At 41.2% G+C, this 144,179-nt stretch overlaps 3 protein-coding genes across 9 annotated transcripts in view; 2 read left to right on the forward strand and 1 right to left on the reverse strand.

Moving 5' to 3' along the window:
• The window catches only part of ZNF483 (zinc finger protein 483), a 14,711-nt gene extending 14,709 nt beyond the window's left edge, over positions 1–2 (reverse strand). The window contains exon 1 of the mRNA XM_059141470.1: positions 1–2. This exon is cut by the window's left edge and continues 83 nt beyond it. The gene's annotated coding sequence lies outside the window, so the exon portion shown is untranslated.
• A 10,227-nt stretch (positions 3–10,229) lies between these two features.
• Positions 10,230–107,491, forward strand: ECPAS (Ecm29 proteasome adaptor and scaffold). Of its 7 annotated transcripts, none has more exons than XM_059143609.1 (50): positions 10,246–10,360; positions 18,686–18,790; positions 35,183–35,313; positions 42,211–42,327; positions 43,773–43,891; positions 45,031–45,180; positions 48,015–48,183; positions 50,810–50,949; positions 54,429–54,510; positions 56,991–57,110; positions 59,843–59,928; positions 60,162–60,240; positions 62,062–62,111; positions 63,068–63,134; positions 63,229–63,351; positions 65,371–65,474; positions 65,913–66,036; positions 67,195–67,275; positions 68,390–68,612; positions 69,039–69,130; positions 70,911–71,045; positions 71,824–71,986; positions 72,631–72,803; positions 74,226–74,327; positions 77,052–77,175; positions 77,831–77,976; positions 78,419–78,473; positions 79,342–79,456; positions 80,141–80,209; positions 83,476–83,593; positions 83,864–84,031; positions 86,611–86,690; positions 87,309–87,414; positions 88,418–88,465; positions 89,311–89,432; positions 91,813–91,963; positions 94,123–94,188; positions 95,482–95,571; positions 96,651–96,717; positions 97,312–97,403; positions 97,481–97,547; positions 98,214–98,405; positions 99,014–99,222; positions 100,049–100,092; positions 100,188–100,380; positions 101,792–101,930; positions 103,109–103,214; positions 103,426–103,514; positions 105,388–105,459; positions 107,204–107,491. In XM_059143609.1, exons 2-50 carry the CDS (start codon positions 18,769–18,771, stop codon positions 107,341–107,343), a joined length of 5,520 nt encoding a protein of 1,839 aa, XP_058999592.1. In that variant the 5' UTR covers positions 10,246–10,360; positions 18,686–18,768; the 3' UTR covers positions 107,344–107,491. The 7 variants fall into 7 exon arrangements, 6 of the variants coding, with proteins under 6 accessions (XP_058999595.1, XP_058999592.1, XP_058999591.1 ...); XM_059143608.1 differs by lacking the exon at positions 10,246–10,360 and adding an exon at positions 10,647–10,986; XM_059143610.1 differs by lacking the exon at positions 10,246–10,360 and adding an exon at positions 13,791–13,807.
• Positions 107,492–124,367: 16,876 nt separating this feature from the next.
• On the forward strand, positions 124,368–125,324 carry LOC131812227 (olfactory receptor 2K2). Its single transcript, XM_059141421.1, has one exon. The coding sequence runs from the start codon at positions 124,374–124,376 to the stop codon at positions 125,322–125,324; it is 951 nt and encodes a 316-aa protein (XP_058997404.1). The 5' UTR covers positions 124,368–124,373.
• Positions 125,325–144,179: the final 18,855 nt, after the last annotated feature.

A 144,179-nucleotide genomic window follows, 5' to 3' on the forward strand; every position in this document is an offset into this window, starting at 1 on the left:
GGCGAGGGGCCACTGCGCCTGCGTAAAGGCGCAGAACTACGATTCCCGGAATGCGTTTGTCCCGCTTTGCGAAAGTCCTGTGTTTTCCATAGGCTCCCACCTGGCCTGTTGCGCATGGTCATTGGGAAACGACTGGTGGGCTCGGCCACAGAATTATTGCTGCGCCAGAGGCCTAAAGGCCTGGAACCATCTCAGGTTTTCAGATTCATGATGCTCGGTCTCCTTGGTAACGTCAAACCATCCCTCCTCCTTCCTCTCTTTACCTTTCCCTGAAATCCAGGCAGGGAAAACCCACTGCAGAAGCAGATTAGTGATGCATTCAATGTAAGCCATAGTCAATGCCGCAAGTTGCATTTAAACGAATACTAATTTTATGATTTTCACACCTGCCACCATGCTGCAAAACACCATCATGCCTCCCCCGGATTATTGCAATAGCCTATTGAACGCACTTTTCTGATCTTGTCAATTCTTTACACGACAGCCAGAGAGATGGTTAAAAACGTGAAACAGAGTATGCCCCTTCTCTGCTTAAAATCCTGCAAAGGCTTCTCATTCCACTCAGAGTGAAAACCCAAATTTTAGTGGCTTAAAAAGCTTGATAGAATCTGTTCACCCATGACCTCCTTGATCTCTTCATAGAATTCCCTGCTCCAGTCACAAAGGTCTCCTTGATCTCCCTCTTCTTCCAACCTGCCTGGCATTTCTGGCTGCGTGCTTCTCCAGTAGGTAGCCCTATGGCTCACTCTTCCACCCCTTAATACCTTCTCAATGAAGCTCTTCCACCACACTGCTAAAATTGGAACGCCACCCCTCCCCACTCCCGTTTCTTCTTCTAACACACAATTTTCTTATTTGTTTCCTATTGTCTGTCTTGTTTTGTTTTATTGTCTCTCTTTTTCACTAGAATATCAATTCCACAAGAGTAAGGATTTTTATCTGGTTTGTTCCATGAGACACAATCTCCAAGCCTCATAGCAGTACCTGGTGCATAGTAGGGTTCAGTAGATTTGTTGAATTTATGAATGGGCACTTGCCTGGATTCCTGGGGGCATAGCAGAAAGGGCTAGGGGACTGCAGAAGGATTGTTTGGAAGGTTCTAATAACAAGATGACTTTTGGAGGGGTGGAGTTGGGAGAGAAAAACATTCTAGCTTGAAAGACCCCGAGTCTTTAAAAAGACAGAGCAAACTCAACTAAATGAACCACTGGGTTCGTCTCACAGGCAGCAAGCCAAGCTGAAGAAACTCTCACAGTCAAAAAGAAGCTATCCTGGGCACCTGGGTGGCTCAGTGGGTTGGGCCGCTCTTTCCGCTCAGGTCATGATCTCAGGGTCCTGGGATCGAGTGCCCCGTCGGGCTCTCTGCTCAGCGGGGAGCCTGCTTCCTCCTCTCTCTCTCTGCCTGCCTCTATGCCTACTTGTGATCTCTCTCTGTCAAATAAATAAATAAAATGTTAAAAAAAAAAAAAAAAAGAAGCTATCCCAGTCCCAGGTCTGAGTACATATTCTTCTCCTCTACCCACCTCTTTTTTTTTTTTTAAGATTTTTATTTACTTATTTGACAGAGATCACAAGTAGGCAGAGAGGCAGGCAGAGAGAGAGAGGGGAGGAAGCAGGCTCCCTGCTGAGCAGAGAGCCCCGACGCAGGACTCAATCCCAGGACCCTGAGATCATGACCTGAGCCGAAGGCAGCGGCTTAACCCACTGAGCCACCCAGGCGCCCCTCTACCTGCCTCTTCTTGTCAAGCTGAAAATCGGACATCAAGGAGAAGCTGGAGAAAGCAGAGGGACATGAAATAAAATTGGCTCTTAAGTTTAACTGGGCAAGTTAGAGAAACTCTAGTGGCTCTCATACTGTATGCACCTTAGAATCATGGGGCATTCTTCATTTGAATACAAATTTTAGGACCTTCCTCTCCACATTGTGGGTGAACCTTGGACAACACTACACTAGTTGAAATATTCTGTAAGTAAGTGACATGCTACATATGAGTAAATTTCCAAGAAAAAAAAATGACTCCTTCTTGGAACTGTGACCAAACTGTAACATTTGATTAAATTCAACCATCGGGGTAAAGAACTGTGGATTGCACATCAGTAAAGAAAGAAAAAAACCACAGATCAATTAGTTTCACTTGTAAGCAATGTGGTGGGATCTCTACTCAGAGCAAGCATGGTAAGGAATACTTAATCAAATAAGTGGCTTTTTGTTGTTGTTGTTGTTGTTGTTGTTGTTGTGGCTTTGGGATGGAGAAAAGATTGGAGAGAGAAAAATGGAGGCAAAAAAGACTAGTTTTGTTAGGATGTTGTGCAATCATCCAGGTGGGACGGTGATGGTGGTCTAAATGGTGACAAAGTAAAAAAGATCCAGGACATGGTAGGGGTAGGATTTGGGTGATTTATTGCAAATACTGATGGGTGAGAACAAATGCACCAAATGGCAGGTTATATTTCGTAAAGATGGCTGCACTGATCTATTTCCCATCTAGATATATATTATTATACAGTGTGATGTTGCTGTCCTTCCATTTAAAAGAAAATCTGGGGTGCCTGGGTGGCTCAGTGGGTTAAGCCGCTGCCTTCGGCTCAGGTCATGATCTCAGGGTCCTGGGATCGAGTCCCGCATCGGGCTCTCTGCTCGGCAGGGAGCCTGCTTTCTCCTCTCTCTCTCTCTGCCTGCCTCTCTGCCTACTTGTAATCTCTCTCTGTCAAATAAATAAATAAAATCTTAAAAAAAATAAAAATTAAAAAAAAAATAAAAGAAAATCTGTTTCTTTCCCTTCAGTCTGGAGTGCCGAAATAGCTAACAAAATAGCTATTGTCTGTTCCCTCACATTTATTCACTTTTATTAAACATCTGAGGATACAAATGAATTGAATATGGTATGAGAGTTTAATGCAATTGGACACTAATAGTCAAGATGAAAAATGAATCACAATGGATTACTTAGTGCCTATTGTCTCATAAAAGACAGCATAAGTGTTTCCCTGAGATTCATTTTCCTGGTACCAAATTCTAAGAAAAAGTATTCCTTGGGTACAGGAAATTGGAAAACATCGTGGTCAATTTCTTCAAATGGAGTTTATTTTTTAGAAATGAAAAAATGTTACTAATGAAGTAAAATAGTTCAGTGAGTGTGAATAAAATCTCAAGGCAAAACCCTACCTCTGGAGGCTAGTGGATCCAACCGAGCTAAAGGAAACAAGGCACTGGGGAAGGTAGAAGAAATTGAGAAATACCTTCAAAATGATGAGGAGTGGTTATTTCCAACCTGGAATTCTATCCTGCTCATCCTGGGTATTTCAGTTGGAGATTACAGAAATGTTTAGACATACAGGTCCCCAGTGTTCGTCTCCTAGTCTCCCTGTCTCAGGAAGCTTCTAGATCAGAGATCAGCAAACTATGGTCTTTAGTCTGAATCACCCCACTGTTTTTTTAAATAAAGTTTTATTGGAACATGACCATGCTCCTTTGTTTCTGTAGTATTCATGACTGCTCTCATTTTATAATGCCAGAGTTGAGTAGTTGTTACAGAAACTCTGGCCCACAATGCCTTAACTATATATTAGTAAGTGCTTCACAGGAAGGGTTTGCTGATAAGGAACATAAAGATATAGGCAGGGGAAATGATGAGGGTATCAGGCAACCTTTAGAAAGGTAGACAAGGTGTGCCTGAGTGGCTGTCAGTGAAGTGTCCGACTTTGGCTCCGGTCTTGATCTCTAGGGGGTGGGAGAGCTGGGATGGAGCCCGACTTTGACTCTTGGGCTCAAGTAAGGAGTCTCCCTGTCCCTTTGATCCTCCCCCTGCTCGTGATCATGTGTACACACCCTCTCTCTCCAATAAATAAATAAAATCTTTAAAAAATAAGGTAGAAGAATAATGAGTCAGGGTTGACAAGAGAGGAGGGAGTTGCAAGAAATGTTTGATGTTTGAGAGATGTCAGAGAGGCTAAGCTGTCTTGAAAAGCTTCTAAATATGGTATAATATGGGGGGTGTGCAAAATGGGTGAAGATGATCAAGAGGTACAAACTTCCAGTTACAAGTTAATAATGTCCTAGGGATATAATGGACAGCATGGTGACTACAATTAACGAAACCTTATGGTTTGAAAGTTGCTAAAAGAGTAGATCTTAAAATTCATCGCAAGAAAACCTTTATGGGTGGTGGTGGATGTTAACTAAGCTTACTGTCGTGATCATTTAGTAATATATACATATATTGGTTGTATATCTAGAAGGAATATAACGCCATATGTCAGTTGTAGCTAAATTTTAAAAATACATACATATGTACTAAGTTTTGAAAATTAAATTCTTTGAGGTGCCTGAGTGGCTCAGTCAGTTAAGCAGCTGCCTTTGGTTCTGGTCACGATCCCAGGGTCCTGGACTGAGCTCTGCATCTGGCTCCCTGCTCAGTGGGAAACCAGTTTCTTTCTCTCCCACTCCCCCTGCTTGTGTTCCCTCTCTCACTGTGTCTCTCTCTGTCAAATGAATAAGTAAAACCTTTTTTAAAAATTACCTTTTAAAAAATAAAAAATCTTATTTAGATGCTACATATATGTTTTTAATTATTTTAGATATTTTATTTATTTGACACAGAGAAAGAGAGAGATCACAAGTAGGTGGAGAGACAGACAGAGAGAGAGAGAGGGGGAAGCCAGCTTCCTGCTAAGCTGAGAGTCTGATGCGGGGCTCGATTCCAGGATCCCAAGATCATGACCTGAGCTGAAAGCAGAGGCTTAATCCACTGAGGCCCCCAGGAGCCCATTTTTAAATTTTTAGTTTAAATTTAGTTTCAGGGTCACCTGGGTGACTCAGTCAGTTAAGTGTCCATCTTAGGCTCAGGTCATGATCCCAGGGTCCTGGGATGGTCCCACATTGGGCTCTCTGCTGTGAAGGAGCCTACTTCTCCCTCCCCCTCTTCCTGTTGTTCCCCCTGCTTGTATTCTCTCTGTCAAATAAATAAATAAAATCTTTAAAAAATAAATTCAAGGGGCGCCTGGGTGGCTCAGTTGGTTAAAGCCTCTGCTTTCAGCTCAGGTTGCGATCCCAGGGTGCTGGGATCGAGCCCCGCATCAGGCTCTGCTAAGCAGGGAGCCTGCTTCCCCCCCTCCCCACTGCCTGCCTCTCCACCTACTTGAGATCTCTGTCTGTCAAATAAATAAATAAAATCTTTTATAAAATTAAAAAATTCTATTTCGTTAACATATACTGTATTATTAGTTTCAGGGATAGAATTTAGTGCTATGTATATAGTTTAAAGAAGTAACAGAGAGTTTTATTTTATTGTTATTTTTTAAAGATTTATTTATTTGAGAGAGAGAGAGAGAGAGAGAGAGAGAGAGAGAGAACAAGCATGAGCTGGAGGGGTGAAGGGAGAGGGAGAGAAAATCTCAAGCAGACTCCACATTGAGCACAGAACCTGACTCCGGAGTTTGATTTCAAGACCTTGAGATCACAACCTGAGCCAGAACCAAGAGCTGGATGTTAACTGGCTGTGCCACCCAGGTGCCCCCATTTTTGTTCAAAATTGCTAATATTTACAATAGAATTTGCTGTCAAAATTTCTCCCTTTCAGTTATTTATAATGGAAAATTTTAGATGCCAATCTAAAAATATGTTTTTCAAATACATTTTCAAATACATTGTTTTTCAAACATCTTTTTTTGGGGGGGAGGAATGTAAATAAAAATCTTTGAAACCACTGTCTAAGGAATTAGGGGAGATATCCCTGCTGATATAGGGATAAATTTTATCCCTAGAGGAAATATTGCCTTATCCTCTAAGATGCAAGGTGTAGTATTGTCTTGGACCAGGTCAGCTTTTAGCCTTTTTCCACTTATATGTGTGTGTGTGGGGGGGGAATAAAGTGAATGATAGGTTTTGCCAAAGGTTGGGAATTGATTGGTGCTGTCTTTAGGATAGAAACCAAGGAAAGAAGGACTTGGATTCATTGCCATCCTTGGAGTTCAGGCTAAGAATGGAGCACATGGTACTTAGAGGATACATAGACCAGAAAGCAGTGGAAACATTCCAGGCGATGGGAAGAATCCGAAATGTACTCTAAATCCATGGGAATTAGTGAGTAAAACAGTGGAAGGTTTCTATATAGTGCTTAGAGACTGGTGTTTCTGAGTTTGATTTTTAGAAGTGGAATGTTTTGAGTCCTGACATGGTTTTATGTTTAGTGAAACATGTTTTTTATTTAATAACTGACGGGGGAACAGGGGTGAAGATCATGAGAGCTGCGGACTCTTTGGCAGACTGGATCCAGTCCCTGACTACTTCAGCAACCAAAATGAATACAGTATGAGACTTATTTCTATAGAATTTTGGCTTGTCTGGAGCTCCTTGGGAATGGTTAATTGAATTATTTGGGATAGTTGGATTTTCTAGTTTAGAATGAATCCTTTTAGGCATCTAAATTGCTTATTAGAAGGGTGCCTGGGTGGCTCAGTCAGTTAAGCATTTGCCTTAAACTCAGGTCATGATCCCAGGGTCCTCGGATCGAGCCCCACATGGGGGAACCCTACTTAGGGATTCTGGGGAGTCCGTTTGTACCTCTGGCTCTACCTCTCCCCCTGCTCGTGCTGTCTCTCTCTCTCTAACAAATAAAATCTTAATTTTTTTTTTAAATTTGAGAAAGAAGAGTGAGAGCGCCCACAAATGGGGAAGGGCAGGGGCAGAGGGAGAAGCAGACTCCTTGCTAAGTAGGGAGCCCAACGCAGGGCTTCATCCAAGGATCCTGGGATTGTGACCTGAGCCAAAGGCAGACGCTTAATGGAACGAGTCGCCCAGGCCATTCCTGTACTGTTTCTTAATGTCAGGAGTATCGCCACGAAGATCTATTCAAGTGAAATGACTTCAGGGACTCTGCGGTGGGTCGTGCTTTTTGTGTTTTACAAATAACCCCAGAAGGTTTTGCTTTTTGAGTTCTCACAGCTTCTTTTCATAGTTTTTCTGCTTCGTCCCTCGTTTTAGGGTGTCTATAAGCTCCTCTGTCATCCAAGTACCTGCCCAGAAGAGGGTTAATATTCTGCTTCAGATTTGCTTTTGCTATGGAAACAAGACTGCTTTGTTAGAACTGTACACACATTTCATGTAATTACGGCCTTCTAGAAGGGAGAGGGGACTTCGAAAGAGTAAAAGACGTAAGTTTTTCATTCTTGGATTTTGTGATGCATTATTTTGGTTTCCCCGTGGCCTCTTCTCTGCCCCTGGGCATCCCAGTCCACAGTTCCTTCTTGCCTTGTTTTTGGAAATCGAGGTAAATTCTAGATAGGAAGTATCTACTATTCAAAACCAAATTGTCTAGTAAGAAGCTATTTACTTATTTATTTAACATTTTATTTATTTCTTTGACAGAGGGAGAGAGAGCGCAAGCAGGGGGAGCAGCAGGCAGAGCGAGAGGGAGAAGCAGGCTCTCCTCTGAGCAGAGAGTGAGATGTGGGGCTCTCCCAGGACCCTAGGATCTTGACCTGAGCCAAAGGCAGACGCTTAACCAACTGAGCCAGCCAGGCATCCCAGAATATGAAGCTATGAAATAGGGAAAATAAACTACAATAGTTTGAAGGAAGAAGCAATTATAGGGGCGCCTGGGTGGCTCAGGGGGTTAAAGCCTCTGCCTTCGGCTCAGGTCATGACCCCAGGGTCCTGGGATCAAGCCCTGCATCGGGCTCTCTGCTCAGCAGGGAGCCTGCTTCCTCCTCTCTCTCTGCCTGCCTCTCTGCCTGCTTGTGATCTCTGCCTGTCAAATAAATAAATAAAATCTTAAAAAAAAAAAAGCAATTATAAACAAACTTAGAGCTTTAAACCCTAGCAATTAATAGCAGTGCTGTAAAGTGGTATAAGCTGCTGTATACAACAAGATGTTAACGGCATCTTTTTTTTTTTTTTTAGATTTTATTTTTTTATTTGACAGAGAGAGAGAGATCACAAGCAGGCAGAGAGGCAGACAGAGAGGAGGAAGCAGGCTCCCCGTTGAGCAGAAAGCCGGGTGCGGAGCTCGATCCCAGGACCCTGGGATCACGACCCGAGCTGAAAGCAGAGGCTTAACCCACTGAGCCACTCAGGCGCCCACAGTATCTTTTTTTAACCTAACAATTTTGCCTCTACATATTTCTGTCTATATGTAATATGTGACTAGGTTGATATATGTATAGAAATGTTTTACAGTAACATTTGCTTACACTAGTAGAAAAAATTGTCCACAACCTAAATGCTCATCAGTAGGGGAATGGTTAAATAAATTTTGTCATGTACTTTTCATGCAGCCATTTAAAGGAACGAAGTAGTGATGTACATACAGATCCTGGTGGTAAAGAGTGATCCACACTGCCTAGATTCAAACCCCTTCTCCACCAGTTTCTAGTTTGTGGCATTTTGGATTTGTTCCTTCATGATTTGGTGTCATAAAAATCCCTACTTCATAAGATTGTTGTGAGGACTAAATGAATTCCACCATGTAGAACACTTTAAACACTGCCCAGCACAATCAGTTTTAGCTATTATTATCATTACCCGTATGGAAAAACACCTGTGTATATTGTTTGGTGAAAAGATAAAGTTACGTATGTGTAGTAGGATTCCATTTTTGTTAAAACAAAATCTGTAGATACACACATATCCATGATTTGCACATGTGTGGACTCTCAAATTTCTACGTCAGATGAATTTATGAGATGCTAACTAGTCTTGTCTGGAAGTTAATATTGCCTAACGAACTTTTTTATTTTTTCACTTATATTCTATACTTTTATTTATTTATTTTTTTGTGTTGGCTTTAGAAGAATCTTTTTTGAGGCTATGAAAAGTCAGTTTCCCCAGACCAATCCTTGGTGCAGCTACTTTATATATTCATAATCAGGAAAGGCTGGAGGCACCAAATTGTTAATAGGATTGTTAATAGGATTATTTCCAGAGAGTTCAGAAGAGGGGATGGTGGGCAGGAGGTGGGGGATGACCTTTACTTTTATACACTTCTGAATACGTAGTCTTTGCAGATATTTTGTTAGGCACCGACTTTGTGTCGACATCAAATTAAAGAGCCAAAATGTCCTCAGAAAAAGAATTGGTGAACTTAATGTGATATGAGGTCATTAATAAAAAGAGTGGTGGTGTAGACCTTTTTGAATTAATGGGGAAAAATCAGTGATGCAGAACTTTATTGTAAGTATGAGCCTCTCTCCATTCTAGTTGCTTTTAGGGAGATATATATATACATAAATGTATATATATACATATATGTGTATATGTATATATATGCAGAGACAAGGCCTCAGAGAATGCACTCTCATCTGTATCTGTTAACACTTTTTTCCCTGGGAAATGGGATGGTGAGAATGGAAGGCTTTTCACTTTTAATTTTATGATATCCCCAATCATTTGAAAATTTCCCAAAGATCATGTATAATTTCCATATTAAAGCAATAAAGGAAATAAATGCCTTTAATGTCGTGTAAGTGACTTGTACTTGCCTAAGTTACGTCTGGAATGACATATATTCATTCTTCAAGCCATTAGCTAGGGCTTTATGGATTTCTTTTAGGAGTAAATGCAATTTCAATCCATTTAGGGTCTTGATTTCTTCCTCTTATACCAAAAAAGAAAAAAAAAAGCATCTCATCTTGTACCTAATTTGTTGTTGACAGTGCCGTCACTTAAAAGTACAGCATTATGCAACCCCTTAATTTGAATTCCATTCTGCAAGTGTTTTTCACATCCACGACCTCATGGACAGACTTAAGCCGTGAAGTTCAAATTGGCATACTGGATATAAATCACTCGGGTTACCAAAAAGAACGTAGTTATTAGAATAAAAATTTTTAAAAAAGAAGCTCATATAAGCCTATGTGCTTGACTTTGAACTTCCAGTATCTTGGTTCATTTAAGTTTTAGTAGGACTCCGTGGCTTTCCTTCACTCGGCAGTGCCTGTTTGAGAGCATCAGAAAACTAGACTTGATCCCAGGCTTTAAGTGAGAGAAGGAGCCCAGGGAGCCGGGTCGGGGCGTTGAACGCGCCGGGGCCGAGAAGTTCGCGGGAGGCGCAGGGCGGGGCTTCCTCCCGCCGACTCCGAACCCGGCTCCACTTTTCCGAGTCCACGTCTCTTCCTTTGGACAGGCGTGCTTCTTCAGGTCCGGACCGGCCGACGTGACAGCCGCAGACCTCTCCAGAGGGAGCCCGGGCCCCGCCTGGACGTTCTCCCTGGCCGGGGGCAGCGCGGGCCAGCCCCGGTCAGGCCCCTCCCGGACTGCGGCGCGCGGCCCCTCGGGCCCGAGCCCGCCGCCGCCTCGCTCCTGGGCGCCCACCTCGCGGCGCCGCGCGCAGCATCGCCGGCATGGAGACCGGCTCCGACTCAGGTCAGAGGCCCGCGCGTCCGCTTCGCGTCGCGGCCGCCGCAGGCTGCTACGGCGCGGCGGGGCGGCTAGGCCGGGCCGCCCGCGAAGGCCGCCGCGTGCCGGGTTCGCGCGGGGAGCGCTCTCGGGGCGGGCGGCGGCAGGTGGGCAGGACGAGCCGCGAGCGAGCGAGCGAGCGCGGGCGGGCGGGCGCGCGAGGGGCCCGGCGGGGGGGCCGCTGGGAGGATGGCTCAGCTCTTTCTAAATATAAAACCGGCGTGAGTTGGGCGAGCGCGGCGCGGAGCCGCAGAGCCGCCGCTGCGGGCCGGGCGCACCGGGACTCGGCCGACGGCCGGCGGCGGCTCCGCAGAGGCGCGAGGCGGTGGGAGCGCCCGAGTCGCGAGCTCGCGGGGGACCGCGAGAGCGACGCGTGCAGCGAGGAGGACGCAGGCGGCGGCGACGGCGGCGGGCGGGCCTCGTGGGCGCAGCGCGGCCCGCGCCGTGCGACCGGAGGCGGCTCCCGGCCCCTGCCGCACCGAGAGCGGCGAGCTCCCCGCGCCGCCCGTCCGCGCCCTCCCGCTCCGGCCCCTCCCTCCCTCCCTGGCGCAACATGGCTGCGGCCGCCGCCTCCGCCTCCCAGGACGAGCTGAGTAAGTGCCACCGCCAGCCCGCCGCCGTGAGTCAGAGCCGGCGCTGCGCGGGGCCGGGGGCGGCGGCCGGGGCCCGGCGGGCGGGCAGGCGGGCTGGGGCGCGCTGCCGACCGCCGGGAGCCGGGCTGGGTGGGCGGGCGGCGGCGGCGGCGGCGGCGTGCGGGGGGCTGGGGCGCTCGGGCCTGGCGGGCGGGCGGGGCGCCGGACGCCGCCGCCTGCGCTTGTAGGCCTCAGGTTTGCACCGTCACGTTGCGAAATTGAAACCGGAGCCCCGGGCGGAGCCACCTCTGCCAGCGATCCGCCCCGGTCCGGGGGTGGGGGCAGCTCAGCCCCCTGCCCGCGGCTCTCGGGCCGGCGGACGGGCCGGGCGGGGGCCTCAGGGTGGTGGGCGGTGTCGGCGCGTCCCGTCTGACCCCGCCGTGGCCCCGGGTCCCAACTGTTTGGGGGAGTTCTAGAAATGGAGCTTTGGGGGCGGGGGAGAAGGTGCCTCTCTGTGACACCCTAGGAATCAGCGGAAAGGTCAAGGATAGGCGGTGACCCTCAGGTGGAGCAGGAAGGACGGGAGGGCCGGGAGAGTGTCGCGGGGCTGGACGCCGGCGGGACCGCGGGCCGACCGCGCTTTCACACTCGACCGTAAACGTTGTCGTTTTTCAGGGGACGGCGGTCCCCGTTTGGGGAGAGCGGTGGTCACCCTGAATCCCAGGCCGCCCCGCCCGCCGCTCGGGTTCACCTCGATGCTTTCTGGGAAGTGTAGTTCCCGGGCGCCGCAGGCCCACGCTGGGGCCATAAAAATTGAATTTTCCTAGGACACGTAAGATGATTTCTGATTGCGGTTGGCGTGGTGAGACGAAATGCTTAGGCTGAGCTTTTGTTTGGTTCTTCAGTGCTGCCCTTTCCGTTTATGGCGAAAACAAAAAAGGTGTTATTTAGGGGTGATGCGAGTTGTAAGTGGAATGAAACATGGGTGAGGTGTCGCAAGCCTTGTGAAGTTTATGTTGTTATAGTCCCTTCTGACTTTCCATGCGAAAGTAGTTATAAACATAGTAATTTCTGCTGCTTTGGTGTTTGGCAGTTTAAAGCTCCTTTTATATACGTGATCTCAGTCTTGCCCTCGTAACAACCTTGTAAGGCTGGTAGGTAGGAATTATCCTTGTTTTCAAAGAGCAGGCAGGTTTAGAGAGATTAAGGTCCGTGCTGCTTTGACAGAGAACTGCGGTAGCAGGAGTAATGTTTGTCGCTTTTGAAGCTGAAATGAACAGTTGGTGTGACCCTGGGCAGGATGGAGAGTCTCAGTGGACAAGTTCTCAGGGTGTGTGTAGAGATGGACATGGCTTGAGCGCCAACGGGTTGATTCCTCTTCTGTCAGGTCCAAGCTGGAGCACCCCTGCCAGGCCTTCTGGGGAGATAAGTTCCCTGATTTTTTTTTCCCCCGTTTTTGTTTTTGTTATTGTAAAATACACATCACATAAAATTTACCGTCATAACCATTTTTAAGTGTATAGTTCAGTGGTGTTGAGGACATATTGTTGAGCAACCATCACCACCGTCCCTTTCCAGAACTCTTCATCTTGCAGAACTGGAACATTATACCCATTACACCTGACCTCCCTATCCCACCCCACGCCCCTCCAGCACCTGGCAACCACCATCCTACTCTCTGTCTCTGATTTTGACTGACCTGGGTATCTCACATAAGTGGAGTCATACATGATTTGTCTTTCTCTGACTGCCTTATTTCATGTGGCTTAATGTCTTCAAAGTTCGTATCTGTTTTAGCATGTGACCGTATTTTCTTCCTTTTTAAGGCTGAATGATATTCCATTGTGTGTATATATTACATTTATGTTCTCATCCATTCATCTGTTGATGGGTACTTGGATTGCTTGTACATCATAACTTGTGAGTAATGCTGCTGTGAACATGGGTGAACAAATACCTCTTTGAGACTCTGCTTCCAGTTCATTTGGGTGTTTACGCAGAAGTGGGCTCGTTTGGTCCTAAGGTAATTCTGTTTTCAATTTTTTGAGGGACCACAATACTGTTTTCCACAGTGGCTATACCGTTTTATGTTCCTAACAACAGTATGCAAGGGTTCCAATTTTTCCATGTTCCCACCACGTTCTTTTCTGTATTTTTGAAGGTAGCATCGCAGTAGCTTTGAGGTGGTCTATTTAAATTATTATACCTTGTGGTATCTGAGGTCCTGTAGTACCACTAAACACTTTAAAATCTCAATTACCATTTGGAGAGGGGAAAAAAAACCCAAGAAAATTGGATGTCATTCTTTATTTTTTTTTTTTTTTTTTATTTTTTTTTTTTTTTAAAGATTTTTTTTTATTTATTTATTTGACAGAGAGAGAGATTACAAGTAGGCAGAGAGAGAGAGGAGGAAGCAGGCTCCCCGCTGAGCAGAGAGCCCGATGCGGGACTCGATCCCAGGACTCTGAGATCATGACCCGAGCCGAAGGCAGCGGCTCAACCCACTGAGCCACCCAGGCGCCCTCATTCTTTATTTTTTTAAAGATTTTATTTATTTACTTGAGAGAGATGGTGTGAGCGCTCATGAGCTGGGGGGAGGGGTAGGGGTACAGGGAGAAACAGTCTCGCTAAGCAGGGAGCCTGATGCCGGGCTCCATCCCAGGACCCCAGTATCCTGACCTGGGCCGAACGCAGAAGCTTGAGCCACCCAGGTGCCCCAAACTGGGTATCATTCCAAAGTGGCTGACATACTGTGTCTGTGCAGTACAGGGACCAGTTAAGGTGCTGGTAGTACTTCTGGTAGTACTTCCGGACTTAACAGCTTCAACACCTACTGAAAAAGGTAGGAACAAATAATTCCAATTCTTGCTTTTCCGTTGTTTTGTTTGGTCAAGTCATCAATCATGGACCACAAATATCTCTTGACTTGGTTTCTGTGTTCCTTCAGAAGAGATTAAGTGCTTGGCAGCTGGTACCTTAGAATAATTTAACTTGAAATCACGTACATGAAGTACTGGTTAAGCAGTTTCAAATAAGCTACTTTTAGTTTTAGAATGGTCATAATAAAAAGAGAGATGGCTGATAAAATGATGCTTTGTACAATTAAAAAAAAAAAGCCAAAAATATGAATATTTGCTGGCTATTATTTTGACTAGTAGTGATAATAAAAGCAGACTTTTGGATGCCAGCATTGTTTTTTCCCTAATATTTTATTGTAAAAATCTTCAAAAATACAGAAAAGTTGAAAGTGAGTATTCATATACCCACGACTTAGGCTCTCCATTTGCTCTGTTACCAGCTTTATCACGTATATGTCCATCTTTCAATCCACCTTTTATAATTTTATTTTAATCATTTTTAATTAAAAACTGGTAAAACACATGTAATGAAACTTATAATCTTAATTATTTTTTAATTGTACAGCTCAGTGGCACTAAGTGCTCAATCCATCCTTTTCTGATGCGTTTCAAAGTAAATTGAAGACATCTGTAAATGTTCCCCTCAGTATTTTAGAACTAGCATTAAGTGTTTTGCAGGTAATCTTTTATTTGTCACAGTAATTGTAAGAGGAAGGTAAAATTGTTATTGCTGTTTTAAGGAATGGAAAACAGACATTTTAGGTTCCCCGGGTCCTACAGTGAGTGAGTGGTGGCATCGGATCCCAGATGTCTCAGACTCCAGTGTGCACTCAGCCAGGTTTTAGGCTGAATTACTGCTGTGTACCGTAGTCCGTGTTCATGCTGATGAAAAGATATGGTCAGGTGGGCTGCTAAATTCTTACCTAGATGTCATTTTAGTCCAACTCTTTGCTGTTTAACGTGGCTGTGGGGTGCAAAAGAAACACCACGGTCCACCAACGGAATTACGATACTGCTGAGAGGAAAGAGGAAGCGTATGTGTAGACAAATATGTAAGGACCAAAGTGTATGCTTATGTAACATAGACAATGCTAAAGTCATATTATCGGTGGTTCCCACATGTGCTATTGAGGGATATATAGCTGGTAACACTGGGTTTTACAGATTTCAGATCAGCATCTTTTATCTTTGTATTTGAGGTGACACACATGCCATAAATTTAAATTAAATCTATAGTTGCTTTTGGTTGTATCTGCCATCGTACTGTGTGGGAGCTCCCGGGAAGCAGAACTGTTAGGTTTCTCTTCTATTTCATTTTTATCGATTGACTGATTGATTAGTATCATTGACATATGGAAGTTGCCCAAAGGTAAGCAGGGCAGGCTTGAGCTGGGGTTTCTTGGAATTTGTTATCCTTTCACAAATCTCAGGAATTGTGACTTTGAATTGGGTGATTTTAAAGCTGATGTTTATTGAAAGCTTACCATGTGTTCTAGTCACTTTGTACCTGTTGACTGACCGAATCCTTTCAATACCCCTGTGAGTTTGGGGCTATTACTGTCTCAGTAGTGGAACTTCCTTCATGTTACGGAGTTAGGGCTTGAATTCAGATTCTCTGATTCCAAAGTTGATGTTAATTCTGACTCTTGTATTACTCTCTCTGAAAGGGAAAATACAGTTTATAACAAGAGCAACATGCGCCCCCCCCAATGTCTTAGTAGCCTGCAGAAGAAATCTGCTGTCGTGTATAAAATGTGGCAGTATTCTGAGGTTCATTGGATAGAAATATTAGATTTAAAAAAAAAAAATTTTATTTATTTATTTGACAGAGACAGTGAGAGAGGGAACACAAGAAGGAGGAGTGGGAGAAGGAGAAGCAGGCTTCCCACTGAGCAAGGAGTTCGATGTGGGGCTCCACCCCAGAACCCTGTGATCATGACCCAAGCTGAAGGCAGACACCTAATGACTGAGCCACCCAGGCGCCCCAAAATTTTGGTTGAGGTGCCACGATAGAGAACAGTTAGTTCTGACAAAAATAGTTCTGAAATCTAGTTTGTAAATTACTTAAGATTGTAGTGCTGTAACTGTTTGGAATGGAGTGTAATTCAAGTGCAGGGCATGTGGGCTAGTTTTTCTTCTAATATTATCCTCTGCCAGTTCATGGAAAAGTTGACATTGTGGTTATGTTTCAGCAGTGGACAGGGAGATTTCTGACAGAGGGAAGGAAGCATTTGAGACTTTTCACCAGGTCAGCTGTTCAGTGGTTTCATATTCTGGGCTTTGTAATTATAAGGCATCCTTAGAATCTGATCTGGGATGAAGACAACTCAGGGAGGAGTAGGGCCTCTGACACTGTTAAGTTTGACCATTTGACATAACCATGGGGAACTTCACTTGCAAAAGTTGGTGAGATAATCAACATGTCAGATACCTTCTGAGAGAGGCTCTGCCAGTGCCATGAAGCCTCGTGGTTCTCTGAGAGGGTGAGATGTGGGAAGCTGTCTGTGTGGCTGTGTGGGAGAACGTGATTCTGTGGCCTACTGAAATAGCCCTGGAGACAGCCATCCAGGGAGCTCAGCTGATCTTTGTAGAAAGGCTAAATCAAGTCTGTATAGTTCAAACGTTGGTTATTTAGTCAAAGAGGAACGTTAAAATGGGAAATAATGGTATTTCTGTTTCTTACCAACTTCTAATTCTTCGTTTTCACCCCATTCTGTTTTTGAATTGTGGTTTCAGTAAACTGTAATATTTAATAAAGGCCACTGTCAGTGAAAATGGTTGGCACTGGGTTATTCGACCTTGTTCAGAAGGTAGATGTTAAAATTATTAGCACTGCCGGCGTGCTCAGGTGGTCTGACCCAGGTTTCTGGTCTCTGGTTTCAGGCCTGGCCAGTCTCTGCCTTGATGCTTGTCGTCTTATGTGGCTTATTTTCCCCACACATTTTCCAGTTAAATAAGCAGACTTTAAAAATGGAGTGACTAACTTTTGGTTCTGTCCTCATAGAGCTTATAATTCACTGTAGACACAGCTTTCTATATAAATATAAATAACTAATATAAAGTATAATATGAAAAATGCCTACCACTGTTCTTTGGAAATTTCAAGTGCAAATACCTTGAGCTCAGAGAGGTTAGAAAATACTTTCAAAGAAAGGTTGAGTCTGATATGCTGGAGTAGGGATGCTATGGCTGCGGGAAGTATTGGGGAAGGAGATAAAATTTGGAGTTTTGATACTTGACCCTTTCTGCCTTTTATGTTCTTTTTATGATTTGGGATCTTCAGCAAGTTGTTTTACCTTCCTAGGTCTCAGTTTCTTTCTCATAAAATCGGGATAATAAGAAATACTCCTAGTGTTGTTTTATGATTAATGCATATGAAAATGCATTATATAAGGAATTAAGTTCTGTGTAAATTATTATTATTATTTCAGTTGGGGGTGGCAGTAGGAGATGAAGCTGTGAAGATAGGTTGGGACCAGCTTGTGTGGGAATGCCAACACAACTAGTTTAGACTTTGTTCTGTAGACAGTAGAGCACCATCAAAGGCTTTTAGGCTGGAGTGTAACATGAGTAGGTCTGTTTTACAAGGATAACAGGTGGCAGTGGTGTAACATTGATTGCGTGGATCCAGAGACCCAGAGAAGCAAGACTAGTTTAGGAGGGTGTCACAGGGGCCAAGTGAAAGAAACCTGGGGTCTGAAGTGGGACAGTGGAAGTGGATTTGGCAAGGAGGTAATATGACCTAGAATCTATAAAATAGGCAGAAATTATCAGCCAAGTAGATGAGTGTTGTTCAAGAGAGGGAGAATTTAGAGATGATTCCAAGAATCTACCTGAGAGATTAGGGGGGTGTGGAGAGGACAGTCTCTAGACAGAGTTAGGGAGGTAAAAGTGGAGAAAAGAGAGAACAGGTTTGTTGTCTTCAACAAAGAAATAATTTGTTGAGTGAATGAGTTGAATTATTGAGGTGCCCATGTTGTATTGTTCAGGGAGACTCTTTGGAATAGTAGAATAGTAGCTGAAATGTCACGTGGCGTCAGAGATGGTTTTAAATCCTGACTCTGCTGCTTTTTGATTAATGTCCTTGAACAAGGGACCTAACTTCTGGGCTTTGGTTTTCTCATCTGTTAAATGAGATAATAACAAACCTATTTCACAGAGTTGTTAGAAGAGTGGGAAGAGATAGTGCATGTTCAGAGCTTGGCATAGTGCTAGGCATGTGGCTTCTTTGGGTGTGGGAACTTGGTCTGAAGCTTGGGAGAGTGTGGGGGTGATGGTAGAATCAGGGGAATGGCAGATTGTCCCGAGGACAGCTGTCTTGGGGCTGTGCGTATGTAGGGGTGAGAAGACGACCAGGAAGAACCAGGGGAGGGGATCCTGAGTGCTGAGAGAGGGCAGAGGTTCCAAGGGTTATGAATGTTCACCGTTTATATTCTCAGGTGTAATGTGTGGTAGCATGTGTACCCACCTACTAATACCCCTCTTATAAAACTGTTGTATAATTACACTTCCTTCCAATTCTAATGTAAGACTTTGTATGTTGATATTTATGTATATGTACACATATACATATATGATGAAATCTGTGTTGTATTGGTATTCCAGTGTTTTAGTCTTCAGTGAATAAGTTTAAATTATTAGTGTGTTACTTCTATATAATAATTTTTATTTGTGGACACTCCTTACTCTTTCTCCAGTTTGGTAATCACTATAATATTTTCCTCTTCATTCTGAATTTGCAAAGCAGAGCATCAAATTAGATCTTAGCATAGAAATGAAAAGTGCTTTTTAAAAAATTTCTTAATGGTAGCTATGAATATAAATCTTTTAATTGTTTTTTTTCCTGGTGTTCTAAATAATAGATTCTTTATACAATTGCATATGTACGAGTGGATGAACCTACCACTGGTGATCCAGAGGATTTTTGTCAAGACTGGGATAAACCATGTATCACATTGATTGTAGAGGTTAGTAGTTCCTTAGTTCCTTAGGATGTGTGCATTTTTTTGTAGTAGCATTTAAAAATGCATAGGTTATCAAGTAGCCAGCAATTTCTTGCCAAGATCTTCATGGGTTTTTCTCCTTTTCCAGCTATCCCGAGTTAGTGAAGTTCATGTTAGTTTATATATCCCGAAGCCTCTATTGTATGTCATTGCATGAGCATAAATTTAAACAATTAGCAAGAGAGAGAAAAAGGTGAAACTCGAAGATATTCCTTAGCAGTGTGCACAAGGAAAAGACTATGAGTGTTAGTTTACAAGTAGTATTGTCTGCCACAATAAAAAATGACTTTACATGCTCCCAGAATGTCATCCTGTTTTATTTGTAAAAAAGGAAAAAAAAAAAGAAAAAAGAAAAAAAGGGGGGGCATTGAAAGAGGCATCATCATAGTAATTAGATATTCCTAATTCTGCCTTTTTGACATGTACTGTGATGGAAAAACTACTAAATTCTGCTTCATTCTGGGGCTGAATAAGACTCTAGTGTCTGTCTTTCTTGGAAGATATTGGATGGTCCTTTGACTGAAACTCTCTAAGTTCAGATTGTAATTCTCCGATATCATGAGCTCAGTATCCAGTGTACCTTGGATTTTGTGGTTTCAATCCAAAGGTGCATCTTACTGCTTTTTCTAATTTAACTATTGCATTCCCCTTGCCCCATGCCTTCTCTTTTTCGGTATGTATATTGCTGATGATGGTGTATGATTCCTTAATTCAGTTAGGTGGAATTTTGAGGGATAGAACGAATGGAGTATTTTATAAATCGGAGTTCAAATTTAGCATAAATTTTTTTTGTTGGTGTTTTTGCTGTCTCATATACCTTCTTTCCATTAGAGAGAAATGGAAAACTGGGAGGTGGGAGGAATTGTTTAGAAGAGAACCAAGGACATTGTTTATTTGCTCCTGGATTCATTCTCAGTGCTTTTGGGCCTGTGACAGATGCGTTAATGAAGTTATGATATACTGAAGGCAAGCAGGTCAAACCACAAATGCTGGAATTTAAGGAGTGACTTAAATAAAGAACTTTCTAGAGTTTACACTTCCAAATGAGCGTTGTCCTAAGTAATGAGCTGCTTTGGTGGATCTTAACTATCACATGTTTGACTTTTATGCAGTCTGAACTCTTGCATAGTATACATTGTCTCCTCTAAGCTGGCTTTCATAAGTTGAACTAATCTTTCAGTTCATCAGTTTACTAACATTGATTTCTAACTGTGCACCTGCCAACTGCTGTCTCTGGGGGAAAGGCCTTCCTTGGGAGGTGGGAGTGTTTGTGGAGATCAGTGCATCTGGAGTGTGACACTTACTCATTAAAGCTAGGGTGCAGTTGAGGGCTTTTGTCTCATCACTTGGCCCAGCCCTGCCAAGCTAACCCTGACTTCTTCCTTCCCTCCCTCTGTGTGTGTGTGTGTGTGTGTGTGTGTGTGTGCAGGGGAGGGTAGCTTTGCTTAAGGCTCTGCTGGGTTGATAGGGGGCGTAAAGTAGCCTGACGTCATCTCCAGGTGGCTAGGACTTTGGAAGTGGCAGGAGAAGGAAGACTGTTTTCCCCTTCCCTGCTCAGTCACGAGCACATCCTGGTGCAGGGGTGTCCGTATTGGATTATTTGCCTGGTGGGTACTGGGGGGTAAGATGGTGGGCTAGGGGACAGGAAGTTGGTTTAATTGCCTCAGTTCTGGGAGTAAGGGGTACCAGCAGGGACTGTGTCAGCAGGAACCTCCTGCTCCAAGCCTCATTGCTTGCAGAGGTTCTTAATCTGTCTCCCCTTTGGGCAGCCCTGGCTGGAAGGAGCCACGGTGGAATGGATCCTCTCCCCATCTCTGACTTATATTGATGTTTACTACTGGACTTCCTGACATTCTTCTTTTAAGTATGTTTGCATTTAATAAGTTTTTTTTCTTTTTCTTAAGGTAGGGAATGGGACAAACATCTTTTTAAAACCTAGCAGTAGAGATCAAAATTGAAAGCATTAATTCCTGAAGAAGTATCTCACTAGCCTCATTTGGATTTTTTGTCACTCAGGTATTACAGAGTTACATTTAGGGAATCGAAATGGTGTACAGAAATCAATAGATGATGTGGACTTTAATCCTTTAACCTTAGTTAGTATCTAGTTAAATTCACAGGATTGATCTACCAGAAAAGACCATTACCTATGAAATCTACATGGCAGCTAGGCCTACCTTACTCTTTGTAGTTTTAGCCTCCCACTCCTAATTGCACAGGTTGTCAAAATCTGGAGGGGGTCATCTCTCCATCACCCCCCTCCTGTTTTTGTGAATTTCCTATAATTTACTTTACTTATGTTTTTCTTAGCTGTTAGGTTCTTAGCTGTTTTTGTGAATTTCCTATAATTTACTTTACTTATGTTTTTCTTAGCTGTTAGGTTCCCATTTCTGAAAATGATATTTTGGTTCCACTCATGTCAACTTGGACATGAAAACCCACCTGTTTCACTGGTTTACACATATACTCCCTCACTCACTCCACTCTCCCAAGACTTTCAGTAATTTAATTAACTCTGGAAGATGTGAGTCATGGGGAAAGTCTTGGTGTAGTGTTTGGCTTTCTGTCCTTTCCCTGGTGTGTCCTCTCTCTCCATCTTTTTCTTTTTTCCTTTGCTCTCTGTAGTAACTACTGCATCCCTCCTCATTTGGAACAGGCCAGTTCTCCACACAATCAGACCTTCTAGAATTCCTAACACCCCCCCTTTTTTTTAAACCGTAAGCACTTGTTGTAGTATTACAATACGTATCATCCCTTTTCCAAGAGATTCTAACATCAGTATTATAAATTGTCACCAGTCCCCTCCTTTCCCTTGCTACAGATGTTAAATGTATAAACTTCTAATGACTTTTCTAATGCACGAGGAATTAATATTTCATACATTTAACAGGTATTTGAGCAACTCCTCTCTGCAAGGGTCTGAATTAAGTGCTGGGATACCAAGGGACTTAAGTCACAGTTTCTCAACCCAAGGAGCTCTATAGAAGGATGGAGTGTAGAGAAGGAGTGGGTAGTTAGGTGGAATCAGATTGAAATCACACCTCAAAGAACTGCTTTGGTCTAGGACAGAGAAGATCGGGCAGTTACATAATCTGTAGCATAAGGCAGTGAGTGCCAGCAGAGATGTAGAAGAGGTCCATGGGAGTTTGTAGGGCTCAGATGGACAGTGTAGGTATGCAGCAGGTAATATTTGAGCTGGCTCTTGAATGGGAGGATTTGGCTCTGTGGAGATGGAGAGGTTGGGGGAATATTCCCAGCTGGGGGACTTGATTGACCAAATAATTGGGCAGGGAGAACATGGTACACTTAGGAAGCAATTGCAGTTTGGATTGCTATTGCAGGAGTAATGGGGTTCAAGGTTAAGAAGATTCCTTTGGGGCTGCATAGGCCCACCATTAGGAAGGACTCTTTCTCTGATCAGATAATTCACTCTAGGCATGTTCTGGCCGCTTACTTTTTTTTTTTTTTTTTTTTTTTTAATGTACCTTTATAGAAGTATTTCTTTTTTTATCCCCTTTGGCAAAGACCTTCCGCTTTTATTTGGACCCAGTTGTAAGCCAGCTTAAGCAAAAACAGGGCATTTATTTTAGGGAGTTTTATGGAAACAAGAAGGGCCTTCACAAACTAGAAATCATCCAGTTCTTCCAGCTGCTTTCTCTGTGCCTTTATGCCCAGTCTTCAGACCAGCTTCCTCTGACTCTGTGTTTCAGAGTAGGCTAAAGATGACCAGGTCCTGTCCACCGGCTCTATTCTCATTGGCCCAGGCCCTCCAGAGAGGCCTGAGTTTTTGGTCCCACTTCTGAATTGCTGAGGAAGGTATGGATTGAGTTGGGACCCATGCTGACACAGTGGCTGTGGCCGGGGTACAAAGTCATGTTGTTACACAGTTGTCCAGTAAGGCTTTGTGTCATTTCCACCCCCTTTCTCTGCTTCGGCTGTGCTGCAGTTTAGCATGCTGGAAGGACTGTTGCGTTTGGAGTTGGACTGGCCTGGAGTTTGAACCCTAGCCCTGACGCTTTACTACCTTAGAAGTCTTGATCAACATTCTTCTCTTTATTTTTTTAAGTCAACATTCTTAATGAATTCTAGGCTCTCTTTCTTCATCTGTAAGTTGGAGCTAGTATTACCTTACTTCAATAGATAGTACTTTAGAGGGAGGTACTGTGTTCTAGTGTGTGCTTGGAGGGTAAAGACCTATCAAAGTTCAACTTAGCAATTTGTCTTACTAGCTTGGTGACCTTTGGCAAATCAGATCCCGAGCTTGTTTTCTCATCTATAAATGCAGGCAATAGTTGCCCCCCTCACAGTGTTTTTTAAGGCCCAAAGCCCCATGTGAAACTGCCTTGTGACTGTAATATCTTTACGTATGTATGAATCAAAAGAAAATAAATACCAGGAGGGGCAATATTTCCTTGTGAGATTATTCCATTAGGGTTTAGTGTATTTCTATGGTAACCTGATAGATGTTTCTCAAAATACCTTGTAGCTTTAGATTATTAATTGATTTATGATGCAGTGGGCAGTGGTCTAAGTATTTTCAGCTTTCCATTTCAGTCTCAGCTTCCACGTAAGCTCTAACCTGATTAACAATTTAAAATTTACTTTCATATTCACAAAAAATAATGTTCTTTGTAGAAAATTTAAGCAGCCTTAAAAACATTCCTAAACCTTTTTCTCTGAAATAACTGTTTCCTCGATTTAATTCAAACAAGTAATTCATGTTCATGAAGTAAATTAGCAATGACATAAAATTAAACAAGCCAAGAAAGAATCCTCTGAAATTCCATCATGTGGAGATAACTACTACCTTAAATTTAGTAACTTTTCGTATTCTTTTTGATGGCGTATGCTTGCCTTGCATACTTTAAAGGAATGTTTTGATGTTCAAGTTGTTGTGAAAAGATGATACATCTCAGGAAATGGACATATTGCTGTTTTTTTTTTTTTTTTAAAGATTTTTATTTATTTATTTGACAGAGAGAGAGATCACAAATAGGCAGAGAGACAGAGAGAGAGATGAGGAGAAGCAGGCTCCCTGCTGAGCAGAGAGCCCTATGCGGGACTCGATCCCAGGCCCCTGGGATCATGACATGAGCCGAAGGCAGAGGCTTAACCCACTGAGCCACTCAGGTGCCCCAATATTGCTGTTATTTTTAACTTTTTTTTGTATGAGTGATTATATGAGTAAAAACCAGTATTTGCCTTTTTTTTTTTCTTTTAAAGATTTTATTTATTTATTTGACAGAGAGAGATCACAAATAGGCAGAGAGGCAGGTAGAGAGAGAGGAAGGGAAGCAGGCTCCCTGTTGAGCAGAGAGCCCGATGCGGGGCTCGATCCCAGGACCCTGGGATCATGACCTGAGCCGAAGGCAGAGGCTTTAATCCACTGAGCCACTCAGGCACCCCAGTATTTGCCTTTTCTAATCCTGTGAAGAAATAGCCTTTCCTCCTTAACGCAGAAGTCAAAGTTGTATTTTTTTCGAGTGATCTGAAGAGTGAATGATTTATATGGACAGTTTTATTTGTCAGGAATAATTACATGTTTTCAGAAATATCAGTGGCTAATGGTGGGTAACGTTGAAGGGAAGGCCTTAAACCTTTACTGGTTATTTCTTCCTTGGGAGGGGTAGAAGGAAGGAAGTCCCTTCTTTGCCTTTACATAGAGAAGTTAAAGACTGGGGAATAATGTGGATTATAGAAATATTTAGTGGAAACGAAATGAATAAATTTATTTTTAGTAGGCTTTTTTCCTGCATGAATGTAAAAATTGACATAAGCTAAACTGGAAGTTGTTTTTAGTTCTGGGATTGAAGATTTTTTTTTTTTGAGACTGAGATTTGTTTTTTTAAGATTTTCTTATTTTAGAGAGACCGTGTGCTCATACGGTGGGTTTGGAGGGCAGAAGGAGAGGATGAGAAGAGGATCTTAAGCAGTCTCCAGACCCAGCGCCGAGCCCAATACGGGGATCATCTCATGGCCCTGAGATCATGACTTGAGCTGAAATCAACCAATTCAGCCACCTAGGTGCCCCTGAGACTAAATTAAAAACAAAACAAAACAAACAAACTTTATTTTTTTTTAGAGCAGGTTTAGGTTTACGACAAAATTAAGAAGGCACAGAGAGATTTCCTGTGTAATCCTCTGCTTCACTCCCTCCCCCTGTCCTGTTCTCCCCCTCCCCCAGCCAAAAGCATGGCTTCCTCCATCAGCGTCACTCACCAGCATGGTACATTTTTAATCAAGGATAAACCACATTGACACATAACCACCTGAAGTCCGTACTTTATATTACAGTTCACTCTTGGTATTCTGTATTGTATGGGTTTGGACATATATCCCTCATTATAATATCATACAGAGTATTTTCACTGCTGGAAATATCCTGTGTTCTCCTGCTATTCGTCCCTCCTTCCCCATTCCTTCCTGGCAACCACTGATCTTTTTACTGTCTCCATAGTTATGCCTTTTTTAGAGTATTATATAGCTGGAGTCAAAAAGTATATAGCCTTTTCAGATTGGCCTCTTTCACCTAGTAATGTGCCCTTAAGGTTCCTGCATGTTTTTTCATGACTTGAAAACTCATTTCTGTTTGGCACTGAAAAATATTTGTTGTTTGTATTTATCCATTCACCTAGTGTGAAGGACATCTTGTTGCTTCCAAGTGTTGGCACTTAGGAATAAAGCTGCAGAAACATCCCTGTCCAGGTCTTTGTGTGGGCATAAGATTTCAACTCCTTTGCGTAAATAGCAAGGAGTGCAGTTGATGGATCATATGGTGAGACTCCAGTTTTGTAGGGAACCTCCAAACTGTCTTTTAAAGTTACTATATTGCATTCCCATCAGTAAATGTTCGTGTTTTTGTCCTTCCGTATTCTTTAAGGTTCCTTTTAAGCTTTAAAATTCTGTGCTTTAAATTTCTTTATCCCTGAAACCTGGCTTCTTTCAAGAGATTTTTGTAAAAAAAAAGAAATGTATTTTTACTGAAGAATATTTGAAAAGTACATGAAAGTATAAAGAAGAAAAATCTCTGATATATTTTCTTACCCCTTTTATGTAGTTGTATCTAAAACAAAATTAGTATGGTGTATGTATTTGTTTTAAAAATAATGAAAGTTTCAAGTATGAAGAAAGTTTAGAGATTAATCTTAGAAATATTTATGTATGTCCTACCCATCTTTGTCAAATCTTTATTTACATTTTTTGCTGTTAGCAAAACATCTTTTATTTAAGAAATAAATATTAGAGACACAGTTCAAGCTTGCTGTGTTACCCATTACAATTTTCCTTTCATTCTCTTTTTTTCTCTTTCCTTTTCCTCCTCCTCCTCTCTTCCCTTCTAGCCCACAGGTGGTCATCCCTGTGAAGTATATATGTCATATGCACCATATATATGTTGCATTTATAAACCTGACCTAGGTAGACTCAAACTGTACACATCCTTCTGCACTTGCTTTCATTGATCTTAGGTTCTTAGATATTGTCATGTTGGTCCTATGACATTTAACTCTTGTTTATTTTCACTGTCATAGGACTCTGCCACAATTTCTCTACGCATTTTCCTGTTGATTGACATTTAGATTGTTTCCACATTTTTGCTTTTACCGACCCTGTGTGTGTGATCAGTTTCTTACAGGGGTTCCTTGTGCTTGTCTTTGCCTAGGAGAGTTTTTCTCCAGGACAGGGTTATGCAAAGTGTGGTCTAAGGAAGGGAGAATTAGTTTTTGCACAAAGGGAACTGAGGAAGAATGTAAATTAACTATCATTGTTAGTTTATTTGACATTTCTTATCTCAGTGAGACTTTGTCCACGGAGGGAAGAGTGTTCCTTATCTTTTTCTGACGGGGCCAGTTTGCAGCTGGATTACTTTGAATGGCACAGCTTTAGGGTATGTTACCCTGGTGTAGAATTGCTCAAGATTTGTTTTCAGAGATTTTATCAGTGTATGCCCTATCAGCAGTGAACTTAATCAAGTACCTCTTGGTTTGTTTCCCGTCTTTGCCAACAGTTGGTAGTTAGATTTGCAAAGTTTTTTTTTTTTTAATTAAAAAAAAAAAAAGATATTTATTTGACAGAGAGATCACAAGTAGGCAGAGAGACAGGCAGAGAGAGAAGGGAAGTAGGCTCCCCCCGCAGCAGAGAGCCCGATGTGGGGCTTGATCCGAGAACCCTAAGATCATGATGTGAGCTGAAGGCAGAGGTTAACCCACCGAGCCACACAGGCGTCCCTGCAAAATTTTTCTGATGCGAAGGGGATGCTCTCTTATTTTATTGTATTAATTTTGCGTATTCCTGATCACTGTGATTGAGCATCTTTTTTTTTTTTTTTAAATTTTATTTATTTGACAGACAGAGATCACAAGTAGGCAGAGAGGCAGGCAGAGAGGGGAAGGGAAGCAGGCTCCCTGCTGAGCAGAGAGCCCATGCGGGGCTGCATTCCAGGACCCTGGGATCATGACTAGAGCCAAAGGCAGAGACTTTAGCCCACTGAGCCACCCGGGCACCCCGAGAATCTTTTTATGTGGGTGTCATTTCTGAATTGTTTTCTTTTATCCTTTTTTTCTGTAAAAAATTGGGATTAATTTGCTTTTTCTTAATTTGCAGGAATGTTTAAAGTATTCTGTATTCGAGTCCTTTTCATTTAAAACCATTGTTGCTATTTATAACTAACCTTTTTATTTTATGGTGTGTTTCGCAATATTTTAAAATCCTAACCCGTTAGTGTTTTATGTTTTGTGCCTGCATTTTAATTTTCTCTTCTCAGTTTTACTTTAAAATCTTTAAAATTCTACTTTTTACATGTCATTAATCTACCTGGAGTTTTAAGGAATTTTTAGGTATTTCTTTTCTATATGGGTAAACCGTTTTTTTCCAGTTTTCATTGACTAGCTTGTTTTTTTCTTTCCCTAGTTCTTCTGACCCCATACTCCGTTTTCCTCCTATTTTTGTATGCTGCCCATCATTTCCTTTTTTGGATTCTCCTTCCTTTATCCTTAAATGCTGCCGTCTTGGGCACTCTGTCTCTGGCTTTCCGGTACTTCAGCATACAACTAGCATATACAAGTGCTGCTGACCTGTGCCACATCCTCGCCCCTTCCTTCTTCACTCTGTCGATCCATGACCGCCAAGCCCTGACACAGGGTGGGGTTTCAGTAACTTCTCTATCATTAGAGATGATATGATCTCCTTAGGGAAGTTAGTGCTGCATAGTGGAGGTTAGGAGAGTTCTGGGCCTTGAAGGAGGACAGAATTTAGATGAGCAGGGAGAAGGAGGAAGGGGAAGTTGCAACTTGACACATTTCCTATTAGCTCGGATTCACAGTGGTGAGCTTTCTCTAGTGTCATTTTTTGACCTTTGATTTTTGTACATTGTTCCATTTTGTCTTAACTACCTCTTGAATGAGACAAAGTCACATGATCTTTTGGTGATGCTCTCAAACAGGGCTCCCTGTGTCTGATGTAGTATGTGTAGCGTAGTGCTGTATAGAAACTATGATCATTGTTGCAGACAGTGGCACAGCGTAGGCAAGGTTTTTTAGACTGAAGGTCAGAAGACCCCATTCTAGTTCTTGCCCTGCTGCTTATTACCTCTGTGAACTTAGGTGAGTCCCTAAAACCCACTGTGTTTTTTATGTTGAACAGTCTTTCAGTCCTCTCCAACTGTGATTTCAATAGAAGTCTTTCTTTGTAGTACAGGTTTCAAAATAAGTTTTTTTCTTGGGTGGTAGTTTCATGGATGTTTGTAATGATTCATGAAACTGCACACTTCCATTTTGTGCATTTTTGTAAATGTTTTATTTCACAATAAAAAAGATTTAAAAAACCCTCAAAAGACTATGTTTCTTACATCCATGTGCCCCCCCCCCCAATTCCAACTAGATTAAAGGCTTGAATGCAGAAAGCAGAATCATAACAGCAGGAAGAGAACCTAGATAAATATATGTGGCAGGGGTCTCCAAGGCCACCCCCAGTTTCAGTGAATTGTTAGGAGAATTCACAGGATTCCGCATATATTTGTACTCATGTCTAAGATGTATTACAGAGAAAGGACAAAAAGCAAAATCAGTTAAGGGGAAAGGCATGTGGAGCAAAGTCCGTAGCAAACCAGGTCCAGGCTTCCAAGAGTCCTCTCCCAGTAGAGTCACACAGGATGTGCTTAATCCCTCCAGCAATGAGTTGTGACAATATGTGGGACATGTTGTCTACCAAAGATGCTCAGTAGAGACTCAGTGCTGAGGGCTTTTTTTTTTTTTTTTTTAAGATTTTATTTATTTATTTGACAGAGGTCACAGGTAGGCAGAGAGGCAGGCAAAGAGAGAGGAGGAAGCAGGCTCCCTGAGATCATGACCCGAGCTGAAGGCAGCAGCTTAACCCACTGAGCCACCCAGGCACCCGAAGGCTTTTTTTTTTTTTTAAAGATTTTATTTATTTATTTGACAGAAAGAGCACAAGTAGCAGAGAGGCAGGCAGAGAGGAAGGAAGCAGGCTCCCCGCTGAGCAGAGAGCCTGATGTGGGGCTCGATCCCAGGACCTCCGGATCATGACCGGAGCTGAAGGCAGACGCTTAACTGACTGAGCCACCCAGGTGCCCCATGTGCTGAGGGCTTTTAATCATTGCTGGTGGTGTTGGCATCTTCTGCCTAACACGCACCACAATTCCAGATTCTGAGAAGGAAAGCAGGTGTTCAGCATAAACTAAACCATTTGTTTGTACAAAGGGTTTAGGCCCAGTGAGCCATTCTTAGCAGTCCTGGTAGTGGGGGGAATCTCTCCTGAAACCCATTTCCAGATGCCAGCCAAGGGCCAGCCTGGCAGGCCAGTGTTTCTAAGGATAGCTGTCTTGGGCCTGCTGTGTTAACTCTTTTCTATACTATTTTTTGTAATCTCAGAGTGAGAAAGGCATTTCTCAGCATGACTAGAAACTCTGAAGCCATAAAAGGAAGGAAGGGTAAATTTATATTTTAAAAACTTAGATATGAAATGAAAATCTAGAAAGTAGAATCACAGGCATGCTAGGAAAAAAGTATTTATGATGTGTGGGAGAATAGGGGGAGATTTTTTCCCCAATATATAAAAGCTTTTGTAAGTCAGCAACTCAAAGGAATAATGAGTAATTTGCTGAAGAAGATATTTCAAAGGACCAATAAATATTTGGGAAGATATTTCACCTCAGTGATAAAATAGGTATAAAGTCAGACAACAGGGGCGCCTGGGTGGCTCAGTGGGTTAAGCCACTGCCTTCGGCTCATGTCATGATCTCAGGGTCCTGGGATCCAGTCCTGCATCGGGCTCCCTGCTCGGCGAGGAGCCTGCTTCCCTCTCTCTCTCTCTCTGCCTGCCTCTCTCTCTACTGTGATCTCTCTCTGTCAAATAAATAAATAAAATCTTTAAAAAAAAAGAAAAAGTCAGACAACAGTGTGATCCCTTTCCATCTCTCAGTTCAGCTAAGATTGATTACTTACAATCTTTATTAAATTGATTACTCAGTGTAGGAGTGGGTGTGGGAAAATTGCTAGTTGTGACATTGATGGTAGTATAAATTAGCCCAGACTTTTTATTTATTTTTATTTTTTAAAAGATTTTATTTATTCATTTGACAGAGATCACAAGTAGGCAGAGAGGCGGGGGGGGCGAGGGAGAGGGGGAGCAGACTCCCCGCTGATCAGGGAGCCAGATGTGGGGCTCCACCCCAGGACCCTGGGATCATGACCTTAGCTGAAGGCAGAGGCTTAACCTACTGAGCTACTCAGGCACCCCAGCACAGACTTTTTAAATTAAGTTTTTAATTTTAACTCCAGTATAGTTAACATACAGTGTTATGTTAATTTCAAGTGTACAGTATAGTGACCCAACACTTCATACATTATTAAGTATTTTCCCAAAATCTATTAAACTTGGGACACGCAGTCAAGGAACTTTGACTCAGCAGTTCCATTTCTAGGGCTTCAGCTTACAGAAACCCATACCAGTGCACAGATGCATGGATAAAGTTGTTCTTTGAAGCATCGTTTGTGATACTATAAAACTGGTAATAACACAAATAAAGGGTTAGTTAAATATATTATACTATTCTATAGACAAAGTCTCTCTGTGGCCATTATCAATTAGATTTTTATTTAGTGCTATGGAAAGATATTTAAGATTTTATATGTAACCAAACGTTTTTTGAGTGTTCTTCATTTGGTATTTAAAACCTGATCTGAGTGGATATGTGGTTCTTTATAATCTTTGATTATCCCACTTAGTGTGACTGCCCATATGTTTTATTACAGAAATATGAATGTATTTGATTACAGGTACTGCTCTAGAACCCATTGGGTGGATAGGGTTATTTGAAATACGCAGTATATATACTATATTATCATTCTAAAATCTAAAAAGTTCTGAGACCTATATGCTTCAAAGGTAAAGGACTTGTATGAATCAAAAGGAAAAAGAAAGGCAAACTGTAAAATACTATATGTCATATTTCAGTTTTTAGGTTAAAATATGTTAGTTTTATGAACCAGAAGTAATAGCTCAGAATATAGCCTCCACATTTAACAGTGATTGTCTGAGGTTACGGCAATGTCTCTTTCTCATAAGTGAAAATAATTGGATATGAGTTTGTATGCAGTGAATAATGTCGTAGTTGTGGAGAGGATGGAACTCGCTTCTGACCCTGAAGTAGTGTTTGTCGTATCTCAGATACTGTGTGATGACCTGGAGGATTTCACTTCCTACACGAAAAACTCAGTCTGTGTGAAAGATGGATTTGAGTTTTGGATTCCTTTTGAATTTTCAGAACTTTTGGCTGCAGCCCTCCTTGTTTCTGAATAGACAGACACTTTGGGGGTCCTGGGCCTAATTTGCCTTTGTCACTTTTGTGAGGTTGTTTCCTGGCTTAGGTTAAGGGCACAGAGTTCAGAACTTTTTTAAAAAAGATTTGTTTATTTGAGAGAGAGCATGAGCATGAGCCCGGGGGCAGGGATGGGGGAAGCAGAGGGAGAAGCAGGTTCTCTGCTGAGCAGGGAGCCCAACGTGGGCCTTTATCCCAGGACCCTGACTGAGACATGAGTTGAAGGCAGACGCTTAATTGGCTAAGCCACCCAGGTGTCCACAGCAGATTCTTACTGTGCCTCTAAAAATTGGATTAATTGCTAAATCTTTACTTTTTATTTTGTTAGCTTTAACAGGTTGATAAATTTACTACTTGATTATATCAGCACTTATTTACATTTGTTCTAATAAAGCTTGAACGTGATTAATTACCTTTATTTAAAGTACATTGTGTACGAAAGATGGCATAAGAGTGTTACACTGCTGCTCCTCAAAGGCTGTAGGAGGGTTGACTCTTCCTCTGGCACACTTGGCCTGTTTGGGAGGGGTCCCACATAAGGTTTGGTGCCCTTTTGCCATTCCCGTAGTTCCATCATAAATAATTTTATTGCATTGAGGATGCTACATTTTCTTTCCTAGTGAGGGAGAGAAGAAAGTTTAGGCACTATGGTGGGGAAACATAAGAAGAAACTGAACAGTTGTACAAAAAAAATGAAAGAGGCCAATATCACTTGGTTGTTTAAATCTTGGTACAGATTCTCTAGATCAGTTTGTTATAAATTCAACTTTCTGCCTTCTTCCCCAGAAAAATTCTCCATCGTTTCTCTAGGTAAAATCCGTGGACAGTTTTTGCTGCCCTGAGATCTGTGAGGCACTAGGGCCGAGCCTCCTGGAACTGGCACAAATATTGTGGACTGATTTCACAGCCACTGTATAGAAGCATCTGGTCTGCTGATCTCACAGCCATCCTGCCTGCCTTCCCTCCTTCCTTCTTCCTTACTCTTTTCTTCTTCCTTTATTATCATCTTAAAATTTAAACTTTGAGGCTTTATTTGGATTTCACCACTTTTTCCCATTAATGTCCTCTTTCTCTTCCGGGATCTGACCTAGGGCACCACACTGCACTTAGTTGTCTTCCTCTCATTTCTGGTCTGTGACAGTGTCTTAGTCTTTCCCCGTGTTTCACTGTCTTGAAAGTTTTGAGGGCACCTGGGTGGCTCAGATGGTTAAGCGTCTGCCTTTGGCTCAGGTCATGATCCTGGGATCTGGGATCGAGTCCCGCATCGGGCTCCCTGCTCTGTCGGGAGCCTGCTTCTCCTTCTGCCTCTCTCTGTTTCTCATGAATAAATAAATAAAATCTTTAAAAAAAAAAAAAAAAAAGGAAGTCTTGAGCGGTACTGGCTGGGTGTCCCATAGAAGTTCTTCCAGTTTGGGTTTTTCTAGTTGTTTTACTGATAATTAGATTGGGGGGGGGGGAAGTCTGGGGCTTTTCAAAGAACACCGCAGAGGTGCAGTGCCCTTGTCACATCAGGGATCATGATAGCCATGTGACATCAGTCATGGTGGTAACTTTCATCACTTGGTAAAGATAGTATTTATCAAGCATCTACACTGTAGCATTAACATTTTCCTTTTTCTATTCTTTGGAAGCAACTCAGTAAACCTAGTCCACCTTCTCAAACAGGGTGGAGGCAGAAATGAAGTTGTACCTCCTGCAGGGGGAGGTATCTACAGGTAACACTTAGAATTCTTTCAGAAGAAAGAGGTTTCTTTTCCCCCATTGAATTTAATCATTTAGTAATTTATTTACATCAGCATGGATTCATGTAGATTAATTTTTATACTCTGGGTTATAATCCAGTACTGTTCTGTTTATTTTGTTCCTCAAATTATTCACTTTGGCCATGTTGGAACTCTTATGGGGGTCTCCTGGAGACCTTCAACATGTTACAGGCCCCATTTTCTTTTTAGCATTACAAGATGCTTCAGGTTCATCTTGCTTTTTCACTGCTCCAGCCCCAGAATCTGTCATTTTTTCAAGGAGCCTGGTTCCTCTTTTTGGCGAATGATAATCTAAAAACCAAGATTTGGGTTCAGGGTATGCTTGTTGCTACCAAAATGTCTTACCTCTGTATTCTGTGTGTGTGTGTGTCTTTAAAAAATTATGGAAAATACCAAGCATACACAAAAGAGCAAATTCTCTGTATCTGTTATGCTGCTTGAGCAGTTAATCAATTAGTGGCCAATACTGGTTTCATTTATATGGCCTCTCCCCATTCCTCATCCCTCTGCCCCGATTAGTATTTTTTATAAGGACCCAAATGAGACTATTACCTTATTTATATTAAAAAAAATTGTATGTATTTAAGAGGTACAGTGTGATGATTTGATATATACATACATGTGGAATGATTACTGTAGTCCAGCTAATTAACATATCTTCTCATATAGTCATCGTGTGTGTGTGTGTGTATGTGTGTGTGTGTGTTGTGAGAGCATCTGAAATTTATTCTCTAGCAAATTTCCAGTACACCCTTGGTTATGTGAATCCCTGTAACTATTACTTCACCTGTGGGTATTTCAGTCTTGATCTCTAAAAAATAAAGACTCTTTTAAATAAAATTTTACATTGAGGTATAATAAAGTATGAAAGTAGAGAGCTTGATGAGTTTTTACAAGATATATATCCCTGCAACCATCACCTAGAACAAGATACAGGACATTTCTAGCCTGCCTAGAAGTCTCCTCAATCACCAGCGATAACTTTTCTAAGAACCTTTAAAAACAAACATAAACCACAATACCATTATTACACCTAAGAAATGAACAGTATTTCCTTAAAATCAAATATCAAAGCATTGGCAAATGGTAGGTTTCCCCGTCACAACCCCTCCCCTCCTCCCCCTCCCTCCCCTCTCTTCCCCTCCCTTCCCTTTCCTTCTGTTGGACTGGTCTGACTACTTGTTCTGTACTTTGTCACAGTCTGGGTTTTGCTGGGAGCATCACGGTGGTGCTGTGTAACATGTATCTCTCATGGAGGCTCTCTTGGTTGAAACCGGTCTCTCTCATCCTGGTTAGGTAATCCCACCACAGTAGTGGGCAGTGGTTCTGTCCGTGGAGAACCTTCATCAGTAAGGCGGCTTCACCAAATAGATACTGTCCTTGGTGTCGGATTAAAGTTCTCCTTCCCTCCACTAGCTAGATCTAGAAGAGTTCTTCAGAATTTTTGTATTCTTTTCAGTATGCAAACCCTTTAGAAGAAAGGGATAACTGTATGTAGGAGAGAATTTTGATATTCTTGGCTTTGTTTTCTTCTCTTTTGGGGGTTAAATGACCAGAACATTTGCAAGAAAGTGTAATTAGGTAGTAAGCCTTTTTTAGTGTTGTTTCCTAGTATATCAGTCCTCTGCATACAGGGCTAGTTGTGGCTAATCATGATTGAATGATCTGCAGTACAGAAAAAAGGTTAAACCATAAAAATATTTAGTTTTGGTTGTGTTTGATATGTTAAGTTCTTCTTTTTTTCTTCTTATATTATAGATCAGCTTGAACGGGTCTTTTTACGACTTGGCCATGCTGAAACAGATGAACAATTACAGAATATTATATCTAAATTCCTTCCTCCTGTTTTGCTCAAGCTGTCCAGCACCCAAGAAGGAGTACGCAAAAAGGTAAGCATGTTCGGACAGTTGGGGGGATTAAATGGTGAGTAAATGGGTATATATTATGAAGTGAGTTTCCTGTTCTCACCATTGAAATCTAGGTTCATGATCTCATTTTGGGTTTTCAAAATGGAGAGTAAGTCTGGGACCAGCTTACATGATTTAAAAGTAGCTTTTCTATGCTTAGCACAGCTGCATTTAGTACCAACTGTACACTTGGCATAAGTTCCAGATGATACAATTGAGATAATCATTCTGAATATGTAGAGGCTTGATCTAAAATCCATGCCCTCGATTCCGATATGAAGGTGAGGTGGTAATGGGGCAAAAATATTCTTTAACAATGGCTGACTATGAATACAACTTTTATGAAGATGAAGCAAAATAATTTTTTAAAAAAGCAAGATACTGTACAGCTCCCGTTGTGGAAAGTACTGTCACCAAAAGTTGGGTAACTATCACATCAAGATTCTTTTTTTAAGATTTTATTTTTATTTTTGTTCATTTATTTTTAATTTTTCAAGTTTTTATTTAAATTCCAGTTTGTTAACATACAGTGTAATATTATTTTCAGGTGTAGCATTTTTTTTATTATTATGTTCAGTTAGCCAGCATGTAGTTACATCATTAGTTTTTGATGTAATCTTCAATGATCATTATTTATTTGAAAGAGAGAGCAAGAGAGAGAGAAAGCATGAACTGGCGAGAGGAGGGGCAGAGGAAGAGGGACAAGCGGACTCCCTGATGAGGAAGGAGGGCTCAATCCCAGGACCCTGGGATCGGTGACCTGAACCCAAGGTGCAAATGCTTTACTGATTGAGCCACCCAGGTGTGCCAAGATTTTCTTTTTCTTTCTTTTTTTTTTTTTTTAAGATTTTATTTTTAAGTAATCTCTACACCATTGGTGGGGTTTGAACTCACAACCCTGACAAGAGTTGCTTGCTCTACTGACTGAGCCATCCAAGGTGCCCCTCAAGATTTTCATTTTTAACCTAAATGTTCTGCAGGGAGCACTTGCTCCCTTCATTTTTTAAAGTAGTTCCTTAGTCTTCTGGTGTATTTATACTAGACCTTCAGGTCTTAGAGCTGTCATCAGATTTCATTGCTTGGGCTACTCTGATTGATTGGCAATGGATCCTTGGAGGTCTGCCCTGAGAGGGATTCTGAGGCCCAGTTTTGGTTCACTGGACAAAGAGTCTCTTTAAGAATGTCTGTTATGTTTGCAGGAAGAGCCCGGTCATTCTCATCAGGTATTTGACAGGTATTTGACAAGTATCCTGCCTTGCTGAATACCTGTGTATTTGATACTGTCGCCGTCCTATTTGAAACTTCTCTGTGGCCTTCCGGTACCCTCAGGAAAGCAAGGGATAATAAAAGGCCCTTCGTGAGTTGGTTTCTGTTGACTTATTTAGCTTCCTCCCTCTCATCATTCATTTGGCAAATACTAAGTGCTTTCTACTGTATATGCCAGGTGTTAGGGACACGCTAGTGAATGAAAGAAACATCTAGTTGGGAAGACAGGCATTAAATGATGAGGTGGATAGCATCCAATTATAAATTATAGTAAGTGCCAAGATAGAAAGGGATTCTATGGGAGAATATATTTGAGGACTTGATTTCAACTGAATGTGGGGTGTAAGGAAGGCCTCTGTGGTGTGTAGGGAGTAGCCAGACAGAAAGATGGGGAGATCATATAAGACACAGCAGATTGTGCAGATGTTCTCAGCTGGAACAGCATGGGATGACTTCAGGGAGCTGAGGACCACCTAGTGCACCCAGTGATAGGAGGGATAGGAGGTTAGGCATTGGGCAGAGGAAACAGGGACTCCAGTGGGCAGCAATTTGAAAGCTCATGTATAAATAATTTTGATGTGTGAAATTCTGTGATTGATGAAAACTTGTATTGATTTTCAGTTGTGTGATTTTTGCAGGCTATCCTGCAAGGTAGCTGGTAATTTGTGGGTAAATTGAGGGTAAGAGAAAAGTTTTAGATTTCTAGTGACATATCATTAGAGTACATTTGCTATTTTAAGGAGAACAAAGTTTGTTAGAATTCTACTTTATAGCCAAATTTATTTTTTAAAAATTATTTATTTATTTATTTATTTGACAGACAGAGATCACAAGTAGGCGGAGAGCCAGGCAGAGGGAGAGGAAGCAGGCTCCCTGCCAAGCAGAGAGCCTGATGTGGGACTTGATCCCAGGACCCTGAGATCATGACCTGAGCCGAAGGCAGAGGCTTAACCCACTGAGCCACCCAGGCGCCCTATAGCCAACTTTAAATGTAGAATTAGAATTAGCTAGAATAGCTAGAAATTATTAAGACTGACTGTACCACTTACTGACAAGTTTGGATTGGAACTCTCACAGGTAGATGTGTAAACTCATACAACCATTTTGGAAAACTGTTTAGAAATACTCTAAAGCTTATTGTATGCATATTCCATGATGCATATCCAGTGCTGAGTTTATGTAGATCAGAAATATGTATATATGTACACTAAAGGTATATCTGAGAATATTTATAGCAGTATTCGTAATAGCCCAAACTGGGAATCATCTGTCCATCAATAGAAGAGTGGCGAAATTGTGGTATTTCCTTACTAGGACAGTGAAAGTGAACTGCTATGAGCAACAGCATGGCTGAATCTCAGATACGATGTTGAATAAAACATTCGGACACATGAGTTCACCTTATATGTTCCATTTACAGAAATTTAAAAATGGTGTTTGAGGGACGCCTGGGTAGTTCAGTTGGTCAAACGTCTGCCTTCGGCTCAGCTCATGATCCCAGGGTCCTGGGGTGAAGCCCTGCATCGGTTGGGGGGAGCCGTCCCTGCTCAGCGAGGAGTCTACTCCTCCTTCTTCCCCTGCCCCTTCCCCAGCTTGTGCTCTCTCATCACACTTTATCTCATAAATAAATAAAATTTAAAAAAAAATAATGGTTTTTGAAGTCAGGATAGTGGTAACTTTTGGGGGAAGTGGGGGTAACGAGCAGAGGAGCATGGGGTACAGATAGGGCTTTTAGAGTTCTAGTGTGCTTATTTTATCAACATTTATTGGGCCGTGCACTCTCAATTGTACACTTTAGTTATGTGTTACACTTCAATTAAAAATTTATTAATGAATAAATAAATATAGATGCATGAGTAGTAAGAACTGATATAGACAAGATACCATAAACCTGAGGCTGGTGATCCTGTAGGTTTACTGATGGGTTAACAGTTACCTAGTTGTCCACGGAAGGTCAGTTCAGTTAATTTTTAAATTTTTTTTTATTTTTATGGGTTTATAGAGGGTTTTAGATAGTGGATAACCGAACTTAGGAAATTAATATTTAATATGATTATATTTTTAGAAGAATTAAGTCGTTAATTTATTTAAAATAAAAAAAAAATTAAACATGAAAAGAAAATATGTGATTATGGGCATGATTGTCACTAATGATTTCCCATAGAGTCCTTCCAGGACTCAGCCTAAATTAGATTGTTTGAAGAGGGCTGTTTCTTTTCTTTCTTTCTTTTTTTTTAAAGATTGTATTTATTCATTTGACAGACTGAGAACACAAGTAGGCAGAGAGGCAGGCAGAGAGAGAGGGGGGTGAAGCAAGCTCCCCACTGAGCAGAGAGCCCGATTCGGGGCTCGAGCCAAGGACTCTGGGATCACGACCTGAGCCGAGGGCAGAGGCCCAACCTACTGAGCCAGCCAGGCGCCTCTGAAGAGGGCTGTTTCTTGAGCCTGGTTCCTCCTGATTTTTTTCCCTGTTTTTTGGCTGTATCTTAGGTCTGGAGTCAGGAAGTTGAGTATGTATGGTAATGCAAGTTTCTAGGTCTCTGTGAGGTATCAGTGGTTCTAAGGCTGTCTCGTGGTGACAGACACTTCAGATGAACTGAGCTCAACTGTCAGTGTCAGAAAGATTAAAAGGACGCTCTGGAATTAGATTGTGCCACCTGATGGCTCTATGTCTTTGGACAGGTTACTTCAGTCCCCTGAGTATCTGCTTTCTCACCTTTGAAACAGAAATGATAGTATCATCTCTCTGGTTGTTTTAAGAATCCAATAGGAAATGCAGAGTGCTATGCAGAAGTGTGTTCTGTACAGAAACTGTTGGATAAGTGTCAGCTATTTCATTATTATTCAATAAACAGACATAGATTATAGATTTGTTGTTACTCTTAAAATTTACATTGCATTATTGCTTTAGATTCATTTGGTTTTTGTTGTTGCCGGGAATAGTCCTACAACTCTCGTTATTTATTTATTTATATACATATTTTTAAGATTTTTATTTATTTATTTGACAGAGATCACAAGTAGGCAGAGAGGCAGGCAGAGAGAGAGGAAGGGAAGCAGGCTCCCCGCTGAGCAGAGAGCCTGACTCGGGGCTTGATCCCAGGACCCTGGGGTCAGGACCTGAGCCGAAGGCAGAGGCTTTAACCCACTGAGCCACCCAGGGCCCCCTTGTTAATTATTTTTTTAAAAGATTTATTTATTTATGTATTAGAGAGTGTGAGTGCATCCGAGTGGAGGGAGGGGCAACAGGGAAGGTACACGCAGATGTCGTGCAGAGCACAGAGCCCCACACAGGGCTCGATCCTTCCACCCTGAGATCATGGCCTGGGACGAAATCAAGAGTCAGACGCTTAAATGACTGACCCACCCAGGTGCCCCACTATAACTCTCTTTAATACTTGCTTTGAGGCTAGAACACACATTACAGAAATGATGGGGAATAGTGTAGGCCTAGCCCTGTGGAACAGATAACTTAAATCCTTGAGTCTTTCTCATGGAAGCCTTTCTAAAAATGTTATTTTTCTTTTCTTTTCTTTTTCTTTTTTTTTTTTTTTTTAAAGATTTTATTTATTTGACAGAGAGAGACACAGTGAGAGAGGGAACACAAGCATGGGTAGTAGGATAGATGCAGGGCTTGATCTCAGGACCCTGGGGTCATGATGGCAGATGCTTAACTGATTGAGCCACCCAGGCACCCCTGAAGTTTTTATTTACTTATTTGAGGTAGAGTCAGAGAGCACCAGCAGGGAGGAGGGTCAGAAGGAGAGGGAGAAGCAGGCTCCCCACTGAGCAAGGAGCCCTTTGTGGGGCTTTATCCCAGCACTCCAGGATCATGACCTGAACCAAAGGCAGACACTTAACTGACTGAGCCACCCAGGTGCCCCTAAAAATGTTATTATTATTATTTTTTTTAATATTTTATTTATTTATTTGACAGAGAGAAATCACAAGTAGATGGAGAGGCAGGCAGAGAGAGAGAGAGAGAGAGAGAGGGAAGCGGGCTCCCCGCTGAGCAGAGAGCCCGATGCGGGACTCGATCCCAGGACCCTGAGATCACGACCCGAGCCGAAGGCAGCGGCTTAACCCACTGAGCCACTCAGGCGCCCTAAAAATGTTATTTTTCAATGCTCACTTTCTTACTTCACCTCTCGTAGCAAGATCATGTCACTCTTAGAGTAAGATCGGGGCCATTTGACATAAGCCCGTGGTTTTTGCTTTCTACCCACAGGAATTATTATTATTATTATTATTATTTTAAAAGATTATTTATTTATTTATTTGATAGAGAGATCACAAGTAGACATAGAGGCAGGCAGAGAGAGAGAGGAGGAAGCAGGCTCCCCGCCGAGCAGAGAGCCTGATGCAGGACTCGATCCCAGGACCCTGAGATCATGACCTGAGCCGAAGGCAGCGGCTTAACCCACTGAGCCACCCAGGCGCCCCTACCCACAGGAATTATTGACTTGAAAGTCTCTCTTCTCTCTTTTCCCACTTGATCTGCTCATTGTTACTTAAAGCTCTTTGGTAGAATCAGATGACCCTCAGATTACAGTAAAAATTCTCCAGCATTTTACCTGAGCCCTTTTATAATCTGGGCTTTGCTTTTATCTCTTATCACTCTGTGTGTCAGTCACATGCTGTATGTTATATTCTTTTAGACGTCATTCCTTTTTATGACTGATTCTCTGCTTGGAAATTCATCTCGTTCTCAGGATTTAGTGTTCTATCATTTCCTCCCTAAGTCCTCCTTGATCTGGCAGAATCTTTTCTGGAAACCCACTGTATCTTGTCTGTTTCTCGTGTTGTCATGTTCCCAGTGTGTCTTAGTCCATTTGGGCTGCTGTAACAAAGCCCTCAGACTGGGTCCTTGAATAGACTTTATTTCTCACTGTTCCAGAGGCTGGGGGTCCGAGGTCAGGGTGCCAACACGTCGGGTTCCTTGTGGAGGGATCTTCCTGGTCGACAGAGGGCAGCCTCCTTGCTGCATCCTCATGAGGGGACGAGAGGCAGGACTCGGATCCCTTCATCCCCTTATTAGGACACCCAGTCTCATCGTGGGGGCCCCACTGCCATGACACTAGGCAAACCCAAGTACCTCCTAAAACCATCAAACTGAGGATTAGGGCTTCAACAGATGAGTCTTAGGGAGACACATTCCACTCGTGGCATGGTTCACAAAGGTTCTGGGGCTGTGCCTCAGTATAGGCTCATATGGGATCCCAGCTTTGGGGGACACAGCATTTTAGAACAAGACCCTAATACTGTAATTCTGTTTCTGGGATATCACATTTATGTCCTTGAAGAGAACAAAGTAGCTACTATTCATCAACCTAAGTAATGGCTGAGAAATGACTTTGTTTTAAAGGTATCAATAATTTCGGGGTGCCTGGGTGACTCGGTGGGTTAAAGCCTCTGCCTTCGGCTCAGGTCCTGATCCCAGGGTCCTGGGATCGAGCCCCGCATCAGGCTCTCTACTTGGCAGGGAGCCTGCTTCCTCCTCTTTCTTTCTCTCTGCCTGCCTTTCTGCCTACTTGTGATTTCTGTCAAATAAATAAATAAAATCTTTTTTAAAAAAGGTATCAATAATTTCAGTTCATCTCTCTCTGTGTTTAGGTAATGGAACTGCTGGTCCATCTGAATAAGCGTATAAAAAGCCGCCCCAAAATACAGCTCCCGGTGGAGACACTATTGGTTCAATACCAGGACCCTGCTGCAGTCTCCTTTGTCACAGTGAGTGTTCTCTCCTAACATTTATTAGATGTCATCAATATATGGGCAAGTTTAGAATTTCACTTTAGACGAATTCTAAAGGAAACAGAAGATGTTTTTCTTCAAATGACTGTTTTTTCCACTGAAGTGGTAGAAGCAGGATAAGGCATGGTTATTTACATTGGGCAAAAGGAAGACTGGTGAAATGACTACTCAGGTTTGCTGATACAGAGGAGTGATTTGATTCTTCGTAAAAGGTTATACGAAGCCAGTCTGAACAGAGAGAAGAAAGGAGTATGCAATATGGGCATGAAGAAACAATAATAGAAGAAGCAAAAGAAAGGATAAATGGCAAGGATAGGAAGCTGAGTTTTTAAAAATTCTGTTTCTAATACATTCAGAAAGGTATCCTTTTTACAAGTGAAGTAATGGAGCCTGGTAAGAAATGTTCCTGTTAAATTGTCCTTTTCATGAAATGTAGATGTATTTAAACGTGGGTGCCGCGTGATGTTAGCTGATATTTTGTGGCTCTGTTGTTCCTATCATTGAGGCGGAATCTGTTGAGGCTTACCTGACATCTGGATTCCAAACCTTTGGAGCCACCTACTGGGCCAGATATCTTTTCTGTGGCTGCTCTGGACATAACAGCTTCATTACAGATGCTCCTTTCTTCCAGCAAATAGAAACATTGTGTGCCAGGAAAAGTGCCAAATAGAGTGTCTTCCAGAGAATACCCTCGTGAAGCCTATTCTAAAGCGAAGAATCCTTTGGAAAAGCAGATCTTTATCTGTGCATAGATCCAGATATGCATTCATGAGTTTGCTTAAAGTCAAGCATTTGTATGGATTCCAGTGACGGTGTCATGCCCACAGCACTCGGTTTCCCTTGGTTTGTCATCCGTTGGTCAGTTCCTGGAATGAGGAACCAGAGTGCCGCCGCGCGTACTAAGGCGGTTGCAGTAATCAGTTGGGAAATGGCAGCCTAGGATTTCCCGGGTGGTCTCCTCTTTGCTGGAATGGATTGGTGCAACAAGCTGGGAGCCCTGATGCTAGTGTGTAATATGGAGGTTCAGAGAGGCCAAATGATGACTTTTTCTTTTCAGTGAAAATTGCATTTTTGTGTGCTTTTCTCTCCCCCCCAACTTTATTGAGGCATAATTGACAAAATTGTATGTATTTAAAGTGGAAAAACATGATGTTTGATATATGTATGCCTGAGTGCTTTAGATTAGGTCATGCACTCTCACATGAAGCACATCTCACAGCAAGCGTTTTTACATAAGTAGGGCTGGAATTCTTTCTGAGATGTCAGAGTTTATCAAGCCATAATAAACATGTGATCAACATATGGAGAGAGAATGTGATTTCTTCGTTATAATGTAACTCCCTAAGTTATCAACCGTGTGTTTTCATTGAAATCCTAAAGTATTTCCTTCATGCTCACTTGCTTTTCTCTCATTGTGTTAGAATTTTACTATAATTTATGTTAAGATGGGCTATCCTCGCCTCCCCGTGGAAAAACAATGTGAACTGGCCCCCACGCTCCTTACTGCCATGGAAGGGAAGCCTCAGCCACAGCAGGATAGGTATGGTGTCCTCAGTGACCTTGTCTCCCACCTGCACGACTCAACAGCGACCTTTCAAACGTAGAGTCCCACATTTGGTTTTGCTTGGGCTAATGTGCAGGCTTGAGCTCATTTAGCTGACAAATGATTGAGTTTTCTGTGGTATCTCAACGTTACTGTTTTGGTAATTACCAGATTTCTTGATGTGTGCACATTGAAAGGTGTCCAGAGCTAACAACATGTTTCTCAGTCTAGATGCATTTATTTTGTCAATTATTTTGAAGAGGCTAATTTCATGTGAATGCACAATTTAGTTATAAAGTGGTTTTTCTCAAAACATTTCTGTCTTGGAGGACAGGAAGTTTTAGAGCCGTTTTCTTAAGGAACGGATCACTTGTTTATATTAATATGGGTATTGGAGGGGTAAAAAGGGTTGGGATAACACCCTCAGTTTCAGATTTGGCTCAGAGTTCTGTAGTGTAGCCTGATCGTGGTGAGCATCATTACGAAGAGTGCACAAGCTGGGGAGGGAAGGTGGAGTTAAATGATGGTTTTACTTTGCTTTTTAGAGCACTTGTATTTTTAAAAGAGAGACTACAGTATGGATCTTTACAAATAAAGTTAATAAACAGTGCAAGCACTCTTTGAAGTTTTCATGTGTAGTGAAAGAAGGAGTTACTGAAACTGTGTTACATAAGTTCACACTGGAAATTTTCATATTCAAAATATTGGTTAAATTGATCGGTTTTTAATTTCTTTAGATTTAGAATAACTTTATTTAAATTAACTGTAGAAAAGAAAAAATTTATTGAAGGAACATGTTATAAGTTGAACTATACCTAAAGTTTAATAGAAAATCTCTTTTGGTAACTTTAGATACTGACTCTGAGGGCATTTTATGTACAAATTTTTTCCCCGGTGTTTTTGGTGATGAGCCGGATTGGCTGAATGGCAGTCATCACTCAGTGTACCGGGTTTTCAGTAACAAAGAAAGCTAGGCCAGTTCCTGGATTAGGACTTTGTAAGTTGGTGGTTTTGAAAGTAGGTGGCCCTTGATACACTTGCCACTTCTTATTATGTGATTTTTGTTCTGTCTGTTATTTACGTGTATAAAACCCTTATTTTTAAAGTAGTTGCAATAAATGTAATTGTTTTTTCAGCTTAATGCATCTTTTAATACCAACCCTTTTTCACATGAAATACCCTGTTGAATCATCAAAATCAGCTTCTCCGTTTAATCTTGCTGAGAAACCAAAGACTGTGCAGCTGCTTTTGGACTTCATGCTCGATGTCCTTCTGATGCCTTATGGGTAGGTTCCAAAATAAAATCCCAGTGACCTTGGCATTGACTGCTTTCACTGTGTGTGGTTAAATGCTATTGTAAATGATCAGCTTTCACTTGAAATTGGTTATGTCTCAGATTTTCCTTTCTGTTGCAGCCCTGACCTCTTCTAAACCCCAGCCCTACTGCTTCTTGACCTTACAGGTGGGGAGCTGCTGTTAGGATTTCAGACTCAGCCTGTCCCATCTTTCCCCATAAAAATAGTTCCTTTTCTTTAATCGCTGTCAGTGCTGTGATGGTTCTGTTAGCCATGTCAGTGTACAGTTATAAACTGCCTCCAGCTTTCCTTTTCCCTGTTGCTAATACCAGCCCCATAATACCCCTTCTCTTCTTGTCTCATCCCAGAACTACTCTCCCTGCTGCCTGCTATGTGCTAGTTTCATCTCTGCTCAGCTCTTGTCATGACTTTCTCACCAGCTGTTCTCCAAAACTCTCTACACTGCCAGAGGGAGTTCTGATTTTTATTTATTTTATTTGTTATTTTTGTAAAGATTATTGATTTATCAGAGAAAGAGTGCACGTACACAGGCGCTCACTTGTGCTTGAGTCGGGGGAGGGGCAGAGAGAGGGCAGAGGAACAGACTTCTCTGGGAGGGGGGCTAGATCTCATGACCCTGAGATCATGTCCAGAGCCGAAATCAAGAGTCGGCTGCTTAAGTGACTGAGCCACCTAGGCGTCCCAGGGATTCCTGATTTTTAAAATCTCCCTATTTTTGATCTTACCAGATCTTAAAATCCTTGGGGTATTATTTTTCACTTGTTACATACACTCATATAGTTCATGTGCTCTTATGTCCTTGCCTTTCATGTTTTAAGAGAATACAGTTCTCTCTGTTGAGAATGCCTGCCCATCAGAAAAGAAGGGAAGAAAGAAAGAAAACAACAGCCAAAACAGGTGCTTTGAAAAAGCATCTCAAACTAACGTAAATGGCAGCTGTGTGTGTCTCTGACATAAATTTCTTGCCCTGGGCAGAGAACACTGTTTACCGGATCCTTATTACACTAACCATCCGTCTTCATTGCCACTTTGTGTTTTTATCATACTCCTGACATGTCTGTCTTCCCTAATAGATTGGGGACTCCTTGAAGTCAAGAGCTGTTTTATCTAGCTCTGAGCCCTTGCGCCAGTGGCCCAGGTTATGATCTGTCTGCTTCTAGGCTACTTACTTTCTAGGTTGTCTTGCTGCCAGAGATGTTTATCTAAAATGCTGCTTTCATTATGTTTCTTCCTGATCGAAAGTGTACTGTGTACTGTCATCTTAGCATGTGCTATCCTCTGTCCCCTCATCCAGACACAGGAGGCCAATTTCTTTCCTTTCTGGTTTGCTCCCCTCCTGCCTCTCTAGTTTGGTGGCTTTATTTTCCAGACCTTGAAACGTTCCCACTATCTCTACCTGTTCACTTCTAGTACGTGTCCTGTCATTTCTTATTTCTCAGTGGTTTCTTTGTCATGCGATAGCATGTCGAATGCTGGCGTATGTTATTACGTCAGTCTGCTCCACACGGCAGAGACTCCGTCCTACACCACCTGGTATTCTTCGGTCTTGTGCTTAGAAGGTGTTTGGTGTTTTGCATCATGTTAGCTGTTCAGTAATTACTGATTCATTTACTTACTGCCACTAGTCTTGCTTTAACTTAGAAATAAATAAAAACCTCCTTTTTCTAGTTGTTAAATTAGGAGGCAGCCAGAATTGGCAGGTGATGATGGCTTTGGTAAATAAACTTGGAAATCCAGATTTAACTTAGCACATAATGTCCTCAATCCAGTTTTTCTTACCAAATCCAAATTTAACTTAGGCTCATAATGTACTCAGTTCAGTTTTTCTTACCAGGGGGAATTTGCCTTACTTTTATAAAAATATTAAAGTGATTTCTTAATAGTTTTCTTAATAGATGGACTTAAGATTGAATGGATATAGCATATAACTTATGTGGAATAATTTACTATGCCATCAGGATCTAAGTGTTATTTTTAATTTTTATTATAATGGGTATTTCATTTTAATATCCAGTCTGATAATTCATTAGCATAGAATTTTAGAGTTTTAAGGGACCTGAGTTAAATTTTTTTTCAAAAATTTCATTTTGTAGATGAGAAATGCCAGTTTAACCGGATCAAAATGAATTTATCAGAAATCTTATTTTTAATTTATAGAAGCTAAAAATGAAGATAGGATGGTAAATTAATAAGTAGCTCCAATGGGCTTTGAATATACAGTGGGAGAAGCTCATCAATCTGGCTTTTCCTCTTTGAATTTTTTTTTCTTTTTGGGATGTTAATGTGTTTGTGTGATAAATGGTTTGGAGGTTTCAGTGGGTTTTCTAATGCAGGAATATAAGGAGAATTAAAGGTGAATTGCAACTTTAACAGAAATAGCGATAACTATAGATGTTCTTTCTGTGCTTTGGATCTAGAATATGTTTTGCTTTTTTTTTTTCTTAGCACTTCTTACAATCAGCTAATCTTTCTATTTGTCATCTTAAAACTCAAAGTGTAGTAGGTCCAAACAGCTCTTAAAGGGTTGTTTATAGATTGAGAGCAAAATATTTATATTCATTGTTGGTAACTGTAATAGTTCATTTGTAACTAAGCTGAACAGATGGACTCATGGTTAATTTGCTAAAGATGTAAATACCCTTTTTTGGATACCTTCAGAATTTTTCTTTATGATGAAATTTTACTTTCAAGTATTCTAGAAAAAAATATCTGAGAGAAAGTATATAATTGAATGTATTAAATGTGGATGTAAATGTTTATGTATGTGTTTCAATAGGGAGGTTAAATTTCTCTTTCCCTTTCAGATATGTGTTAAGTGAATCCCAGAGTCGCCAAAATTCATCTTCAGGACAGGGTTCTTCTTCAAATAGTGGGGGAAGTTCTGGCATACCACAGCCTCCCCCAGGAATGAGTTTTTACGCAGCTAAGCGAGTTATTGGTGATAACCCGTGGACTCCTGAACAGTTGGAACAGGTATCACTGCTTTGTTCATACTGGAATTTGCCCCAGTACGCTAGCCTGAGGAGGTCCCCAGAAGCACGTCTGCCGTAGTTCTCATGTGCTCATTCTCTCTAATGAAATAGCTTTGCAACGGCCGATTGACCTAATGTACTCTCTTCATCGTGGCAGTTACTTGTTAAAGCCCCAGGGAAAGGGAGGAGTGGGAAGTGCTCTTCAGTGCTCTTCACTGCATACATGGTTCAAGGGTAAAATACAGCCCGCTTAGAAACGGAGTATGCTTAGCTTCTTTCATTTTCGCTTTTGACTGTAGGTTTAATAATCTAGCTGTTTTGGTGCAGTTAAAATACAATTTATCTTAGATTATTCAGCTTCTTAGGGCTGTACATTTTGTTTAAAGTGAGGAACTCCTGTACTCACATGTGACAATATGGGGGAAAAGCATGACTCCCTTTTATATTTCTTGCTGGGAATTTAAAAATTGGCATTAAGCATTTTATTCTGGATTTAAACAGGACACAGATGTTCTCTGAGCAGCTTTTAAAAAAGACTGGTGCTCTACAGAGAAGTTGCCTCACTGTGTCTGTGTCATCAGGCACCTCAGGGAAGAACAGATGAGATCAGTATGTAATTATTTTGGAATTCAAGCAACATGGGTTAGTCTTCCAATCCTTCCTTTATCTCTCCGTGGCAGTCTCATTGATCTGATATTTTTTCTTTTTGGGAATGTGAGGGACCACTGATCAAAAAGCAGTGTTCCCCAGGAGAGGGGAAAAAGGCAAGTGGGGCATTGCTTCCACTTGCGAATTTATAGAATGATTTGTTCGGCGAGGGTTATGTTTGATTAGATTTGCTTCGTGTTTTATAGATCTTCCTCCCCCCACCCCTTCCTCAACCATGATGTAAGTAAGAAAGAAAGGTAAATAGTACAGTAGTTACTCTTTTTTGGGTGTGAACTCTGACAGATACTATGCTGAGCACTTTGAGTACCTTGTCTCATTTAATTCTTATAGCAGCCCAAGGAGGTAGAGAAGTCATTTCATTTTGTAAAAGGAAGTGAGGTTTTGAGATGTACCTTGGTCTCACTTCTAGTACTAGGCTTTGAATCTAGGCCTCTCTGAGGGCTCAAGCTCCAAGTGCTGGAGAATAATTGTTAACATTAAATTGTAATCTTGTGTTGGTAATTATTTGCTAATACTTAAGGGCCTCTTCATGTTTTTTTGTCAATTTTATAGTCTAGTGAACCTAATGAACCATTTAGTTTCAAGGATGAAAGAAAATTTTGTTTTTATTTAAATAAAAATGGCTTTTATTTTTTCTAATGACAAAATTATGATAATGTAAAGATTCAAGCATACAGAATATTATAAAGAGAAGTTAAAAATTACCTGGAATCCTGCCACCCTAGTTTGTCATTCATCTACAGCCTACTCCGTGTGTGTGTGTTTGTGTGTATATATATAAGTACAGTTTTACAAATACATTTTTACATATTATATGTTACATTTACATACGTTTACATATATACAGTATTTTTGGTTTGCTTTTTCCATTTAAAAATATGTAAAGTTTTTAAAAAAGTCATCTTTTTAAATGTTTATGTAAAATTATGTGTAAACCACACAAGATTTTACCTAGTCTTCTACTGATGGGCATTAGTACTGTTTTCAGTTTTCTTTGCACACTTTTTTGTTTATATCTTCATGTAGTTAGTTTCCATAACTGTTCTTCTGTAGCTTCAGTAAATATTTGAGTTCTTTCTCTTGTAGCTCTTGCCACAGTAAGTTGTATTGAACAAGGGGAGGGAAGGCAAGCATTTTATGATCTGTTTATATACTTTTTAAAATTGCATCTGTTGTTATTTAATAAATTGCATCTGTTGTTATTTAATAATTATAAGCTCTCTCAATCAAGATTCATATGCATAAGAATTAGTATGTAACTGATTTCTAAAGGTAAAGATAGTTTTCAGGTACATTTGTCCTAAATAGAATTCTTTGTTGTCAAATTCATAGCTCCTTCACATTAATTAGAATCCCTCTTCAGTCTGTGTTTCATTTTAGCCATTCAGTTAGACTGAATACTGTTCGGTTAAAATTTCACTTGCCTTGACTTAGAGTGTGTTTGAAACCCTATTGTTTTCAGTCTGTAAGAATATTGAGGACTGAATGAGTATGTTAACAACAGAGTGGAACTCTATGGAATGTGGTTTAGTTCTTTTTGAACTGTCAAAACAATCCATGGAGCCCTCTATTCATAATGTACCACTCTCTTACCTGCAGGCTCCAAATTTGGACTTCAGTTCAAGGCTTTATCATTCTAGAGAGACTGTAACCTAAGTAGGAAGGCTGTGTATCGTAATGGTCTTCGAGTTGGAGAAACTTGGGTTTGAATCTTGTTTTCATCACTTACTATATGTCTTAATCTCTTAAGCCTCGCCTCAGTTTCCTCATCAGAAAAATGGACTGTTACTTATGTCATAAATTGTGAGGGTTAAATGAATCAGTGAATATATGTTACATACAGTTCACTGGCACATTGTAAGCCTGAACAGGAGCTGCTACTGTTGTTGCTATTAATTTCTGGTTGGTGGTGTTTGTCTCATTGATCACTGTTTCTCCCTCCCTTAATTTATCTGCAGTGCAAATTGGGTATAGTGAAGTTCATAGAAGCTGAACAGGTGCCTGAACTTGAAGCTGTTCTCCACCTGGTGATTGCTTCTAGTGACACACGCCACAGTGTGGCGACAGCAGCGGACCTAGAATTAAAAAGCAAGCAAAGGTAAACTACCTCCCTTTTCCCCTTTAAAAATTGAAAAGAGGCCACAATTCTAGAAGCTCACGTTTATTCTTTCAGGATTTTCTGTAATGAGACGTTCAGTTTAGGCAGTTATGAAATACTGAAATATACCTGAGCTGTAATAAAGACAGTTTGCTTAGGAGTGGGATTCTGTATAAGACAAAAGAAGTAAAGCTGTTTGGAAAAGCAGTTTAAAACTGGAATGTATTAGAGATGTTACCATGAGAAGTGAGACCTTTGTTGTCTCAGTAAATGCGCTTAAAGAACATATGTTAAGAAGAATGTCAAAGCCCAGAAGCTATTCATTTTTGATTCTTCCTCTGTGTCAAACCATTTACGATTGCTTTTTAATAAAGGACATGCAGGTGTTATGATTAATACGGTAAAAAAACAGGTCTCTTGTAGAGAGGTGCTAAATAACGATGAAAAGATATGCTGAGGAACGCCTGGGTGGCTCAGTTGGTTAGGCAGCTGCCTTCGGCTCAGGTCATGATCTCAGCGTCCTGGGATCGAGTCCCACATCGGGCTCCTTGCTCAGCAGGGAGCCTGCTTCTCCCTCTGCCTCTGCCTGCCATTCTGTCTGCCTGTGCCTGCTCTCTCCCTCTCTCTCTCTGATAAATAAATAAAATCTTAAAAAAAAAAAAAAAGATATGCTGAATAAATCTTAATTCACACAGGAGAAAACACGAATAGTAATAGGCTCAGAGAAAATGTTTTGTGTGAGAAATCAAATCAGTGCAGAATGAAACACTCGTATACCAGTTTGTACCCATTGGTAAATAAAATTGTGTTAACAGTTGAAACTCCATTTAAAAACTGCTGTTTCTACGTTCTGTTGATTGGCATTATAAACTGAAATAATTTTTGGAAAGCACTTTGCAGTATGTAATGAATCATAAAAATATTTATAATCTTTTATGTAAATCTTCTGGGAATTTATCCTAAGAGAGTCATTCAAAAGAAAAAGATTATATTTAGAAAAATGTTATAGATTTGCTCATTATGCCATTTCCTGTAATTTTAAGAAAAATGGAAACAAATTCAAATTTCCACTCTAGGGAAGTAGTTAAGTAAATTAACTGTGTCTCTATATGGAATATTGTATATCTCCCAAAATAATTATGAAAGTAATAAAGCAATGTATAAATTGTCCCCAAATAATGGCAAATGAATCCAGCAGAATAAAAATGTGTACTGATGTAAAACTGGAGATGTGGGAAGACTTAAAAACAACACAAGAAATTGAAGTTACTTGGTTGAAAACTATCACAGTTATGGAAGGGTTGTGTTCATTTGTTTTAATGTTTAATGTAATAACATGCTAAAAGGCAGTGGAGTGCATATATTGTAGTTTTTCCCCTTCAAATCCCCAGAAAACGATATAAGTAGTTTTAACCGAGTGAGGAAGGTAACTTTGTAGTCCCTTAGAGGGCAGGTGAGGCAGCCCAGGGGAGGAGCCCGATGTCCTGGGGTTAATCCTGGTGACGCCTGTCACTGATGGAGTGCGCCAAGGCTCCTGTAGCCCGCCAGGCCTTGAACTCTGAGGAATAAGAAAGCTGGACTAGATTGCACTTTAACACCCTGCCCCAAGTCTAAAATTCCTTCATGCTGCTTATAACTGCGTCCTCCTGGTATCATTTTCAAAGAATTTGTTTGGTTTCGAAGTATCAAAAAATCTTTCTTGAAAACCTCTCATTGTGTTTGAGCTGGCCTCATTCTTTACAGCATGTAATGGATCGGATTGTTAGAAATATAAATGTGGTGCTGAAGTATTCTAGTTCGTTTGGATTTTGTCTGGTAGAACAAACGTGCACTTTTTCATAAGAGGAGTTTAACATTTTTAAGAGGTAAAAAGGAAGCTGAGAACCATATGTAGATATTTTCCCATTTTGCTAAAAGAAAAATCCTGAAGTGTGTGTTTAAGTGATGCATCTCTCTTTTGATCTTTTTTTTTTTTTTTTTTTTTACCTGCCTACCTGCTGTACCATCTACCAGTTTTACATGCATAAGAAAGAACTGTAGAGGGGCACCGGGTGGCTCAGTGGGTTAAGCCGCTGCCTTCGGCTCAGGTCATGATCTCAGGGTCCTGGGATCGAGTCCCGCATCGGGCTCTCTGCTCTGCAGGGAGCCTGCTTCCTCCTCTCCCTCTCTCTGCCTGCTTGTCTGCCTGCTTGTGATCTCTGTCTGTCAAATAAATAAATAAAATCTTAAAAAAAAAAAAAAAAGAACTGTAGAAAAAGATACACCCAAATTAGTGGTTACTGAAAAGGAATAGAGAGGGATATGGTATACAGATTATAAATTTCTGTACATTTCTGAATTTTCACAACAGATGTAATTGAACTAGAAAGATGGCAAGGGTTTTGAAAAAATAGAGCAAACAGTGAGAATTATCCTTATTAGTTTTTAGTTTGTTTTTACTGTTAAGTTTTACTAAAGTGTCTTTGTGTTGTCAAAAAAACTCTACACCTGACATATTTATGGAAGGGAAGCAAAGGTGGAGCTTGAGGATTAGTTAGTAGCGGTCATCTGAGGAGAGTATAGGTGAATGCAGATTACAGTAGAATGGTGGAACATCTTCCAGGAGAGGGGCCTTGTGGCTCTCAGAGGAAGAGGCAGATGGATGAACTGTGAAAGTAGAGAGGGATGAGAAAACCTGTGAGAGCAGCTTCAGGAATGATGTTTGCACAGACAGAGTGTAGCTTGTAAGCAGAAGCAACGTGAGAAGGTAGTGTGGCACATCTCACTGGTCAGGTCAAGCCAGGATTGCAGTACTGCTAGGTTTGTAATGTGCCTGAGAGGGGCTGCCGTGGAGGGCGGGTGCCGTTCCCTAATCCTAATTCATCTGATGGCGGGACCTAAGCAGGACTAACGGCAGCAGGACGGCTGTGTAGAATTAGGTGAGGAAACTGCAAATACGCGCTGGCCGAGAAGGAAGAGAGAGAGGCTAGGGATCATAGTGACACAGTGTAAGAGAAATGAGATGGGCTGCCAGCTTCTTAGGGTTGAGGCTTTAATGGATAGTTTTTTTTTTTTTTTTTTTTTGGTCACTTCCCTTATCACTTTTGGGTTTCTAGGTAAATTCAACAGAAGGATGCTTGCCTCAGTTCTCTTTGAACAAGTGTACTATAGCTGTGCTCTGTCCAAACTGCCCCATGGCATTGGCCTTGAGCGTGAAATAAAGTCCATTTTTCTTGTGCGGGTGTCCAGTTGGGCCATGGGTGTAATGACCTGTTGAATCAGGGTGGGATAAGCGACTTGCTGTATTTCTGTTTAAAAACTAAGGTTGGTCTGAATATAATCCCTTTCCTTCTCTTCTACAATGTCAGTTGCTCAGTTCCATTTGTGTATTTCTAACGTTTTCCTTTGGTAACAAATATTGGGGCTGTGTATTGTTTGAAATCATTGAAGTGGGACAAAACAAATAATTTTAACAAGCTGTGTTGAAACTTTCTATATAGCTTGATTGACTGGAATAATCCTGCCATCATTAATAAGATGTACAAGGTATACCTTGGAGATATACCACTGAAGACAAAAGAGGTAGGTTGCTTTGGTTTATTCTCACATCATCATAAAAAGCATTTGGTTGATATGAGGTCAATATATTTGAACTTCTTCTCCTAGTTATTTTGATTTATGCTGAACCTAGGTAATACTAGTTTTAAGCCATGTTATCTGGATGGATTAAAGTCTGGTAACCAGTTTATTTGAGCTGGTGGTTTCAATTCCTGTACTTAAATGATGATACACTGTCTAGATTAGGGTTCCACACACTTCTACTGCGAATTTTTAGGCTTTGCTGGCCATATGGTTCTGAGGCAGCAACCATTCAGCTCTGCCCGAACATGAAAGCAGCTGTAGGCAACACATGAGGAGCGTGGCCAGATGCCACTGTAGCTTCATGGTTACTGAAACATGCATTTCATATAATATTCACATATCCTGAAATACTATTCTTTTGATTAAAAAAAAAATAATTTGAAAACATAAACCCTATTCTTAACTCATAGGCTTTATCAAGACAGATGGGCCCGCTGGGTGGTTTGTTGACCTCTGGTCTAAAATCTAGGACAGTAGGTGGGTTCTTCTGAAGCCTCCAAGTAAGGTGTGTGCTTAGTAAGTTAAATTCTGTTTAGTTCACTATATTTAAAAGTGTGTCCACATTCAAATCCAGACATACAAGGATTATATGTTTGCTTGCTTGCTTTTTCAACCATAAATATTTGTTTTAAGAATCATAATCTCCCTCCTCCCCATCATACTATTTCCAATTGGATTAAATTGAGTGTGATGTGGCAGAAAGAGCAGTGAATTGGGAATTGGGAGCCTCCCCTTGGATTCTAGTCCTTGAGTGGCTACACATCATTGTACTAGGGAGGAGAGATTTGGCTAATCACAGAACTTTTCTTGGCCTCATATTCTTTGTGGAGAAAACAAAAGAGTTTGATTAGATCAGTGGTTCGTAGAATGTGGTTCATGCACCCTTGTCAGGTTATAGGGAATTTTTTTTTTTTTTTTTTTTTTTTTTACCGTGTCGATTATTTGCAGTGGTGTTGTGCAAACAATGGTGGGTGTCACTGTTGGGTCCTCACATAAACCAAACTATGTCACTGAATAGTACTAGTAGTTATTGTGTTCTTAACTGTCAGAACTCATGGTAAAAAAAAAAAAAAGAAAGAAAGAAAAGAGGAAAGAAAAACATGGAGAGAGTGAAAATGAAACTCCGCTTTACTTAAGAATATCTTTGAGGAGGCGCCTGGGTGGTTCAATCAGTTGAGCAGCTGATACTTGGTGTCTGCTTGGGTCGTGATCTCGGGTCGTGGGATTAAGTCCTGTGTCAGGCTTCGTGCTCAGCGTGGGGTCTGCTTCAGGTTCTCTCTCCCTGTCTTGCTGCCCCTCCTTCTCATGCATGCTCTTTCTCACTCTCTAAGATAAGTAAATAAATCTTAAAAAAAAAAATAAAAATAATGTTTGATGAAGCAGTAAAAATTACTTGTAGACTGAGAAACTGTGGCTATTGAGGTGTTATTTGGCAGATAATGTTCTTTAAACTGAAGAAATGAGGCTTCAAGAAAAACAATTCCTGTGGTTTATGGGCAGTGGTAAAAATTTGACTTTCAAGCAAACATTAGAATTTAGGGAAACTTGTGTCCATCACAATGAGCCTGACATTTTGAGATTTTTCTGATGAGATTGGTGGTGATAATAACATGTGATTAAAAAAAAATGTTTTATAATGAAATGTTTGCTTAACTCATGAGCCAGTATTTTCCAAATGACCAGTGATGTTACAGAAGCATTACAATGGTAAGGGGGCTATTCAGTGGGCATCTTAGATCAGTGGAATTTAGTATAAGAGTATATAAAAGTTCCGTGATACAGTTTCAAATCCAAATTGTAACGCCTTTAAGAAACTGTTGTTTATTAAGTTTTGCTGGAGTATCAAAGAATATCTACAATTACCCAAAAAGGCTAAAATCATCCCCATTTTTCCAAACACGTATCTTTATGAAACTGGGTTTTTTTTTTTTTTTTTGACCCCACCCCATGCCGTTTTTTTTTTTTTTTTTTTTTAAATGTAGTTTAACCAACACAACATACCAGAACAGATTTCTGAATGCAGAAGATAAAAGAATCCAGCTCTCTTCTATTAAGGTGGACAGACAAGATATTTATAGAAGATGAGAAACAGTGCCACTCAGTACAGTTTTTTGTTTGGGAAAATATAGTAAATTTTCTTAAAAATATGTTATTTATGAAAATGTATAAATGGATTTGTTATTTATTATTTAACATTATAATTTTAAATGAATTTTTAAAAATTTCTCATATAAATTAGCAAATATTGATAGGTGTTCCAGGGTAGCAAGAGCTCTTCAGAGTGTTTAGTAGTTTGTAAGAGTATAAAGGAATCTTGAAACAAAAGTGTGAGAGACACTGATTTAGAGGCTCTCTCATGACTCTTTTCAGTGAACAGTAATTCTAAACTGCTGAGTTAAAATTAAACATATTTTTCACAGGGAGCAGTTCTGAAACCAGAGCTGAAGAGGGACCCCGTCAGTACAAGGGTTAAGTTAAAGATTGTCCCGCATCTCCTTCGTTCTAGACAAGCTGCAGAAACGTTCCCAGCTAACATCCAGGTAATTCATTCTTTCCAGAGAAAGATGGACTGTTTACAACTCTTATGTCTGTTTAATTGCAGAAAGAACTGCATTAATGGATATTCAGGAGGTATGTTGATATATGTAACAAGTTTAATGAGATTCCATCTTGTTTTTCTATTTCAGGTTTAACTGCAGACATGTTTAAAATTAAAAAAAAAATTTTTTTTAACATTCAACTTAAATGTATAATGACTGTCCTTTTAAACTAGTGCTTTCTGGGTGGCTCTTCTCCAAAAATGTTTTTCTTAGGCAACCAAGTTTCTGGTGGTCAGTTTAGTGGAAAAATTCAGTTATCAAGTGTCATCCTTAACGGAATCCCTACGTATTGGCAGTGGCCATATTCTCTGGATTCTGCCTCCTTAATGTCTTTATCTCCATTTACCTAATGCTGATGTTAATTGGGGCTATCCCTTCTCATTTTGGTCATCACAGTATCGATCTTGTTTCCCTTCTTCTCATCTGAAAGACAAGTCTATTTTCTCTGTTGCCATCGGAGTTTCTGTTGCGGTTGGAAATGCTTGTACTCTGATCGTATGGGACACCAGTCCCTCTGCCAGAGCTCCTACCTTTTATCCAAGTGGTGACCAACTCAGCTCAGGTAGCAGAGAAATTGGAGTAAAATTTTGTCATAGTTATTTGCTATAGATCCTAAATAAGCCTCAGGGTTTTTTTTTGTGTGTGTGTTTTTCTTTCTTTTTCTGTTTTTCTTAAAAAAAAAAAAAAGTCTTTTTCAAATCTGTAAAATGGGTGTAATACAATAGCAGCTTACTCAGAGCATTATCATAAAGCCTGAATGGGATCATAGAAAGTTGAGCACACAGTGGCTAGGACTCATTCAGTTACCACGTTCCTAGTAACTGCTGACAGCTTGGCAGTCATTTCTCTTCTGGTCTCCTCTCTCACCACTCCCTTACCCTGTACCTTATGCTCCAACAAAAGATTGTTTTCTTTAAAGACACTGTTTTCATGGCTCTGTGTCTCGGCTCATGATGCTCCCTTTGCTTGGCAGAGCTCCCCTTCCCCCTTTAGCGTGGTAAACATCTACTCATGTTTCAGGATTCATTCCAGCACACCACCACCTGAAATGTTCCCACTTCCTGCCACTCCTCTTTTTCAGTCCCAAAGTGAGAACACTCCCCATCGCACTCATTGTATGGAGGATGTAGCATCTCTCCCCTTTAAGGCTTATTTTGTTGAAGTAGCTACTTGCTCCTCCTCCTTGATGATAAAACTTTTATTCCCCATACCTGGCACTCTGATATATGACTTTGAAATATTCTGTGTCTCTCATAAATGTAAAATGATCACAGAGCTTCTATCATTTCTTTTTCATTATTGGTGTTTGCAAGCACTGTTTCCCAGATAGTGTCGATAATTTTGCTTCAGAAAATTTGGTGTAGTAACACATTACATGATAAGTAGCTAGAATTTTGTGACAAAATATTCATAGACATCCTGTGGATGTGTACTTCCTTTGTAGTTATTTATATGTTTTCAAAATAAATCTGGCTAAAATGTGGTGTATTCAAAGACAAACTCATTGTCCCTCACACACATTCTTTCTGTTCTCATTTTTGATGATTACATTACTGTTTTCCTATGTAATTGGCCTCACCCCTCCGTCTTCCCCACTTATCAGTCATAGAAATCCTTCAAGGTATCATTTGTGAGCATCTTCTTTCTTGATACCAGTGGCTTTAACTAGGCACATATTAACTTACCTTAATTTTGAACTTACGAAAGTACCCAGCATAATCCTTTGCAAATAATATGTGCACCATGAATTTTATTTTTTCTGATAAAACATTCGTATTCTGATTAATTCATTTTCTTCTATCTTACCATATTATTCTATATAATATAGAATTACCAGATAAATTTTCTAGAAGTCTTTTCCGATTAAGGTAGCATGTGATTACGTATTGTCCTGTATCATTTTTAATGTATGTACATTTTGATCCCCAAGGAGATCGAGTGTCTTGGGAGCAATGCTTGTCTCTCTGTATCTTGCAGTGCCTGGCTAGATTTGGTTACCCAGCAGGGCTCAGTCCTGTTCAGTCACATGTCATTGTTAAGTAAGATCAGAATACTGCTAGTAGTTTTCGGAACCAATGTGAGGAGATTTTTTTTCTAAGTGTGAGACTATCTGTCCCATAGAAGGTGGGAATTTGAGGAATTTAGATTTCTTTGACATTGCTGTCTAATATCTGAACCTTCTGGATGCTGTACGGGGCTCACCTGCAAGGTCTTTGGCCATCTAGGCATGATTACAGAATATATGGAGCACCTCTATCCTGACTACATGTGTAGAATGCTTGATTCTTGACATTTTTCATGAAGCTTTTATTATAATTTGTTAGGAATGGCTGAACTCCATGTACTTAATGAGCCAGAGTGACTTTATCTGCTCCTGTCGCCTCTGTGATATGAAGTGGCAGACTGAGGGCCCGCTGTGAACTCTTGTTTCTGCTGGTAGATCCCCAAGTTTTGCAGACTGTCCCGATCAACCACTGTGTTTGTTATTCCACAGACTCCTGATTGGAGCTATGTTGGTCGGCTAAAATGATTATCTGTATTAAAAAGAACTGCGTTAATTTTGAATAACAAGGAGGTACTGCCCAAGATCTGCTGTTGAATCCTGACTAATATCTGAGAATAGCAAATTGCTATTACAAATTGGTGTTCTTGACATTGTCCCTTTCTCATAGGTGGTGTATGATGGACTTTTTGGTACAAATACAAATTCAAAATTGAGGACATTATCCCTGCAGTTTGTGCATCACATTTGTATAACGTAAGTTTTTTGAAACTATCTGACTGTAAAATTTCAAGCTATTGGAGTGATCAAGTGATTCGAGTATTTCTTTCTTACCAAAAAGAAACCATGTTTGCTCATCTTAAAAAGAATTTAGGTTTTACTAGATTATTTCAGTTGTGTTTCTAATTATTTTAAGTCATCATCTGAAAAGATAACGCTAATAATGAGATTCTTATCTTGCTTTGTGTATGTGTGCTATTTTTTTAAAGTTGCCCAGAAATCAAGATTAAGCCATTAGGTCCAATGCTTTTGAATGGCCTCACCAAGCTAATCAATGAATATAAAGAAGTAAGTGACTTGTCTTTTAAACACTATTGATGTTTTATATTTAAAGTATTTTCTGTTATCAACCTTTCTGGTCTACATGTTTGTTTAGTTAGTTATAGTTGGCTATTTTTCCATCAATTCTTTAACATTTTTACACGAAGTGGTGTGAATTTCAGAAATGACTGCCATCTTTTGCTTTTTTGCTTTTGGAATTAAGTGTTAAAAATACAGTACGAATTTTGAGGGGTCTTATTGCTTCTTTAAATAACATCTTTTAAAGCAACTGCATTTTATTCTGCTTTTAGGCACTGTGCAAAAATGGAATGGAAAGAATTACACTTTATTTTATGATTGGTTTCCATATGGATGTTTATTTGGGTTTGCTTGTATTTAGAAAAAGTGTTAATTCTTAAGGGCTGAGTTTTTACCAATTCAGAATTCTGTAAAAACATGCATTCAGTAAGTTTTTGATTCCTTGAGCTAAGTGGGATGAGGATTCTTTGGAATGTAGGTTTTTGGATCCCCTTTGTCCTTGCTGTGTCACTCTTACTATCTTCATTAGTTCGGCTGAATTTGCTAAAGAAAGTAATGTTTCAAGAACTGTAGTCAACATTATTTTCCCAAGCCTTAGCTAAACATGAATGCATGTTTGCAGTAGCGTAGAAATTAACATTCTGCCATTTGGAATCGAGTTTGAATCCTGGTTTTGTTCTTCGGTGGTTGCTTAAATTCTTTGGAGCTCTGTTTTTTAGTAGAAAAATGAAAACAGTACATCTTTGTTGGATAATTGTGAAGATCAAATGAGATTATACACAAAATTCCTCAGCACACCGAATGCACTTCAGTAGGTATTCTTATTAGTGAAGAGCTGTTCAGTGCTGTGCAGTGGGGCTTTGGCAGCAGCAGTGCTTGGCCTGGCTGGCCTCTTGTACTGAATAGTGCTTGTATGGTTTTTTAGGCCTCGGGAACCTTTCAGAGTATTTTTATGGCATAGATAGTCAGATGCGTGCGATGGTTGGTAGAAATAAAAATGCTTTCGGGCTTTTAGGGGAGAGTCTATTTAAAAATTCCTTCCAGAGGCCAGATAAACCATACGGCCCTAATCTCTGTACCTCCTGGAGATACCTGTATGACTTCCCAACAGATGAATCCCATCAGTGTGCCCATCGAGGTGTGGCAGAGTGAGACCTGTGTTGACTGTAGGAACTGCAGCTCACAGCGGTGTTACTTTGTAATCCGACTATGGGTTTTCATGAAAGGTTGTAAAATTCTGTCTGCCTGAGGAGGGACCCTCACTTGAGGGCTGTGATTTTCATTTTTTATAATGGCAGCTGTTTATTATCATGCACATTTTTTAGGTAATTGTTCCCCAGCTTTCTGCAGTTCTGGGGGGAGAGAGGGAGGATCCTAGTCTTCAAGACCAGTGGTGAATTTTCTGTTAAGTTAGGGTGTTTTCCCAGTGTGTTGAAGATGACTTTTGGTGTTTGCAGGTTACATAGTCTTGAAAATACCCTGAAGTTAGCTCCACCCGAGAGAACCCTTTCATATATGACCTCTGCATTGTCCTTTTGGAGTGAGTTGGGGATACAAAGTTTTGTTTTCTTTTTCATTTTAGTAGTGTGATGATTCTGGGTTTGGACTTTTTTGTTTGTTTGTTTGTTTTTGTCCATATGCTAATAGCATGTAGTTAGGCAGAGTGAGACCAGGTTTAACAAGGAGTAAAATATTGCATGTAATTGCAGCAAAAAGGTTTTGCCGTTTACTGTATTTTTTGTTTTGTCTGTTTTTTTGTTCTTTTTTTTTTTTCTTTCTTTCTTTCTTTCTTTCTTTCTTAATTTCAAGGACCCTAAGCTACTGTCAATGGCATATTCAGCTGTTGGAAAACTCTCCAGGTGAGTAAACCCTTCTTCAGTGAGAGCTATGCTAAGAAAAATTATGTGGCATTTAATAATGGATGGAGAATAAATTGGTTGTGATTTTGAAAGGAATGTATTTAATGGCCATAGGTTGTTTAGGAATGTTTTCCTTGCAGAAGGAACATGATGTGAGACATTCCACTTGAAGACAGCTATGTTTCCATAGTAAATGGCAGTCTTGAAATGAGATTTTGAACTGGATTGTGTCTTAACGGGTTACTTTTTCTTGCGCCCTGGAGACATTTGATTGACCTTAAGTGTTCTTTGTTGCCGCTTACCACTAGTCTTTATAATCACAGTCATCAAGGTTTAGTTCTTGACCTTCTTTTCTGTTCTGATAGTGCTATATTATGATTCTGGGTGGCCCTGTTTCCAGAGGTGGATTTTTTTTCTTCTGCTTATAGTATGATTTCCTCCTTACACTTCCTCCTGGTTTCTTCTTCCTTCCCTATATTTCAAAGCAGGGAGACTGTGACCCTGGGTGGTGCTGCTAGCCGTGGCGCAGGGCCTGTACTGGCCAGTGTAGACGAGGTCTTGCTCTTCTCTCTGTGCAGGGAAAGGATCTTTGGGGTTCAGAGGAAGGCCACCCTCAGTCACATGATACAGCACTTACATGATAGCCTTTAGTTTAAATAGCAGTTTGGTCTTAATTGTCAATGTTTTTATGTTAAAATCAGAAATATTAACTGAATGCATGGAATCTTATGAAGGCAGTCTCTGGGTAGTATTTTAATCATGGGTTACTTATATTAGACAGTTGAATTAAATACTTACTTTTAAAAATATTTGGCTCTTTGGGGAGGTAATCTAATGATGTTGACATTATGTTTAGAGATGAAAATGCAATTCAAGAAAATTTGTGTTTAGTTACATTTTCTTCTAACCTCATGGAAATTTATGGTTGTAATAATGGTCTTATTATTCTCTCACAGTCGAATGCCCCATTTATTCACTAAGGATATAGCTCTTGTGCAGCAGCTCTTTGAAGCCCTATGTAAGGTAGGGAAACACCCAACCAATCTATGCTTTCCATTTGGATGCTGACCTGGAAACCTGACTGGGAAGGGAAACACTGTTTTTATCATATTTATAGGAAGAGCCTGAGACTCGGCTTGCTATTCAAGAAGCGTTATCTATGATGGTTGGAGCTTATAGTACCTTGGAGGGAGCACAGCGAACTCTCATGGAGGCACTTGTGGCTTCATACTTAATAAAGGTAGGTCCAACTATGTCAGCTACAATGGTTGGTGATACATACTTGATACATTTTTAAGAGCAGAATTTGAATTGTTTTTCTTTAGTGATCTCGACAGTTAAGAGGAGTATTTGCTTTCACTTGGACTATGATTGATTGAGTTACTGATTTTTAAAGATTTTATTTATTTGAGAGAGAGAGAGCATGAGTGGAGGGAAAGGCAGAGGGAGAGGAAGAAGCAGACACCCCGCTGTTGAGCAGGGAGCCCGAGCAGGACTCGATCTAGGACCCTGGGATCATGACCTGAACCAAAGGCAGACACTTAGCTGACTGAGCTACCCAGGTGGCCCAGGACTGTGATTTATGATTGATTTCTAATTCTTCATGATGGGAATCTGATTTTAGGGGAGGAAGAATGGTGATATTCTCAGAGCTTTTATGTTAAAGCGTTTTATGTTGGGAAACTTCTTGATGTCGTGTCCTCTAAGTTGGAAGTCTTTTGTCTTAGGTGGTAGCTGAACACTGCAGTCCTTTGGGGTGGAGTTCATAGCCAACACTTCGGGGGGAAGGCAGAAGGAAAGACAGACAAATTTTATACGTTAAAATCGAGTCTGTAGGAAGTAAGCCCGTACTATCATGCATAGTCTTCTTCCTTCTAGATTTCTTTATTCAGCTGTCATGGGAGTTTGTAGAAAATTTTGAGTATCTATTTACATATATATGTGTGTGTATGTATATATATATATGTAATATGTAGTATACAATATAAAATAATATGAATTTGTTTTAGTCAGTTCTTTGTTTTCCATTTCTAGGAGTAGAGGGATATTAGAAGGGGCAATGACGTCAAAAAGCATTGGTATGATTAATATATATTGTGTCTTACTGAAATTTGACTGGTGTATTCAATACATTGGTATTGAAGGAATTACTAAAGGTTCAGAAAGGTATCTGGTTTCTGTTGAAATATGACAGGACTGTTATGTACACTCAGGAACATTATTATCTATCGAGTTCCACTGTCGGATGCTCTTGTACATGCTTCATATTCCTATACTGTGGATGAAGATACGTGGGCTTGTTTGGAAGCTTATTAGACTAGAACACATACAAGGATGTTTGATGCTTTTATAATGCATGTGGGTGCTGCTTATACATATGCAGAGCAAATCATGTAGCAACATTACTAAACCGAAGCTAATTTTATTCTTTTCTCAGACGACATTTAAAGCAACCAGATTGTAGGCTAAATCATGTGAGCTCATCCTTAATATCATTGCTCTTTATGAGAGCTCAAGGAATGCTTAAAGAGCAAAAGTACCTGAGTGAATAGGGTGGAATCTACTTCCTAATGTCACTCCCATCTTTCACTGTGTTAGGTTTGTGACGAGGCGAGGAGAATGACCTGGTGGGAAGGTACCTGAGAGGGAGGCTTTTCAGAATAAGGGTTCCTCAGCTGCTTCTTTTGTTGAACTTTGTATTTGTAGAGTAATCTGTTATTCTTTTTAGATGAGTTGAATGTATTCATGAAACTCCTTTGGAGTCCGTTTTAACTAGAGCTCATCTGAAAAACCTGGAGATATTTTGCTTTAGATTTATAGAGATTCCAAGTAACCTCTATTTGTGTTCCCTGCTAAATATCTTAATTTCATTCATGTGACTGACAGTTTGAGAGTTGGGGAAGCAGAGATGATGTCCAGAAACTGTTCAGAGTGACTGTGGTCCCAGAGTTGGTTGGAGGATGTGTATGTACAGGGACATTCTCTGGCTATGGTCTCTGTGGAGGGTCCTTTTAGCTCATAAAAAGTACTTTTTAAGTCATGCCAGTGTCCAAAAGATGTTTTTAAACAACTTGATTAAAGATTTTCAACAAATCATTTGTCTTAAATTTTATTTACTTATTAAAATTACTTCACTTTTGACTGTTTACAATTAAGATGACTTATCTTTACTGAATGAGCTGTTGGTAATTGGATTCTTCTTCTTCTTTTTTTAAAATCTGTATGTGTTTGTGTGTGTGTGTATTTATGTGTCAAATAGCCTGAAGTTCAAGTTCGACAGGTGGCTGTGAAATTTGCTAGCACGGTGTTTCCCTCTGATCATATACCTTCCAGATATTTGCTCTTACTAGCTGCAGGAGATCCGTAAGTTTCAAAAGGTGTTAATTTGAATTTGGGTTCATTTTAAATTATTTGAAAATTACTGAAATTTATGTTGTTTTCAGGATTGCTCTGTGGACTTGAAGCAATTTATTAAAGTTAAAAATATGGCCCTTGATATGATAAGATCTGTAGTTATACCCTATCTTGCTTTTTTCCTGTGGGTGTACTTTAAAGATATAAGCCACATAACTCTTCAAATCTCCAGAAATTTCCAAAAAGAAGTAGTTTCTTACAATGTATTTTATGACTCTTTGCTTAGATAGCCAAGAATATTTTTAAGAAATTTTCTGAGAAAAAAAAAAAAAAAGAAACTTTCTGAGATTCCCCAGTTGTCAAATAAAATGACTGTTCTTAATCATCAAATGATCAGTCTGGCATTATTGCAAGTTATTTTTTTATTCTTATTTTTCTTTCTGTAAGACGAGAAGAAGTTCATGGAGAAGCACAGCGAGTATTAAGGTGTCTTCCTGGTAGAAACAGAAAAGAAAGTGCTTCTAAGCAGATGCCTTCTTTCCCGGAAATGGTGTATTATATCCAAGAAAAGGTATGGCGTTTAACTTCAGATAGTTTGGGTCATATAATGAATCATGAAAATAAACGTGTATTTTTTTAGGTGACACATTTAAAATGTTACCACTAAATGTTGAATAGTGGTAACATTTCTAACAATGTTAATATTTACAATGAGAGGAAGAAAATACAAAATTAAGAGAAAAATGTAGTTCTTGAAATTGATCTGTTTTGCCCCAATCTGAATTACTTCAATTCCTTTTATGCTCTTTAGCATTTTGGCTGGGTTTAAAAATTTTATCCCTTATCTGACATGCTTAAAAATATGTCTCCTTTTTAAAATTTTTTTAAAAAATTTTAAGGATATTATTTAGAAACTGTAAATTTAAGAATGCTTCAGGGAACAGTTGAGATTTTTTCCATTGTGATCGTGAGAGAACATCATGGCTGCTTTTGCAAGCCTCCTGTGTGTGCGCAGTTCTCTCTGCTGGTGGGTCAGACTGAGTATTGGCTGTTGTGACCCCTAGACCTGATCCTGTCCCACTTTTTTTTCAGTGTTTTTTGGTATGATGGTGGTCCTAGCTTTTTATTTAGATAGATATCTTAAGGGAGTTGGAAGTCAGAACCAAGTAGCCATGATTTTTTTGTGGTCAGAAGATGCTCGTGTGCTCATCTTTTCCTCCTGCCTCTGTCAGTCATGAAAATAACTGGCCTACAGTGGCCTGAGGTGACTGTCTTCGTAGATGCCTGGAGCAGGTTTCTTCTTCTTTTTTTTTTTTTAACGATTTATTTATTTATTTGAGAGAAGGAGTGCACACACGCACGCTCGAAGGGAAGGAAGGGGCAGACTCCTTGCTGAACACAGAGCCCAACGCAGGGCTCATTCTCAGCCCAGAGATCATGACCTGAGCAGAAACCAGGAGTTGGCCGCTCAACTGATTGAGCCACCCAGGTGCCCTAAGCAGGTTTATTCCTTTTAAATAAGCCAGTAAAAACAGGAAGAAAACGACACACTTGTCATTTAGGGTTTGAGGGACATGTGCAGTCAGTATGATTGATGGAGAAATGCTTTGACTAGGAAAAAACAGTAGCAAACAACAATGTAGTTAGAAACAGTTATTTTTGAATTGAGGAAGGGCACACGTGCTCCATGTTTTAATAATTGTGTTTATTTTTGGCTTATCTTTATTAGGCTTCCCATCGAATGAAAACTCCAGCTAAGTACATGACTGGGACCACCGTCCTTCCATTTAACCCAGCAGCCTTTGGAGAGGTAGGATTTGGACCGATTTCCATTTGCTCTCTCTGAACATTCTAGAAGATAATGTCATACCCAAAGAGCTGTCTGAATTTTTTTGTGTTCTAGATAAACCCATATCGTGATGTCACTATTCTTTACCGGGTTGCTTATTAGAAAAACAGTATTGGGTAATTGGTGTTATTTTTAACTTGTAGTGGAATCTGTAAATCTCACAGAATCTCTGTGAGATTCTCTTCCTGGAAGAATTGGGTGCTCTGCATTGATTACTGTTGTGATTTTACAACAAATTGGATTTGTATTTTAAAGCCAGTGCTAAGGTTGTTTACATTATTTCTTGTTTGGGTCATTGACTTGTACTAGGTAAATGACAAGAGGTAACCTTGTTCAGAGAGAGTAAGATACCCCCAGTGGAACTGCTGCCTATTTTAGCTTGTAAGGAAAGAGCTTCAGGAGGATTCCTTGGTAGCTAGTTTATATCAGAGGTTTTTGTGGTGTTGTCTCTTTTCTTCTGTAGATAATTTGAACCCATTTTCTCAAATTCTTATGTTGGTGGAGATTAACTACAGTTCCTGGAGTTATACAGCAATAGATGATTTGCACCAGGTTTCTGCTCACTCTCTTCTCCCCCACACCCACACACCTTTTAAAAAAATAACAATTTCGGGGCACCTGGGTGGCTCAGTGGGTTAAAGTCTCTGCCTTCAGCTCAGATCATGATCCCAGGGTCCTGGGATCGAGTCCCGCATTGGGCTCTCTGCTCAGGAGGGAGCCTGCTTCCTCCTCTCTCTCTGCCTGCCTCTCTGCCTACTTGTGATCTTGTCTGTCAAATAAATAAAATCTTTAATTAAAATAAATAAATAAATAAAAGTGGAGTTTGCATTTTAACTCCATTAAACTCTACTAAAAACACTCTGGATTTATAAAAGCTTGTTATGTAAATTGTCCTCCATTATGGTAATTTCAGTTAACATACTGAGTCATGTTTCCCAGCTTTCGTGAGGATTGTCAAATAGCTTTATGAGGGAGGGTGGGGGAATGAAAATGGGAAAGTGTCATTTTGAGGAGTACTCTCCCACACTGACTTCTTGAGGAGCTTGTCTGGTATCCTTCTTCCTTCTGCTTTTAGATAGTCCTGTACTTGCGCATGTGCCTAGCGCACAGCGCGGGAGTGGTGCCCACCTCCCAGAGTTTGGCTGACATGCAAGACCACGCCCCAGCCATTGGACGCTACATACGGACTTTGATGTCAGGTAGCCAGGCGACATCCTCATCATCTTCCAAGAGTGGAGAAACCAACCCTGTTCAGATCTACATCGGCCTGCTTCAGCAGCTGCTGGCCGGTGTTGGAGGTAGGAGGTCGTGCCGCTGAGGACACATGTTGAAGCACTTAAGCAATAATCCAGTTTAAACTCAACTGAGAATTTACAGCAAAATTATTTTCTCCCTTCACTATTGTAACTGAACATCAGCCTTTGTTTCTTTTCTAAACTTACTTGATTTATCCTTGATACGCTATTACTCTTCTTCCAAAGAAATGCTAACAATACATAATGTTTTTACTTTGGAAGTCGGTGTGCAGAACAGGGCATCTTTTTTATAGATAATCTGTAAATTTGCTGTTTTGGATCACATACTGTATTTAAGTTGATTTTTGTTTTGTAGAACTGGGGAGTGCCTCCCAAAGCAGTAGCCTTATACTTGAAAGGAATTTAGTGAGCCCTGTGTGTGTATCACTTTTCTTGAAGCTAAGATTTTCTGAATTCTTTCTTATTTAGGTTTGCCAGTCATGTACTGTCTATTGGAAGCTGTCTCCGTGTATCCAGAAAAACTGGCTACCAAATTTGTAGACAAAACAGAATGGATAAAGGTATATCCTATGCATGTGTATTTCTCTTTGATTCTCTATGTTTTACACTTCAGTCTTAAAATTCGTCTTCCTACTGGTGCCTTTGGGTCATTTTGAAAACTCTTTTATCATACACTTCCTGGGAAGCGTGGAGGTCAGTATATCTCAACAATCCATCTAGGTGGGGTGAAAGATGAATTAAGAATCATATAAGTTAAAAAAAAAGTATATATATTTTCTGTTTTAAAAGTTAAAAAAAAAATTTGTGTAACTTAAATAAAAAATACGCAAACTCTCTCCTTTCTGTAACTGTCTCCCACCTACTCAGCTCTCCCAGCTTCCTGCCCCTTCCTCTCTCACCTGACAAACATATGTAGATCATCAATGTTCCTATATGTTGTACTTTACCTAGAGTTTATTTATGCATATACACACAAATGAAAATAAGCATTTTTAATTTTTCTTCATTCTTTTACACAAAAGGTACATAATTTTCACACTTTAATTGTTTCAAGTGTTTATTTAAATTCTGGTTAGTTAATATATAGTATAATTTTATTATTGAGTTGTTATTTAACTTCTCACACTGTTTTATACCTTATCTCTTTCACTTGACACTAAAATGTGGAGGTATTCTGTAGAACTAGAGGGAGAACGTTCTCTTTAACAGCTTCATTTTTTCCATTGTATGAATGTGCCGTGACTTATTCTAGAACCTCACTGAGGTTCTATTCTAGAACTGTTCTGCTGCAATGAACAGTCCATCATTTTGAATATAAAGAAGTCTGTTTTTTAGATGGAATCCCCAGAAGTGGAATTGAGGACATAGACTTTTATAGTTCTGATAGTCCCCAGCCTCTGGTACCAATTTACACTCCCACTAGCCATGTAGGAAGTGTTCCTGCCTCATGGTCACACCAAAAGCATTGCCAGGTTTAGTGAATAAAAAGAAAAGATTCTCCGTTAAATTTGAATTTCACATAAACAGTGAAAAATTCTTTTTAGTACAGGTGTGGCTCACACACTTTCATATACTTCTTGGGCTGCATAATGCAGTTCTTTTTGGAAAGTGGAGCTTGAATGATGGTAAAATGTGCAGATTACCCCTTAGTGTGAAAGCACGAGTGTCATATACCAAGAGGTGTGAGTTATGTGCTTTTTTGGAAAATCCGGTCTCATAAAATTGTTTTGGATTTTAAAAGGATTTTTTATTTCTTGTGAATATTTGCTGATTGTAAAATGATTGCCCATTTTTTGACTTGATCATGTAGATCAGGGTCATCAAGCTGTGGTCCATGTACCAAATCTGCCTTGCCTCCTGTTTTTGTTTGGCCTTTAAGCTAAGAATGGTTTTCGTTTTTAAATGGTTCAAAAACAATCAGAAGACGTGAGAATTCTAGTGTCCATAAAGTTTTATTGGAACACAGATACCCCTTTCATTTCTCGATTGTCTGTGGCTGCTTTTGCCTGACAGTGGTAGGATGGAGTTTTTGCCACAGAGACCATGTGGCCTACAGAGCCCCCTTGGCCCTTTACAGAAAGCATTTATTGACCTCTGATTTAGATCATCTGTGCTTTGATTCTGTTTTATATTTTGTGTTTTTGGTGAAAATGCACAGAAGACTTGGGTATATAATTCAGCTCTTATTTTATTTTGAAGCAGCTTATTTTATTTTCTCACAGATACCAATAGATCGAGCAATACAACATATCATTTGTTCCTTCGATTTTAGATGTCAGATGATGTCTGTACGAAGATGATTGTATATCACGGATATGTTTGTTTTTCTACCCCACTCAGAGTCTGATGAATAGCAGTAAAGAAGAGATGCGTGAACTGGCGGCATTGTTTTATTCCGTGGTGGTATCTACAGTGTCGGGGAGCGAGTTGAAGTCAATGATAGAACAGCTTATAAAGACCACAAAAGACAATCATGTATGTTACCAGTTTTGTCTTCATTCTTTTTTGTGGGAAATGGGAGTGCCTTCCAAAAGCATCTGCTATGTTTTTAGTTTTTGTGTTCTCATTTCTTAAAAGGAACTTTTATGATGGTGAAGAATAAGTGAGATAGAAAATACATTGACTCATTTAGTCCATTCAGCAACTGTGAATGCCTTGTGTCTGATCGGCACCGTTTTCGGTGCTAGGAATACAGTGGGGAGTGAATACACGAGGATCCCTCGTACTACCAGGTGCTCGGAAATCTTAGTTCCTTTCTCCTTCCCCATCTAGTGCACCTGTCACCGAGCCTGTTGTGTCAGGGAAACACGTGCTTTCCAATAGTCAAACCTCTACTTGGTGTTTAGGGGTTTTAAAAATTAGAAATCGTATCTGCTCATTGTATTTTTTTTGGCTATAGGGTGGTAGGGAGAAATCATGCTTGAAAATTATGGTAGCATAGTTACGTAAGTGCTCCAAGCTAGAAGACAGTGTGGGTGCTGCAGGGAGCAGGTAGGAGAGTCCCTTCACCCAGACTTGGAGTGGGTGTGGGTTTAGGGAATTACTTCAAGTGAGTCAGGACTCAGCTTGCCTTCGCAGAAGCCTTGAGTGTTGGAAACTCTAGGTTCATTAGCATTCAGTAGAATCTCAGATGATCACTTTGTTCTCTGGTCTTATGTCTTTTTGGAGAGATGACTGTCCTAAACATACCGTTATTTCAGTGTGTTCTTGCATGTATGAGAGAGTGACAGAGGTACTGTGTGGTTAACTTCAGAGCCCAGAGATACAGCATGGATCCTTGCTTGCACTGGGATTCACGGTAGGAAGATACTTGGCCAAAAAGAAAATGAGGATGGCAGAGCAGCAAGACCTGGAGGCAGATGGCGACTTTCTGCCGGAGCAGGAGGAGCTCATTCAGAGCGCCACGGAGACCATAGGTACTTGCTGTGCTCGTGCTGACTGGAGTTGGGTTCAGATTTCCTTTTTTTTTTTTTTTTTTAAAGATTTTATTTATTTATTTGGCAGAGAGAGCTCACAAGTAGACAGAGAGGCAGGCAGAGAGAGACAGGGGTAGCAGGCTGCCTGCTGAGCAGAGAGCCCGATGCGGGGCTCGATTCCAGGACCCTGGGATCATGACCTGAGCTGAAAGCAGAGGTTTTAACCCACTGAGCCACCCAGGTGCCCCTGGGTTCAGATTTCTTACAGCATTTTAGTTTCTTTCTACAGTATTGCACTTTGAAGGCACAGGTCTTGACAAAACTTTGCTTCATGGTGCATAAGTTCTGTGTTTTTAATAACAATGAAAGTACTCTAGATTTTTGGTATGTTTCTTCCTCTGTTTCTATATGACAGAGATGATGGCATTATGGGAAAATCCTTAAACACCTTAAACAAGTGCTTTCTGCCTTGTTCCCACGTGGTTTTTATTACTGACTGAATGTTAGCAAATTACCAGTTAGAAGAAAATGTAGACTTTGACTTTGTTTTGCCGTCTCTAAGACAGTCTTGGGTCCCTTCCTGCTCGTCCCAGACCCCAAGAGCAAGGGTGTCTTCTTTTCAGTCTTGTCTCCTGTGCTTCCAGGCTCGTTTTTGGACAGTACGTCTCCCCTCCTAGCCATTGCTGCCTGTACAGCCCTGGGTGAAATTGGCAGAAACGGTCCCCTCCCCATTCCCAGTGAGGGATCTGGCTTCACCAAATCGCATCTTGTAGAGAGCTTACTGAATAGAATACCCTCTAGTAAAGAAACAAATAAGGTAAGTCCTTTTTCTCCCTTCTTCTGAAATTCTTTCTTTTCATAGATATATAAATGAGCAAAAATGCAGTTGTAATGAGGATAGATGACAGTGCAGCTGGAGGAAGGATTTACTGTGGGGGAAAAAAAATGATGAAGTCGAGGTGACTGTTTAGTTTTGAGTGAGGAGTGATTTGTGGGCGACCTCTGTGCGCGTGCCATTTGGCCCAGTTGTTCCAGTGTAGGCCCATAACTGCTAGGATTTGGGTAAAGAACCAGCTGCATCAGGTAACTCTTCTGTCATGCAAAAGTGCATAATAAAGTGTTAAATAGTTGTTAACACTTTTGTAATTTTAGACCAAATCTAAATCTTAACCTCTGACAGCAAAAATGGTTTTTTGTTTTTTTTTTTTAAGATTTTATTTATTTATTTGACAGAGAGAGAGAGATCTCAAGGAGGCAGAGAGGCAGGCAGAGAGAGAGAGAAAGAGAGAGAGGGGGAAGCAGGCTCCCTGCTGAGCAGAGAGCCCGATGCGGGACTCGATCCTGGGACCCTGAGATCATGACCTGAGCCGAAGGCAGCGGCTTAACCCACTGCGCCACCCAGGCGCCCCAGCAAAAATGGTTTTAAGTCTGGGTGTTAGGAAGCAGTGTGAGTAATATCTGAAGAGAAGGACGTTTATCATTTTTAGTCTCAGATAAACATTTTCATAAACTTTAAAACATATTTGTGATCGGAGTATTTCAGTGTTGAAATATAACATGATTTAATGAGTGGATAAATCAGTTTATTACACATTTAATAAATACATAATTCTATTCTTGATCTAGGTACTGTTTAAAACTTCCTGAGAATATCACACTGTAGTTTTTGTTAGCTATTGTTCACTAATTAGTGATCACCAGCCACTGTTGAACACTTGTAATGTGCCAGGCATATGCCCAGTGCTTCATATATATAAATTAATGGAACTCTCCAGAAGGTTTAGTGAAATAGGTATGCTTGTCATCTCTCTTTTCCCAGATGATGAAATGGAGTTGCAGAGAGTGGGACAACTTGCCCGAGATCACACACCTGTAAAGGCTGCTAATAACATGATTAAGCTCTGATTTGATCTTGGGTCCTCTGGGCCCAGAATCTACATTTATAAATGGTTTGATGGATAATAAACCTCATTAAAGGCTTTCCTTCTTCTTTTGCAGCCATGGACCCTTAAGGAACTCAGTTTTATGTCTTTCTGCCTCCAATGTCTTACACACATAATTCTGTAAAATTGGATATTTTAAAAAATACTTGCATGCATAAGTGCTTTAGACAGACTGCCCTTCCTGTCATCTCAGTGGTAGGGAGGGCAGAAACAGTGTTTCAGAAACACTGGTCTGGGATAAAGCTGGTACATACTTTGTTTTAAAAAAAACAAAAAAACATTCTCTGGTTTTCTAGATGAAAGAACGGGCGATTCAAACACTGGGATATTTTCCAGTTGGGGATGGAGATTTTCCTCACCAGAAACTCCTCTTGCAAGGTCTGATGGATTCTGTGGAGGTATTTATATTGCTATCTGATTGTTAGTTATTCACACCAGAGGCATTTTTTAGCTAGAGTTCTGCATGCTGTGAGGTTTTATTTTTATTTTTTAAAAGATTTTTTTCATCTGTTTATTTGAGAGAGAAAGAGAGTGGGAGGTGGGAGGCAGGAAAAAGGTTGGAGTTGAGGACTAAGGCCGCTGAGTGACAGAGCCAGGGTTAGGATCCAGGTCTCTGGAATCATAATCTAGTATTTTTAATGTGAATTTTATCTATGTATGTATGTATGTATGTATGTATTTATTTATTTATTTGACACAGAGAGAGAGATCACAAGTAGGCAGAGAGGCAGACAGAGAGAGAGGAGGAAGCAGGCTCCCTACCAAGCAGAGAGCCTGATGCGGGGCTCGATCCCAGGACCCTGAGACCATGACCTGAGCCAAAGGCAGAGGCTTAACCCTCTGGGCCACCCAGGCGCCCCTAATGTGAATTTTTTGAGAATGAATTATACACACATCAGGTTCTCCCTGGGCGTCATTGACATTATAACCACTTGGGGAGAAGCTTATAGTGTTTGCTTTCTGATCTTATTTCTTTCTTAATTTATCTTTTTAGAGAGAGCATGCATGTGCGTGCACATGATGAGGGACAGAGAGAGGGAGAGAGGATCTAAAGCAGGCTCCATGCTCAGCGGAGAGCCCAACTTGGAGCTCCATCTCACGACCCCTGAGCCCAAATCAAGAGTCGGATGTTTAACCAACTGAGCCACCCAGGGGCCCCAATGCTTCATTTATTTAAATAAAACTAGAAGAACTCCATCTCTCTCCTACGTTTTTAAAGAAGATGAAAGGAAAACATTTGAAAACAGGCACATAAAATGCATCCTTACTCTAGGATTCTCTGTGTTGACATAACTTTTCTCTGCTTAGAATTTCCAAAGAAGTTTTTGACCAGGGAAACTGTAGAACTGAAGCCCTGAAATTATTTTTCCTCAGAGTAGGAAGCATCTGGTGGTAGAACGTGACACCTCATCGAGAAATGAGGGCATTGAGTTGATCGAGCTAGATCAGTCCTAGAGTGGCCGGCTGCACTGTGGTCTGTGTGCTTGGTAGCGTTCTCTCAGAGGTCACTGTTCCCGTGCTTCTCGTGGGAACTCTCTGCTCTTTATTCTCTTCTTAGTCCCCAGATTCTTAGTTGTTTTCCAGTTTATATTAAACAGAGGAAAAGGCCAAAGGGAACTAAGACAGGTCCAATTCCATGTTGAATGCTTCATGCCTGTGAAACATGTCAAAATTTTTTTGCTTTTTTAAAAAAATTTATTTGAGAGAGAGCAAGCGAGCATGCGCACAAGCAGTGGGGAGAGGGGAGAAGGAGGCTCCCCAGTGAGTAGGGAGACTGATGCAGGGCTCAATCCCATGATCCTGGAGTCATAACCCGAGCCGGAGGAAGATGCTTAACTGACTGGGCCACCCGGGCGCTCCTAACGTGTCAAAATTTCTAAACCAAATGAAAAAAAATCTGAGGGGAACATTTGGGTGGCTCAGTCGGTTAATCCACTGCCTTGGGCTCAGGTCATGATGCCAGGGTCCTGGAATCGAGTCTCACATCAGGCCCCTTGCTCAGTGGGGAGCCTGCTTCTCTCTCTGCCTCTGCCTGCCCCTCTGCCTGCTTGTGCTCTTTCTTTCTCTACAAATAAATAAATAAAATCTTTAAAAAAAAAAGTACTGAGGGTTGCCTGGGTGGCTCAGTTGGTCAAGTGGCCCAACTCTTGATTTTGGCTCAGGTCGTGATCTGAGAGTCATGAGGTGAACCCCCACACTGGGCTCTGAGCTGGGTGTGGAACCTGTTTGAGGTCGTCTTTTTCCTTCTCTCACTGCCCCACCTTCCTTCCTCTCTCCCCAACTCTGCATGCTGTCTCTGCCTCCCTTTCTCAAAAAACATTTTAAAAATTTGAGGATATACTATATAGAATTTTCTTAATATCTGATGTTTGAAATGATTTCAAACTCATAGTGCAGTTTAAGAATAGCATGAAGAACTCCTGTTCTCATTTGGATTATTAATGTGCTGTTGAAGCTCGCCAGCTCTTCATGGATCTCTGAACTTCTATATGCTTTTCTCCAGATTTATCAAATTTTACCATTTTTACAACATTTTGTCTTTTACCGGAACCACTGGAGAGTAGCTCGCAGACACCGTGTAATTTAACAGTGCGCAGAGGAGGTAGTAATAAAGTGTAATGGCTGCTGTTCATTGCACCGCTGTTACATACCTGGTGTCCGCTGGAAGCTTTATATACGTTACCCTCCTGTCCTCCTTACAGCCTGGCGAGGTGGGTGATGGTATCAGGCCCGTGTTAGAAAGTTGAGGCTTGGTTTAAAGAAGTGTATGTAGCTGGTGAGAGACAGATAAGAATTTGCCCTGAGATCTGTGTGGCTTCAGTCCATACCCTTTTCCTCCAGATATTAAAAATCCGTGCTTAGTGGCTCTGTGGAGTGTGAAAAGGGCAACGTGAGGTTGGAAAAAGATCTTCAGGTCTTTCTTACATTCTCCGTTCCCACTCTTCCCCACCCCCACCCCTCCCCACCCCCCACCGCACTCCACCAGGTTAGTTGAGAGCAATCCAGGCAAAAGAGGAAAAAGAGCATGTTGACAGACAAGATCTGAGACAGCCTTTTTGTGGAAATGGATGTTTTTGGGAAATGTTCTCTGTGACTCATGGCTGCTGTTTCCGTTGTTGCAGGCCAAGCAGATAGAGCTGCAGTTCACCATCGGGGAAGCCATCACCAGTGCGGCCATCGGAACCAGCTCTGTGGCTGCCCGGGACGCCTGGCTGGTGACGGAAGAAGAATACACACCCCCTGCTGGTACCTTCCTGCTCAGCTAATCCTCTCCTGGTCCTCAAGGAACCCTTTCTGGGCTTGTTACCACATTTGAGGCAAAAGAAAAAAATTCATGCGTTCCATTTTAACTCTTTCTTAGCTATTTATAGATGTCTTACCAGTTTGGTTCAGTCAAGAAAAATAGTTGGTTAAAGGAGAGTGAACATGACAAAATGAATGAGAACTTCTTTTTTTAGTTCTTTGGGAAGCAAGGGAGTTAGCGGTGTGTTCCCTTCAAACTTGTGCTCTTTCCCAGAGGCTCGGGGCACGTAGCCCGTTTCAGAAGTCGAGGCATAGTTACATTTCCAAGTCACGTGTCCTGTCATCCTTTATTCACATTTATCACAGTGAAGCCTCAGGTCTTCTGCTCGCGCTCCATGTCCCTTTGCAGTGAGGGTGCGCTGGCTTCAGTGACCGCGTGGGTGAGGGAGTGTGTAGTTTCTGACATGTTATGTATGGGTCCTGTGGTCTCGTATGTCTTGCGCTTCTGAAATGGATGATTATCAGTTCCTTCAGTGACCTAAACACCTTAACCTTTTAGACCTGAGTATGTTCTAGGATTGTTGCATGAAAATCTAATTTTTCAGGATACTCTTTTCATTTATTTGAATTGATTTTATCATCCCTTTTCCCCCCACAGGAGCCAAAGTGAATGATGTGGTCCCCTGGGTATTGGATGTGATTTTAAATAAACATATCGTCAGCCCCAACCCACACGTGAGGCAAGCGGCCTGCATCTGGCTCCTTTCTCTTGTGAGGAAGCTAAGTACCCATAAAGAAGTGAAGGTAAGCCACACTAGAAATGTGCTTGACACTGTTGGGAACCATCTTTGAAGTATTTATGACTAAAAGGCAGTAGGGAAGCAAGTGTATGAAGATGAGGGCCCGTGCTGATAGTGAGGGCTATTAGCCTGTAACAGTTATTTTGAAAGAAGCTGTGCATGAAGGATGGCAGCCAGATGTACATTGGCTGGAAGATGATTCTGAACTTGAAGGCATAAGGTCAGGCTATCAGAATGGGAAGGCTGAGAGTACACATTAGACTTCCTGTAAGTCTGCAACCTTCAGGTGAATTGGCTGACTTCAGACGGAGCATAATAGGGCATGTGGCTCTCTCAGGTCAGAAGAGTCTTATGAGGTATTGTATGCCCCAAGAGGAGATTCTTATTCTTTCTTATCTTCCAAGACAGGAGCGTTTGTGTTCTAAACACCTGTTTTTTTCTTTCAGTCTCACCTTAAAGAAATTCAGAGTGCATTTGTTTCTGTTTTGTCAGAAAATGATGGTAAGTTATTGATAAATATTTGATTCCCAAACTTAATTAAGCTTGTGTTTTAAATTTTAAAAAATCTAGATTAATGAACATAAAGGAAAGAACACAGGAAAGTCTAGTCTTTTGGTTGATTTGATTAATTAGATCATGTTCCTTAGTTTTGCATTTAAAAATGGAGTTGACTGAGGATCGCTGGAGGGGAGGGGTATGGGGATGGGGTAACTGGCTGATTGACATTAGGGAGGGCATGGGATGTAATGAGCACTGGGTGTAATATAAGACTGATGAATCACTGATCTCTGCCTCTGAAACTAATAATACACTATATGTTAATTGAATTTAAATTTAAAAAGATCGAAAATGAAAAAAAAAATAACGTGAAGGCCTTCTTTAATGTTAATATATATAAATAATAGCTTCTTTCTGTTTCTTGTTCCTTTCCTCTTTGTGATGTAAACCAGGAGAGAGCAAATGTGTTAGACAGTTAAATAGTAGCTTTGTTTTATAAATTGTCTTAAACATACAGTCTTATATTGACTTTTTATTTAAAAAAAATTGGAGGTGGGTATATCAAATCTGTGAGATTCTTGTACTTTTTATGCGTGTGACTTGTAGTTCATAGAGCATTAAGGCCCAGCAGGGTTGACTTGATTTGTGAGTTGGATCTTTTGTGAATTCTTATTTACAGGGATCTTTGGTGCCATGTCCACTGTGAGGTGACATAATACGTTTTAACAAAATAGGCAGATTGATTCTGTTTTCATGTCTTTACTTGGAGATACCATTTTGGATTTCTACTACAATTTTAAAAAGAAATACGACAATGGCCAGAAGACACGTTTTTCTTAAAATAATACTATTTTGTCTGACTTTTGTGCAGAACTTAGCCAAGACGTTGCTTCAAAGGGCCTTGGGTTGGTGTATGAACTGGGCAATGAGCAAGACCAGCAGGAATTGGTTTCTACCCTCGTGGAGACGCTTATGACTGGCAAAAGGTACAGTAAACTTGTCCATTTCAGATTTAAACACATAAAACAAGGTTTGTAAGTACTGAGAATATGTAGTGGAAGAAGGAAAATTCAGCATTTGATGTTCCTGTTTATTAAGTCTGTAGATCCAAGTCAGTGATTGTTATGTGGTGGGTAGCAGTTTAATTATTCAGTGTATACTGTTTAGACAGTGCAGTGAAGTAAACCAAACTACTGTTCAGAAATAGGCCAGTAGGTCAAGCTTTGAAAGTTGAATGATCTCAGGACAATCAAGGCTTTGGATTATAATAATACCATAAATGCTGTTGGCTAATTTAGTCAGGAAAATGGAGATGTAGAGGGGAAGCTTGCATGTCTTTCAGAGTCTGACTTGTGAAGAGGATGAGAGGGGCAGTCATTCTTGTAATTGGTTACTGCTTTATGTTGCCTGCCTTGCAGGGAGGATAGTTTTTAATGGCTGACCACATTTAATTCAGTTTAAATTGATGTGGAATGTCTTTACATCTCTTTTGTTCATCTGAATTCTCAGGCTGACTGGAAAGGACTTAGTTGACTTTTACATCTTGCGCTATGGCATTCTTGCTGTGGAGTTTGATTTTGTCAGTCTATAAGAGAAATGAATCAATTAGTTGAATGCTGGTATGAAAAATTTGAGGCTGATACAAAGTCTTAACTGTTGTTTTACTTTAGAGCTAAACATGAAGTTTCTGGGGAGACCGTGGTATTTCAAGGGGGAAGCCTTGGCAAAACACCCGATGGGTAAGTGTGCCAAACCCACTGATCAGTCATCAGTAACACCTTCAGTCTGTGAACAGGCACACATGACACTGATTTCCACCCTCCTAGGAGATATTTGTTAGTTGAAGAAGAACATTTCTGTGGAGAAAGCACAGTGTCTCAGATTGGGGTTCTTGGGAAACAGACTCTGAGGTAGAGTTTTGTCTGCTGGAAGCTGCCTGAAGAATGCCCCAGGCTCATCACCTGGGGGATTGAGGAGGCAGGAGAGGCCCGATGGCCTGAGGAGGAGCTGACCTGCTGCCAGCACTTAAGCAGATGCTGACCCCTAGAACATGTCCCCTCATTAGGCTTTATATTCCCTGAGTGACTAGCCATTGGTGGTAAGCTGTTCTAGGGGAGGACCGGTCCTTGGACTGGGGGCTGTTCCACTAGCTCCCAGCCAGCTGAGTCATGAGGGGCCGCCTGGCAGCACAGCTCGGCATCGGCTGCACCTTGGTTTTTAGGGGGCAGCTCTGGTGGATATTGTGGGGTCCATCAATTTAGCACTTCAAATTAATTCCTAGAGCCTTACCTCCTTTATCTTATCATTATTCTATTGTGGCTACACTGATGGTTTTCCTCTAAACACCCTCAGGTCAGACTGTGCAGCTGGCTGGGCTTTGCTGTGGTGTCACATAGAGCCCCGCTTCCGTACTGTCTGCAAAGCCAGAGAGCAGCTGTTTGTTCTTTCCTTGACTTTCTCCCATAGCTCACTATTTCCACATAGAAAATTATTTTTGTTCCATTTACTCTCCCTGTAGACTTTTTCTGAGTTTTTAAAAAGTGCTTTCTTGGGGTGCCTGGGTGGCTCAGTGGGTTAAGCCGCTGCCTTCGGCTCAGGTCGTGATCTCAGGGTCCTGGGATCGAGCCCCGCATCGGGCTCCTTGCTCGGCAGGGAGCCTGCTTCTCTCTCTCTGCCTGCCTCTCTGTCTACTTGTGATCTCTCTGTCAAATAAATAAATAAATAAATCTTTAAAAAAAAAAAATAAAATAAAATAAAAAGTGCTTTCTTTTCAAAGAATAACTAATACAAATGATCTGGTATTTGAGTAAATATTATTTGTTCAGAGGAAAGTTAATAGGACTCAGAAGGCGTTCTCAAGATTGCGTGCTGCAGTCCTACAGCTTGTATGGACTCACAACAGACTCTGAATAGCCAGAGCCATCTTGAAAAAGAAAATGAAGCCCAGAGACATCACACTTCTAGACTTGAAGCTGTATTACAAAGCTATAGTAATCAAAACAGGATGGTACTGGCACAAAAATAGACACATGTATTAACAGAACAGGAGAGAATATCCAGAAACCTGTTATTTTATGGTCAATTAATCTTTGACAAAGCAGGAAAGAATATCCAATAGGAAAACGATAGTTTCTTCAACAAATGGTGTTGGGAAAACTGAACAACAGCATGCAAAAGAATGAAAGTGGACCACTTTCTTATCCCTTCCACAGAAATAAAGTCAAAAAGGATTAAAGGTCTAATATGAGACCTGAAACCATAAAAATTCTGAAAGGGAATACAGGCAGTATCCTCTTTGACATCAGCCAAAGCAACTTCTTTCTAGATATGTCTCCTGAGGGAAGGGAAACAAAAGCAAAAATAAACTCTGAGGACTACATCAAAATAAAAAGCTTTGGCATGGTAAAGGAAACAGTCAACAAAACTAAAAGGCGGGGCGCCTGGGTGGCTCAGTGGGTTAGGCCGCTGCCTTCGGCTCAGGTCATGATCCCAGCATCCTGGGATCGAGTCCCGCATCGGGCTCTCTGCTCAGCGGGGAGCCTGCTTCCTCCTCTCTCTCTGCCTGCCTCTCCGTCTACTTGTGATTTCTGTCTGTCAAATAAATAAATAAAATCTTTAAAAAAAAAAAAAAAAAAACTAAAAGGCAACCTATGGAATGGAAGAAGATATTTGCAGATGACTTATCTGATAAAGGGTTGGTACCTAACATATATAAAGAACAGATACAACTCAACACCCCCCAAAACAACCTAATTTAAAATGGGCAGAAGTTATAAACAGATATTTCTCCAGGGAAGGCATACAGATAGATGGCCCCGACACACATGAAAAGATGCTCAGCCTCACTTATTAGGGAAATGTAAATCAAAACTACAATGAGTTGTCATCTCACACCTGTCAGAATGACTAAACTCAACAGCACAAGAAACAACAGGTGCTGGCAAGGATGTGGAGAAAAAGGAACCCTCTTATACTATTGGTGGGAATGCCAGCTGGTGCAGTCACTGGGGAAAACAGTATGGAGGTTCCTCATAAAGTTAAGTATGGAGCTACCTGTGATCCAGCAACCATACTACTGGGTATTTATCCAAAGAGTTCAAAAATACTAATTCAGAGGACTACAGGTGCCCTTATGTTCATAGCAGCATTATCTATAATAGCCAAGATACGGAAGTGGCCTAGCTGTTCACTGGGATAGATGAATGGATAAAGAAGATCTGATGTGTATACACACACACACACACACACACACACACACAATTTTTCAGACATAAAAAAGTCGTGCCGTTTCCAACAACATGGATGAGGCTAGGATTATAATGCTAAGGGAAATAGGTCAGAGAAAGAGAAATTCTGTATGATGTCATTCACATGTGGAATTTAAGAAACAAAATATGATTAAATGGGAAAAAAGAGAGGGAAAACCAAGATGGAGACTCTTAACTATAGAGAACAAACCGATGGTCACCAGTGGGGACCTGGCGGGCTGGGTGAGATAGGTGATGGGGATCAGGGCGGGCACTTGTGTTGCACCAGTGATGTGTAGAAGTAGAATCACTATGTTGTACACCTGAAACTAATACAACACTATGTCAACTAACTGGAATTAAAATAAGAACTTAAAAATGACTGGGGTGCTGTAGCTTCGAGAAGACTTAGGGATGATACAAGTTGTGTTTAAGGGACTTTCCTGATTCTGAGAGAGATTGGTGCAGAAGGTAACGAGGAATTACTAAGCTGCCTCCTGGTGGTGTGGGGGTGCTAGGGCAGGATGAGGGCTCCACCTTGGTAGGAGTCCCAGGGGCCTTCAGGTCACTTACCTCGCCTTGTCAGTAATTGAACTAGGTGACTTCTTATATTCCTGTCAACGCATTCTCTTCCTCGGTGGATGAGATTGAGAACATAATTTAAAAATGTCTCCCTAATATTGGTATTGGCGACATAACTTTTACTAGGCTGGAGACAGAGAGATACATTGGATATTTTCTGTTTGTTTGTTTCCAAGCCAGGGCCTCTCTACTTACAAGGAGCTTTGTTCTCTGGCAAGTGATCTCAGTCAGCCAGATCTGGTGTATAAATTTATGAATTTAGCCAACCATCATGCAATGTGGAACTCGAGGAAGGTAAGTTGCTGTCACTGAACGGTTTTTATTTTTCACTTCCAAACTAAACCTGCTACGTTGACTGACCGTGGTGATTGATATGCAGTAGGTTTTGTAAAAGCCTGGGATTAGAGAAAACCAGACCACCACATGGCCACTGTTACGGCTAAAGCTGGGACACTCAGGGACAAGTCTGGGGGGAGAATTTTATGATCTTCATGGATTTACTGTGTTAACATTTTGCCAAAGTAGTTGTATCTGAGTCACTTCAGCAGCATCTTATTTTTTTAGGGTGCTGCTTTTGGTTTTAACGTGATTGCCACCAGAGCTGGAGAGCAGCTGGCTCCTTTTCTGCCTCAGCTAGTTCCTCGTCTTTACCGTTACCAGTTTGACCCCAACTTGGGCATCCGACAGGCCATGACGAGTATTTGGAATGCACTGGTCACGGACAAATCAACGGCAAGTATCTGGAAACCGTTGGCCAAGATTACACATGGGATTTAAACCCAATGCTCATCTTTCTTTGTGCTTCATATGCTTACTTGTTTAAACAAATAAGCTTTCTTTGATTCCTTGCTTTTTCCTTTCTTTCAAGATGTCAAAGATACTCCTGGCAACATTTATTAAAATCTCAAAAATGGAAATAAACTAAATGTCCGTGGGGTGGCTGGCTAAGGAAGTGACAGGATATTCACACGAATGGAATACTGTGTCAATGGGTGCTGTCCATAGAGTGGAAAACAGGTCACAGTTCTGCCTTCAAGGAGTTCACTTTGTTGAGGAGCTAGACAAGGAAACAGGCGATTACCATGTATGGTTTCCTCTCTTGGTTTTCTCTTACCTGGCTGCTTGTCATACTTGATTCCACTTGTAGAGGGTAAGGTTTCTCAAGGGTTGCCTCTGAGTACCTTTCACTCTCCCAACTTTATCTTTTGAGGTCAGCAGTTCCTGTGAATATAAATGGCAACTTTTTTTTTTTTTTTTTTTTAAGATTTTATTTATTTATCTGGCAGAGAGATAGAAAGTACAAGGAGGCAGAGTGGCAGGCAGACGGAGAGGGAGAAGCGGGTTCACAGACTCCCCACTGAGCAGGGAGCCTGTTGCGGGGCTCGATCACAGGACCCTGGGATCATGACCTGAGCTGAAGGCAGCTGTTTAACCGATGGCCTCCCAGGCACCCCTGTAAATGGCATCTTAATTGTGATGGTTCCCAGCCGCAGACTGTCCGCCCGGACGTGACTTGGCGTTCCTGACCTGCACGTCCAGCTGCCTGCTTCTTCTCTCCATCTGGATGTTGTTTCATGATACCTTTGACTTGACATGTCTAGAACGGGACTTTCCCTGCTCTTCTCAACATTCATCCATTTACCCATGCCAGGAAACTTGATACCTTCTTGATTTTGGTCTGTTGTGCCCCTACTTTCAGTTATTTCCAGTAGCAAATTCTGTTGATTCTGCTGCCAAAGTATCCCTTGAACCCACGATCTTCTTTCCTGGTGAACATGGTGTCATCTTTCTCTTTTCTTTGTCTGCCTTTATTTAATCGGCAGTAAAAGTGATTTAAAAAAAAAAATGGGATTGTGCCATTTTGGGTTAAAATTCTTTAGTGACTTCAGAGTTGACTTTAAGTAAACTCCATGATCCATACCTTATCTTTGCAGTCCCTGCTCATGATGTGGCTCTTCTTCTTCTTCAGTTTGGTGTCAGGTTGAGTGTGCCCCTGGTCAGGGTGATGGGCACTTGAGGGTTCAGCTTTGAAGGCCCCAGGAGAGTATTTGGTACTGTTGGGTCAGTCAGGATCTCCTAGGCCACTTAAATGTACAGATCTGAGTCTGGTGCACAGGCGGAGGCTCTTGAGATAGGCGTATCCTCTCCTTATGAGTGAAAGGACATAGATGAGATTGGTTTTTGTCGGTGGATAGATAAGGTAGTGTGGAAGCGTGGCTGAGACTGCTGTGGAGTGTGTAGAAAACTGGACATAGGAAGATAGCAGTCTGTTAAATCTTAGGTGAGTCATTTACTTCTCTGTCTTGCTTTTCTTACAGATAAGTGAGGATAACAAAACTTTCCTACCTGTATGAGTAAAAAGTGGAAAATCTTTAAATTTTTTTCTTTTTTTTAAAAGATTTTATTTATTTATATTTTCAGAGAGAGAGTGTGCACACAGGTAGGGGGAGGGGCAGAGGAGAGGCGGGGGCAGAGGGAGAAGCAGACTCCCTCCTGAGTGTGGAGCCCATGTGACTAGATCCCAGGATCCTGAGACCATGACCACAGCCAAAGTCAGACACTTAACCCACGGAGCCATCCAGGTGCCCCAAGCCTTGAGTTTCGAGGTCCTTCAGATCAATATAAAAACTGAGCCTATCCTCAGGTAATTGTTATTACCAGATTTGCTAAGTGTATATCCAAACAAAACAGGCTTAAAAGATTCAACTCACCTTTTGTTCTGAGCCGTCATAATACTTCTTTATGTGCCAGACACTACATGTTACCTGGGATATGAAGACAAGTCAGACACTCTCCTTGTCCTTGGGGTCTCGATGTGATGGAGCAGTGTAGTTGTATACGGTCTGATACGACATGCTTAGGAAGGTGCTGTGGGAACAGAGGAGAGCAGGCCAGTCTTCTCCATGAGGCAACTCCTGATTTAAATCTTGAAGGACAAGTAGGAATTAGCCAGGTGAGCAAGAGAGGGTGGGGGATTGCAGGGAGAGGTACTATGTATCAAGGAATAAAGGTACGATAGTACATGATACCTTTGGAGCTAGGTTGGAGCTAGATCAGAGGGCTTTGTGTCCATGCCTGGGTGGTTGGATTTTATTCTTGTGTCCCTGAGGAAGACAGGAGAATCAAGTTTGTGCTTTAGAATCATCATTCTGGCAACTGTCAGCAAGCAGAGTGGGGAGAGACTTGTGGTCTGAGACACCCGGAGACACTTAGGCATTACCTACAGAGACATGGTCAGTATGGTTGAGAGATTAACATTTTGACTGTTGATGAATTTCACATTTTAAATATTGTCCTTTTTCTTTGACTAGGTGGATAAATATCTGAAGGAAATTCTTCAAGATTTGGTCAAGAACCTTACCAGCAATATGTGGCGAGTTCGAGAATCCAGGTACCATTTTTGGAAATAGAAGACTAGTCAAATATAACTGATTTTCCCCCCTCAAATTTCCAAGCTTTACACTGTATGCAAAATGAACAAATTAGTGCTACTGAAAAGCGTATTTTTGGTTGGGTTAGAGAGTTCGCTTTACTTAACTATTTAAAACTGTTAAAAAAAAACAAACAACTCTAGTCAGTGGTTTTCTAAATTGTCTTAGTTTATATAAGCATGGCATTAAAGAAGATCACTTGTTAAATTGGTAGACATTCAGATATATACTGTCATAAATTTGTAGGGTGTCATTTACTTATATATTTATATAACTTATTCAGTGCCTGTTATATACCCCACATGTGCTACGTGGGGTATACTGGTAAATAAAAAATAATGTATCCTCTCAAAGAGGCTGTATTGTAGTTGCGAGATGCAGACATCTGATGAAAGTCGGTGCCACATGCATCTGGGGTGTTTGAGGCACCAAGGAGAGAATAGGTGTTGCTGTCTAGGAGTGGAGGGTAAGAACTGGAAATACAGGCAGAATCCATATTCCTGTTTGGTATGAATGTTTCATTGTAAAGATGGAGCTTTCGTGATCATAAACTTGAAAACTGTATTGTTTATTTTCAGCTGTTTAGCTCTGAATGATTTATTGAGAGGAAGACCTCTAGATGACATCATTGATAAACTTCCAGAAATTTGGGAAACTCTTTTTCGGGTACAAGATGATATCAAGGTATTACAGAAATAAGTCTGCATTTATTCATAGAATAACTTTGATTAGTAACTATAATTGTTAAAATATGTACATTGGATATTTCAAAATTCATTCTCCAGACAATTTTAAGAGACTATAGTTTTCCTTCCAAAGTTTGAGTCTTGATGTGTCTGTGATGTTCCAAGGTTGGGTATCCTTAGATCTTAATTGAATTTCCTTTTTTTTTTTTAAAGGTGGCTATACCTTTTCTTTCAATAGAGATTTCATGATGTTATTGATTAGGACAAATAACGGTTTGGAAATAATTCACACACCCTCTATTTGATCAGTTTTATAAATTGGATCAGTTATTCCCATGTAACATGACCAATTCCTTTGAGTTTTTCCTGGGCAATCTAAATTTTAGATATTTTGATATCTCACCATTAGAATTAAGCACTTTACTTTCCTTTTCCTTTTGCTTTATTCATTAGAGATTTTTAGAAGTCTTTTAGAATACTTACATAGATGTTTATATGTTTGCATTATAATACATTTAGTTTCTAACCTGTTATAATTTTTTAAAAAAAGATTTACTTACTTTTTGAGATGGAGATAGAGAGAAAGAGAGATGGGTGTGGGGGAGGGACACAGTTAGAGAGAGAGAGAGAGAGAGTCCCAAGTAGACCCTGTGCTGAGCTCAGAGCCCCTATGTGGGGCTCAGTCTCCCAACCCTGAGATCCTGACCGGAGTCGAAACCAAGAGTTGGGCACTTAACTGTGCTACCCAGGTGCCCCTAAACTGTTATACTTTATAGCCATATTTTTGAGAGGTGAGAATAGGTCATACATAAAAAAAATATGTGGCCATTATAATATGTTCCTTGATGGGGGAGGAGCCTAATGAAGCACTATTTTCTAGCTGGTATTGAAAGTAGGATTTTTCACTAATCTATATAGAGACATAGGCAGTTAAATACACATTGTGGGGTGGACGGGAATGAAACTAATGCTTGTCATGCCATACTTTTCCCCATTTTTAGGAATCCGTACGGAAAGCTGCAGAACTAGCTTTGAAAACTCTGAGCAAGGTGAAAACTCTTATCTTAACTTTGGGAGTGAAGTGGGGCAGGGCAGTCTGTGACCAGGGTGACAATGACTTATTTTTTTGTCATATAAGTTGACATAGAATTGCAGTGACATGAAGTAATCAGCTTCATGCTATAGTTCAGTGTTCGCACAGTGAATGACAAGCTAGGTGCCTTTATACTAGGATACTAGGGTTTTTAGCATAGAATATGTCTGGTCTCTTTATATGGTCAGCTTCTGTGGGCCTTTACATAAGGTATGACTTGCACTTGACGCTGAAGAACACATTAGTCATTTAGATCCAGCCCACAGCTACCTCTTCTCTTGTTACTGCTATGGTTTTGTGTTCAGCTGCCTTGCATGTTTATGAGGCTGGCAAGCTTTTTGAAACTAGTTTCTTACTTGAACTTGATTTTATGGTATTTCTGGGATGCCTACATTCTAGCTGTCTGGGCCTGCCATGGATTACATCCTTAGAAAGCAGTAAAAACCGGGTTTGAATCCAGGTGTTTCTTATTCCCGATTTGTGTTCTGGCCACCGTGTTATGCTGCCACCCAAAGTTCTTGATGATGATAATACCTTAAGCCTTCTGCGAAGTGCTTTCTTATAAATGTTCGTACTTCTTTTTCAACTATTTCCCATCTCACCAATGACAAGACCAAAGCTTAGAGAGTGGAAGGCATTGCCCAACTCCTTGTTAGGTGTTGTTTCTCCCGGAAGTGTCATGGAAAGTTGATTCACTTATTCTTTTCTATGGCTATGGGAAATAGAAAGTATTTTGTTAGATGAGTGCTTTATTGGGTAAGAGGTCAGTTTCACTAATTTCTTTGCTCTGTTATATGTAAGGTTTGTGTGAAAATGTGTGACCCCGCCAAAGGAGCAGCTGGCCAGAGAACCATTGCTGTCCTTCTGCCTTGCCTTCTGGACAAAGGAATGATGAGTCCTGTGACAGAAGTCCGAGCCCTCAGGTGTGCCTTTTATCTGCTGATAAAGTGAATGGATTTACTTAGTTTCTAGCCATTCAACAGAAATAGCATTTCTCTGAGTGTTAGATTCTTCAAAGTATGGAGAAATAAGCTGAGGAGAATACATTGAGGTGACCCAAGAGCATTTGTGAAAAGTTCTGAGGCAGAACATTTTCTCAGAAACAAACATTCTCATGGGAACCTTGCTTTGGACCAACATGCTGCTGTTCTGCTTTGACCTTGTGGAAGGTGTGTTATTGTGTTGCTGTCGGCATCTTCCCTCAGCAAGCATGTCTTTCTGTTATGCCCCAGGTCCTTGGGAGGTTGCTTATTGGTTATACCATTTAGTAATGTTTCATAGATAACTAGGTTTAAAATAAACTACCAGTTGCAACGATGAAATACTGAAAAAATACACTCACATGGTTAGACATATTATGGCTGTTTGATAAATTTCAACAGTGAAAGATTCTAGTCTTTTTTTTTTTCTTTTAAACTAGAGCCTTGGAGCGCTTGGGTGGCTCAGTGGGCTAAAGCCTCTGCCTTCGGCTTGGGTCATGATCCCAGGGTCCTGGGATTGAGCCCCGCATCTGGCTCTCTGCTCAGCGAGGATCCTGCTTCCCTTCCTCTCTCTGCCTGCCTCTCTGCCTACTTGTGATCTCTCTCTCTGTCAAATAAATAAAATCTTTAAAAAAAAAAAACAAACTAGAGCCTTATTTAGGAATTTTTTTTTTTTTAAGATTTTATTTATTTATTTGAGAGAGTGAGCAAGAGAGAGCACGAGAGGGTAGAAGGTCAGAGGGAGAAGCGGAGTGCCTACGGAGCTGGGAACCGAATGTGGGACTAGATCCCGGAACTCCAGGATCATGAACTGAGCTGTAGGCAGTCACTTAACTGACTGAGCCACCCAGGCGCCCCTTATTTAGGAATTTTATCTGTCATTTTATTTCACTCTTAAAATTAGATCAAATTAATAATACCAGCAATATTTCATACTGATTGTAAGTATTTCTTACTGCTATTAATAAACTAGTTGATAAGGGAAGGTTTTTTAAAAAAAATTAATTATTTTAGAGAGAGCAACTGTGTGTGTGAGCAGAGGAAGGGCAGGGGCAGAGGGAGAGAGAGAATCCTGAAGCAGACTCCTAGCTCAGTGTGGAGTCCGACACAGGGCTGGCTCCTAGGACCCTGAGATCATGACCTGAGCCAAAACCAAGAGCTAGTCGTTCAACTGACTGAGACACCCAGGCTCCCCAAAGTTTTTTTTTTCTTCTCCAAAGAATTCACATGATAAAGTTAAGATATTACTGTTTCATTGACCTCCTTAAAATAATCTAGGGTAGTGATCATTAGTGGCTCCTAAATCCACTGGTCAAATGTTGTTGAAAACTTTAAATGGATGGTCAGGAGAACCAAAGAGCACAGGAAAAGACAAGCAGACATTATATGCATCTTAATATGATGGAATAGAACATGTACACCTCTACCTACAAAAGATTCGTGGTTGAAAAAAAAATTTTGAACCTGAACCTGATTTAGCCTGAAGATCTGTACAAGGGACAGAGGAACATTTTAAATGACATCATTGAAATACAGTTAGTAAGGACGAATAAGTTATAAGGAAAAAGAGGAAGGACTGCAATATGTGAGTGGACTCTGGATCTGATTCCAACAAACCAACTTAGTTGTTTGTTTGTTTTTGCATTTTATGTATTTTCCGAATGAGAGAGGTTGGGATTTGGGGAGGGTAGGAGGGAGAGAGAGAGAGAATCTTAAGGAGACTTTAAGGCCCGCATGGAGCTCAATGCAGGGCTCAATCTCACAGCCCTGAGATCATGACCTGAGCCAAAATCTCGAGTTGAACGGTTGCCTCACTGACTGAGCTGCCCAGGTGCCCCCCAACAAACCAACTCTTAAAGATATTTGTGAAACAGAAATTTGGATATCAAATTATATGAAAAAAATTACTAATATTTTCTAGGTTTGAAAATGGTATTTTGAGCATAGTAAAGAATTCTTGCCTCTTAGTGACACATAGTAAAATTTAGTTAGGGGGATACTTCAGAGTAATATGATATGGAGCAGGGAAGTGTGCTTGTGTGTGTGGAGGAGGTATAAATGAAACAAAATTGGTATGAAGTTGCAGATGCCTGAACCGGGTAGAGAATATGTAGAATTTCATTTATGATTCTCTCTTCTTTCACATATGCTTGAAAATTGCTATAATATAAAATAAAGAGAAAAACAGTGCTAAGAGCAGACACTGGAACCTTGTTAATGTGTTCTTGAGTACAAGAAACTACAGAATGTCCTCATGACTAGATTTGTAGAGCTTCTGATTTTTGTCAAAAGGACTTAGGAATTGTATTCTATGTGTCTGTAGCATTAACACCCTTGTGAAGATTAGCAAAAGTGCGGGAGCCATGTTGAAACCACATGCACCAAAACTCATCCCAGCTCTGTTGGAATCCTTAAGTGTACTGGAACCCCAAGTTCTCAATTATTTGAGCCTCCGGGCTACAGACCAAGAAAAGGTGAGTTGATAGCACAGTCATATTGGTGAGTCTCAAGGAGGAAAAGCCCTGCTAAGGTACTGAGTTCCATCTGAACAATTTTTTCAGCGACCTCAGACATCTGCCATGATTTGAGTGATACTTCCACCACTCTTGAAATAGCTCGACACCTGTGACTACATACAGTGTGTGTTTGGGAGGTGGAAGGGAGCATGAGGAGGGCTCACATACCGTTTTGAGAATTGGATGAAAACTAACACTTCCATTCAAAAAATGCATTTCCATTTATTTAACACAGTTTTTTGTACATGTTTATGTGTTTAGGGGTTGGTTTTCCACCTTTGGAGTCCTTCTGTGGACCACTCTTGTCCTACAAGTAAAGAGGATTTGTATCTAGACTTTGGCATGGTCCAGAATTATTCTGCTTTTCAGAGATACTGTAGTTGCCTCGACGGGTCAAAGTTTTTTGTTTTTATAAAAATATTTTATTTATTTATTTGACAGATCACAAGTAGGCAGAGAGGCAGGCGGAGAGGGAGAGAGAAAGAAGCAGGCTCGCCACTGAGCAGAGAGCCCAATGTGGGGCTCGATCCCAGGACCCTGAGATCATGACCCAAGCTGAAGGCAGAGGCTTTAACCCACTGAGCCACCCAGGTGCCCCTGATCAAAGTTTTTAAAAAAAAATTGTAGATGAAACATTTACTGTGGAAAAAGTAATGCAGAAGGGGAGAAAGTAATCCCTGAGGAGCCCCCATCCCCTGCAAGGTACCCACTATCATTAGTCTCCTGGGTCTGTTTTGAAATTCCTTTGCACAAACCCAGAATCCTTTTGGGTACAAACCCAGACAAACACACTAATTTGAAATTGACTGTGAATGTTGTTCTGCACTTGCTTCTGTTACTGACAATATATCACATCTGTACATAGAGCTCTTCCATTCTTTTTAGTGCATGCGTAGTATTCTACAGTGAGGTGATGTCACATTTTGGCCAGAGAGATTATGCAGCATCAAAGGTTGTTCCTATTCTGTCTCTTCCACACCTTTGCCAACATTGGATAACATAAGTCTGATAGGCAAGAATCTCATTATTCTAATTAATACCTTCCTGTTACCAGGGCTGTCCTTTATCTGATTGTATTGTATTAGTCACTTACATTCTGTGAATTGTGTTTCTATTCCATGCCGGGTTTGTACTTGTTGATGTTTTTACCTTGGTCTCTGTCTGTTAGGACTGTCACGCCTTTGTCGTGTAGACTGCCAGTGCTTTCTCTCAGTTTGCTATTTGGTTTTTGACCTTGGCTAAATTATTCTAGTAGCCAACCCTCTTTCCCTGTGCCTCTCATGTTGCAGTTTCTTCTCCATTCATCATTCTATGCTTTTCAGCAGTGGACTCGTCCTGACTGGGTTCCCACAGCATGTTTACTAGTGCTGAGAATCAGGAAACAGAGTCTAGCCCAAACTTTGCAACCTTAGGCCTGTCACTTCTGTACCCCTTCCTTTCCTCATTGACTGCGTGTGGACAGTTAACCTCTCCTGCAGGGTCATCATTAGACTGAGATACTGTCGTAGATGTGGAGAGCCTGTACAAAGTTAAAGCAGAAAAACATATAACATTTTTTATTGGTTAGATAGTTTTTTTTTCATTTAGTTTTATTTTTTTGGCATTCCAGGATTCATTGTTTATGCACCACACCCAGTGCTCCGTGCAGTACATGCCCTCCTTAATACCCACCACCAGGCTCATCCAACCTCCCACCCTCTCCCCTCCAAAACCCTCAGTTTGTTTCTCAGAGTTAGATACAATTTTTAAATTATATTTAAATTTATTTAGCCTATTTATTTAGAAATGTATTTAGCCTTTTCGCATATTTAGTGGATGGAGAACTGAGGCTCAGGGAGCCGATGAGTTGCTCAGAACCACACTGTGTTAATTTCTAACTGCGGTTAATTTCTAACTCTGGTCTGAATTTCTCACCTTCAGTGGGATGCTGTCTCCATAGGTAATTGTTGAATCTAGTTTAAAAGAAATTAGAGTTGTTGGACTTAAATTTGAGTTTGCTTTACCTATATATTATTTTTAAAAAATTTCCTCTGGCAGTAAAGCCCTTTTATGAGGGGTGTGTGTGGGTTCTTCTTAATTGATTGAATATGGTGAGTGACTTGAATTTGTGTCCTCAGGCTGCGATGGACAGTGCTCGCCTCAGTGCTGCCAAATCCTCTCCCATGATGGAAACAATCAACATGGTCAGTGCCTAATGTAGTAAGAAAGTTTGTGTATTTGCTTACCTCAGAGTGTAATTTTTCAGTCTTCATGGCCCATTAAGTGAAATAGAGATTTAAGGGAAGAGTCAAACAACTATTGACCTGGTTTTTTCTTAGTATAGTTCTAGTCCTTTTTTTCTTCTAGATTATTAAATGGAATAAATCATTTTCCAGATACTAGAATGTGTTAGTCCACATTGTGAACAGTATATTAAGTATATTAAAAGGTTCCTCTTGAAATCTTTATCTCTTTTGGCCTGCCTATTTAGAAAGGTTCAAATAGTTGTCTCTGCATGAGCATGGTCTTTGAGAGGACCTAGGAAAGGTGTAAGCTGGAGGCGTCCAGTGCAGGTAGGGAGCATAAAAGATAGGGAAAGAAAAGATACTGGAGTCTGGAACTAGGGGTCACTAAAGTCTAGAGCCAGCTCTGCTGTGCGTACATACCCCGGAGTGGTTAGTTGACAACTTGTGAGCTCTTGGAAATTTTATTGTTAAGAGATCGCAAGCCTGGACAAGAGAAGAAGATACTTTTAGTGCTTACTGGGGGCCCGTTACCAAAATTTGGTCTAAGGATGTTACATGTTTGTTGGATTATCGAGGGGAAAGGGAATCTTAAGTAAATAGGAATAGTTAGTAAACGCCTTCTGGATATGCTCATTAATAATAGAATATATGTCACTGCATTTTTTAAAACACAGTGTGACAGATTTTGCTAAGAAGTTGACTTTAATAAGATGGTTTGGTCAGGCAGGCCTGCTGAAAGTCTGTTTAGTTCTGTGTTTTACACTAAACATGAATTGGTAAGGTGGAACAGTAGGCCCAGAGAAATCCTTTCCCTAATTTATTTTCTCCTTTAGTAAGTCAGAGTTTTTCATGATTTTTGTTTATCTGATAGAGCCTGTGAGCTGGGGGAGGGGCGGGAAGGGAGGGAGAAGAGCACGCGGACTCCATACCGAGCGTGGGGCTGGGCTCGGGGTCAGTCTCACGATCCTGAGATCATGCCTGGAGCTGAAATCAGGAGTAGGACACTTCACCGACAGAGCCACCCAGGTGCCCCAATTTTTGTTTTAATGTTGAATCACCGATGAGTGGTTTTTCTGTTTGTAGTACAATGGTGGTTTATATGCTGCAATCAGTGCAAAATGAAACTGGCAGTTTTTCAACTTCATGTCAAGTCCAGTGGGTACATATTTGACATAGCAGCTTTTAATTGATGATGCGGTAGTGACTTCATCATTTTCTAAGGTTGACTTTATGTTTATTTTTTTCCCAAAGTGCCTGCAGTATCTTGATGTGTCAGTGCTGGGTGAGCTCGTTCCTAGATTATGTGAATTGATCAGAAGTGGTGTGGGTCTTGGCACGAAGGTAAGTAAGTGTATATTTCATAAGAGGAACTTGCATCTTCATTAGTTGGGGCCACAAAAATATAACAGCCATCATGTTTGAAATTCATACTTCTCTGTAGAACTTAATAAAATACATTAACCATTTTGTTTCTCTGGTTGCACTAATAACTTAAAATATGTAACTCACCAGAATAGAAAACATGTGACTGACTCAATAAATAGTGTCTGACTCTTTTAGCGGGATCCTTTCTGTTCCCTGGTTTCCAGGTACATGCCCTCGGGGTCCCCGCCATGATCAGTCATGAGTGGAAATGCTTGTTTGGTATCAGGGCAGGACGGTCGTTTTAGGTGGTGATGGGCATTTTCACGGGGGCCAGCAGGTATTTGGCTAGAAAATTGTCTTCCTGTCCAAGATCTTTCAAGGATCAGACTTCTGTCCCCGCACTTGAAAGACCAACTCACAGTTTTTCTCTTGACAGAGTTTATACTGCTTGTGTTTTAACATCTTAGCATTTTAGATCAGGAGAAGGTTAAAGATCTCCTGAAGCTTAGCACTCAGAGGTAATCGCTGTTAAGAGTCCGCAGTGTTTTCCTCCAGTGTCTTTTCTGTGCACGTGTCTGCTACAGCGGCCTCTTTTTCATGGCCAGAGGGGTAGGTACTCTCTCACGTGGCTGTAGCATCATTTATTTCAGTCCATCAGGGAACATTGGATTTGTTTCCAGCTGTTCTGATATTAAACAGAGCACTGTGATGAATGTCTTTGGACACATCTGAGGCTGTTTCCTTTGGTTAAATTTTTAGAACTGGAGCTGTTAGAACAAGGATGGCCAAGTTGTCCTGTGTGACCCTCCCAAAAGATTGTATTAGTTTTCTTTCTTCCTCGTAGTGTATGTGAGAGCACACGTCCTCCTGCTGGAAGAAAAATCTTCGCCTTGCTAATTTAAAATGAGGCCCTTCCAGTTTCCAGATTGAGTCGTGCAGGCCCTGTTAGGCTTCATCTATTTCTCATCTTTAAATCACTGACACCTAAGAGACAGGGTTGAGAGACAGAACGTTGTGACCATCACATTTAGACCTTTGCCTTTGTAACCCTGTAGGGAGGCTGTGCCAGTGTCATTGTGTCATTAACTACTCAGTGTCCCCAGGACCTAACACCTTACTCAGGTGAGTTCGTCAAAACCGTGTGTGCTCATACATTGGTATGGCCGTGTCTTGTGTGACGAGGTTTTTTAAAAAAGTTAAATAGCATTCAGACAGGCTTGTGATCTTCTATATGGTTTTTCTCCCTTTAAATTCCCCCTTCTGCCTTTGTTTCTCTGTTTGCAAGAGGTGCAGCTAGGATCAAGTTTAGCAAGTTTAGCGAGTGTTCACTGTTTTATAAGTATTAGACTAATTCTTACTGGTTATAAGGAGGTGAGAGTATCTCCCATTTTGTAGGGTTTGTTTACCGTTGATACCTAATTTTACGTCAGCAGTTTTCTCTTCTTGGATTGGCTCCTTGATGGCGCTAACGAACTTTATGTATCTAGCTCTCTCATTTTTGCAACTTGCCCACAATATTCTAGAGGCAGATTAACGTTTAATTTTGAATCGGGCAAAAGGAAGCAAGTGGATGGTACACACGTAACATACAAGAGTTCTAAACTAGTAGGGAATAAATCAGATCCTCATCACAGGGTTAAGTTTCTTTTGGTCCTGGGACCAGAGCAGAACATTTGGCCAACCAAGTATCAGATTTTTCTTCACTGTTTCTGACAGGTAAACTCATGAGTGCTTTGCTTAGTGGCCTGACAGATCGGAACAGTGTAATTCAGAAATCTTGTGCTTTTGCCATGGGCCATTTAGTTCGGGTGAGTTGAAGCTCTTATTTACTTATTTATACTTTGATAGTTATAAGGAAATAAATGGGGGTGGTTTTCTTTTTCAGACCTCACGGGATAGCAGCACTGAGAAACTCCTGCAGAAGCTTAATGGCTGGTACATGGAGAAAGAAGGTACCTTTTTTCCTTCTCTTGTATTTTTTTTTTTTTAAGATTTTATTTATTTATTTATTTGACAGAGAGAAATCACAAGTAGATGGAGAGGCAGGCAGAGAGAGAGAGAGAGAGAGGGAAGCAGGCTCCCTGCTGAGCAGAGAGCCCGATGCGGGACTCGATCTCAGGACCCCGAGATCATGACCTGAGCCGAAGGCAGCGGCTTAACCCACTGAGCCACCCAGGCGCCCCCTTTCTTTTGTATTTTTATTTTATTTTATTTACTGAGGAGTTACTTGTTTTAGAGAGAGCGAGAGAAAGTGCGCTCGTGAGTCAGGGGACAGAGGAAGGGGGGAGAAGCAGACTCCCAGCTGGGCTGGGAGCCAGAGGAGGGGTGGGGCTCTCTCTCACCACCCTGAGATCATGACCTGAGCTGAAATCAAGAGTCGGACTGTTAACTGACTGAGCCACCCAGGTGCGCCCCTCTGTCTTTTTTAATTTAGATGTTAATAGTCTAGTAAAACAACACAAATCAGGTCTTGCCATCTGTGAGATCATGTGCTTTGCTGGGAACATTTGATTGATGTTACTCATTTGTTTGGCTGTGGTACCAGCTGAGCAAGGATCTGTGTCAGTTACCCTAACAACAGGAAGTAGAAAGATGAGTGTGTTTGTGCTCGTCTTCAGAACCCATCTACAAGACCTCTTGTGCGTTGACCGTCCATGCTATTGGACGCTACAGCCCCGATGTGCTGAAGAACCATGCCAGAGAAGTGCTGCCTTTGGCATTTCTGGGCATGCATGAGATTGCTGAGGAGGAGAACTCCGAGAAAGAAGAGTGTGATTTATGGACGGAGGTGTGGCAGGAAAACGTACCTGGTTAGTAATCAGTGCCTGTGAGTTCATCCTGTTTCTTAAGAACTACAGCTGGAGTTCTGACTCCTCATTTTCATTTCTAAGTTCATTTCTAAACTTTCACTTCTAACCTGTAGTTACTTCCCCAGGACCTTAATGGTGTGTGTCCTGTCTGGTTTTAAGCCTGTGCAAATCGCTGCCTTCTTAAGGTGGATGCTAAGCTCGTCCCTCTCCTTCCTCAGTGCTGTCCATGTGAGAGAATAGAACTTCTGCTCAAGTGACGTAGAGCTGTACCGATTTGATTTGGGAGTGACTGGTGATTTTCTGTTGGCGTAGAGTATTATTTTAGAGTGGTGCTCCTTAATTCTGTACTTCACCTTCACATGTGTACATGGATGACGATCACTTGCATGACACTCTCCTGTGGGCATATTCAAGTTCATAAAGTCCTACTGTTGTAAAGATACATCACAACACGACTCTCTGTTTCTTTCAGAGAGTGGTGGGATCTAGCCGTTGAGAATTACTGCTTTTAGACTGATGGTCATTGACTTTTTTTCAGATTTAAAAAAAAACCAGTTAATCCTTTTTGTCACTTAAAAGTTGCTTTAATTTTGCTTTTCATAACCTAGGTTCCTTTGGTGGCATTCGGTTATACCTGCAGGAGTTGATTACCATTACCCAGAAGGCTTTGCAGTCTCAGTCATGGAAAATGAAAGCCCAGGGTGCAATTGCCATGGCATCCATTGCAAAACAAACCAGCTCCCTAGTACCTCCATATCTGGGAATGATACTGACCGCATTACTGCAAGGCCTAGCTGGAAGAACATGGGCAGGAAAGGTAAAGGAACCATTCATGCCCAGTTAAATCTAAGGTATCCTTAAAGGATTATGACTTCATCTTTCATTTTCTATAAAAATTAGAATCTGGTTTTGTGGGATGTCAGATAGATTGTTTTTGTGAACTGGATTTCCTAGTCAATGGGCAGCTTTGGGTAAACTTTGCCTGATTAAGTATGCTATTCCGTCAAAGTATAACCCACGTGTTTTTGAATACAGTAGTGCTGGGGGCTGATTTTTATTTATCATGTTCAGCTTTCCAAGAGAGGTCTTAAATCACTTGGTCGCCATTTTGTCCCCGTTGGCCTCATGAACAGATCAGGATTGGACACACGTGAAATTGAGTAGCAAGGCAAGCTGTGTCTAAACTTGGGTCTGAGTGTGCCCATCCCTGAGGCCTGTGAACTAGTCACGTTGTACACAGGGGTGATACCGGATACTTACACTGAACACTCAGTGGGGAAGATGAGACCGTGGCAGCACATCCCAGTCTCCTTGATGTTGTCACAGTCAGCAGTGGCCAGCACTGTACTGGAGAAGAAGTGTTGGACTGGGAATCAGAATCCCGTGACTGACACGTCGCCTGTTGACCTTGGGCAAGTCAGGTCTCCAGGCTTTATGAAATGGAGATAAAGAGTTATCTTCTCTTATGGTTTGGAGTAAAAACCTATGGTGTGCTTGTTAAATAGTCAAGTGCATTGAAGAGAAGATGACTCTGGTTCATTTTGGTCATCATAGTTATTAAGTATTCCTGAGGTAACATAGTACGTAGAAGGTGAATGACACCTGTGTGCTTAACACTGTTCCCTCATCTTTCAACCCTTTAGGAAGAGCTGTTGAAAGCCATTGCCTGTGTGGTGACAGCTTGCAGGTAAATGTTCTTTCGGTGAAGATGCTGTTTCTTAAACTGAACCCCAAAGCTGAAGTCTTTACTAACTGTCTGATGCTTTTTTGTGGCTCCTGTAGTGCAGAGCTGGAAAAGCCTGTGCCCAATCAACCCAGCACAAATGAGATTCTCCAGGCTGTTCTGAAGGAGTGTTGCAAAGAGAATCTGAAATACAAGATCGTAGCAATTAGCTGTGCGGCGGATGTCTTGAAGGCCACCAAAGAAGACAGATTCCAGGAGTTTTCTGATATTGTCATACCTCTCATCAAGAAGGTAAGATCGCCTGTATCCCTCAGGTCTAGTTTAGACTTAAAAACTAAAATGTAAAAAGAAAGAAAAGGAAGGGAGATTTTCCTGGCATCCTCTTCACTTATTTTATTAGGATTAGTGTGGCTGCGAATAGCAGGAAATCCCAAAGTATCACGGCCTTGAACAAGGTAGAGTTTTGTCTGTCATGGAATAGTTGAGGTTTTGGCTCAATAGTTGACTCTTCACCAGCTTCCAGCTCTGCCTTCCTTGGAGCGTGGCCACTGTCATCGTGGTCCATGGTGTCACCGCCTTCTGGGCGGGTAATGGTGTAGAAGATGAAGAAAGGATGAAGGGTTGGATTTGGCACGTCTGTTCTCTCTCAAGGACAGCTCTCAGACATTGCTGCATGGCACGTGCACTTCTGTTTCATCGGCCAGTCCTTGGGCAGCTAGCCGCAGCTCTGTTGCACGGGAAGCCAAGGAAGGCAGTCCTCTAGGCGTCTCTTTGCTTCCATGGGAGGAGGGAAGAGGGTCGTTCTTTTTAAGCAAAGCAGAAAGACGGGTTTGTTGCAGGGGTTTCAACCTGCACTTTGGGAAACTCAAGGCTGTGGGGACAGTGACTTCCAGGAGCGAGTGCTGGGGTGAATGGACAGTCTCTGACCTAGTGGTGACCTAGTGGTGATACGCTCTGCCTTTTAAGTGTGTGTAAAACCCACCCCAGTCTTCACTCAACTGTGAGAGCAAGCACAGGGAGCTCAATGGACCATTATTACTTGTTTCCGCCATATACTGAGGGACTTTAGTCAAGAAGACTTCGGTTTCATTTGGAAAATGAAGTACTCGTTTGTAAAATTTGGGCAGCGGTTCAGAGAAAAAAAAAGTTAGGGCTTATCATTTATTTTTTGTGTGTGTGAAACACGAAATATTTTAAATAGCGTTTTTATGTCTTGTGTTGCTGCTAATCTGCAGGTTTCTTTGTATAGCAAGGCTGTTTAAATAATTTCTGTTATATAATGATAGTACATGGATTTGGGAGACTTGGGTTTTCAATGGACTGTATCACAAGCTAGCTGGGTGAGTCACTTCTCGGCGTGTTTCCCTTTCTTACTAAGACGGAGTTTGGATTGAGATGATTACTGAGTTCTTGCATCTTTAATCCCATGATTCCAATGCAAGCTTTTTAATTTTATGTTTAAAATCCTACATATACAGGATTTTTTTCACCTTTCCTAACAGAGTCCTTTAAAGGATTTTCCAAATTTATTAGGTGTAGTATTTCTGCAACACATTCTTTTTACAAATAGGAAGACCTGTTGTAGAGAATTTAGCAATTAATTCTTGGCTGACATCTCCTCTGGTACCCTGATTGTTTTGCAGTACCCCTGTAACTTTGATGGAAAATAAGTTTTGCTTTCCTTTGCTTCGATGTACCCTAGCACTCGCCTGAAAGCTCCGGCGTTCGGACAAGCAAAAATGAAGATGAGAATGAGAAGGAGAAGGAGCTGCAGCTGGAGTGTCTGCTGGGAGCCTTCGAGAGCCTGGGCAAAGCCTGGCCCCGAAATGTGGAGACCCAACGTAAGCATACTTGCTGTGTGTTGGAAGGATTTTCCAAAAGACAGAGATTTGTTAAGTGGCCTTATTTCTTGGCATTACGTTGAGGACTGTGGCAGTAGACCATGTTATTGACACTGTTAGGACTCCTAACTTTTGCTTGATAAGTAGAAAATTGAAGTAGGGAATTCTATAAAAAAGGTGACACACATCTCAAAACAAAGCAGTTCATTTTCGTAGAAAGCATAGGAATGTACATTCATTTGCTAGTTATTGAGGGGAGCGCCAAGGCCTTTGAGAACGGAACTGTTCCATACTGGCTTCTTAGGCACATCTGCAATTTTTGGTTTCTGTTTCTTTGTAGTGGAAAAAGAACTTACGGTTTCTTTTTTTTTTTTTTTTTTTTTAAATTATTTATTTATTTATTTGACAGAGAGATCACAAGTAGGCAGAGAGGCAGGCAGAGAGAGGGGGGGAGACAGGCTCCCTGCTGAGCAGAGAGCCAGATGTGGGGCTAGATCCCAAGAACCTGAGATCATGACCTGAGCCGAAAGCAGAGACTTTAACCCACTGAGCCACCCAGGTGCCCCAGAACTTATGGTTTCTTATGAAACAAATCAAGTGCAACATTATTCTAGATTTTTACCCCCATGCATCATTTATGAACCATACTAAATTTTACAGCATTTAAAAAATAACTACTTCGTTGAGTTTTATATTCCTTTCACATCAGTTAGCACAATACTAATTATGTAATTATCACAAGGGCAGTTGGCATAACATATTTGGAATAAGATATTGTCTCTTAAAGAGCCAACCAGGTACAGAAGCTTGTGTCCCGAGTTGAGTTCCCTGCCTCCAGAGTTCTGCTTTCTCTGGCTGTCACTCGGGGTATCTTACAGGAAAAGGTGATTTGGTTAAGATTCTGTGTTTGTTCCTAGGAGAGTTAACAGTTACATAGGACCCTCGGGGCGGGTGGTGGTGTGGGTGGGTGTTCCTGGCCAGGGAGATTTGGGAATTGGGCACTAAGTCCTGCTGAAGTTTTTTTGACATTTCATGGCTTTAATGAAAGCCATTTGTTATTTTATTTTTTTCCTCCTACTGCTTTCTCTGTCCTTCTATTCTTCTCTGCTCTAATGTCTCTGTGTCCCTCATTCGCTCTGTCTCTTGTCCCTGCACACTCTCTGCCCTGCTCTCCCCAGGTTGTTACCGTCAGGAGCTGTGCAAGCTGATGTGTGAACGGCTAAAACTGAGCACGTGGAAAGTGCAGCTTGGAGTCCTACAGTCCATGAATGCCTTTTTTCAGGGGTAATTTCGTTTCGTAGTTCAGTTCTTTGTTTTGTCTCCCCCGCCCCCTTAGTGTTTTATAGCAAATCAGTGGAATTCTTTTATCTTAAAACTGAAAAGCTGCAGTGACATTTAAAAGTGATATATGCAGGTAGAAATTACTTGTGGCAGAACGGTTCTAGAATGTTTCTTCATAACTAGCAATTTGTATCTCGCTTTCTGATTTGTGCAGATTAATGCTTTTGGAAGAAGAACATGCAGATCCTGAGGCTTTGGCTGAAATTCTCCTTGAAACTTGTAAATCAATCACATATTCTTTAGGTGAGTGTAGTGAGCTGGCGGTGATGAGTCCGAATTTAAAGCTTGGGGAGTGAAGCTTCAGATGTTCCCTCCCTGGTGCTTGGAGCTAGATTTGTGGAGCAGCTGCTGAACTCCTTCGTGTACCTGACCCGTGGCCGCATGCTGTGCTGTATTATTCTGGAACTGTAATTCAGGATGTTGGGAAGATGTTTGTGACAGGTTGTTTTGTTTAGACTCTTATTTGGAAATAATTTCAAACTTACAGAAAAGCTGCAGTTATAGTACATGTAATGCCTGTATATCCTTTACCCAAAGTCAGCTGTTACTGTTCTGTCCCAGTTACTTCATCATTTGTACTTCTCTGTATGTACGCTTTTCTGGAACCATCTGACAGCATGTTGCTGACGTCATGCGCTTTGGTTCCTGAGCTCTTCAGTGCGCCTGCTCTGTGTCGGCTCAGTACAGTGACTGGTCGTTGGGCGTAGGACGCCGGCGCAGTGGCCTTAGTCAGATTTATAGCATTCGTATTTTAGGTTCAGTCGATTCGACAGTGTTCTTTTACAGACTTTCCCCCACCCCTTCAGTCAGGAATCCAGGATTATTTACTGAATTTAGCTGTGTTTTTTAGTTTCCTTGAGTCTAGGATACTTCCTCAGCCTTCCTTTTTCTCACGTGACATTGACAGTTTTGAACAAAAGTCTCCACCCCACCACCTCCCGCCTTTTAAAAACTAGAATGTTTCTTATTTGGGGTTTGTTTGATATCTCCTCGTGATTAGATCCAGGTTCTGAGTTCCCAGTTGGGGGATACTCTGAAAGTGAGGCTGTGCCCTCTCACTTCCAGAGGCACAGCGCGTTCATCTGCCCTGCTTGGCCCTGCTCCCCTTCCGCACGGTTTAGCCAGCAGTCAGAGAGAAGATGCCCGAGACTGTGCGGACACACTGCTCTTCTTGAGAACACCTTTAGACTCCGTGTGCATCCGTGGTTCTTCCCTGAACCAGTTTTCGCGAACATGATTTTTCTAGCTCTGGTGCTTTCTTGCTGTCTACCGTCTGGCAGTTGGCACCCTCTTGTAAACGAAATCCCACCTCTGCCTGCCTCTTCATTTATCTGTTAATAGTACTGATGCGTGGATTTTCTCCCCTCCTCCACTGGTTTGTAATTAATTATTTTCCTTAATTACTTTTTTTTGCTCTAATTGTTCCAGATTTGGCCAGTGGAAGCTCCTTTAAGCTGATTCCTATGTCTTACTGGCAGGTCACTGTCATCCTTCTAAGCACCTCTGTACCTGGTAGCATAAAAGGATGTTATAAGCTCCCCCCGTGCTTTCCTTATCTAGGTTTGGCTGTGTATTAATTTTTTCCGAAGACAGTCTCACCCTGTGCTAGAATAGACACCACAGAAGCCTATTTCAGTTGCAGCTCTTGGAGGTAGCAACCTTCGAATAAAAAACCGGCCACTAAGCCTCTGGTCTTTGCAGGATCGCAGCCAGCTGTCCCTGATTGCCCTTAGCCCTCGGGGTTGTGTACTGTTCCCTGATAAAATGAGGAAGTCCTGCAAACCTAAGACCTTTCTGAGGTCTCATGTGATGACAACTCTGTGTTTGAGATAGTGTCCTTTGATTTCTTTCCTCTAAAATGGTCCTTTCAATATTGCCATTTGTATTGTGGTGATTGGTGTATTGGGCTGACAGTTTTTCAAGTAAGGACTAGGGACAGGTCACACATTTCAAGTAAATGATGCTAATTAGCAGAGTGAAGCTTAAGAACAGGTGTATCTTTCCCTGAATTTGTAATTTCTGAATTTCTTTCTTCCAGTAACACTAACTTAACCTTGGAGCTTCTGTTTGTAAGGCGTATAAAGCAAATAATGTGAATATCTGATTTTCTTCTTAGAAAATAAGACCTATTCATCTGTGAGAACAGAAGCTTTATCTGTGATAGAATTACTGCTTAAAAAACTTGAAGGTGAGTTCTTTTTTTTTTTTTAATTGACATATAATGTGTTATTTGCCCCAGGGGTACAGGTCTGTGAACCATCAGGCTTACACACATCACAGCACTCACCATAGCACGTACCCTCCTCAGTGTCAGTCACCCAGCCACCTTCCCCTGCAATCCTCAGTTTGTTTCCTGATATTGAGTCTCTTACGATTTGTCTCCCTCCCCGATCCCCTCTTGTTTTATTTATTCCTTTCCTACCCCCCAACTGCGCATGTTACCTCTCAACTTCCTCATATCGGAGAGATCATATGATAATTGTCTTTCTCTGATTGACTTCTTTTGCTTAGCATAATACCCTCTAGTTCTGTCCACGTCATTGCAGATGGCAAGATTTCTTTTTTTTTTCTGATGGCTGCATAGTATTCCATTACGTATATATAGATAGATATCTATATCTATCTATCGATATATATATATATATATATATGTATGTATAATCACATTTTGAAGGTGACTTCTTGATTCTTCTGACTGGAGGAGGACCGGGAAGCCAGGATACTTTATGGCATATATTTTAGAAATTTTTTCATGTTTTTGTTTTTAGTAAGTGTATACTCTAAAATATAAATTAGTACATGAACATGTGAGTGAGCTCTATAAAGCTAAAACCTTTAAATTTTATTCAGTGTTTAAATTTGGTACTCTTTCATTTTTACATACTTTTAATGTATTTTGAAGCTACAGTTATGTTGAAATAAAAAAGTTTTGTCTCCACCATGACTCCTGATGTAATCTGGGGGACTTCCAAGTCCATGTCTGACAGGAGCAGAATGGGGTTCCCGGTACCCATGTTAAGAAACAGAGTGACACAATTAAAGAGTGGGGTTGGGAAAACATTTTAACACTTATCACCCAACCCATCAAATTTGACAGTGTTTGCTTAGTCTTATCTTTTTTCCCCTGGGTTCCCCTCCCATACCTTTTATAAAGAAGCAGATTTCTTCTAATGATAAAAGCAAACTGCTGTCTTTTTCTCCAGTGAGGTATTTAAAACAGAGGCTACTTTTTCTCTCTCTTCTTTTTTAATTATTCTAAGCCTATAGATTAAGAATGGAGAAGATGCAACTGTTTTCTGTAGAGTCTCATATATTTGCTATTTCTACTTCTCTCTCTCTCTGTTTAGCAATAAAGCACCCCTCTTAAGGTTCCATGATACGTACGAATGTATTCTAGAGGAGGAAAAGGAGGGTAACCAGCAAAGCAACTTGCTTAAAACCTTATCACTAGAAAGTGGCAGAACCTCATAAACAGGATTTAGGACCTGGTATACTTTCTGGGTTTCTAGAATTTTCAGTATGGGTATAGATCTCTGGTGCTTTAAAGAAAGGAGTAATAAAATCTTTTCGGACTGACTTGGCAATTATGAAATTTATTAGAGGTTTTCTTACTAAGCATATTTTATAAAGAGGTTTTTTTGTGTGTTAAATGGCTTTTTTGTTACTGTGTCCTTTGCCCTGATACCTCCTCCCTCCCATTGGGCTTCAGCATCCCTAGATTCTCTTTGTCCCAGCAATACTGGGGGCAGAGGATGAAACTCCCTGACCTGCATTGAGACAACTACTGAACCTATTCTATCCTGAACTGTTATCGGGGGTTGCTTTATATTTATTTGGGGGCTAGGTGATTTAGAAGAAAATCAGAAAGACTAGTTTTAGGTTTTTGCTTGTTTGTTCTATAAGGATTCTGTTTTTCTTCTTTTTCCATTCAGAATCTAAACAGTGGGAAAGTTTGACATCTGAGTGCAGAATGCTCCTAATTGAGTCTTTAGCTACTATGGAGACAGACAGCAGACCTGAGCTGCAGGAGAAGGCATCATTACTGAAGAAAACACTTGAAAATCTGGAATAAATTAGAAGGGGAAGAAAGAAACGAGTGCCATGTTCATTGGGGGTTGAAATGGTGGTATTCTTTGAAAAACCAAGTGGGCAAAAGTAAAGATTAATCTGTAGCATGCATCATTCCTTGGCTGAAATAAAAAAATATGCCTTAAATTTTGTTCCTTATTAGCTTTATTTTATTTGATCTTTAACAATGTCTGGGCCAAGTGAGCTTAATGGGACCTTGAATGTTTGAGAGGTAGTTGTTGGTGAAATGAATGGAAATAGTTAAGAAAAGAATTAAAGCTTTTATTACAGCAGGAGGCAGAGCTGCAGAGCAAGCTGGATGAAAGTCTTAGAACTGCATCCAAAGTAAATACAGTTATTTCCGGAAGGGACTCTGTAACTGACTTAGTTTAATAAACCCCTTGCTTTATGCCTGAAGAAGGACGTAGGAAATGGCATAGCTTCTGCCCTGCAGCCTGGCCTGGGCTGGGACGACCCAGGTATTAACTGCCCTGCCTGGTGCTGCCCCTAGCCTGCCCGAGATGCTCTTGGGAGGAGGTGTTCAACAGGCCACTCCTCCCGGTATCTAAGTACCATGACCTTGAACACTGTCATTTGTTGAGATGATCAGCTTTTAGAGACTGATTGTTTAGCATCTTCACAGGTTGAGAGAGAGACTTTGGTCTCCATGTGATAAGTCCATCGCAGATGAGAGTACATTAGGATAAGCCTGCTCTGTTTGTATCTGTGGTTGCATATTTTGCAAAAGCCAAATCAACAACAAAATCATAACCGCTTTGGTTTAGACTGTTTGTAATCTCAAAACTGTGAAGAGGACAAAATTTTCCACCCATTTTTAGGCTAACAGTATGACTAGGGAATAGGAGGGCAAACATCTTAATTAGCCGTTTGGGAATAATGTGATATCACTCAAACAGCTGCAGCTAGGGTTCCTTTCTTTTTTTTGTACTGCTTATACCCCTGCCTCAGGGTGTAGGGGTCGGTGGGGAACACCTAGTCTAACGCAAGTATTTGCAGTCAACTGAACGCTAGTTCACCTTGGATTCCAAGCACTAAATTGGTTGTACGGCCAATACTGAGCCCTTACTAATGTTAGAACCAGCGTGGAAACTCCATGGTTATTATTTCTGGTGGTCTCCATACACTATAATATTGACTGTGACCGTAAGAAAAATAACTTTTTACATCTTTTTTTTTTTATTTTTTAAATTTCTTTTTAGTGTTCCAGAATCCATCGTTTATGCACCACACCCCATGCTCCATGTAATCCGTGCCCTCCATAATGCCTACTACCAGGCTCATTCAACCTTCCACCCCCCTCCCCTCCAAAACCCTCAGATTGTTTTTCAGAGTCCACAGTCTCTCATGGTTCTTCAGCTGCTTACATCTTGACCCAGAAGAGTGTGTGTGTGTGTGTGTGTGTGTGTGAACGAATACAAAACTGAAATAAATGTTTTGTGAAATAACACTCTTCACTTGATCTTAGCCAAAAGGCTGAGAAGCGATGATAATATATACTCGTAACTATGTGTAATACACTTTGATTCCCCCCTCCCCACCACCATTTTAAATGCTCTTCAGACCCACCAAATTCTTCTCCTGACTCATAAGTAAAGGTTGCAATGCGCTTGCACTGCCATAGATATTATGTGGACTTGGCTGGATGTACTATGTTCTGGGGTTGCTTCTGATTTGGAAAGGGGGTTTTTGAATGAAAATCTACGTGCTTGGTTATCGAAACATCCTCTTAGATGGTGGTAAATATAATTGTGGGTTTTAGTAGCATTGTGAATTGTAAGGAGCTTCTTGTGGACTTCACCTCAGAATGGCTTGTGCTTGGGGGAAATGAACTTTGGCTATTTTTCAGAAAGCGTGTGGCCTCATAGAATTTGGTGTTTTCCAGATCAGTATTTCCCTCTCTGCTGAGAGCCCTCTGACTTCGATTTACAGACCCTGGGATACGCCTCCGAGGCAAGAACACCATGCAGGTTGGCTGTTTTCAGAAAGTAAAAGGATCTGAGGACAAGAATTGGGCTCTCGGCCCATACGGAGTGTTTTACCTCATCAAGTTTTATGCTTTTTAAACTCTTTGTTATTTACTACTGGGAATTTCCCATGGTGCTGAGAGGTGCTGACACTTGAACCTTTGTGTGCAGTGCTGTTCAGTTCATTCATTGTCGCTTTCTGTAAGCACAATTCCTTTTTACTCTCTTAATGCCTTCCCCTGGACCAGCCAAGTCACTGGCACAACTGGTGATGTGAAATCCCGGTGTCCCGCTGCAGCTCATGTTGGGTGGGCACTTACTTGTTAAAAGGGTTGGTAACTGAGAGTTTGTTACTATGGGATGTTGACACTGGTGGACAGTGACAAGAGGACCCACGCATGTTTGTGTCTCTGGCCCTCATTCTCCAAAGCCCTCTGCTACTGATTTTTATTATTTTTTACCTGGAACTCTTTGGTGCTACTTGTCATACAGGCATCTGATTTAGAGAGCCTAATTACTGAACCCCTTATTCTTGAAATGAGTGCACTGGATAGAGCTTCACAAGTGTATTGGTATGTGACAAGGAGGGACCTGAAGTTTGGCAGCTGGAAATCAGAACAGTGGAAGTAGTATAAGGTTGTGTTTTTGGTGAGAAAGAGCAGCAGTTTCTCTAGAATGTTAGTGTCCCATTCACAACTGCCTGTGAAGGAAGACTGATGGCTGCCAAAGCAGTGCTCTCCCCTTCCATCTTTCCCTCGTGTACGTTGTAACGGAAGAAAGAAGATAGATGTGACCTTGTGGATCTGTGCTCTAGTGGCGCCTGCCCTGTACAAACACCACTTGCCCTTCGGCGGGGAGGGGGACATTTCTGCCTGCTGCTGCCACAATCTAGTCCTGCTGCTTGTTAAGTATAGGGAGTTACTTTGACACGAACTCCTTGTAATGTACAAACTGCTGTTAAATGGATGTATATGTAACAGATTTTTGTATTTTATATGCAAAGTCTTCATAGAATCCTTTGCAATATGTGTGGAGCTAGTTAAGCCTGTGATCATCCTATTGGAAAGGAAAATCCTACCCATGCCCTAAGTGGTGAATAAAAGCTGCATGGTCAGTTCTTTTGAAGGAGCGCCTTGATTTTTACTGATTCCCTAGGAAAACAGTTCAACTTCTGGGGAATTGCCTGGCAACACCCTTAAGAACTGAGAAAGGCCCTATTGCCTGCCATATCTTGAGCTCCCTTTCGAAAGTGGACATTGTCGAATTAACTGGAAGTCCCAGAGCAAAGCAGGAACAAAGGCAGAACACATGGAAAATGGCAGTCAGATTCTTGGAGAGAAGTCACTGGTGAAAGATCATTCATTCATTCATTCATTCATTCATTCATGTATATTTTTGAGAAAAGTAATCCCAGATGAACATACAGAACAGGCAGTTCTGCTTTTGCCTGAGACCGACCGACGTGGCTGTGGGCACAAAATGTCAGCCGGTACTGTAAGCTGCCCCACAGGTCTTGACACTGTGGAAAAGAGGCTGGAGAGTCCCCATTGCTTTGTCTCCAGTCACAGCCAAAAAGCCCACGTGGCTCCCTTCTGCTTCCTTTTACCCTAAATTCAGGTTCCAGTTTGTTGGACTGGATTAACAATTGTTCCGTTCTTTTTTTGAAGTGGAAGATCATAATGCTACCAAAAATGGGAAACATTCAGCTTTTCCAACAATGCCTGTTTAAAAATTTAAGTTTTTCTTTGTCTTCAGAAGTGATAAATTGCTTTTACATTTAAGGACCATTGATGAAGTTGCCTTTAAAATACAAAGGACAGGGGCACCTGGATGGCTCAGCTCAGTTGGTTAAGGGTCTGCCTTTGGCTGGGTTCATGATCTCAGGGTCCTGGAATCGAGCCCCATGTAGGGCTCCCTGCTCATCCGGGAGTCTGCTTCTCCCTCTCAATCTCCCTCTGTGCTACTAAACAAATAAAATAAAATAAAAAGGACAGGGAGAAAACGTAATGGTTGAAGGATACCTAATTTTTGTGTGGTTGTTCTTGAAAAGAGTATTGGGTATTAGCGGTTAGATACATAATTCTATCATGCTACTTTTGATTCCAGACCTGTCTTCAAATACAAAATCTAATTTTTTTTTTGAGTATTTGTTTTATCTCAACACTATGAAGATTTCCACTGTTTTTAACCTCCAACATTTCCAGTGTGATAATGGGTCTTTTAAACTGTTGTTTCCCTGGATGTCTTTTTTTTTTTTTTTTTTTCCTGGCTGCTTCCATGATTTTCTTTATTTTTGGATTTCAGCACTTTATGATATGCCAGGGTGTACTTTTTGGGGGGATATTTATCCTGTTGGAGGTTTGCTTAGATTTTTGAATTTCTAAATTTTTATGCTTCACCAAATTTGGGATATTTGGGGCCATTATTTACCCAAAAGTTTTGTTTGTTTTTTTCTGTGCTATTTGCTCCCTTTTCTCTTTATGGGACTCCAGTTAAAGCTATGTTAATTCATTTGATACTGCTCTAGGGGTGCCTGGGTGGTGGCTCAGTCAGTTGAGTGTCTGCCTCTTGATTTCAGCTCAGGTCATGATCTCATGGGTCCTGGAATCAACACTGCCCCCCCCCCACCCCACCCTGTCCTGTGTGGCTCCTTGCTCAGTTGCTCAGTGGGGAGTTTGCTTGAGGAGTCTCTCTCTCCATCTCCCTCTGCCCCTCCTCCCCACTTGTGCTCCATCTCTGTCTCTCTCAAAAACAATAAAATCTTAGGGGCGCCTGGGTGGCTCAGTGGGTTAAAGCCTCTGCTTTCGGCTCGGGTCATGATCCCAGAGTACTGGGATCGAGCCCCACATCTGCTCAGCAAGGAGCCTGCTTTCCTTCCTCTCTCTCAGCCTGCCTCTCTGCCTACCTGTGATCTCTGTCAAATTTTTAAAAAAAAAATTTAATTAAAAAAAACAATAAAATCTTTAAAAAAATCATTTGATACTGTACTGCAGATTTCGGAGGCATTTAAGAAAAGATCCGTATTTAAGTTCACTGACTTTGTTTGCTATGTCCATTATGATATTAAAGACCATCCTGTGAATTTTTATTTCAGATACTGTTCCAAGTTTTAAAATTTCTGGGTGCCTGGGTGGCTCAGTCAGTAAGCATCTGCCTTTGGCTCAGGTCATGATCCCAGGATCCTGGGATCGAGTCCCACATCGGGCTCTCTGCTTAGCAGGAAATCTGCTTCTCCCTCTACTCTTGCTCTCTCTCTCTCAGAGAAATAAAATCTTAAAAAAAAAAAAAAGTTTTAAAATTTCCATTTGGTTTTTTTTATATCCTTTTCCTAATATTTCCAACCTTTTCATTCATTATGAATTTAATTTTAAAGTTCACAAAGCATAAGTATAATAACTGCTTTTAAGTTCTTGTCTGATAGTGACACATCTGGGTCATTTTGGGTTTGGCCTCTGTTGATTGTCCCCCTATTCCCACTGCCCCACTTTTTCCTGGTTCTTCATATGTCCAGTGTTCTGGGATTATATCCTGGACATTGTGGATGTTATGTTGTAGAGAATCTGGACTCTATTAAATACATTCCTCCAATGAGGTGCTTTGCGTTTAGTGCGCAATTAACAGGCTGAGACTCAAACTGCAAGTGATCTTTCTTTGTGGGTGGCAGTTATTATGTCCGTTCAATTCTTTTTTTCCCCCCTTAGCAAAGCTGTGTGCAATCTACTCTGCAACATGTGTCTTTTCAGAGGTGCCAGAGACTTGGGCAGATTTAGCCATAGAATATGGAGCTGCCCCCTCAGCCTTTTTTCTTTCTCGAATTTTCCCTTCCCTCTCTGTCTCTGGCTCTGCCTCTCTCAGGCCGAAAAGAAGTGGTTTTCAATGAAAACCTCAGCTCTTCTTGGTCCCATTTTGGCTGTTTCACTTCAGACAGAATTCCTAAATCCAGGAAGCTCACCGTATGTTGATCCAGTCCATATTTTAGCTCTCTTCCAAAATCTACTTTTGTTGACTCCGGGGAGCCTTAACAGAATTGGTTTTGGTAGTTTGTCTAGAGTTTATAGTTGTTACATTATGTAGGAAGGTCAGGTTTCTGGGCAGTTTATAAATTACATTAAACTAAATATACTCATCCCATATAACCCAGCGGTCATACTCTTTGGTATTTACCCTCATGATTGAAAAGTTATGTCCACCCAAAAACCTGCCCATGGATGTTTTGGGCAGCTTTATCCATAGGTTCCAAGACTTGGAAGCAACCACGATATCCTTCAGGAGGCTGAGTGGATACATTAACTGGGACATCCAGACAATGGAATATTATCCAGTACTAAAAAGAAATGAGCTGTCAAGCTCAGAAGAGACATGGAACTTAAATGCATGAAAAACATCTGAAAGGGCTACATACTCTGATTCCAATCACATGACATTCTGGAAAAGGCAAAACTATGCAGACAGTAAAAAGATCAGTAGTCACCAGGGAGGAGTAGGGAAGGAAGGGTGAACAGGTCCGAGAATTTTTTTTAGGTGGGGAAACTATTCTATATGATACTACAACGATGGTGTGTGACATCACAGTAAATCCTCACGTAAACTCTGGACTTTGGGTGATAATGATGCATCAGTTTAGATGCACTGATTATAACAAGTGTCTGACAAAGGCTGAGAGTGGGGGAAGTTGTGTTTGGGGGCAGAGGAAATACAGCAAATCTCTGTACTTTCTGCTCAACTTTGCTATGAATCTAACACCGCTCTCAAAAATAAAGTTAAAAAATAAGTTATGTTTTAGATAAATCAGAAGGTTTTTATAAGTTTGTTTTGGATTACACAGGTAATAAATGCTTTTTGCACATACAACAAAACTTTTTAAAGGTGAAAAGAAAGATCACCTATATGCAACTATCCAAAGACAGTATCTGCTAATTTTAAAAAATTATTCATTAAAAAAAAAATGTGTAGAGAGGGAGTGGGAGGGGCGGAAGGAGAGAGAGAATCTTAAGCTGGCTCCATGCCCATCATGGGGCCCAATTCTGAGATCATGACCTGAGCCCAAATCAAGAGTTGGGTGCTTAACCGACTGAACCACCCAGGCGTCCAGTATCTGTTAATATTTTAATGGCTACTATTCTGGGAATAATAGCAATGACATAATTATTAATAAAATAATGAAATATCATTGATTTTTAATTAAGTGTATTTAGTGTTAGGCTACTGTTGACCTTCTGATGCTCCATTAGGAGGAAGATCTGCTCCAGGACCTCAGGTGACTGTGGGTAACAAAAGAGTGGAAAGGGAAACCATGGTTAGGGGAGGACACAGCCTGTCACAAACATCACCCTTCCAAAGTCTGAATTCCTGGTCCAGACATCCATGAGATAAAAGAAAATGCCTACTGTTTAAAGGCACTAAGGTTTGATTACTTTGTTATTCAGCAATAGGACCACTGACACTGACTTATCATGTTGGAAAATCATTCGGCACTAGCTACTGAAGGTGACTTAATCATGTTCTGCCAGTGTTTTCGCTCCTAAGTATAGACCCATCAGAAGTGTGTACACATGTACCCAAATATATACACGTGCAGGGTTATACCACATTACTTGAAATAGCCCAAGAGTGGAGACAGTTCAAATATCTCACGATAGAACAGCGGATAAATAGTGTTCTGATCATAAAATCGACTATAATATACCAATACAGATGGGCCAGCTGGAGCCACACACACTAGCTTGGATCTTGCACGCACACTGTGGAGGGAAGGGAGCCAAACACACCAGAATGCATGCTGCACCATGGCACAAAATCAGCAGGTAGTGTTCTACATGCACTTGAGAAGGACATGCATGTGCATGTTGTTGGGTGGGGTGTTCTAGAAATGGTGTTCAGGCTATTTGTTTTACAGTGCTGTTCCAGTCCTCTCTCCTTGAGAGGTTGTCCAGTTGTTCTATGAATTATTGCGAGCTGTGTATGTTAATGTCTTCAACTATTGTTGAATGGTCTGCTTCTCCCTCTAGTTCTGCCAGTTTCTGTTTCTTTTAGGGATTTTTTTTTTTAAAGATTTATTTATTTGAGAGAAAAGAGACAGTGAGGGAGAAAGAGAGAGAGAATGAGCAGAGCAGAGGGAGAGGGATGAGCCCACATAGGGCTTAAAGGGCTCAATCCCAGGACTCTAAGATCACGACCCAAGCCAAAATCAAGAGTCGGACGCTCAACTGATGGAGCCATCCCGGCAGAGCTGGGGCTCTGCTCTTTAAGTGCCTCTTTATGTATTTACACTTTTCTATCTTCTAGATGGATCGATCCTTCTGTCATTATTAAACACAGGCCATGCTTTCCTGTTCCTTTGCATGTGTCATCACTTTTTGTTGAAGACTAAACATTTAAGTAATATTATGTGGCAACTCTGGAAACCAGATTCTCCTCATTCAGGAGTTTTTGTGAGTGCTGTTTTCATTTTTAGTGATTTCCTGAACTAATTCTGTGAAGTCTCAATACTTTATTGTATGTGACCACTCAAGGATCTGCTAAGTTAGCTTCATGGTTGGCTAGTGATCCACCCACAAGTTCTCCATTCTGGTAGTTCTCTTATTCCTCCATTACCTGAAGCTATCCCAAGGTACCCCAAGACTGCTGTGTTTATAGGACTTCAGCTGAAATTCTGGAAGAAGTAGAGGGAGTAGAGAATAGCTAAGACTAGCCAACAATCTAAAATTCATTATGACATACCAGAATTTGAATAGATCTTAGCCTTCCCGGTTACAAAATATTTCTCACTGGCTAGTTTCTCTGGATTCCTTTTAGTTCTCAAGGTTTCTAGGCTCTCTTTGTAATTCTCTCTCTAGTCTCCTCTCTTCCGGTGTTCCTAACCCTTTTGAAGAAGCCACGATTGAACTTTAAATCCTATACATTTATTTTTAAATAGAATAATTTAGTGTCCTTTATGATAATCTTTTCCCATTTACCTGAGCCTGGACCCTGCTTTCACAAGGAAACAGCCCTCAGAGGTGGTTCTTTTTTTTTTTTGGTATGTGTGTGTGTTTTTTTTAAATAAAAGAACCACGCAGCCAGGAAATGAGATAATTATGCCACTCTTTGGAACAGCGAAGTGGCTAGAGTCAGTTTTGCTATTAAATAGCAGTTTTTACTTTAAGTTCTTTTGTTTGGTTTTGTGAGAAATGATTCTGTAAGCGTCTTTCATCTCTATTGTCTTTTGTAGAAATTTGCTTCAATTTTGAAGGTATCTCTTTAATATAGTAATTTTGTATCTTACAGAAAAAGTTATTATCATTATTATTATTAATTATTTTTGAGTGAGAGAGAGAGACAGAGAGAGACCCTTAAGCAGGCTCCACACCCAGTGCTGAGCCCAGCACAGAGCTGGATCTCATGACCCTGAGATCATGACCTGAGCCAAAATCAAGAGTCAGATGCTTAACTGGCTGAGGCATCCAGGTGCCCTTCAGAAAAGAATTATTTTTGTTTATTGATCAAAACACAAGTGGACTCTAGATTTTGCATCAGGATTCATTTAGTTTACTTGTTTTGTCACTACTATTACTAAAATTTTGTTGTTCCTTTCATGTAAATTCCCTGTTTTTGTCAGAGTCATTGTAAGATTTCTCACAATTTTAATATAATTGATAATGGCATCTTTTTCTAGTCACTTTATCTTACACCTGGCTACAAGAAAATTACTGATTTTTTAAAAATTTATTTATGTTATTAGTTTACTAAACTATTGCTGGGGAACAGTTTTAATTGGCTCTCTTCTTTTTAGATATAAAATCACAGTTTTCAAGTGATAATGTTATCTCCTTTTCTCCAATATCAATGCCTATTATTTCTACTTAGTATCTCATTGTCAACCTTCTGGCGAAATTATTGTTGCACTGTTGCCTGGTGCTAGATTTATTGTGAGCACTGACATTTAGGAGAGTGGAGTTTCAAGATGAATCCTATTAAAGCTGTGAAGTCATTAACTCTATGTTGATTCCTGAGCTTTACAGTCAACCCCATTGGGTGTAGCAGGTTTAACTAGTTTAAGCTTATCATGAATGGGCCACTCTAGCCCATTATCCCCAAAATGTCATTCTACAACTTAATTAGCTCTGTTGTTAATTCTTGCATTATTCTGTTACTTCTTTTCTAAAGAGGAAAAAATCTGCTTATTCATGTGGTATGACCAAGTCCTCCTGGTGGTTCTTTATCTGGTGTAACCATTCACCCTTGGTGATCCAGAGTGTGTGAACTGTTCTAAGGACACAGGAAAGAGGAACTGCACACCTCGCAAAAAGAATGGGGTAACAAAGGTACCCGCTGTCCATGCACAACTAACCCCCCCCCCCCCGCCCCCACAGGATCCGGTTTATTCTGACTCACTCGGGAAGGTGGTCCTGAGGGTGGCAAGTGCCACCCGACCACCGGGCAAGGGCCCCTGCTGCCCAGGGCAAAAAGCACAGGCTGGGACTGGGTCACGGTGACAGGACAGGAGCACCCTAGGCAGTGAGGCGCAGGGTCACATGACATCCACCACCGAGACACAAGCAACATGACTCACGAGTCGGCTTGTGGACAGTGTGCCCACATTCACACATGTGCACACATTCACAAGCCAGAGACCCCCGTCCCACTTCCGTTGGACACACGGACACCATGGTGGTATCGTGCAGAGTAAGAGGACACATGGCCCCACGAAACACGTGGACTTGATGGCCTCAGGAGTCGACCCAGGCCACCAAGTGCACTGGGATCGTGAGGAGAGGGATGTTGGGGCTGGTCTGTCTCCTCACACAACTTCTCGACCTGCTCGTAAATGATGCGCGCGAGGGCCCGGTCCAGGCTGACCCCGCGCGGGCGGAGGCCGGAGCCTCTGCCGAACGCCTCCAGCCGCTCACTCCTCAGGCTGTGCCAGCCGCACACCCACCGGCTCCACGTCCGTGCGCCCCCCACGTGACATCTGGGTCTTGCCGGCGTCCGCGGGAGTGTTCCAGAAGCCATTGGTTACACCTGCTCAAGCGCTCAGCGCCCGTGGTAGATCAGCGGGTTCCCGCGCGCGGCGGCGTGGCCCTCGGTACCAGCTGCTCGGGGAGGTCGTGACGGATCACCGGGTGGCCTGGGGGCTAAGCGGGTGGTCCCAGCTTTGGCCCGGAGGCTGCGAGGCCCGCTACTGCGCCTTCAGCCCTGGTTCGCGCACACTCTGCCCTGAGCCGGCTCCTCTGCGCTGGGAGCTGGGGCCGGGCTGGGGGTGGATGCACTTCACCCTGAAGGTCGGGTGGGGCGTGCGGCCGCCTCGGTTCCCGCCGCGCCCCCGCGTGCCGCCCTGTGGTCCCCTGCGCCCCGCACGGGGCTGCTGCAGCCTCGGGGGTGGCGCCGCAGGCCGGGGTGAGGCCGCGGGACAGGCCGGGACACCCGGGCTGCGCACCCCCGCCGCCCGCCAGCCCGCCCCGCTGCTCCCCGTCTCCTCCGCCTGCGGGGACCGTCGAGGTGCGAGACCCCTGCCTGCCGCCGCCGCCCCGGACTTGGCTCCAGGAGCTGAAGGGCCACGTGCAGGGCTTGCCCCTCCGGAGCGCGTGGACTCTTTGACGGTAATAAGTTGGGGACGTTTTGCCCTGTAACACTCACTGCTGAAGTATTTTAGAACAAGGACGCTCTCCTACGTAGATGCACTATGGAGTTGGGAAGAGAGGGAGGGTTCGCTCTCCTGCAATCTGTTATCTAATTGACAACCCACATCCAAATTTCTTCTATTGCCCCAGTGACGTCCTTTAGAACTACCCCCCACCCCTTTTTCCTGGTCTAATTCTGAGTGCTGGGTCATGCATTGCATTTAGTTGTCCTGTTTACCTAATCTCCTGGACCCATTTCTGAGTCTTTTCCTTTGTTTCCTGATCTTGACGGTTTTGATAAGTATAGGCCAGTTATTTTCAGAATATCCCTTAATTTAATTTTGTCTGGTTTTCCCTCATGATTGGTTTCAGGTTTTGTATTTTTGATGGAAATATCATAGAAATGGTATTATGTCCGTGGTATTAGAAAGCACGCGGAGTCCATAGGTCTCGCTGTTGGGGGTGTTAAGCTGGGTATCCTCCATGCTGCCCCGCTGGAGAGCTCTTATTACCTTGTTTTTGAAATTAATAAGTAGTTTGCAGTGCCGTACTTTGACACCATGTAAATACCTTGTTTTCTCACCCAGCTTTTACTTATGACAATTACGATGCCTACATTTACCTACTATAACATTTTACCTGTTCTAATCTATTACTGTAACAACCTGTAATGATTTTCTAATGACATCATTCGTTTATATTTATTTTTTGGCATCCTCCAGTAAGGAAGAATTTTCTTTACTTTCTTTCAGAAAGAGCTCATGCATTCTGATTTTATTCTCTGGATTATAATCTATTTTAACCATTAATTAATTTGATGCTCAAAATATTCTGTTACAGATGTGGCCAATGGGAGCCTCATTAAGTGGTTCCTGTGGCCTTTTGAAATAGTCTTGTCATTCTTTGCATACTTCTTGGATATTCTAGTGCAGTAAGCTGCTCTAGATCAGTCTTGTCCTTTTCCTGCTCCAACTGTGAAAAGGGGAACTACATTTCTGTTAAGGTGTGTATTCAAAGGAACAAGACTGATACAAAGCGAAGATCAAGCAAAGCTTTATTTCGCACCAAGCATCGAGAATCAAACTGACCAGTCAGGGCCATCTCTTGCAAAGAGGCGACCCCTCCCAGCCTCACAGACTAACTTTTATAGAGATAGTTTAGCCAGGTTATACACAGGTGGTCAATGAGATTGCAAACACAAAGAAAATTGCTCAGGCATGTTAGGTCACAGACAGGTGGCCAATTGAATTACAATTCACCCTAGCATATATATGCGTGCCCTACTGATTGGATGTCTCTACCTGCCCTGACCTGCCCTTGTATCTGGGCTTTGCTCCTCTGAGAGGGGCAGGGTCAATCTAAGTTTACTGCATAAACAACAAAATGGCTCCCTCTGATTAAGTTGGCCCTTAATTTCTTTTTAGGTGAGAATTGTGTTTAGAAACTAAGATCTGGGGACCCCTGGGTGGCTCAGTGGGTTAAGCTCTACCTTCGGCTCAGGTCATGATCTCAGGGTCCTGGGATTGAGCCCCACATCTGGCTCTCTGCTTAGCAGGGAGCCTGCTTCCCCTTCTCTCTCTCTGCTTGCCTCTCTGCCTACTTGTGATTTCTGTTTAAAAAAAAAAAAAAAAAAGAAACTAAGATCTGGGTGCTAGATCTGTCCATTGCTACTGAGGGCTCATTGCTTTAAGGCCCTCCTCAATATGTGTATTGAGTAAAATTTCTGATCAGTTGTTTAGGACAAGTGGTTTAAGAGTAAACTTTCTTCTCATAAACTGAAAACTGGGGAGTAGTTCCACAAATGAAAAAATGTGTATCTTAGAATTCTAGGAATATCTTTTTTCTGTAGACTGTTAAGTATTCTACTGTGTAATCATTCAAGAACAAAAAATTAAAAAAATATTTTTAAAATTTAAATTCAATTAATTAACATACAATATATTATTGGTTTCAGAGGTAGAGGTCTGTGATTCATCGTCTTATATAATACCCAATGCTCATTACATCAGATGCCCTCTTTAATGTCCATCAGCCTGTTACCCTGTCCCTCTACCTGCCTCCCCTCCAGCAACCCTCGGTTTGTTTTTTATGATTAAGAGTCTCTTATGGTTTGTCTCCCTCTCTGGTTGTGTCTTGTTTTATTTTCTTCCTCTCTTCGCCTATGATCCTCCGTTTTGTTTCTTAAATTCCACATATGAATGAGATCATAGGATGATGGCCTTTCTCTGACTTATTTTGCTTAACATAATACCCTCTAGTTCCATCCACGTCACTGCAAATGGCAATGATTTCTTTTTTTCATTTTTTGATGGCTGAGTAATAGTCCGTTGTGTGTGGGAATAGAAGACTTTGTTTTTATGAGTTCTTGAAATTATTTTGGGAGAACTGTGGCTCACTCTGTCTCATTTTCTAAAAGTTTGGTATAATTGGATCATTGGGACATTTTCCCTCAAGGATCTGAAGTTTCAAGCCTCTGTATATTATAGCTGCTGAACTTTAAATTGCTCAGGGACAACAAGTATTCCCCCCAAACAATAGATGATTTAAATTTATGTAGTAAGTTGGTTGCTGTCCTTTGACACTTTTAGTTATGGAGGTGACAGTCAGTACTTTTGAAAAAAATGGATTGCAATGTTGATTTTTATTTTTCAAAATTTTTTATTTTTCAAAAAGATTGTATTTATTTATTTGTCAGAGAGAGAAAGCACAAGCAGGCAAAGTGGCAGGCAGAGGCAGAGAGAGAAGCAGGCTCCCCACTGAGTAAGGAGCCTGATATGGGACTCGATCCCAGGACTATGGGATCATGACCTGAGCTGAAGGCAACGTCTTAACTGACTGAGCCACCCAGGCATCTCCAATATTGATTTTTATATAATATGTTTAACATTTTAAGTATGGATGCATTCATTCTTGCACATAGCTAACTTTATGAAGTTCATCATAAAATAATATTTGGGGCTGGTGACAGGGAATTTAGATGAGAAGACAACTTTTCTTGGCTACTATTTTTTTTAAAGATTAAAGAAAAAAATTTTTTTTAAGATTTTATTTATTTACTTGTCAGAGAGAGAGCGAGCACAGGCAGATAGAGTGGCAGGCAGAGTCAGAGGGAGAAGCAGGCTCCCTGCCGAGCAAGGAGCCCAATGTGGGACTCATTCTCACGACGCTGGGATCATGATCTGAACCGAAGACAGCTGCTTAACCAACTGAGCCATCCAGGCATCCCTAAAGAAAAAAATTTAAGTAATGTTTATATCCAATGTGGGTCTTGAGCTCACAGCCTTAAGATCAAGTGTCTTGTGCTGCACAGACTGAGCCAGCCAGGTGCCCGTATTTTTAAACACTAGGAAAATATCAAGTCTCTGGCAACTGGACTGATTTTTCATTCTAAAAAATACTGTGTCTTTTTTGCTAGTCTTGAGAGTAACGCACACACACACGCACACACACACTTAGTTACTTTAAAATAATTTCTCTCTCTCTCTCTCTTTTTTTTAAGGATTTTATTTATTTGTTTGCAGAGAGAGAGAGACAGTGAGAGAGGGAACACAAGCAGGGGAGTGGGAGAGGGAGAAGCAGGCCTCCTGCTGAGCAGGGAGACTGATGCTGGGCTCGATCCCAGGACCCTGGGATCATGACCTGAGCTGAAGGCGGATATTTAATGATTGAGCCACCCAGGCACCCCTAAAATAATCTCTTATAATAACAAAATAAAATTTTTGTACAGAATTTCCTAAATATAAAATCTGGCAGAGAAATCCCTAAGAAATAACCTGTTAACTAAGAAATGAGTAAGAACACCCTACTGTACTGATGTAAGAAAAATGGAGCTCTTGGGAGGAGAAGCAGAGACTCTGCGGGCTCAAGGACCGCAAAGGAAAGTCCTGCTGATAGGCATTCCCTAGAATACCAACAGCGTCCTGGGCGGGAGCTGATAAGGTCTGGACCTACCATGCAAGCTGCTGGGGGGCTGGCGAGCAAAACAGGATACAGCGGAAGGGCTTGCCAGTAGGCTGGGAATGAGATACAGTGAGGGAGAGGTCACGGAGAATAATGTGATATAACGAAAACCGTTGGATAAATGCTATGCTCCTGCTCTAGGAGCATGATAGAAGTTATTGCTCCCAACATGATTATACCATCACCCTGTGTACCAGTTTTTGAAATAATGGGGGAACTGGGAGGCAAATGATAACTCTGGCTCCCGCGGAGAAACCGAGAAGGAACACCAGGAGCACCGTGATGAGAAAGTGAAGAGGGAAACATTGTAAGTAAATCGAGAAAGTGAAGAGGGAAACATTGTAGGTAAACGGGATCAGGGAGGAATCTGCCTGTGAGAGAAAGAGCAAAGGTAGGATGTGCCCAGGGAACAGGACGACAGCGGGGAAAGTTTCAGCATGAGGATATCTGAAAATAGAAAGGAAAGGACTACTAGGGAAAGGGGAATGATTGAAGGTGAAGAGTCAGTGCAGAAGCGAGGCACGCATTTGTTTTCTTTCTGTTCACACGGAATGTAAGAAAACCAAACCATTCAGCGTCCTGTTTATAATGAGATGATCTGTAATCTTCTTTTCCAGGAGATTTTAAGATAGCTTAAAAAGGGAGTTTCATTTCTGCATCTTTGAGATCTTCGTGGGTTTTAATGTAGAAGGAGGCTATTGCCTGCGAGTCCTATTCAGCACGACTTACGTACTCACGAAGGTACGGGTCTCAACCCTGAATGGGACCGTGCCATGGACGTGTCGGTGTTTGAGTAAGGAGGCTTATTTCGTGTGACTTGTAAACTGGCTTTTCAATATCATCAGAAAGGGTCCCTACAATGCTTTAAACAATGTCATCATTTCTGAGATAAGTGTGTGGACCTCCAAGCTACTCACTGGGAAGGAAAGAGTATATTTAGACCAAGAGTTTCGTAGTCTCAGAACAAATTCATTGATTTGTTTCAGTGTCCCTCCTCTTCTTCCACTGACGATCATCACTATTTATTTATTTATTTATTACAAACCTGCTTTCTTTACTTCCCTTATCTGGCTTAATTTTCTAATCTGTGTTCAGTTTATTCAGTGTACATTCCTGTTTTTTTGTTGCACAGTACTTTCACGTCTTTGCTGGAAAACTACCGCATGCTAAGCATAGGAGAGCAGGCTGAGATCCAGGTATAAAATGTGTTTATTCTTGTTTTCAAGTTGATTCTTTTCTAAATTTTGCTGTGGAAGAATCAACTTTTTATGTAGATCAAACCTGTTCTCTCTCTCTCACACACACACACACCGCTTTTAGGTCAATAGGTAAGTGCTGTGATTTCTTGTGGTAAAATTGTATTTATGATAGTGAAAATAAGTTTGAAAGTGTTTTCCTAATGAAACGAACTTGACACTTGATACGTCTCTTTGTGTCTCAGATGAAGTGGAGAGAGTACTATTAGAATAATACAGGTGCAAAAAAAGGAAATGCAAGGAGAAAACCTCACCGTTTGGAGCTTTTTTTTCCTGGAGGGTTTTTCTAGATACCCAACGTTAGAGATTGCCCTCTTCGTCTTCAGCCTTGTGATGTTCCTGATAACCCTCTTGGGCAACAGCACTCTGATCTTGATCACTGTCCTAGATGCACGCCTCCAAAGCCCCATGTACTTGTTCCTTGGAAATCTCTCTTTCATGGATATTTGTTACACATCTGCTTCCATTCCCACTTTGCTGGTGAACGTGCTATCATCCCAGAAAACCATTATGTTTTCTGGGTGTGCCGTACAGATGTATCTGTCCCTTGCCATGGGCTCCACAGAGTGCGTGCTCCTGGCCGTGATGGCGTACGACCGCTACCTGGCCATTTGCAACCCCCTGAGGTACCCTATCCTCATGAACAGGCGGGTCTGTGTGCAGATGGCTGCTGCCTCCTGGGTGACGGGTTGTCTGACCGCCCTGCTGGAAACCAGTTTCGCCCTGCGGGTACCCCTCTGCGGGAATCTCATTGATCACTTCACGTGTGAGATCCTGGCCGTGCTGAAGTTAGCTTGTGTGGAGTCACTGCTCGTGGACATGGTCATGCTGGTGGTCAGTGTGCTCCTCCTGCCCATCCCGATGCTCTTAATTTGCATCTCTTATGTCTTCATCCTTTCCACCATCCTGAGAATCAGCTCAGCCGAGGGAAGAAGCAAAGCTTTTTCGACCTGTGGTGCGCACTTGACCGTGGTGATCTTGTATTATGGGGCTGCCCTCTCCATGTACCTAAAGCCTTCTTCCTCGAGCTCACAGGAAGTAGATAAGGTCATCTCACTGCTCTATGGAGTGCTGACCCCTATGCTGAACCCCATCATTTACAGCTTAAGAAACAAAGAAGTCAAAGCTGCCATGAGAAAAGTGCTGGGTCAGATACCATTGTTTCGAACACATGAAAGTCTCTGACTCAGGTGCGCTCCTGGCAGAATTCTCCAGAAATTCTGTTCACCCTTAGAATGCTCATGTCACCCCTAGCCCTATAATTTTACAGTTGGGACATATGTGCACACCGAAGACATTGGATAATAGTAGGTTCCAGTTGGCCTTTGGTAATATTTTCTGTCTGCTATATTTCATGGCTGGAGAAGCTTTGGTCTGTAACATCCTCCCACATTTGCCCCCCGAGCAGGTGTGGATGAATTCGGTCAGTGAATGTTGGTGCCAGAAGAAATTGGTGTATGTTCTCTCTGTAGATCTTTCTAGAATGAGGTGGGCATGTAACAATACAAAGAAACAAATAATAGAGATTGGCCTTGGTTATGCAAATGAGAAAATGGGAGAAAAATCAAAAGACTCACTCAATGTCACCCAGTTGCAGAGCTCAACCTGCAACCTTTTCCTCCTCTCGTCTCCACGGACCATATTCTGCTGCTTCTGTGGCTGCTCCCTCGTCACCCTTCCTCCTTCAGAACCCCAGGTGGAAGCTCCTGACTTTCTGACTAAAGCCCCCCAGTGCCTGTGTGACTGGCTCCCCTGCCGACCGCCTTCTCTAAGCTCAGTGGCTCTGGGGTGAGGTCCTGATAGTCTGCATTGAAACATAGATCCCTGAGAAATTCTGGGACAGATTTTGAGATGACCCTACTTTGGGAGACATTGTTTCTGGGAAGAACCTGCCATTCCATGTAAAAGTAGAATTTGTTCTCATTTTTCCCCATTGCCTTTTAATTGTGTGTTTCCTTCCATTGTTTGTGCCTCTGTGTGTGCCTTCTCACTGGCCTACTTCCACGTCCTGAATAGGGAAGTGGGGAGGGTTTTGAGTGGAGGGAGGTTAACCCACTTGACAAATTTCAACATACGAAAGACCGAAAAAGTTTAGTATTGGATGTTGAGTTCTGGATGATTTCACTCGTAGACTATTCCCTTAGATCTAAGGCTCTCATTGCATGTTCGGGGATATGTGACCCACATAAAATGACAGCTGACATTATCACCCAGCAAAATTCTGCTGATGCTGGGGCACCTGGGTGGTTCAGTGGGTTAAACATCTGATTCTTGATTTTGGCTCAGGTCATGATCTCAGGTTTGTAGGATTGAGCCCTCCGTCGCGTTCTGCGCTGGGTGTGGAGTCTGCTTAAGATTCTCTCTCTCCCTCTCTCCCTGCCCCTGCACCCCTTTCTAAAAAAAAAAGTTTCTGGTGATGCAGCAAGGTGAAAGATTTGATGCCAGATATTCCTGCCAAGAGATGTTTGATAGTGGAGGATGAAAGCAAGCCCTGAGTACATGGCTTTGGAGGTAATAGAGGTGAGTTGACCACAAGGTTTCATCCCAGATGTAATTATTTTTCCTGCTCAGATGCCTCAGCCTTCACAACCAGATACCACATTGGTTTCCTGGTAATTTCAGAGTCATCATGAAGGGGCATTCTGTTGGTGGCTTTTATTACAGTAGAGCTGGTTTTTGTGTTAGAGTAGAACTAAATATCTGCCTTCCGGAGTTCACTGCAATATCTGTGGTACCAGGTATAAACAGGAATAACAGCAGTTACAGACGTATCTGAAATCTTTACTCCAAAGAGTGAATTATGAGAACTTAAAGACACAGCCACTGGGCAAACTCTGTAATTAGTAATCAACTTTGATGCAAGAAACTGAGCAAATTGGCATGGAAACAAAAGTTTCAGAATGGGATGTGGATCAAAATGGGGCACTGAAACAGATTAGAAATGATCCAGATGTCAGAAAAGGACTCATGCTGGGACCAGGGCAGATCTCGGTGTAGCAGTTGTTAACTAAGAAGTTAGGAGTTGCAGTCATTATAGCCACATGGTATATAAAGTTGCAATGAAAAACAAGTGAACATAAATCTCAGTGTGTTTCATATATTATCGGCAACACTGAAGTTAATTATTGGTACATGGTGCGTTCTTTCATTTGGGTTCGATTCCATCTCAAGCAGTGCTGATTGCAGTCATAACTTTTAGAGCCTCAGGTAAGGGATCCCTTTCAGGTATTGCTACAAAGAGGAATATATTTGACAGAGAAGGTAAAATGACATCTGACAGCCAATTCCAAAACAATTACATAACTAGATCTGTGCTGTAGAAAAATCTGATCGTGTTACTTATCCTCTTAAATCCCTCAGTGGCTTTTATTACTCAAAAACTTGAAGTCCTTAAGATGACATTCAGGGATTTTCTTAATCCGATTACCTGCCATTTAGATCCTTTGCTCTTGGAACACACAACTCCTTCTAGTTTCATGGAAGCATTGTGCTCTGTCTTACTTCTTTTATTAGGAACATGTATCATAATTTGTAACTTGGTTATAGTTTGTGGATTTGCTTGTTTCATACAAACTGCACTAGTGTGGGGTTCATGGAGGCAAGGACTGTGTCAGTTTCCTTAAACATTGTATACCTAGGCATTAGCACAAGGTCTGGAACAGAGAAGACATTCAGTATAGACTTGTGAAGGACCACGTGCTCAGTGACCATCTGTTGAATAAAAATACGCATGCAGTAAACTTCTGATGACAACTCAATGAGGTCCTTGATCATTCCTGAAGATGTCAAAGGTGACCTCCACGTGTCAAAGAAGGCTGATGGTGGGGTTGTGTTTTAGACATGTTGACTTTGTGATGACTTTGAGATAGAGAAGCAGAAATATCAGGGTCAGTTGGATATGCAGGTTTTAGTTAATGAGAACGATCAGCCTGGGGATGGAAACTTGTGACATATTTGCACAGATGTAATGGAGTGATGAACATGGTTAGCATGAGGTTGGGGAGAAAGTATAGAGTGAGAAAATTGCTGAAGATGAAACTAGAGGAACATTAGTATTTAAAGCCCATCAAATAGGAAAAGCCAAAAAAGGGGCATTGAAAAGGAGCACACTTTATGTAGGAAGAGGGCAAAAACCAGCACACAGATTCCAGTTTTGATTGAGGTGAAGTAAGCACGCGCCATCCCGTTTCTCCCACTGAATGCAGTTAAAAACTCTAAGCAGCCCGAGCGGCCTGGGCTGATGAATGGTTAAAGAAGATGCAGTATATATGTAACAGAATATTACTCAGCCATAAAAAAGAATGAAATCTTGCCATTTGCCATGACCTGGATGGAGCTAGAGAGTATTATGCTAAGTGAAATAAGTCAGAGAAAGACAATTATATGATTTCACTCAGGTGAGATTTAAGAAACAAAACATACAAGCAAAGGAAAAAGAGGGAGTGAGAGAGAGAGGGAGACAAATCAAGAAACAGATTCTTAACTATGGAGAACAAACTGATCGTCACCAGTGGGGAGGCGGGCGGGCAGGGCGATGAGTGAAACAAGTGATGGGGATTGAGGAAGGCACTTGCCACGATGAGCACTGGTCCTTGTATGTATCCTTGTGTGTACAGAATTGTTGAATCACTATATTGTACTCCTACTAACTAATCTTACACTGTATGTTAACTATACTGATATTAAAAGAAAGTGAATGAATGAATGAATGAATGAATAAAAAAATACTCTAGACAGAATGTGTGGAGCATCTGTGTGAGGGCTCTGAGAAGTAAGAGAGCAAGCAGACCTGGAAGGAAACTACTTTGCAAGCTGCCAACAAACTCAGGGTGAATTTCTGTCTCTCCCCGTCCCAGTATCTCAGACTTCGACTGAAGGGAAGGCTGAAACCCAAACCCACACACTGGGTTCGGGCAGAAAGTGAGGATGCTCTCCAGAAGACATTCCCTTTGCTTTTTTGGTCTGGAAAGAGACATGGGGCTCGTGTGCAGCAGAAAGAGTGAGGTGCACCCCCCAGGCAGTGCTGCGGCGACAGCGGCAGGGTCCGCCAGCAGTGGTGGCGGGGCAGGCAGCTGAAATCCCTGGGAAAGAACCCTTCTTCCTGGCGGGAGGGACTGTGGTCCCAGGAGCGCGGGAGGAGTCCTCATTGCTTCCCTTCTCCCTCGATCTTCTCACTGTTGGTACTTGCAGCTTCCAGAACTGTAAAAAGTGAATTCCTGTTGTTTAGGTCACACAGTCTGTAGTATTGTGTCATGGCAGCTGAGGGGACTCATACATGGCCCCTTCCTCCGTCTCCAAAGCCAACAGACGACAAAAGCCACCAGTCTTTCTCACGTCGTACTACTATGACTCTGCTTCGGTCCTCACATCTTTCTCCCTCTTCTGTCTCCTTCTACTTTTAAGGACCCTTGTGATTACATTGGGCCAAGGCAGATAACCTCTCTCTTATAAGATCAGCTGATCAGCAACCTTAATTCCATCTGCAGCCTTGATCTTCTTTGCCATGTACATAAATAATACATTTTCTTTATCCTCGTATCCATAGGTGGACAAATTGGAAACCTGGGTTACTTCCACCTCTTGAAAATCATGAATAATGCTGCAGGGAACACGAGTGTGCAGATATGCCTCTGAGATCTTGCTTTCAGTTCTTTTGGGTATATAACCACAAGTGACATTGATGGATCAGATGATAATTCTATTTTTAATTTTTTTGAGGAACTTCCATACTATTTTCTATAATGGCTGCACTATTTTACACTCCCACCGGCAGTGTACACATTTCCAGTTTGCCCACATCTTTATTTATTATTTATTTATTTATTTATTTATTTGTAAGAGACAGAGGGAGAGAGAGCAAGCGGGCACAGGCAGACAAAGAGGCAGGCAGAGGCAGAGGGAGAAGCAGGCTCCCTGCCGAGCAAGGAGCCTGATGCGGGACTCGATCCCAGGACCCTGGGATCATGACCTGAGCCGAAGGCAGCTGCTTAACCCAACTGAGCCACCCAGGCATCCCAGTTTGCCCACATCTTTGTCAATACTTGTAATTTTGTGTGTTTTTTTTTCCTTAACCATTCTAATTGGTAGGAGGTAACATCTCCTTATGATTTTTACTTGCATTTCTCTAATGATTAATGATGCTGAGCATCTTTTCATATACCTTTTGGACATTTGTATGTCTATAGAACTGTTTACTCAAGTGTTTTGCCTATTTTATTTTATTGTCTTTATTATATCCTTAATTAAATGATAAGGTCTCTAACATGGTTGCTTGGCTCTCTTAAAACTCCTTTTTTCATTAGGCTTTATTTTGATTTTTTTAAAAGATTTTATCCATTGGGGCGCCTGGGTGGCTCAGTGGGTTGAGGCCTCTGCCTTCGGCTCGGGTCGTGATCCCAGGGTCCTGGGATTGAGCCCCGCATTGGGCTCTCTGCTCAGCAGGGAGTCTGCTTCTCTCTCTCTCTGCATGCCTCTCTGCCTACTTTTGATCTCTATCTGATAAATAAATAAAATCATAAAAAAAGATTTTATCCATTTATTTGACAGAGAGAGAGAAATCACATGTAGGCAGAGAGGCAGGCAGAGAGAGAGGGGGAAGCAGGCTCCCCGCTGAGCAGAGAGCCTGATGCAGGGCTTGATCCCGGGACCCTGAGATCATAACCTGAGCCGGAGGCAGAGGCTTAACCCCCTGAGACACCCAGGCACCCCTAGACTTTATTTTTTAGAGTAGTATTAGGTTCACAGCAGAATTGAGGCATAAGTACAGAGATTTTCCATACACTCCTTACCCCCATAGCCTCCATCAGTACCCCACTGTGGAGGGGTACATCTGTTATTCAATTGATGAACCTACCTTGACACATCACAACCACCCACAAACCATAGTTTGCCTTATGGGTTACTCATGGTGTGGTATATTCTGAGGGTTTGGACAAATATGTAGTGACCTGTAGCCATCATTATGGTATCATATAGAGTATGAGACTTAATGGCATTTTCAACTGAGTAAATTTCTTAAGCTTGAGAGTAATATTATCTTTGGATCCTTTTATGAGTACTTCAAACCACCTCCACCCCTCAATATTTCACTGTCGCTCATAAGTAGAGATTATTTCACTTTGAAGGCACTTCAAATTTCCCTTAGGAGAAACTTCCTGAGAAGAAAAGTTCTCTTACTAATAAGTCTCAGTTGAATTATCCCAAGTTTGCTCCTAACTTGCTGTGTCCCCCTGGGGCTGAGTCCCGGAGTGTCTTATTTAACTGTGTACACTATTGGGACACAAGTGCCCTTTGGGTTCTAAACGGTCATGAATCTCGGTAGAACACCGTTCCCCCCAGGGCAGGGAGAACTAATCTGTGACTTGTACCTGTGTAGTGGGAATAGAGCCATAATGAAGAAGTGAGGTTCTGCAGAGAAAGAAAAGCATTATGATTGTCTTGGTTAAGTAAGTGTTTTGTTTTGTTTTTGGTTGAGTAGGTTTTGTCAACAAAAGCATGCTCTTGCACTATTGAAGAGTTAAGTCAAGTAGCTGCTTCTCCCAGCTGAGAACTCCATAGGAAGATCTCAGTGAGGTGGTGGAGAATATGGAGTAAGAGAAATGGAGTGGTATGCATGCATCTTACTGGCCTTTGAGCAAAGAAGTATCTTCCTAGTGTAACTCTTTTCTTATCTCCTGTTTCTTTACCTCAAATGGGCCTCCAGATTAGGCAATACAACTTTCCCTACTTTTTCAAAAATTAAAACTTCCCTATATTTTTTTCCTCTTTTTTTAAAATAGTAAATAAGGCCTAGGGATTTAGTGGACAGTATAGTAGACATATACCCCAATATTACATTATAACTTGCTAAGAGACTAGAACTTAATTATTCCAACCATAGTATGTAATATGGTGGAGGTACTAATTATTACTACTGTGGTAATCACTACCGTATAAAAATCTGTCACTTTAACACGTTGTACATCTTAAATTTATACAACATTTTAAGTCAGTCATATTTCAATAGGAAGAAAAAAAAGCAATTTTTAGAAAATAAACCAAGATATATATATATATATATATATATATATATATATATATATATATATATCTTCTTTTTCCAGAAGAACAAAATTAGAGTCAACTTCTGCTGGCTTCTATAAAATGGGCCCACTGCTTGCTTGTAATATGTTTACTATCCAATAATTAATATTTAACCAACAATCAATTTTATTATATTACTTATTAATTATGTTGATTATTTTATAATCAATATAGTAATTATTTTAGAATTAATTTACTAATAATTAATGATTTTTTCTAATATTTAACTCTAAGTCCCATCACTGAAAACAATTTTATAGAATAACCCTGAAGGCAGAGCCATGATGTCACCAATTAAAAAGGTATTAAATTGCATTGTATAATGTGAAGAATAGCTAAATCATTGGCGAGGAAGACAAATTGTCATTTACCTGACTTCTGTGTTAGAACTGAATTCAATTTACCATTTCTAATATTGAGAGAACTTATTAGAGCACAAAACATTGATGGCAGAGACCAAAATCTTTTTTTCCACCAGAGTTAGCACGTCAAACATGAATACCCTCTGTAAAATTCCCAACCTTTTTAGTCTTAGAAAAACAAAAAGCCACCAACTAGAGTATGAAATTCCTAAGTTCCATTGTAACCATTAGTCTCAGCCTCCCCCATCAACATTTATCCCAACTGTATCCAATCCTCATTCGTTTCTCCATTCACCCCTGTCTTTCAAATCCTCCCAGAGTTCAAAAAAGATAGTCTTCTCCCTAATTAACAGCTCACAAAACTCTCCCAAATTGCCCACTTTCTTTCCTCCTACAGTTTGATTCTATTTGTTTGGGTATACTTACATATTATATTGTAAAAGATTTTAAATCAACTTTTTCATTGGTATTTTGTCAACTGACTTAGAAGAAATTCAAGGCCACATGCTTCTGTATGACCAGAGCACTGAAAAACAAGACAAACTATATTTCACATTTTGGTGCAGTAGGGCCGCTGTGCTCCTCCACAGTAAAATAAGTGGCCAGTGGTGAAACGTAGAGTGAGGTGAGTCAAGGATCCAAAATAATCCCATTCCAGACAGCCCAGCGGGATGTGGATATGGATATGTGCATTCCAGATGTCTGTATTTTATGACAGGCAGTGTGTTACTGACAAAGGAGAACTAAAACAATTATCAAAGACCAGCAGCTACTAACTGCAGACCTGGGATACAGCTCCTGGGCGGTGTGATCCCCATCCCTTCCTCCTCACCCATCTCCCGCTAGAGCTGCAGGTCTTCCGTTTTTATCAGAGCAGGCTATGCTCCAAAGCCCATGCCTTTTCCACATTCTTTGCAGTTTCCTTATACTCGAAATCCTCCTTAAGAGTCCCTTCTGCCTTCTGGAAGAATGCACTCTGGTCATGTTCTGCGAGGTTGAGAAATATATTACAAAGCATAGTTCCATTTCTACAGGAGGGTGCTAGCATTTCTCCTTCTTCCTGCTTTTCCCTGTGAGCTGTGGCCGGAGACTTTCAGAATTCCTGGTGTGGGGCGTCAACTTGGACCAAGCTGGGAAGGTGTAGTCATGTCAGCACGGGACTGTGCATTCTTGCATGAATGGAGGCGCGCCATAGTTTTACTGGAGGCATCCCATCATCTTTGCTGACTGGGTATCACCAGAGAGAGATGCAGGAAATCGATATTCTGGGAATCAGAAGTCAGACATCCACTTCATGAGGCTAAAATCAAGATGTCAGCAGGGCCGGTTCTTTCTAGAGCCTAGGGACAATTAAGTAGCTCACCCTTTCCAGCTCCTAGGGGCCACCTACCTCCTGCACTGCGGCGCCCTGGTTCAGCTTCAGAGCCCACAGTGCAGTATCAGCACACCGCCCCCTCTCCGTCCCTCTGTTTCCCTCCTGCTTCTCCTCATGACCCATCAGAAAGGAAGACAGTTTCCTTGACATTGTGTGAATAGTAGCATTGTGCCCAGAGCAGATTAAGGCTGGTTGCATTCTACTCCATATGGGTCAGGGGTACTCCTGCAATATTGGTTAGTGTTAGAGGAAACGCACCACCTAGTCCAATTATTCCCAGCAGTCCTGGGAGGCTCCCTCTACCCTTGCATTGCCTACCAGCTGTGTTTCAAGGAGAAGGATTTTAGTAGCTCATCAAAAATTCTTTTTAATTTCCTTTCTAGCATTTACTGTCTTTCAGCCACAGACAAAAGTTAGCACGATGGCATTTGCATCTGGGGAGCAGCATTCCAATTTAAGAGAGACATTGATAAACGGGCTATGTCATATTTTATGTACATCTTTCCCAAGTACATTTTCCTTGAAAAATTATTTTGTCTTCTATTGTATTTTTAAACTGCATTGTCTATGAATAAATATATTCTTGCAAAAACCATTAAAGCAAAATGCTTTAGGGGAGCCTGGGTAGCTCTGTGGATTAAGCCTCTGCCCTTGGCTCAGGTCATGATCTCAGGGTCCTGGGATGGAGCCCCACATCGGGCTCTCTGCTCAGCAGGGAGCCTGCTTCCCTTCCTCTCTCTCTGCCTGCCTCTCTGCCTACTTGTGATCTCTCTCTATGTTAAATAAATAAATAAAATCTTAAAAAAAAAAGAAAAGCAAATGCCTTAGCAGACTTTTCTTTTCAGGATATCCACACCCCGTCCCACTCCCACCCCCAGAGTTAATTTCTCTAATCGGACCTTTCTTGTGCAATACTCTAGTAGTTCTTAAGCTGTACCGTGCTTAAGAATTACCTGAAAAGCGAGTGATGAGCAAGTGGCTTGATTCCTCAGCCCTACTCTAGAAATTCTGGGCCAGTAGGTTTGGATGGGAAATGAGAATATGTTTTTCTAATTAGATCTTAAATGATGCTGATGTTGCTGGTCAACAGACCACATTTTGCTCTTGGCATATCATGTGGACATGGTATAGAAATACATTGTATAACTTTGTGTATAGTGTTATGTAAATGTTATACCATTTGTAATTTGCTTTTAAAAATTAATAATGTGTCTTGGAAATAGCATCGTTGCAATTCATATGGGTCTACCATATTCTTTCAAGTTCCTACAGAATATCTTATATTTCCTTCTGATTGATTGGGGGCTTACTATAATTTATTAGGATTTCCTTCCTCCTTTTCTCCCAACCTCCCTCTTTCCCTTCCTTCCTTCTCCTTCTTTTCCCTCCCTCCCTTCTTTCCTTCCCAAAGATTATTTATTTATTTTTTTGACAGTGAGAAAGAGAGGAAGTAGGAGTATCTGGAGAGGGAGAAGCAGGCTCCCCTCTGAGCAGGAAGCCTGAAGCAAGGCTCCATCTTAGGACCCTGGGATCAGGGCCTGAGCTGAAGGCAGACGTTTAACTGACTGAGCCATGCAGGTGCCCCTATAATTTCTTTTCTTGCACAAAAATTTGTGTTGATACTTGTTTGGATAAGGTTTAGTTTTTAATGTTCTCTTTATTAACTCAAACCCAAACACCAGCCAGAGGGTATATATCTTCACTTGGTATAGTCACATACATTAATTATTAATTTCATCTTTTTTTAAAAGATTTTATTTATTTATTTGACAGATCACAAGTAGGCAGAGAGGCAGGCAGAGAGTGAGAGAGGAGGAAGCAGGCTCCCCGCTAAGCAGAGAGCCCGATGTGGGGCTCGATCCCAGGACCCTGGGATCATGACCTGAGCCGAAGGCAGAGGCTTTAACCCACTGAGCCACCCAGGCGCCCCTTAATTTCATCTTTTTAAGAAATCTTTCCTCAGAGACTTCTCCAGAGACCTCTGACTTCGTGTAGTGTTTAGTGGCCACTGTCTGGAGTTGGTATAGGACTCTGATCTTGGGGTCTGTTTTTATCATTAGCTTGGGGATTGTTTTTGCCTCTGACTCCAGTTGTGTTTCCCAGTTCCTGATTTGAAGTCTACCTTCTTCCTTCTCCAAAACTGCCTGATTTTGTTGATCATCCTTCAGTAGCTTCCCAGAAAAGGGTGCATGAGTAGTAATTTTTTTGAAACTTTGAATGAACATATCTTTGTTCTGTTGATGATTTGGCTGGTTATAGAACTGTAAATATTTTGAAATTTCTTAATGATGTGCATAGATTTTTTTTTTTTTTAAGATTTTATTTATTTGTTTGACAGAGAGAGATCACAAGCAGGCAGAGAGAGAGAGGAGGAAGCAGGCTCCCGGCCGAGCAGAGAGCCCGATGCGGGGCTCGATCCCAGGACCCTGGGATGATGACCCGAGCCGAAGGCAGCGGCTTAACCCACTGAGCCACCCAGGCGCCCCCATAGATTTTTTTTCACCCATATTTTGAAGCTTTCAAACTGAAAGTTTTCAATCTGCAAACTTATGTTCTGGGACATTTAAAAAATATTTATACTTTGATGATTTCCTTCTCTTCATTTTCTCTGTTTCTCTGGATCTTATAGTATTATGTTGAAATTTCTGGATGGGTACTCTAATTTTCTAATCTCTTGTCTTTCTTTGTGTTTTTGCTTTACTCCCTGGGAGATTTTCTTAATCTCCTTTTCCAACTTTTCTGTCTAGTTTTTCCTGTTTTTTTTTTTTTTTTTGACCATGTTTTTTTTTTAAATTTCTAAGAGCTAGTTTTATTCTTTGAATGATTTTATATACCACAACTTCTTTATCCATTTATCTGTTGATGGACACTGTTGTTTTCAACATCTTGGCTATTGTAAGTAAATAATACTGCTGTGAACAGGGGTGTCCAGTTATCTCTTTGATATGGGGTTTTAGTTTCCTTTGGATATATTCACAGAAGTGGAATTGCTGGGTCATATGGTAGTTCTATTTTTATATTTTTGAGGAACCTCTGTATTGTTTTCTATAGTAGCTGCACCAATTTACATTCCCACCAACATGACACAGGGTTCCATTTCCTATACATTCTCTCCAGTATTTATGCCTTGTCTTTCTGATAATGGCCACCTTAGTAGATATGGGGTGATATCTCATTCTGGTTTTGAATTACATGTCCCTTATCATTAGTGATGTTGAGTACCTTTTCATGTACCTGTTTGTTATCTGTATGTCTTCTTTGGAAGAATGTCTATTCAGATTCTCTGCCCATTTTTAAATTAGTTTGTTTATTTGTCTTTGCTATTGGGTTTATGAGTTTTTTATATATTTTGGAAGTTAACCTTTTATCAGATATATAATTTGCAGATGTTTGGTTACCTTTTCATTATGTTGATGGTTTCCTTTTCTATGCAGAAGGTTTTTATATTAGACTTTGATTTATATATTTCAAAGTTGTTTAGTTAAATCTATAAAAAATCAAGCTGTTCAAGCATTGCTAAATTACATTGATATGTGTTGATACATGGATATGTGCTTGTGCAGTTATTAATATGTAGTTATCCCTCTGGTCGCTCTAAAATTTTCATCTTGTTTTCAATTTAATATTAATATTGTTATAGTTGGTTTTCTTCTAAGCATTTTATTTTTCTTTTTTTAAAGATTTTATTTATTTATTTGACAGAGATCACAAGTAGGCAGAGAGAGAGAGGAAGGGAAGCAGGCTCCCTGCTGAGCAGAGAGCACGATGCGGGGCTCAATCCCAGGACCCTGAGATCATGACCTGAGCCGAAGGCAGAGGCTTTAACCCACTGAGCCACCTAGGCACTCCCCTCTAAGCATTTTTTTGATATACCTTTTCTCATCCCTTTATTTCAACTTACCTTCTTTTAAACCTACCTTTTAAATAGTATAGAGTTTAATTTTAACTTCTTCAATCTGTGAGTCTGTCTTCTAAAATGAAGTTTACTTATTCATATTTATTGTTATTTTATAGTTAAGCTGTTTGTTCCCCTTATTTATTTGCTCGTTCTTGCTATTCCTTTTTTTTTTTTTTTACTTCTCTTCCCATTTCCATTCTATTGTTTATTGAACTGATTATTTCTTTATTTTTTCCTGCTGAGATATTAGAATAATGCCATACACATATGTAAGCTTATATTTTCTAACGATGTCTATCAATTAATATCTATGTAAGTTAGCTAATGCTACCATGATGTTTTATAATTAGACATCCCTTAATCCCAAACAATAGCATTCTTTTTCACCATTTATGCATCTATGCAGTGGCTGAGGTTCAGCTGACATAGGTTGTATTTGGCAACGTAACTCTGCTACTCATTGTAGCTCTGTAGGCTGGTTGGGATAGCTTTGCTTCAGACTGTAGAGGTTGGGTGGCTGTGCTCCACGTGTCTCTCATCCTCTCCTTGGAACCACAGGCTCGGGTAGGTTCTAGTAACTAAAGTGTAGGCACAAGAGGGTGAGCTTAACTGTGGAAGCCTATTTTAGGTCTCTGGTGGACTCATAGTTGCTAACAAGTCAGATGTCCTAGCAGAGAGTGAAAGATAAAGAAATATACTCCAAGGCAATATGAGGGCATTGCAAAATTACATGAGAAAGAGTGTGGATGTATGATCTATTACTGAGGAGAGAGAGAACAGTTAGAATAATGATCCAGTCTACCAGGATGTTCTCCCCTTTCACGGGATGAACTTTTAAAAAATTTATACGGTTCCCTCCTTTTCCCCCGCTCTGTCATCTCCTTTGTTGATATTTGAGATTTTTGTTGTTATTTGATGGTCATTATTTTTTTTTTTAAAGATTTTATTTATTTATTTGACACAGAGAGATCACAAGTAGACGGGAGAGGCAGGCAGAGAGAGAGAGGGAAGCAGGCTCTCTGCAGAGAGCCCGATGCGGGACTCGATCCCAGGACTCCGAGATCATGACCTGAGCCGAAGGCAGCGGCCCAACCCACTGAGCCACCCAGGCGCCCCTGATGGTCATTATTTTTAACTAAAAAAATGTATACTTATTGAGACAAGAACATCCAGGGGGCTGGATGGTTCTGAATTCTGGTGGTGGGCGATATGATGTCCTGATCAGAGTCCCCATCAGGGATGAGGGACTCTCAGCCAGCAGACGGTTCTCAGCTCTCAGACACCATCAGGGTTTGCCTTGACTGAAGACAGCTGCCTTGCCAAGGCATAGCCTCTTCCCAGGTGGTCCCATCCAAAGACTATTAGTATAAGGGTATCAAAGTTCAGTCCTTTGGGATGGATGGTTCTCAAGGGTAATCCAACTTTTGGAACTCCTCCGAGAATCAGCTAAGTCTTCTGTTGATATTGTAGCACCGCTCAGCTTAATCTGGCTCCCTTACCCTCCCTTCTCTTCCCCAGGTGTAGATTCTCAGAGCACTCCCATCTCTGAGGGTTAGTGTGGGCAGTCCAAAAAATACCCAACCAGACCAAAACAAAAAACACAGATCTGGGAGCAGAATCACCTATTACCTGACTGGCAAAGAGGACTATTCCTGGTGGTCGGTGAGCCCCTGACAAATACAGGCAGTGTATTTGTGAAAACATCCATTGTTGGGTAACTGACAGTGTATCAGTGGAAGGTAATGCATTAGCTGGTACGAAGTGTGAAGCAGATGATAAAAATGAGAGAAAAAGCGACTATAAGGATAATACAATTGAGTATTTGTTGCTAAACTCAACTGACACTTGGAAAAAGATAATGAAAAGTTAAGAAAGAATAATTAGAAACTATAAGCTAAATGTGAAAGCCAGAGGGCTTACTTGGTACCATATATAAATGTTCTCATAGCCTATAGCTGGCAGGCAGAGAAAACAAAGGACCAGGATCACAGATTACTTGTGAGTAGCTGAGTTTTAAAGCAAGGCAGGTCTGCAATACCAAGGTTGGGAAAGAAGGGAACTCTGACGTCTTGGATGGGGACAGTGATATAGATGCCTCCTAAAAATCTCAAATCGTTGGACTTTTCTGAGTCTTTGGGCCTGCAGAAGTGACCCACTTTGCTTATTAAGGCTAGAATTCCTTCCATGCTTGAAGATGATCAAGGATGACTCTCCCATACCTCCATCAGGACATAGCCCCATCTCTCCAATTTAAAGCCAGTAACTAGGGTTGAGGGTTGAGTTATAATATAACCCACAGGGGAGGTACTGGCTCTGAGAGACAGGAAAGCAACATGACCTCAGAGGACCTGTAGTAGTTAGCGAGAATGTTCTGGCAAAAGCTGGGAGAAATATGGGATTGGGTTCCCAGGGTCCCTGATCAAGGGGAGAGGAACAGGATTTAAGGTAGAGGAAAGGAGAATTTATCAATTTGAGAGCATTCTCTCAAGAACAGGAGAATATATATATATATATATATATATATATATGTATGTATGTATATATGTGCGTGTGTGTATCTATAGATGGATACACACACATACATATGTGTGTATATGTATAAAATGCATAGATGTTTCAAATGTAAATATTTTTTGCTCTTTCAGGTATCATCACTTTGCCTCATTTGAATAAATGTAGACCTCCATTATTTTCAGTGGCTGCACAGTATTCCATTATGAGGATATTGTTTGTTGTGTGTCTGATTGAACAGTGTTTTTCCTTTTTTGAATGATTACATTTTGTCCATGGGTCAAGCAGCAAATTTTGTCCTACTGTTCTGTTACTCAGTCTCGCTCTATTATTTGGATGCAGTTCGGATGACCTGTGCTGTTCTTCATCAACTTTGCCCTCTCTCTTTAGAATTGTCACACATCTCTTTAGTGGAACAAAAAGAAAGGCTTCTTAGTGATGTGGCTTTTAGTAAAGACAGTTATGAAAATGCAGCAGCCTTTAAGAAGTCTTATTTCTGCAAAACATGCAAACTCTTCCAATGAGAATTTTGTGTTGGTCTGAAAACTACAGGTTATTTCACTACTGTGCCTTGTAGTTGTTTTTTTTTTTTTTTTTTTTTAATATTTTACTTATTTATTTGCCAGAGAGAGAGAGCGCGAGAGAGAGTGAGCACAGGCAGGCAGAGTGGCAGCAGAGGCAGAGGGAGAATCAGGCTCCCTGCCAAGCAAGGAGCCCGATGTGGGACTTGATCCCAGGACGCTGGCATCATGACCTGAGCCGAAGGCAGCCGCTTAACCAACTGAGCCACCCAGGTGTCCCTAGGTTTTTTTTTTTTTTTAGATTTTATTTACTCACCTGACAGAGATCGCAAATAGGCAGGAGGCAGGCAGAGAGAGAGAGAGAGGAAGCAGCCTCCCCAGCAGAGAGTCTGATGTGGGGCTCGATCCCAAGACCCTGGGATTATGATCTGAGCCAAAGGCAGAGGCTTTAACCTACTGAGCCGCCCAGTGTTCCTTGTAGTTTTACAATAGAGAGAACACATACAAAAGTAAGAATTAATTCTATTAAGACAGATGGGCCTGCTCACCTGTCTCCCCCCTCATTTTGGAAAATAGAATGTCAGATAGAATAGTCAAATGTGACTGGCTTCATCAAAATATAATTCCAAATCATTACATGAAGATGCCAAAATGGGAAAAGAAGTGTGCACAATTTCTTCACTAGTCAGCTTAAGGAGAATTATATACAATGAACATATCCTTATACAGTGGGGTTCTGATACTAATTTACAGCTGTTCTGTAATTATAAGTGCTTTCTTTATTCTATCAGGCTTAGATTTCTCTTCTCAAACAATTTAGGTTCTGTTGATGCTTTTGTATATGGAGGTCATGAGGAAGCTCCATTTACATAACATTTTTGAGGACATTGAGATAAAGTACCAGGCTAGGAAGATTTCTTAAAAATAGTGAAGGGAATGTTGAGGACAATAGAATTCAGAGGGGGATAAGGACTTCACATACATTTTTGGTGACACAAGGAAAGAATGAAGATATGAGAGTGAAATGTTGGATGGATCTGGGGACATCACTTGGGTCCAACAAGGGGAGATTCTATAGGCATGGCATTCTTGGATTGTTAGCCAAGTGCCTCTTGCTTGTCCAAGTACCTTTTTGTTGGGTTTCATGGCATTATTTCTTTTCATGATCCCCAGAGGACCCTCAGATATCAGCAACTTCTGGAAAAAGCTATGATCATTTAAATAGAAAAAAACAGATTTCCAACTTCAGGGGGGAAAAAAAAAAGTACTGGTAATTGCATAGAAGTGTGAAGAGCTCTGGTGGCCAGAGGTTGCAGATGCTAGCCGGTGGGCAAGAAGAACATCGATTAATAGGAGTTCTCTTATGAGGAAATTAACAAAGCCGCATCTTGCCTCAGAGCAAAATGCCGTATTCTCGTTATCCAAGTTCTTGATAACCCTTCTAGCTGGTATGCTCTGGGCGCAACAAGAGTCTGTTTCCATCTCCTCCTCCTCTTCCTTCCTTTTCTTTCTTTCTTTTTCAAAGCATGTATTTATATTTTGCATTATCTCTTTCCACGTGCTCTAGTGCCATGTCCCTCCCCCTGGATCTAGACCTTTCTTAATGCCCTATTTTTAGTTGCAAGTTATTTCCTTACGTTAAAGTAAATATGTTCATCCCAAAGACTAATTCCTAGATTATCTTAAAGTATCAGTTCATGAATGCCTCCTAATTTAGTTTTTTTCCAACCTGATTTATTTTGGATTGGGGGCTAATTTTTATTGGTGCGCTAGGAGGTGCACCTGCTAATTTTTATGGGTGCACTAGGAGGCACTGTTGAGTTTTAAATATCCCAGTAGTGTTCGCCTGGTTTGGATTAACGCTGAACTTGCAACTCCTTTCATTTTTGTCAGTATTTCACCTTCTGTGTTAGCAGTAGGATATGAAAAAGATGTGTAGGTTTGGTTCCAGTGCAGAAAAAAATAATGATGATTTAAAACAGTGCTTGTTGAAAGTTAGGGAAAGAAAACTGCATATTTTGTGAAGGAGTACTGATTTTATTTTTTCTTTTGGCGTTTTTGGGTTGTAAATTCACATTAGTGATACAGCCAATATACAAACCACAGTTGTAGCAACCAGAGAAGGAAACAGGATATGGCCCCTTTTGTAAGATGCTCATAGTATTCCCAAGGAGGCAGGAGAAATCTCCATTCATCTGCAATTTATTCGGAATGTTCTTTTCTTTTGCTTGTCATTTTGGAATGGATTTAACTGGATTTAACTGATGCTAAAAAGTTACAGGAACAATAGCCTCATAGCTAGAAATCATCTGTTTCTTCACAAAACAAGTTTGCCCAGATCAGCCATGTGACCTGCCCCAGCAGTGCCCAGCCCTCTGACCTGAGTCCTGTTGGAACAGCGTCTCTTTGGGACTGAAAGGAATTCATGTTCTAAGTCCTTCCTGCTATTTCTCTGAAGTTTGTTGCCTGCTCTAACATTGAGTCCTTTTTCCTTTTAGGCTAGATACTGCAAAGTAAACCTAAAAGCCCAAATCCTTTAGACAGAGACTTCAATGAGCAGATTTGGGATAAAACAAGCTACAAATACTTGGCCAGTTTCACGATATACCATTACACAGTTAAAAGAAATTAATGAAGGATGATTTGAGTTTTCTCACTGGTAAAGCTAAGCTAGTTGTGGGAGCATTTAAACTGTTTTTAGGAGCACCTGGGTGGCTCAGTGGGTTAAGCCTCTGCCTTCGGCTTGGATCATGATCCCAGGGTCCTGGGATCAAGTCCCACATTGGGCTGGGGAGCCTGCTTCCTCCTCTCTCTCTCTGCCTGCCTCTCTGCCTACTTGTGATCTCTGTCTGTCAAATAAATAAAATCTTTCCAAAAAACCTGTTTTTAGTATTATTCCAACTGAACCTCAGAAGATTCCTAAATTTACGTTTTATTCTTTTGTGTGTGTTAATAGAATCAGATCTAAGTCTTTTTTTTCCTATCTGCATTTAACATGTTTTTTTTTTTTTTAATCAGTTTACCAATATTTTAGGAATGATGTGGCCTCGTTAATCTCCACTAAAAAGCATTGATTATATTGTTACTAAGTATAGCTAGTTATTTGTGATTCTTGTTCACCTGATGTCCACACTCCACTGAGGCACCAAATGTATTTGGATTGCTTCCCACCCCAGCGCATTGCTAGTCCTCTGGCTCTCTTGGGCCACTTATTTGATTCTCTGAGTCTCAGACTGATGAGGATAAAAATACTTTTCCTCATAATGTCATTGTAGGGATTCAGTGATGCAC

The sequence above is a fragment of the Mustela lutreola genome, chromosome 12, assembly GCF_030435805.1.
Source record: "Mustela lutreola isolate mMusLut2 chromosome 12, mMusLut2.pri, whole genome shotgun sequence".
In the NCBI taxonomy this organism is placed as follows: Eukaryota; Metazoa; Chordata; class Mammalia; order Carnivora; family Mustelidae; genus Mustela; species Mustela lutreola.

Coding starts and splice junctions, on each gene's coding strand:
- LOC131812227 (XM_059141421.1), top strand. CDS start 124,374: ATGCAAGGAGAAAACCTCACCGTTTGGAGCTTTTTTTTCCTGGAGGGT.
- ECPAS (XM_059143607.1), top strand. CDS start 10,947: ATGGCTGCGGCCGCCGCCTCCGCCTCCCAGGACGAGCTGA. Junction 48,184..50,809: donor CTCCTGAACAGTTGGAACAG/GTATCACTGCTT, acceptor ATTTATCTGCAG/TGCAAATTGGGTATAGTGAA. Junction 86,691..87,308: donor TGGCGAGTTCGAGAATCCAG/GTACCATTTTTG, acceptor GTTTATTTTCAG/CTGTTTAGCTCTGAATGATT.